This window comes from Xenopus tropicalis, chromosome 6 (assembly GCF_000004195.4).
Source record: "Xenopus tropicalis strain Nigerian chromosome 6, UCB_Xtro_10.0, whole genome shotgun sequence".
Taxonomy (NCBI): domain Eukaryota; kingdom Metazoa; phylum Chordata; class Amphibia; order Anura; family Pipidae; genus Xenopus; species Xenopus tropicalis.
Window position 1 is genome coordinate 116,902,390 of NC_030682.2, and position 144,179 is coordinate 117,046,568.

At 40.2% G+C, this 144,179-nt stretch overlaps 1 protein-coding gene across 1 annotated transcript; it reads left to right on the forward strand.

Moving 5' to 3' along the window:
- Positions 1–43,724: 43,724 nt before the first annotated feature.
- rab2a (RAB2A, member RAS oncogene family) lies at positions 43,725–93,329 on the forward strand. Its single transcript, XM_002936111.4, has 8 exons — positions 43,725–43,938; positions 55,791–55,862; positions 56,781–56,848; positions 66,768–66,850; positions 68,399–68,491; positions 69,624–69,735; positions 86,283–86,351; positions 91,786–93,329. The coding sequence occupies exons 1-8, from the start codon at positions 43,893–43,895 to the stop codon at positions 91,876–91,878; spliced, it is 636 nt and encodes a 211-aa protein (XP_002936157.1). The 5' UTR covers positions 43,725–43,892; the 3' UTR covers positions 91,879–93,329.
- The last annotated feature ends 50,850 nt before the right edge of the window (positions 93,330–144,179 follow it).

A 144,179-nucleotide genomic window follows, 5' to 3' on the forward strand; every position in this document is an offset into this window, starting at 1 on the left:
TGTGATTTTCTGGATAAGGGATCTCTCTGTAATTTACCATAAGTCTGCTAAAAATCATTTAACATTAAATAAACCCAATAGGATTGTTTTTACCTCTACGAAGGATTAAGTTACTGTTTTATCATTACAGTTAAAAAATAAATCATTTTTAAATGTTTGAATTATCTGATCAAAATTCAGTCTATGGGAGATAGCCTTCCTATAATTCAGAGCTTTCTGGATAATGGGTTTCTGGATAACAGATTCCATACCTGTATTACATTTACTGTGTTGACACAATACATGCTCTAAGTGCCATTGGCCATAGGTTACTTTATCCCTAAATGGAGCCTATATTCTACTCTGAGCAAAGGGCTTTGCCTCAGTGATTGTATTGCCGTTATTATAGGGTGCTTTTTATTCTCCGATTAATGCTTTCTTTGGACTGATTAACCATATCACCATTTCCTCCACTTGCCCAGGCATGACTCTGGCCTACTACATTATTACAGGTTTATCTTTCCAGCATGCAGAGTGTACTTATTATTGTTGTGTACTTGTCTACATTTGCCAATCTGCTCATGGAAGATAAGCAGCTAAAAGTTATAATTTTGAATTCTTTGGACATAAAGTCTGTTTAATTTTAAACGTTTAATTGTATTCTTAATTTATAGTGGCTAACAATCACTTCCAAGCAATAATTGTGCCTGATATCTGGGGTGGGGCAGTAGCACACTTCAGAGTAACTCCTCTCCAAACTGAGCCAGAAGCATCTAAGGGCCGTGGAACGGGCGACTAATCACCCAGATATGCCATCCCAATGGCTTGAATGTAAATCGCCGGTGGGATGGCATATGCGGTGCCGCGATTTCCCAAAATTGCAAAAGTTTCCTCTCAAGGCAACTTCCACGATTTCGAGAAACTGTATATGAAACACAATTGTGAGGAGATTGTACTCGGAATCACTGCCAATATGTGTGTGTGTGTATTTACACATTATGGCTAAAAGTATGTGAACACCCACCCATCCAGCATCTAACAACAAAACCAAGGGTATTAATAGGACTGTTCTCTTGCAGCTAAAACATTCATTTTAGCTTGGGTATCAAAAGAAAAAAATAGTAAAGGAAATATTACGTCTGCTGAATATTATGTAGGAAAAACAACAAATAATCTTTCAAACCCATTTACCCACACAATTCATGGTGCCAGTTTCCCTGCATACAGGTTTCCTTTCATCTGTTACATTCCATTGTTTTACTTCTTGGGATTAATCAAAGAACATTTTATCCTTTCAACAGGGCATGTGGCATTATCGGCATATCATATCATCCCATTATATCTCAGATTTATTTACAACTTTTCCTGGGGTTAAAAAAAGGCCTTTTGCCATGAGCACTCCACCCCAAGTTAATAACAGGATGGATGCAATGCTTTACAAAACAAAGACGCTTGTCTTGCAGATGTTCCTTATCTGCCCTGTCATCAGGTCTGGTCAGAGAAAAAAGTATTTACACTTTTGGAACATGCTGAGAATAAAGAATAATTTATTACTCGTTATTAAAGCTGTTTTTCTATAAATGAAATTACACAAAGAGCTAGTGTTACAGGCTATAAGCTGTGGTAGGTTTCCTAATTGACAGCACACATTTTATGCAATACTAATTTTAACATGCCAGCTGCAGATTATAATAGCTTATAAAAACCAAATAATTATCTTGGCCTAAGTCAAGGAATTATGTTATGGCATATTTTTATTTATATTAGCTATTAGCCTCTAACAATTTGTATATGTGTATAACAATTTGTATATGCATAAGTATATGAAACTAACCATTCTGTCCATCCTAGTGCCATCCTAGACTAGGGTTGCCACCTGTCTGGTTTTGAACTGGACAGCCTGGTTTTTAGATGGGCTTCACAGTTCAAAAATGTCTGTCCAGTGTGTAGGAGTCTAAAAACCAGCCAGGACTGACCCCTGATTGACAAAAAATGGAGCCAATCACAGGCCGCCCTGTTCCTAAATGGCCTGATCACTCCCCCAAAATGTCAGCAACACACCTTCTTATGATTTTGGAACCGCTCCCTTATTTCACCACCATGGTCCCCATCTGGATTGTACATAAGGAAAAGGTGGCAACTCTATTCTAGACCCAGCATCTTAATTAAGAGAAACATTTATTAGACCTGCCTTAATGCAATGGTTGCCCGACCCCCTTAGGGATACACCCTGCTACAGCAGGACCAGCATTTAGCCAACTTAACCTAATGGGTCCAATCAGGCCATGTGGGCCCATGCAATGGCATCCCTCCCGGCACTAGCTCGCTCACCGCATGTATAAATTGCAACTGCAGCCTCCCAGAGACAAATGGCCAAGAGATCACTGATATTAGTATCTGTGAAGTGTGGAGAGAGGTGAATGGGCAAGGTTACAGCGGCAGATAGCAGGAGAGAAAAAGGATAACCTGTGGCTTGCCAGTCAGCAAGACCCAGTCGAGGAGGTCCTACCAAATTGGGTCGTTAATAAGACCTCGAGCAAGGGATGCTCTGGATCCATATTTTTTTTGTTTTAAAAAGATTTGACAAATCCAAAACCGAATCCTGGGTTTGGTGCACTTTTAGCTTTATCTAGGGAGAGCAGCAAACAGCTACTGTGCCAAAATCTCCCAGCCACTGACCCAGGTTCCCCCAGGGAAGCCAGCCCCACAATGTGGGAACCACAGTCAAACAGAACAACTTGTGTTATGCAAAAAAAAACAAACAAGCAATGCACCCCAAAGTTTGGGTTTTGAAAAAGCAGCAAAGTAGCTTTATAGAATTGATGTCTTTTTATTTCTAAAAGGCAGGGAATAACAGCAACTTGTGTATTTTCTATGAAATAGAAGTGCTTGTATCACTGCCTTTTATCTTGGTTTATTAATGATGCTTACAGAAAATGAAAGAAACAAGCTATGGTGTTGCTGTCATTTGTTTCCTTCCTCTGGTAACATGAGTTACATGTTCTGTACTATCTTGCCCACAGTGAGTACACCGCTGGCATACAGACCCCCCCAGGCTCAACACACAATACAATGAACATCTGTGTCAAAAATTAATAAAATCCAGATTGTTATAAAGCCAAATTCATTTTACAGATGAAATTGGTGGTTTGTTCTTATAATATTTAACATTTCCAGCATTTTGTACTTCTCTTTTGTTTTCTCCATGTGGTTACGAAGATATCCATAATGAAATACATATTTATGAACATAATTTATGCTCCTTGATAAGAAGGGAGCTTATAAAATGCAGTCCCATCTGGATTAAATGATTAATTATTTATGATGTTATGTTTGCTTGTCCTACATCATTTATTCATTTTAGTCCTGTGTTACCTGTGAAGCATCTGAAGCAGCTACTAATAATAGGTTATTTTAAATATGTTTTGTGCGACTGTTGGAAAAAGTCGAGGTTTCAGTGCGACAATTTATTAGTTCCAACTTTTTACTGAATATCAGACATTTGTGGAAAAGAGTTTATTCTATTTTTTTTTTTTTTTTAAATGAGAAATAGAATTTTAATAAATCTGCCTCTATGTGTTTGGATTTGGCTTGACTGAACACTAAGGGGCAGATTTATCAATGTTTGAATTTGAGGTTTTTTGGACTAAAACTCACAAACTTCAATTAAAGCTTCTTAAACTCAAATGTTCCAGATTTATCAAGCAAAAAAAACTTGGAAAAACTTAAATGTATAAATTTGCTCTCTAAGAACTGCCGAATTCATGTAGAAGTCAATGGGAGCTGTCCTGGGCAACATTTAGGTTTTTTTTTTTCACTTTGAGTTTGTTCAGCTTTTCACATTTTTGAAAGTTGGTAGACTCATTGGGGATCATTTATAAAGTTTGGGCATATGGTTGCTTTGCTCATGTTTTCCCCTAAATGGTTACATTTTGCACTGCTGTGACCATATTTCCTTTCTTTGCGAATTGCTGTGAAATGTACTTTTGGCATAAAACTTTGCAAGTGGCTCGCAAATGAGGTTGAGGTTTGCCTGAACATGGCCACTGTATGTATTTGTTGTGCTCGAATATAGCGCCAATTTCACAAATTCTTGCCGTTTTGCGAAAAATGGGACAGATTCACTCATCACTATTGGTGACATCTGTCAACAGGCAAATGATATTGAGTATCATGCCATCTGATTAACTGGATCCCAAGAGAAATGTGGACACGCGTTGACGACCAGGGAGGTGGCGAGCTGTCTGAATATGTTGACTTATTTGAGCAGTTGAACACCTTTATTTTCAATGGGGTTTTAGTGTTCAGTGCAGCCTAGCAGCAGCACTGAGCACTAACACCCATGAAAATCAATCATCCCAGATGCCAATGCAGGGATTAACAATTCCAATTCAAGTAATACATTTTTAAGAGGTTAAGGAATGTTTTACTTAGTACTAATTATCCTTACTAACCATACCAATCAGCCATCTAGGTACCTACCAAATAATCTGTGAGATGTACATATTTTTCATTTCCGTCTGTGATCATGTTAAATTTGATCAGTATATCTTGTCTGTAGCTTTGTTATTGTATTTATTTCTGCTCTAGGCAGCAGCTGTGCTTTCCCCATTGGAGCTGAGCCATAACAGCAAATACAACATGCTTATTTTGTTCAATTGGAATAATATATATATTATTTTAAGATTAAATATATTTGTATCCTGTTTATCATCCAACAGTGGCAAACAACTGCTCGGAAATACACGGTGCTTATCAGAAATTAAACACAAGAGTTGCTTAATTGATGTTGCTAATGTCATATCTATCAGGATGAAATGGGTCACACTGTTCTCTCCTATGGAAATCTCCTGGAATAGCAAAATTCTAAGAGAAAAAAGTCTTAGGGGCAGATTTATTAAAGTACAATCGGTCTGAATCTGACTTTTTCGTACCTTGCGTATTTTTGCCGATTTTTTCGTACTTTTTCGTACTGTGCATCAAAAATTACGCGACAAAGTCGTATTGCCGTGCCGAGTACGAAAGTTTTGGATTCATTCAAGCTTCAGTATCGTGACTTTCCTTGGGCCGGGTTGGAGCTGCAGAGTGCCATTGAGCCCTATGGGAGACTTTCCTTGGGCCGGGTTGGAGCTGCAGAGTGCCATTGAGCCCTATGGGAGACTTTCCTTGGGCCAGGTTGGAGCTGCAGAGTGCCATTGAGTCCTATGGGAGGCTTTCCTTGGGCCGGGTTGGAGCTGCAGAGTGCCATTGAGCCCTATGGGAGGCTTTCCTTGGGCCAGGTTGGAGCTACAGAGTGCCATTGAGCCCTATGGGAGACTTTCCTTGGGCCAGGTTGGAGCTGCAGAGTGCCATTGAGTTCTATGGGAGACTTTCCTTGGGCCAGGTTTGAGCTGCAGAGTGCCATTGAGCCCTATGGGAGACTTTCCTTGGGCCGGGTTGGAGCTGCAGAGTGCCATTGAGTCCTATGGGAGGCTTTCCTTGGGCCAGGTTGGAGCTGCAGAGTGCCATTGAGTCCTATGGGAGGCTTTCCTTGGGCCAGGTTGGAGCTGCAGAGTGCCATTGAGTCCTATGGGAGGCTTTCCTTGGGCCAGGTTGGAGCTGCAGAGTGCCATTGAGCCCTATGGGAGACTTTCCTTGGGCCGGGTTGGAGCTGCAGAGTGCCATTGAGCCCTATGGGAGACTTTCCTTGGGCCGGGTTGGAGCTGCAGAGTGCCATTGAGCCCTATGGGAGACTTTCCTTGGGCCGGGTTGGAGCTGTAGAGTGCCATTGAGCCCTATGGGAGACTTTCCTTGGGCCAGGTTGGAGCTGCAGAATGCCATTGAGTCCTTTGGGAGGCTTCCAAAATCATGCACAGAAGGATCAAAGTCAGAAAGGTTTTACTGCCATTTACGATCGTTCGATACAAAAATTTTGTGACTTTTGGATCGCCAAAACGATATTATCGTGACTATTCCAATTTTTTGCAAGTGAAATTATTGTATCTAATACAAATTTTTCTCATTTCAGGATTCGAACTCGTACTTTGATGAATGTGCCCCTTAGTAACCCCTTAGACTTTATGTAAAACAGTTTGTAAACATTTCACAATTAAACATGTATTTTATTAAACTTGGCAGCCGCAAATAAAAAGAAAACAACCATATTGTGGACATTTTGCCTACATTTGAAAATGTTTTATCATTTTACCCATCTGATATCCATATCCTCCTCAGACACAAGCTCTTCAGAAATATTATTTCATCTTTAAAATAAATAGTCTGTATTTGGGCAGTGCATGAAGCCTATCAAGTCTGTACAGTTCAGCCATGACTGATATACAATTTATACATTAACATCATACATGGGGATGACAATTTATCCATTTTTGAATTTGAGATTTTTTTAAATTCAATTGTGAAAAAAAAAAATTAAATTTGACTCAAGATTTTCTTTTCTCGATTGGTAGAACATTTAGGAAAATAATCCAACTGGAAAAAACAAACGTGTCTACTTGTTTAAAAAACTTAATTACAACCCAAACCACTGTTTCATATATGTATACAAATTTGTTTTAAAAATTTGAAAGAATAAAATAGCTTGGATGTTGAAAAAACACCTCCCTATAATTTATACATTATAATGTTTTGACTTTTTTTAATTAATAAATCTTAAAAATCCAATGTTTCAAAAAAATAAAATTTCAAAAAGTTTGAAAATGTGTTTTTTCATTGTGATTTTGGAGAAACCTTATCTTGGATTTAAAGAAACAAGCTCCATTGAGTCTTGGGATCATAGTGGGGATGGGTGTTTCCTGTGCTGCCTAAGCTGGAATAGGAAGTGGAAAAAAAATTCCTACTTAATTTGATACCCCTGATGATGTCCCTGGCCCTTCGACTTCCAAAACCACCAATCCTCACCAACTAGGAGTTGCTGCAAAACCTCTTGGCTCTGTCAAGCCCCTGCTTCCCTACACTCTATTAAGGGTCATTGAGTTACTTTCTTTGCATTTACATTTGGGGCTACAAAGTTACAGCAGTTAAATTGGCAAATGATCCTACATGTTTTGTTCATCCTCTATGTAATTTCTGGTGGCAGATAAAACAGGTAGAACAGTTACACCATTTTTATGTGGCTAATATTGTTGGCATTTTTTACACACCATAATAAATAGGCCCCTGAGTCTGTTAATAACAGATTTGGCATGTGTACATGTTTTATTATCTGACCCCCAACTGCCCAATATCGCCCAAGCATACAATTTGGTCATCCACATGTACCCAAACTATTCAAACATAACTAGCGGTCCAATAATAAGCTATACAAGTTTCACCATAGGGCCAAAACAATGCAGACAGCCCTTCTCCTGCAACATAAACAATAATATTATCTCTAAATGTCATATTTACTAGGGACAGGAATGTACAATATTTCATAACCTATTTACAGAGTAAAAAGTTCAATAAACCACATTATTGCAAGCCTGCATTTGATACATGCTCCATGGTAAATTATCTATTTCCTCTTCAGTGAAAACCTGGTTTATTTTTTGAAGACAAGATTTCTTAAACTTTTCATAATCCAGACATTCCTTCGTCAACTTCCCTTGGCAGAAGTGTAGGTCTAACAATAACCTTCTGTGTGCAGGGCCAAGATCAGCGCTACTGCTCGGATGTTGAAAGTTTGGAAATCCTGCCTGAAAGTCACTATCTGTTCTTGAAAGCTGGCAGTGGTGCGTGCATTCAGCACACAGATACCGGTGAGCAAACAGTTGTTCAGATTAATATAGCATTTGTGTGACTTTAATTCTGGATTAAGATGCCTCTTAGGAAAGTAACAGACTGGCTTTATGTTATTATGGTCCTTTATGAAAAGTCAAAAAAATAATAATCTCTTTTCAGATCTAAATGCTGGGATCATATTCTGCTTCCTTTAATAACATTCTCTTTCAGCCCAGCTCATTGGTTGCAGACTTTTTCCCATTTATTCCTGAACAAATGTACAAAGTAACTGAAAACTCCAATAATGACCTGGAAGTGCAGTTGCAGTCATAAAAAATAGACTCATTTGTTGCGTGGAAAAATGGCATTTATTGAAATATCTGTGCCTAAAGCTGTTTCCTGCACTGAATAGTTTGTTCAAAAAAATGCTGGGAAAGTGTGCCAGAACTAAAGGTAGACAAAGGGGCAAAACATACCTAGGTGCAATATTGGGGGGGCACTAGATGCATACCTCTTGTCTGCCTTCCTCTAGTCCCACCCACTCCCCACAGCTCCCCGATGCTCACTCATCTATACACTCCCCCGGTGTCATTACTGGGTGCGCACTTGCGCTTAGGGGGGTGCGGGTGGAGTGAGGTGGCCAGCCAAGTTTCCTACGGTGCCCAACTGGCACTGCCTATTGATGCAGAGGAAGGATGCATGGAGCAATTGCCACCCTTAAAGGTATTGGAAGCTCCAAGGTTCCCACAGCATCCTGCACCAATTGCTGCAAGGCACTGCTGCCTAAAGAACTGTGCATAGACATCATTTGACTGATCAGATTTGATTAAATTGCTTTATGCACATAGCCCCTTTCACGAGCGCAATTAGGCTGTAATTATGGGGGGAAATGCTGCACTGTGGGTAAATGAGCCCTATAGCTTCAACTTTTTTAAAGCTGAACAAATTAAGACTGGACCATAGACAATGGGGCTCATTCTCACACTACTTAAGCTATAAGTATAACTAATAGCTGATGTGGTCAGACTGAGCAATGCAACTAGTTAGAACAGTCACGCTGTCTAACGCCAGATGGTATCAGATCAGGAAGTGGCAGCATGTAGGCAGCGCAACCACAATCACCAGAGCTAAAAGTAGCAGCAGAGCAAAGTTCGAGGTTAGTGTATGACATTCAGAAGAGCATTTCTGTGGTTCTAAAAAAAAAAGGTGAGAATCCATTTAGTTAGCATTGAAAAAAAAAATCTTCTTAATTAACCAACGTTTTTCAATTCAAGCCACCCTTGCAATGCCAGTCTTTCTTTAGAGCCCCCTTATGTCATATCAAGGTTACAGATACATAAAAACACTGATTTATCAGTGAATCAGCCACAGTTCCAAGAATATCCTGCAGAACAAATACGTGTTCACCCCAATTTTCACCCTAACTGACCTCCTACCTGGGGTATCCAGCAGAGCAAGTAGGCGTCCCCCCCAAACTTTACCATATCTGACCTTCAAGTTGAGCCCCCCAACACTCCTCTAGCCCCAGAATTTCAGTGTCTACACATGTTGCTTAAATAGAGTGTATGACTGTTCCTGTGTTGCACATCACTGTAATACAGCAATCATTTGTAGATATGGTGTGTGATAGCGATAGCGACTTTGCATTGGTTTCAACTGCTGTTTGAAGCATTCTGTCCTACCCCTCTAGCCTTACATTTTCAATTATTTTTATCCCTTGAATACTGGGTGTGTAGGACTCCATTTATAGGATTAGAATTGAAATGTTTAAAGGATGAAGACAAATGCGGTGTTTATAAGTTTAGGTTCTTTACTAGGAAATTTTGTTTCTATTGTGATTTAAACTATTCTCTACTCTGATCTGAAAAAAAAATGGAATATCATAAAAAAGGGTTAATTAAATTTTTAATTTGCAAATAAAATCAAAAGAAAAAAGAAAACCCCATGCTGGCACCTCCAGATACTCCAAATACTTATTTAGAAAGCAGATTTTAGTGCTATAAAATGTAACTTTTAATGGCCTGCATTAAAACAGCTATTCAGTCCAATAGACCAGACAGAAATCCTGCTCTGAGACACTAATCATGTGAACTATTATTCCAGTAAACAACTGAACTAATCAAGGGCAACAAAGACTCAGGTGGGCTCAGCCTCACCCCTATCCCTGCCTCACTATGGGAAAGTAAACCTGGCCCTTGATAAAGCTTTTTTATAAGCGAAACATGCGCCAGGCATTTCTCTCTGAGGGGGGTACTTTTTTTAACTTTATGTGACTGTCCGAGTAGTGATCGAATGGTACTTAGTGGCAGCAGATGTGACTGAGGTGTGAGCAACTGCATAATACTGAGTCAGCAATAGAACAAAAGGGGCAGAATAGTGTTTTACTCGTGTCCTGGCTTACTTTCCCATAGTGAGGCAGGGATAGAGGTGAGGCTAGATTAGTTATAGGGCAACTTATTTAGTAATCATTGAGTGGGGAGGTGCCAGCTTGGGTTTCTCTTTTGATTTTGTTTGTTATTAAAGGCTTTAAGCTGCTATAGAGATATGGGCCTATAACCAGACGTATCCCAATTGCCTATCAAGGAGCAGCCCATTCTTCTATTTTGCCTCATAGGGAAGGAGAGCTTCAAGTGACTTCTGTTGTTCCCTTACAGACTTCAAATCTTGTTCCTTTACTATATGGCTATAAGATCAAACAATTGTATACAAGTGTACAAAAATACTGTGTTTTTACAGCCCAACCATATACCAGGATACTATGGGGCCGATTCACTAAAGTGCAATAAAACGTGCGCTATTTATAGCGTGCCGTAAAAATTTTATCGCATCTTAATTTTCGCGACTTTTCGCACTATTCACTATTAGTACATTTGCGCTATTTTCCGCGCTATACTGCATGCGATATTTTTGTTGTGATAAATAAAGTACGCGGTATTTTTCGCATGCACGCTATTTATCGCAAGCACTAATTGTCGCGACATTACGCACGCGACAATCGGCAGCATAAAACTGGCGACATTTTGCCCTGGGAGAGCACAGAGTGCTAGAGAGGTGCTGTATAAATGTTTATTTGCAAAAAAAACCCCCAAAAATCCAATAAAAACATAAGTAAGAAAAAAAAAGAAGTGCTAGAGATAATAAAATGGGGGGGGGGGGCATTTAAGAATATTTAGCCAAATACTTAGGGGTCCGTTTGCTTAAATTAAGTGGGAGATTTTAGACACAGAATAAAAGGCAAATATGTTATGGGCACTTTATTAAACGGGAACAAATATAATATTGCAATTATTCTGGCAACAAAACATTGGATTGGCAGTTATCACACTCGCCAGAAAATACGCTACGTACTAATTAACACAAATTTTACTATTCAGCAAAATGGGCTAAAGACAAAATTGTTGGCAGAATATTTGCAAAAATGTAACCCATATAGCATATTGATACTGTTACTGATAAATGTAAGAGTGTAGGGGAAACTAGATGAAAGTATAGAATACCAAATCAAGGAAGGAAAAATAATTAGACATTACTCAGTTCAAAAGTAGAAAAAGAAAAACTTTAATTTTAACAATAAATTTTTTTAAAAGAGATAAAACTGGGAAAGAAAAAACTTAGGGCTTGCTGCCCTTGAGTTCTCGAATGTCCCTCCTGATTTCGTCCATTTCCCCCTGGAGCTGGGCCAGCTCGGCCTTGATGTTGGCCAGGTCCTCCTGCACTGACCGGCGTGATGGTCCCTCGTCTGCAGGAGAACCTGGTGCCCAGCGCTTGGCCTGGGGGGAATCCGGGGCCTGGGGGGAGAACTCAAGGGCCTGGGGGGAAACTGGGGGAGGAAAGAAGGGGGGGAGTGTCCGGGGCCTCGGGGGCCTCTGGTTGTGGGGCCTCTGGTGCTGGGGCCACTGGTGGTCTGGCCTCGGGGGCCGCTTGTGCTGGGGCCTCTGGGGCCGCTGCTTGAGGGCCTCGGGGGCCACAGGAGCCTGGTGTGCCTGGGGTTGTGCCTGGGGATGAGGCGCCAGCTGAAGTTCTGTGAGATAGTATTGCAAGATGTTATTTTGTGTAATATATTATACATACCGTATATACTCGAGTATAAGCCGAGTTTTTCAGCACTAAAAATGTGCTCAAAAAGTAACCCTCGGCTTATACTCGAGTATACCTCCCCCCTACCTACCGCCACTTGTGTCCGTCCTGCACGTAACGCGTTCGAACGAGGCGATGGAGGCGAGTCCGTGCGCAAGGTTAAGGAACACTTCTGTATCATGTATCTGGCACAGGTGCTTGGCCACCGTGTATAGTGACGAGTCGCTGTGCTGATCTGCCAGCCACATAATCTGCAGCAAGTTCTTTACCTGCATTGTCCGGACCAGGAAGCGGGAGCATTCTTCAAACAGAGCCGTAAGCCGGTACATATCTGCCACCTCGTACGTCGCGCAGCGTGTCGCACACGGACACCGTGCACTCCGTTCACTCTCCTGCCGACTCTTGATCTGACGATGTAATGCACACGCACTCACCTCCGTGCGAGCGCGTTCATCGTCAGATCAAGAAGAATGCTCCCGCTTCCTGGTCCGGACAGTGCAGGTAAAGAACTGCCTGCAGATTATGTGGCTGGCAGATCAGCACAGCGACTCGTCACTACACACGGCGGCCGAGCACCTGTGCCAGATACTGTACATGCTTCAGAAGAGTTCCTTAACCTGCGTGCACGGACTCACCTCCATCCACGGGGGCCGCATTGTTGGATATGTAGTTCTATGGAGGCGATCGGTGCACGGGTGGGCTTGTCATGAGTGGCAGTCTCTGGCCACTAACAAGAAGGGGAGTTCTCAAGGCAGTGGGGGGCAAGGGGAAGCAGGATGGGACCAGCAAGGGGCAAGTCATTGGTGAGAAGAAGTGGAAGCTTAGCCATAAAGCAGGGCTGCTGTACTGCAATCACAAGACTGATTTTCAAAATGTAAGAAAATTATTTTTGTAGTATTGTGGTGGGACTTGTACACTGGGGTCCAAGTACTTGATACTTATTATGGCAGCTTTCTTAGCCTTCCCAAACTTGCTTTTGTCTGCTGCTGTAGCATTTTTCTTTCCCTAAAGTTATCTATTTATTTATCTGTTATTTATTTGATTATTGAAACTTAGCAGTAGCTGTTGCATTTCCCACCCTAGGCATATACTCGAGTCAATAAGTTTTTCCAGTTTTCTTAGGTAAAATTGGGTACCTCGGCTTATATTCGGATCGGCTTATACTCGAGTATATACGGTATATATATATACACATTCATACACCATCATAAATAACGGGGCCCCTCACAACAACATTTTTTGGGCCCCCCTCCTCCCACGCCCCCAATGGCCCCTCCCCCTGTGAACCCTCACATCAATACAAAGGACACACAGACATTGTTAGCCAGGGCCCCCTAAAACATTCGTGGTCCTTCCCCAAATGACCCCAAAATACTATGGGCCGCTCCCTGCTGCTTCCCCCCTGCTTTAAACTTATTTATGCATATGTATTTGAAAATAGATGTGTATATATATATATATACAATAGGAAGTGCTGGGAAGCTGCACACCATAAGGAACAATAATACCCGGGTGCCTGTGGCAAAACAAAATCTAGACAGGCATGGGGTGACAGCAAACACAGGATTTTCACAAGGAGTCACGAAGATGTGAAATAATATTCAGAGGTTTATTGTGACCAACGTTTCAGTTCCTCACTGGCATTATGGTTGAACGTGATGGACGTATGTCTTCGTTCAACCCAACTTACTATGTTACTATGTTACTTTCGTCATCCCTGACATTTCTTACATTTGTACTTTTAGTTCAAATTACTTGCTAAATCTTTTACTGAACGTATACTGTAAAAGCATAATCAAGTACAATAATTACCTTCCTCAATTTCAGCGATCAGATCGGAATTCCTGCGCTTCAGGTCAGACCATATGCGCTGGATCAGGGGGAGGTCCACATCAATTCTAAAGCCCCTGCACAACCCGGCTTAGAGGTCGCGCAGGATGGCCCTCTTCATCTCATGGACCCCTAAGGGCCCCAGCGGCGGGTTGTCATATTCTGAGCGTAGGAAAAAGCTGACAATATAGCGCCTCTCCCCTGGTAGCAGATCAGAAACCCCAGGCATGATGCTCCTCTCAGTGTGACTGCAGGCTCAATGACACAAAATGGCCCCAAGTCGCACATGTCACGAGATTACAAAATCGCTACAAAATGTCCGTCAGTCGCGAGATTAAAGTCGCCACAAAGAAATCTGCAAAATATACCTAGTAATGTATTTTGTGCAACTAAATATTACCGCTACAGTACTGCATATTATGGCGAATAAATATTTACCGCTATAGTCATGTATATTATGGCGACTAAATATTTACCGCTATAGTACTGTATATTATGGCGAAACTAGCGCATGCGGTCGCGCGAAAATTAACGCATGCAATATGGGGACTTAACGCACGCGATAATACTATGGTGAATCGCGCGCTAATTATCGCGACTAATTTAACGCAAAAAAGCATGCAATAAATTTTATCGCACTTTAGTGAATCAGCCCCTATTGCTCATACTGGAGGTCACACTTCGCGAATAACACCTTTAGGCATATTTTTACAAATATACAGGTCCTTTTCAAAAAATTAGCATATTGTGATAAAGTTCATTATTTTCTGTAATGTACTGATAAACATTAGACTTTCATATATTTTAGATTCATTACACACAACTGAAGTAGTTCAAGCCTTTTCTTGTTTTAATATTGATGATTGTGGCATACAGCTCATGGGAACCCAAAATTCCTATCTCAAAAAATTAGCATATTTCATCCGACCAATAAAAGAAAAGTGTTTTAATACAAAAAAAGTCAACCTTCAAATAATTATGTTCAGTTATGCACTCAATACTTGGTCGGGAATCCTTTTGCAGAAATGACTGCTTCAATGTGGCGTGGCATGGAGGCAATCAGCCTGTGGCACTGCTCAGGTGTTATGGAGGCCCAGGATGCTTCAATAGCGGCCTTAAGCTCATCCAGAGTGTTGGGTCTTGTGTCTCTCAACTTTCTCTTCACAATATCCCACAGATTCTCTATGGAGTTCAGGTCAGGAGAGTTGGCAGGCCAATTGAGCACAGTAATACCATGGTCAGTAAACCATTTACCAGTGGTTTTGGCACTGTGAGCAGGTGCCAGGTCATGCTGAAAAATGAAATCTTCATCTCCATAAAGCTTTTCAGCAGATGGAAGCATGAAGTGCTCCAAAATCTCCTGATAGCTAGCTGCATTGACCCTGCCCTTGATAAAACACAGTGGACCAACACCAGCAGCTGACATGGCACCCCAGACCATCACTGACTGTGGGTACTTGACACTGGACTTCAGGCATTTTGGCATTTCCCTCTCCCCAGTCTTCCTCCAGACTCTGGCACCTTGATTTCCGAATGACATACTTTGGACCACTGAGCAACAGTCCAGTGCTGCTTCTCTGTAGCCCAGGTCAGGCGCTTCTGCCGCTGTTTCTGGTTCAAAAGTGGCTTGACCTGGGGAATGCGGCATCTGTAGCCCATTTCCTGCACACGCCTGTACACGGTGGCTCTGGATGTTTCTACTCCAGACTCAGTCCACTGCTTCCGCAGGTCCCCCAAGGTCAGGAATCGGTCCTTCTCCACAATCTTCCTCAGGGCCCGGTCACCTCTTCTTGTTGTGCAGCATTTTCTGCCACACTTTTTCCTTCCCACAGACTTCCCACTGAGGTGCCTTGATACAGCACTCTGGGAACAGCCTATTCGTTCAGAAATTTCTTTCTGTGTCTTACCCTCTTGCTTGAGGGTGTCAATGATGGCCTTCTGGGCAGCAGTCAGGTCGGCAGTCTTATGATTGCGGTTTTGAGTAATGAACCAGGCTGGGAGTTTCTAAAAGCCTCAGGAATCTTTTTAAGGTTTTTAGAGTTAATTAGTTGATTCAGATAATTAGGTTAATAGCTCGTTTAGAGAACCTTTTCATGATATGCTAATTTTTTGAGATAGGAATTTTGGGTTTTCATGAGCTGTATGCCACAATCATCAATATTAAAACAAGAAAAGGCTTGAACTACTTCAGTTGTGTGTAATGAATCTAAAATATATGAAAGTCTAATGTTTATCAGTACATTACAGAAAATAATGAACTTTATCACAATATGCTAATTTTTTGAAAAGGACCTGTAAATAAGTGCAATTTTTAGTGTATTCTCCTCACTTCAGATACCCTGTGTCCCAGGTCAAATACAGTTCAATAAAATTCTCCAAAGTGCCCTCTTCTGCTTTAGACTTAGCGATGAGGTCTTATGAGGAAAATAAAGAAAAAAACATCATATAGTGTAATACTGTTATTGCTTCACAATGTGCACTCTCATGTGCTTTTTAACACCAGTGATGACTTTTACTTATATCACCCTTTTGTGCCCAGTTGTGATATCCCTTTCCGATTGCCAATCTGCTTACAGACCCCCTTGGGTTTATATGGCATCCAATTGATTTGTTCGTAGCTCACGACTCTCTGCTTTCCCACTTAATTTCAGGCAGTGTTAGGAACCACTTCACATAGGTAAATTTCCAACTTTAGCAACTTTAGGTTAATTCCACGACTTTTCCATTTCCCTTCCCCTTCTGTGCATTTACTGTGGGATAAATGCAAACGTCATATGTGTAAAAACTTAATTACTGATCCAGAAGTCAGCAGAATCCAAGGTCAAGCAAAGTCAAACACAAAAGATCAGCACAAGTAATAACAGGGGAGCTAGGCCTATAACCAAGCGTTGAATGACTTCTGCAGCAGCTTTAAAAAGGGTGGTGTTTGACGCCAAAACCCCTAAGCGCAATGACGTACACCCTGGCATGCGTATCTGCGCTTGTGCCTGCACGGACACGGGCACGTGTCTAAATGTGCGCAGGTTTGTTTGGCACATGCGCCAAACAGTGCTACCAGGGCACGCCTCACACAATCTAAGTGGGTGGGTAACTTACAAATAGGAGGATATTAAGTCTCACAGAACCAGATGCAGTAATGGCACTCTCCAGAAAGCCCCTCCACCCTTCAGGCCGCCCCCTGCTCCACCCTCCGAACAAAAACCTGCAAGCATACCTGAACCTTCTGTCTTCCATTCCCGCGCTAACAGGTCTGCAGTGGGCTCCATGGGGATGCACCCCTTGCACTCCTCGTAATTACACCACTGACACATGCTGAAATTTACAGTGGTTGTTACCACTTAGTCAGATGTTATGAGAGGCCCCAAGAGGTAGTCTTTGAGTTCATTTCAAGAGAGACTGAGAGAATATTCTCTCCGGAGGAATTCTGGGATGGCATGTCAAATATGAGGAGCAGCAAGGGAGAAAAGTTTAAATAGCATTGTAAGTAGGAGGTACAAACAGGCAGTGGGGCAGAGACGTCAGCCATGAATGTATAGAGACACAAGATAAGGGTTTTACTAAGGTGCAGAGGAAAGTCAAGGGAGTAGGAGATTTCTAGCAGCAGACTGTAGTAGGGAGAGTAAGGAGAGATGGGAGTTAGTAGTAGGTTGCAGTAGTCTAAATGGGATAAGAGCAGGTAAAACATTTTCAATAAAAACTCAGAAAAGTCCAGTTGTTTTAGACTTAATTCTACCAGATACTGTATATCATGACCAGGATGAATGAGAATCTTCATAGACATACAACATTTATAGTACTTACATAAACGGTGTGTCAGTTAATGTTTTACATTTTTGGTGATTTATTTTTTTTTCCTTTCATACTTGCCTTTTTCTACAAGTTTCTATAATTGTGTTAAAATTCTAGCCTTGCATAAGCTATTATTGCCTCAGGCTGGCTGGAATCTGCCTCCCTTATCACTAGGGTTACTACATATTCTGACAATATGAGCCTCTCAATCTCTTTACCCCTTTTTCCTTATTAATAACATCAGTAGAAATCATCATTTATGCTGACCAGGAAAACAGAAATATACCCCACATATAATGCAATATTCCCTTTATAAGAAGCAAGCTGTGTGGCCTTGTAACCAAATACTGGCTATATTTGGCCACTAACACTCCAGACATGGCTCCAAGTTTGTACAGAGACATAACATAAATCTATGCCAGTGTGGATATTCCTTACAAGGCACCATTTATTAGGAACATTTAGGTTATAGCAGCACTTTAGCATATTTTATAGCAGTTTAGTGGACAGGAAAGAAAGGACTTGAAAACAAAACATTTAAACAATATGAAAAGCCTTAAAGAAATAAAAAGAGTAATGTTTGAAAAAGTGCCATACTGTTTAGTTGAGAGAATTAGGGGAAAGATAAACGTACCTATAAATAGTTTATATTTCCTCTCAAGTTCAACCATAAGAAATAAAGGCATTGTTGACAAGCTTTAATCTTACGCTGTTACGTTTGGGGCCTTGCAGTATGGGAATTATTACAATACTAGGATAGTGCAAGGACGTAAACAAAGGCATTACATCCTCGTGTAAACTGTTTAGCTTACTATGAAAAGTGAGGTAAACTGTTCTGACAAAGACTTTCATTTATTTGAATCAAGTAAAAGCAAACACTGGGAAACAGGATGCAAACTGAATGACAGCTATTGTTTTATTCACTGGGTGACGCTCTGTTTTCTGTAATGCCATGTTAAAAAGCAATCTAGAAAAACTAATTTTGGTATTTCTGTCTATCCAGCTGTCTGTTTGAGGCTTTTAAGTTGATTTCTTTGTTTCCTTATCCAACAGGGACAATTATACAAACGCTTCTCAAACAAGGTTATTTACTAAGTACAGGGCAGGGTACAAAGTACAGAAAAAAAGGGAAAAATACTCAATTTTTTTATTGCATTTTGATCCCTACCCAGCATCTAGGAATGTTGCTGCAGGTCTCAAAAACAGACCTCAAAGATCTGTGTTCACCACACAAATGCAGCACTGCCTGCTCTTGTGCCTGTAGTCAATGTACATAACCTCTTGAAGAGTTTCTAGTACTACAGACAATCCACATGTTGACCACATTTGGATGATATTATTGGGCAATTTAAGTCATTTGCCAACAAAGTGGCCCTATATCAGTCATGACCACAAGTTGCCATTTTTTTAAAATTCAGGGTATGTTATCTTGGCTACTGATCTTGCCTATTGTAGGCCAACTACATACTACTGGGTCTGTGCAAGTTTTCATCTAATGTAACCACATTTTTCACAAATCTTGTCATTCTGCAATCCCACCCAACAAATAAATTGTAAGGCTCATTACTGACATTTTGTGCATTGGAGCTGTAGGAGTGTCAGTGTACCCACATATTGAGAAACTGGATGCCACAATTTGTATGGAGTGCTGCAAAGCAGACTTGTGTCTGTGTCAAAGCAATTATGTTGGTTTAAAAAAATCATGATTTTTGAATTCCCTTTAGTAAATATGCCCTTTTCCCTTGATTATTCATAGTTACTTCCACATTTGGGCTAAGGTTAAGAATATTTGATGGCCTACTGCAGGCTGATATCATGTGGCAGTGGGTCTTGAGGCAAAATGATGATCATTAGCTTTGATTTACCCGTCCATTTCTCTATAATGAGCACAGTATCTTGAGGGTGAGTGTGCTATGTCTGATCCTTCACACTAAAGTATTGGCAAGTGCATATTGGGAAGCTAATACTGTTATACTGTTAGTCATTAAAGAAATAAATTTGCCCTTTTTTAAAGGCTCATGCTCTAAGTATGGGCTAAGGAGCTTTGGCAAGGACTGTAGCCATTCATTCATTCGTTCAATCTCTTGAACTACTTCAGGAAAGACGGCCACCACTGTTGAACAGCAATTGTCCACAGATTCTCACTGGATCCAAATTCAGAGCAATGAGCCTCTCCAGGACACTGATTTCATTCAAATCATCCTAGTGTGACCTTTGCTTTATGCAAATATCTACCCCCAAGACCTAGGCCTCTTGCAGACTACAGCTGATTTTGATTCCAGATTCATCCTTATCCCGAGTGATGACTGAATATGTCCCTTGTCACTTTGGTGAAAAATTAGCAAAGCGGCAAAAATTGATGAAACGCTCTACTTTTTTTGCAGCCATTGGAGTCAAAGAGTAAAGCATTCCAGTGGCATTATGATCTTCCTGTCATTATTCTTGACAGAGATAAGGTTCTTGAGAGAATATGCAGTGTTAGGCCTACATCACATTTAGCACCTAGAGTTGAAGCCAACAGTTTTTATCAGACCACAGAATCTTCCTTGGGGCCTCCACCATAATTTCTGGCAAACTCTACACAATATTTTAATAAACCTTTCCACAATGTTTTCCCTTGTGTACATCTTACAGACAGGTTTATTTATTTTGTAAACCATAAACATGTTGATTGTATGTGGGATCCTGTCAGTTGACTGTGACCTTAGCCATCATTTGCACCTGGGCTCCTTTAGTGGTATTTTGCCAATATGTTTCTAATAAATTACTTTTTGCCTATTTATTTGTCATTAGGTGCACACTGACTGCTGGACTAAAGAGAAAATGGTGACCTGTTCCTCCGTGCCCAGAGCCAGTGGATGTTTATTATTTGACTATACAAAACCTTGTTGTTAAGGCTTCTACTACAATACCCTGCCATATGGATAACAATGGCTACCTACCAGGCATTTTGAACCACTCCTTGTTCATAAAGAAAGGTATCTGCCAGATCATGACAATTTTAAAAACTCCCCAAAAATACACATTAATATAACCTAAGAAAAACCCAAGAAACACAGCAGTTGTAGGAATCCTTCTACAGCTAGTTTTGGATAAAAGCAAGCACAAATCAAGTCAGAAAACCATAAATGTAACTGGAGAATTGCATATAGCTGACTACTGCATCTTAGCAAGGCTATAGCCCTGAATCTATACATATTATACACTTACATAAACACACGCACACACACACACACACACATATATTAAATTTTCGACCCTTTTTTTATACTTGAGATTCCTTTTCACAAACTATTTATACCAACTCCTGCATATCAGCTGCATGAAAACCAAGTGCTAGGCCTTTATTTAATCTGATAATGATGCTCTATTTTCTGTCTAGCAGTGACCTACAACCGAAGACAGACCACTAGGATCAGGCTGAACTCATTATTTCTTTGGGATCTTTAGGGACAAAGATTTTTTAGCAAGCAATTTAGAGGAGCCAAGGGCCCTGGCAGACAATGATCTTCATTATTGTATTAGATATGATTCCTTGGCTTTGTGACTAGATGTTTAGTTTTTCCAACAAATAATATAGCCTTAGGGAAATTGCACAAAGTGAAACTCATTTGTCTTATGTTTAATGTTCAAATGACCTAAATCATTGTTTTTTGGGGTTTTTTTTTGCTAAATAAAAGACAGTTTGTTTTAATATATTTTTTTATATATTTATTAAAATATCACTATACAGTTATCGGACCCCTTATCCGGAAACCCATTATCCAGAAAGTTCTGAATTACGAGAAGGCCATCTCCCATAGACTCCATTTTAATCATATAATTCACATTTTTAAAAATGATTTCCTTTTTCTCAGTAATAATAAAACAGTAGCTTGTACTTGATCCCAACTAAGATATAATTAATCCTTATTGGAGCCAAAACAATCCTATTGGGTTTAATTACTGTTTAAATAATTTTTTTAGCAGACTTAAGGTAGGAGAGCTGAATTACAGAAAGACCCCTTATCCGGAAAACCCCAGGTCCTGAGCATTCTGGATAATGTGTCCCATATCTGTATATTTATTAACATATCATGCCTTCTAAAGAATTTCCTATTTTTGTTTCCATAGAAGGTTAGGCAATGTAAGTAAAGTAAAAGTTTTCAGAGCTCAGTTGAAACCCCCTTTCATTTTAAGATCTTTTAAATTATTTTTTTTGTTCATTTAACATTTGTGATATCTGTTTAGTATCAATAAAGTAAATAGTAAGCAGACTGCAATGCATTCTCTCTGTAAGTAAAGCTGGCACTTCCATTGGCTTAGAATCTTTAAGTAGTACAGGTATAGGACCCGTTATCCAGAATGCTCAGGACCAAGGGTATTCCGAATAAGGAGTCTTTCCGTAATTTGGATCTCCATACCTTGTCTACTAAAAAATCAATAAAATATTAATTAACACCAATAGGATTATTTTGCCTCCAATAAGGATTAATTATACCTTAGTTGGGATCAGTTACAAGGTACTGTTTTATTACTACAGAGAAGAAGCAAATCAGTTTTAAAATTCCGAATTATTTGATTTAAATGGAAAAATATTGGGGGGGGATGAAGTTTAAGATGCTAAACCTTAGGGGGGGTTAAGCAATTAAAGTTTGCCCAGGAGAAGTAACCTATAGCAACCAATCAGCAGGAAGCATTTACTGGAAACCTGGGCAAATTTAGTGCCTTTTATTACATACGGGGTCAAGTATGAAAGGCACCAGCCCTAGGTACAATAATGAGTGATGGTACAGTGCCATAAGTGGTTATGCTAACATTCCTTGCACCCCTATGTCCACTGCACCTCTTAATGTGAATGAGGCACTGTCATCGTGTGATGTAGAATTTGAGACATTTTTGGCAAGTACAGTTACATTTCTAGGGGAAAAACACTAGAGAGCTCATTCATAAAGGCCCTGGGGTCAAGTGCAAGAGTATTAAGGGGACCCTGGGTGCTTGTTATAAGAGCACTCGAGCCCAGGGGTGTGTTGCTCTTTGCAGTATGTACCAGAACAAAAATACAGCACTCCCTGCAAAGAGCATCATTGGGAGCACACTCCAGCCTCGTTCTTACAGCCTTTTTTAGAGCAGAGTCCTTTATTTGGCCTGTGCCACCTAAATGATGTATAGAGTCCGGCGCAGGTATTGGCAAGTATAGTCTACACAAAAATAAATACAGGAAATGGCAAATTAAGGTGAAATTTAAAACAATTACATATTATATGATTACAAATCTTCAGGTCACTAGGACTAGATGAAGGGGTTACTCACATAATGTTTGACTGATTTGGGCAAAAAAAGAAATATTGAAACCTCGCCTACAGTTAGATTTGTATTAACAGTTCCATGATACATATCTGTAAAGCTGAAACTTAACAACGTACAGATGAGAGACCTTATCCCGGAACATATGACTGGACACAAGGATGAACTAATGCTGATGTGTAGGTATCTAAGGTTCTGATTCTCACAGATACTAGCGCTTGCAGAGGATTAATAAGAGGATTAATAATGCAGCAATGCATTTAGTTTTCCTTTTGGAGGTGTGGGGTTTTAACTACCTAAAGTCCCCTGTTTATTAAGTAATAAGTAAATAACTTTATTATGACAAAGGTTTTGCAATGTGTTATTTACTGTATTATATTCAAGATATTGTTTAAAATGAGATATAGGTTTTAGTAGGAGCTGACAACCCCCCACTTTCCTTAGGTGTCACTGTGTATAGCCCATGGCTCAAATGAGTCGCTACATTGCACCCATATAGTAACCTGTATTGGGCTGGCCATAATTTTTTAGCAAGAAATTTAGAGAAGCCAAGGGCCCTACCAGACAATGATCTTCTTTATTGTATTAGAAATGATTCCTTGGCTTTATTACTAAATGTTTCCTTTTTCCAACAAATTAGTATATAGCCTTGGGGAAATTGCACAAACTCATTTGTCTGATGTTTAATGTTCAAATGACCTACATCATCTTTTTAGGTAACTAAAAGTTTTATTGTATTCATATAATTATTTTTTAATGTATCATCCTTCTAAAGAATTTCTTATATCAGTTTCAATTGAAGGTTATGCAATGTGAGAGAATGTATAGGTTTCAGGGTGCAGGTTTAATAACAATAAGGTAAATAGGAAGCAAACTGTAATGCTTTTTCCCTGTCTGTGTGTAAGTGAAGCTGGCACCTCTTCCAACATGGCATTGGCCTAGAATCCTTGACATTTGCAACTGTGCAAGAAAAATGTGGAGAATAAAGAATAAGATGCTGTATACGGCACCAACCCTACGCACCATAATATTTGGAAGTACACTGTCATATACCTAAGTGGCTCAGAGTTTTCTGCCTTTCATTCCAAATCAGGTGCTACTGCGCCTATTGACTCATGGAAACCCTGGAGCTACCAATGCATCCTGGCAGACCTTCCCTTGGTGCCCTGCCTCAATAGGCACAGTACACTTGCACCAAAAGACTAGGAGGCACGTGTCATTTGCATGCTGAACACTGGAAATGACGGGTGAAAAAATAGCAGAACAGAAATGGCAGGTGAGGTGCATGCACAGTTGCGTCCATTTTTGCAAATCAGTTGCAACTGTGGTAGCACAGTGCAATTGTCTGAAGAGAATCACCTTCAGTAATGCTGAAATTCCTGGAAAAAATGTTGCAGTGAATGTGCACTTATATTGTGCCCTAGTGCCTCTGTTGGTAAATGAAGCCAGGAATTTTTAAATTGCATGCTAAATTTTATGTTGTAGGAAACTGCACTTTCTTTGGGTGTTATTGTGTATAACTAATGGCTCAAATATGGTGCTACTTTGCCCCAGTACAGTAACCTATAGCAAGTAGACCATTTATTTTATTAGCCAAAATGAGTTAGGGCTGGAGCATCACTGGTTTTGGAAGCATTAATTAGTTGATCCTTTCAAAACTCTTCCCCTCTCCCTTTCTTCTTCCCCCATCCTTTTTGAGCTCTGTTTGGTTCTGTTTTTTGTTATGCTGTCTAATTCTTCTATTGCTGTTGCCCCTTCCACTCAACATTCTCCCATTTTGTATTTTCCAGTTATTTACCCTCCTGTTCACTTGTCCATTCAGTAAATCCCGGGAGTGGCTTTGTTTTGGTCTCTGTGGATGAAATGTGTGTCCTGTTTTGTGATTAGTAGTTGAGAGAGGTGGTGCTGATGTCTGCAAACACATGAAATCCCTTTAGATATGATTGCTTATAACACTTAGCTGATCGCAACTTTGCACTAGTGCAACTAACTGGATATTTGATTTTGTTTGTGTAAATGGTTTATTGCAATTAAAGGAGAAGGAAATGTACAATCACTGGGAGTGCAAAATGTTAGTCACTCCCCCCCCCAGTGACCTGATACCCCAGGCCAGTGATCTTGTTAGCAGAAAACTGCACCATTCCAGGGTTCATGCAATCTAGCAATTCTCTTCCTTTCCTGTCCACTTTCTTTGGAATCCCGGGGCTGGTGCATACACAGCAGAGTGAAAAAAGCAACTTTTTTATTTAAGTTCAGCTTTTTACTCTACGGCTCATGTGCAAGCGGCGCAAAGGCAGAAAAAGGAAAAGGATCCCTTGATCGCAGGTACCCTGGGCCAGTGGTAACAAGAGCACCGACCTGGGATATCAGGTAAGTGATTGCTGGGGATCACTGGGGGATGCCTAACATTTTGGCCCCTAGAAATCAAGACTTTCCTCCTACTTTAAAGCTAGCTGCAGTGCGGTGTCAGAAGTCTGTTTTCCAATTCTAACAGGTACGCACAAATTGAAAATTCCTTACAGAAGTATACATGTGAATTTGTTAGCTGCCAGTCACTTGTTGCCATGTAGCATGAATCACGGTCATTCTTGTCCACAAATACAGCAATACAGTACAGCATAAACCCTTTGATAATTTAGTCCCATTAAGGGTGTTTATTTTTCTTGTGTAAAAAGTAAGTTGTCCATATGGTAGTTAGATTTTAAAGCAAAATATGTAATAAGGTCAATAAGAAACCAAGCAATCAAATTGGTTTAACTTAAAATGTTCTAAACTGACAGATCTGTTTATCTTGCATTTTTATGTCTGTCGACGTCAGTGTACTGGGTGCACATTTGCCTTTATGACCTTAAATTTATGACCGTAAATTAAGAAGCCCTATTTTATCACATAGAAATTTGTTTCTTCAAATTAATCTCAAATTTTCAGCCTTTTCCAAGTATTCTTTTGTTTTGGGGCTTGATGTAAGGTCGACACTATTACTTGTCAAAGCATCCATAACAGGATTTGTGATACTGGGCGTCTGTTATAGTGGAGACAGGAAACTGCCATGTAGTGAACTCCAAAAACCTGCTTCCGTTACTCCAGGCAGTTTCTAGGATGTTTGACCCTCCATGATTAAAACTTGACCTGATCCTGAGGTCTTTTCTATCCTCACCAAGAACTGAGCTTCCTCCTCACTGAGCAAAAATCTATGGCTTTAATTCAGTTACATTTGTCTAGGAGGCATCTCCAACTGTAGCCAACACCATATGCTTTAAGTCTACTGCTTAGTTCCTATGTACCCAAGTAAAATATTTTTGATTTGCTTTGTGGCAAAAATTTAAGAACAAGACTAAAACAATATCAGTACTACAGTTTTTGTCTTCTTTTTCTCTACAACACAATAGTAGATTAAAATACAGGTAGAGCTGCCATCCAACCAGTATTTTGCAGCCTAGCTAGTGAAACACCTGCCAAGGCTGGGGTCGGTATTGCAAATTTACTGGCAATGTAGTTGACCCGCCCCCATCCTCTTAAAACCCTCTTTGCCCCTTTACTTCACCACCCAGCCTCCTTCATGTCACCATCTGCCCCCTTTTGTGTTTACCCCCCAAGGGCCAGTAAGAATGCTTTAGAAAGGTGGCATCCCTAAATACAGGTGAGATACTGCACGATATATGGGCAAACATTTGTGCACACCTGTCTGCTTAACATCTCATTACAAAACCAAGGGCATTAATGTGAAGTTGATTGCTAAAACAACCTTTCATCTCAAGACTATGGGAAACATGATTGGTGGGATTTAATTTCATTCATACATGAGGATGGGATGTGATGGACTGGGGCACCAAGGGTCTGCCAGAGAACTTTATATCAAGAAGCCACCAACTGGAGCCCTTAAATGTTTTCTTCTTGCTGAGAAACACACTGTTATCCCCATATTTAAGAGATTCATTGTTAATTGTGTAACTTATTAATATAGTCAAGGTGTTTCTCAAAACAATCTGCCCACTAGATGCCAGGTCATGAAGTGTGTGGGAAATATTTGATACAAAGAGATCACAGCAACTGGTGTGAAAGCTTCCAATAAGACACATTCAGGACTTGTTTGAGCAGCTGTGATCCCTTTTGTGCCCTGTTTGTTGCGTTATTGTAAAAAGCTGTGTAAGAGAACCCAGAGCAATACAATGTGCATACACACAGCAGAGGATAGCAAAGGCAGACATGGTGCATGCTGAATCTCATTATCCCTGTTTCCCTATCAGCTATTCCTCTACCAAATTCACTGTGCAAAGGACTCCCTGAATTCTCCTGCGTATCTATGGCAATAAATCTGGCTTCTGTATTTTCCCTGACCCCATCACAGGCTACTAAACTAACTTTTTCCTTTCTCACTTCTGGGAATAAATGAAACACAAGCAGAACCTGGAAAAGATATAAAGTGTTAAAGCTCTGTGCTCCAGAAAGGGCAAAGAGCCCAGTGAGGTCAGTGCCTGCCAGAAACAATTTTGATATCTGGCAGGCCAGTCCAACACAGAGGTTAGGCATTGATATTCAATGATCAGGGTTGGCTTGCACTTGTATTTCATCCAACAGGCACTTAGTTGGATTAAGGTTATTGCTCTCTCCAGGCCAGACAAGTTCTTCCACTTTCATCTCAGCAAACCAATTTTGTATGGCACTAACTTTGTACGTGGGGTTATATTCCATCTGAAACAGGCAGGGCCTACCTCAAACTTCTGCCACAAAGTAGGAAGCATGGAATTGTTAGCAATGTCATTGTATCAGGTACCTGTGTCTGTAATGATGATCATTGCTTAGACAATTAGATGGGGTGCCCATATGACCATATAGCCTTATATTGATCTAGATACAGGATTAGTTAGCAGGCGTGATCACACAGGAGATGGAAGCAGAGCTTTAGTATTTTCTTTAGGAGAGAGCATACGGGCAACTAAGGGTTCCACTCATCTAAGCCCATGCCATGTAGGTAGATCCATTAAGGCCACAGCCACACAAAGATCCAGCAGAGCCCTTCAGGAAACATTCACACTGATTTTAAGTGAGTAGTTTACATTTAATTTTTTATATGATGTAGACCAGGGATCCTCAACCTTTCTCACTTGTGAGCCACAGTCAAATGTAAAAAGACTTGGTGAGCAACACAAGCATCATAAAAGTTCATGGAGGAGCCAAATAAGGGCTAAGATTGGCTATTAGGCAGCCTCTATGCACACTATCAGCTTACAGGAGGCTTTATTTGGTAGTAAATCTTGTTTTTATTTAACCAAAACTTGCCCCCAAGTCAGGAATTCAAAAATAACTACCTGGTTTGGGGGCACTAAGAGCAACATTCAAGGGGTTGGGGAGCAACATGTTGCCCCCAAGCCACTGGTTGGGGATCACTAATATAGACACTGGTGTTTTGAGACAGTGTACAGTTAGGGGCAGATTTATCAAAGTGTGGAATTAAAGCACATCACAGTAAAATTGAAAGTTGTGTTCCACCTGTGTTCTGCGCCTGTGTGAGTATATCACAATAGGGAAAAATGGAATGCATCTGTTCCTGCATTCCCCTGATGTGAAACGCAGGAATCCCTAGCAACAAGGCTCATTATCCACATAAGCCCAACAACTCACTTAATGGGATATGAAAACTCGCATATATATTTCTTCAGTGAACTGCATTAGTACCACATATATTTTTCTTGTGGAGAGGGCCCCAGTCTTGACTGCTCTTGTTTTTAGGGCACAACATGCTTTTTTAATTTAACCTTGGGTATGAATAAAGGATAATTTATATATTTTTTTGCATATATTGGGCCTGATTCACTAAAGGGCGATAAAAATTATCGCACGCTTTTTCACATTAAAAACCGCAAAATAATTTGCGCGCGATTCACCATAGTATTATCGCGTGCGAAAAATCGCCATTTTCGCATTGGGTTATTTCTCGCACTAGTTTTACCGTTTTGCGTTAATTTCCGCGCTGAAAAGAATACGATCGCATGATTCACTATAACTTTTGCGCGCTAAATATCGCATTCGGCTATGCGAAAATTAACACCTACTACAGGCAGGCGAAAAATTATACAAAAGTACAGTAAATGATTTTTTGCAATAAAATATGGACTTACAGTGTTATTTATTCAAGTATGTGTTTCCCCTAGAGTGACGCAGCCGCCAGTTTGCAGCGAAATGTTCATTTTTAATACAGTAATTTTCTGCAAGTATTGGCGTGTATGGCTAACATGGCGTGCGTTCATTTGCGCGACTATTTCTATTTGGCTACAAGTGATGAAATGTTTCGCCAGGCATGGATTCGCAGAGAATTTTTGGACGTGCGTTGAATTTTTTTCGCGGCGGATTTTTTCATGCGTTTCTCAAAACAATCTGCCAATGGCAAAACGCATGAAAAAATTTGCCACGCAAAAATTCACCGCACATCCAAAAATTGATACAAGCGTCAAAAAATAATAGTCACAGCAACAATTTTTTTGCCCGCACAACATTTTTGCCGTTTCGTGGATCTTTCGAAAGATTTGCTAATTTTTCACTAAAGAAACCAGAACACATTTGCTCATCACTAGTGGCTACTATTTATAAGCATCTACTATTTATATGATACCATTTATATGTGGCTAATATTTATATACACCATTTATATGCGGCGACAACTTTTATACACTATTTCTATGCTACCATTCATTTGCGGCGATTATTCGCGTAATTTAGCGCATGTAACGGCCAAATACCGCATTGAAATAGTCTTTTGCGAGTTAAATAACGCATGCAATATCGCGCGTAAAAAAGCGCAAGTATGCTTATAGTGAATCGTGCGAAAAATCGCCAAAATTAAGCCGCGGTAAAAATTTTAGTGCACAATAAAAATAGCGCACGTTTTATCGCCCTTTAGTGAATCAGGCCCATTGTTTGTTATGTTTCTAAGGAGATGTTTAAACTGTCAGTAATAGTATATAACTTATATTGACTGAGACTGCTACATCTGTGTACCTCCTGTTTATTTAGCCCTAAGTGTTCACACAAGAGTGTCCCTATAACCATACAAAGAAATCCTCTAACTTCCCTGGAAGTTACCCAGTTTTAGGGTCCCCCCGGTCCCCTGTCACCCATAATAGCTATGATACCTCAGGTGCACCCTGTTACAAGTGATTTTCATACTTTGTGGGCTTAGGGGGACCCAACATGTGATCAGGCACCACCTTGGATCATTACAAAACAGGTTCCTTAACAACCTTAATGTAAGCAAATAAGCAATTACCCCTAAATGACCTCAAACCATTGTTCTGGGCCCCCAAAATTTGCAAACCCCACAGTTTGCAAACCTCTGCCTTAGTATGTAATGTCTTACAAGCAAAGGCCCCTGCACCAATTGTCTGACCCTGTGCAAGTGTGCTTGTAATGCTATGGAAAGTGTTCTTCATTCACCCATTTGTGAAAATGCCTTTTCATCCCATTATTTATTTTTCCTGACAGGCAGGATTATGTCTGCTGGTGGAACCCCCTTAGGCCCCAGGGTTGTGTTACAATAGCAACTCAATCCTTAAAGTTATGCCCCTAATAACTAAACCTACTGTAAAAAACTATTTTAGTTTTATATTCGCATCAAAAATTCCAGGGGCAGCGCCCACAGCTTTAGAATGAAATACAAAAATGGCATTTCTATGCACCACACGTATGGGGACAGATTCATTGTACAAGTCTGGCCTCACAAAAACAGATTTGGTTTAGCTCATTTCATGATAGGGTATGGATTTCTTTTTCATTCTATTATTTTTTATGATGAACTTCTAACTCCTTGTAATTGGATGACCACACTGCGAACTGTTTGTGAATATTAATCCATTGACCTGCTACAGATGTAAATACACATTCAACCAGCAGGAAGTTGTTTTTTTTTTTTTTTGATCTACAGAAATTTCTCATCTACCAAATAAAAATGTTTATTACTTTGCAATGTTATTACTGAAAGCAACAATGATTATTTAAAATGTTCTTTTCTGTTCCAATTCCAAACCATGTAATTGCTACATAAATATTTATGAGGGTTGTTGTATGTATTAGTGATACAAACCTGCCACCTAGTGGAGATTGAGTAGAAAGGTGACATTCAGGACTGACTAATACAGAAATGCATTATGTGCATATCTAATATTTTTTTGGAAACACTTGGTAACTAAGGCATGTCATACAAGGGATCATAAAAATAAAAACATGACAAATGACTTAAAAAAAATTAAAAAGTCATCCTGTAAAGTAACTGACAACTGCATTACAGACATGTATTATTATATTCCATTTATATAACATTTACAAGTTTTGCTCTAATTGGGGGAATGTAATATGTATCGTTATTGGAAAAAACAATTACAATGGGACCAATATGGCAACAAATTTTGCATTTGCATGTCAAAAAAAAAGACCCATTAGCGAACCCTTTGCAGTTCTTGGGACAAAAGGTTTGCGGTAGCACATGTGCGCAGTGAATGTAATAAAACTTCTTAATGAAAAAGTCACAGTCGCAATTACGCCATCTTCAAGCCGGTGTAACACATTTGTGATGTAATAAATGTTTAGTGAACAGTTATACATTGTGAACATCTAAACATTCGCAAAAACGCCATTTTACACAGGGCTAGCAAATTTGTATTACAAACCTTCTTAATTGTTAACCTCCACCTGTGCCCCTAAAGCTACACTGATGGCATTATTTATAGATATGACCCTAAAGCCCCTACACTGACACTACACCAACACCACTGTATAGAGTTCCAGCCCTGAGCTAAAAGGAACTGACTAGCCCAAATGTTTAAGAAATCAAGGTCATTTCCTACAGCACTCCCAAATGGCTTGCAGACCTAGACACAGCTGTCTGTATGGGGTGCAGATTGGGCCAGCCGATATGAGCCTTGCAATGTAGCAGCTGTTGATAACAAGATCATATTGGGCATGGTTGGGAAAGATGCTGAAATTATTTTTGTTTGTATTAAACTGGGCACAACCATGCATAAGGAAAGGTTGCATTTTCCACCTGTTTAGTACAAATACCAAATTAATTGTATTAATGTTGTGTGAATACATAATAGGCATTTATTAAACGGGAGGTACAGTTGCACAAGATCCTGCAGAGAGAAACTGATTACACTGGCAAACAAGGTAGAGCACCAAATAACTCCTCTAGCACCAAATAACTTCAGTCTGTTTCTGTGAATCTAACCATAAGTAGAATTATTGGAGATTTCCTTTATAAGCTGTATTTAAAGGAGAAGGAAAGGTAAAAACTCAGTAAGCTTTATCAGAAAGGTCTATGTAAATACAGCCATAAGCACTCACAGAAACGCTGCACTGACTTCTCTGTCAAAAGATACTGGATTCCTTGTCTGTTTGTTTTCCTGTGCCAGAGACATGCAGCTCTCTCCTCTCTCCTGCTCCCCCCTCCCTTAAGAATGCTAAGAACTTCCTCCCCCCTTAGGAATGTGGATCTGAGCCAATCAGCAGGAAGCTGACTCAAAGGGGCACATTTACTAACCCACGAACGGGCCGAATGCGTCCGATTGCGTTTTTTTCGTAATGATCGGTATTTTGCGATTTTTTCGGAAAAATGTCGCGACTTTTTCGTTACTAATACGATTTGTGCGAAAAAACGCGAGTTTTTCGTAGCCATTCCGAAAGTTGCGCAAAATCTGGCGATTTTTCGTAGCGTTAAAACTTGTGCAAAAAGTTGTGATTTTTTCGTAGCTTTAAAACTTGCGCGAAACGTCGCACCTTTTACGTTTTAACGCTATGAAAAAGGCGCAACTTTTCGTGCAAGTTTTAATGCTACGAAAAAATCGGCAGATTTTGCGCAACTTTCGGAATGGCTTCGAAAAACTCGCGTTTTTTCGCGCAAATCGTATTCGTAAAGAAAAAGTCGCGACAATTTCCGAAAAGTCGTAAAGACGCCGAAAAAAATCGCAAAAAATACGAAAAAGTCGCAAAATGTTCGTTTTCAAATCGGAATTTTTCCAATTCGGTTCATATTCGTGTCTTAGTAAATGTGCCCCATAGTCTTACTAACTGAGCATGTACACCGATCTTGATATATATTTATTGATATATAGTACAGTTTGGCAAGATTTAAAAGGTCACTTAAAATCATATAAATTATCTGTTGGTTAAATATTCATTCTGGGGGTATAGTTTTCCTTTAAGGCTCTTCTCCTCGTACAGAGAATGTAATAATAAGATCAGTGATGGGGTTAGATACATTTTGTTACCAGTGATCTCGTTACATATATTACTAATTACTTCCCAAAAAGGTTTGATCTCATGACAAATATACCAAATATGTTACAATGTGACAACAGTTTCATTACATCGCTGGCATAAATTATTGGACATTAGTTGCAATTTCCATAATTTCTCTGGTGTTGTATACCATCTGGCCAATCGTTTGTAGGAGCGTTCCTGATATTAATTGCTTATGGAGCATTTAGGATTGAGTCTGAAGATTTTGCCCCATTCCATCACATCAAGATGAATTTAAATTTCTGTTTCCTATTACTTAGAGGCCCATTTACTCATTTTAGCTGAAACCAGGAAAGATCCGAATTGAAAAAGCATGAAAGAATTAAAATGATGACCAAAAATAAAAAGAACTTGAAAACCACAATTATTTTTGGACTTTCATTAAAACCCCACAATTCTAAAATTAAAAATCAAATAAAGATTGTTGCAATTTGCCTAGAACGACTCCCATTGATTTCTACATGCATTAGTGGTTTTTTGAATGAACCACATAAACCACCACCAAGTTTTAGAGCAAAAATACCCACAAATTGTGGAAAAAAATAAAAACTAACGTTAGTTAATGCGCCCCTTAGTATACCCCAGTAAACTTGCATATTTTGTATTTAGCAACAGTTTGTGCAAGTGTGAAATAGGGAGGGGTGAGATTTTGATCACAAAGTCATTCAAATTCAGAGAGACAGTGGCCTATTGGCTTTTAACAAATTTTTATCCATGGAGGACCAGTCCTGTCTGTTTTGCAGAAGAGTAGGCTTTTTGTTCAGTAACATCACATAAGGTTTTCACAGCTAAAGCAAGTGGTAGTATGATCTTACCCTTAGTAAAGGTGGGTCCAGGTGCTCATGCCCCAGACCTTCAGCTTAGGGAGCCATATAGGAATTCACAGATAGGGAAAAAGCGGGCAGGCACTCCGGTTTTCCACAAAATGTCAAAAAGAAGCTTTTAGTAGGTAAAATTTTATTTAAAGTTTATTTAATCCATACATAAAAATAAAAGTTAAATTAGATTAATTAATTTAAGTTAAATTAGATGATAAATTGTAAGTGGTTAAAAAAGAGTTATGTAGGATTACAAGTATATCTCTTATGTGAGAAAGGAAATGGTATTTACCATTAGGCACATTTCATCAAAAAAATAGGTTTACATATTATGTCAAAATGATGAAAAGTTGAACCACTCACAATTTATCATCTAATTTAACTTAATTACATGTATATTGTGATTGGCCAATGTTGGGTTAATCCTATTGGCTATTTTGGCTTTAAATACTGTGTATCTTAAAAATGTAATGTAGCCTATGATTAAGTACCCGTAAGGTACGCAACGCGTAAGGCTTCTTTTTTTATGTATTAATTAAATAAACTTTAAAAAAAAAAATTACCTACTAAAAGCTGTGTTTTTACATTTTGTGGAATACCGGAGTGCCTGCCCGCTATTTCCCTATTAGGCTTTTTGTTGTCAGATGTAAAGGAAGAGCTCAGTCCTGTTCAGATATACTCGGTGGAAAAGAGGCATAAGTGGAGAAGGGTACAGTGCTAGGGCATATTGAGCACCTATGGAGTTCAAGGTGGTTGTTGTAGTATATATTTGTAAATTAGATTTCAGTTTCAGCTGATTAAGTGGAGGTGCGTTCCAAACAGTATAAAATGCAGGAAAGTTCAGCCATGCTTCCTCAGGATGCTTCCACACGATTGCTGAACGTGGGTGAGAATATTCCACCACTCTAGCCAGGATGCATGCCTGATAGTAAGACATTCATGATGTCTCATTCCTCCAGCAAATCTGGGATAGAAAAGTGTATTTTTCTTATTTCTTAGTCTTTTACCAGCCCGTATGAAGTTACTGATTATCTTGCCCAGGGTTTTTAAGAAATTATATGGGTAGAGTTATGGGTAATGTTTAAAAAGATACAAAATTGACATCTTGATAATGCTGCTTTTTCCTGTCCAAGTCATTTTCCAGACCAGGATTTAAGGAGATTTCTGATATTGGTTATTAAAAGTTTAAAGTTATTGGTATAGATATTTTGGAGGTTTGATGGTATGAGGACTCCCAAATATTTAATTCTGTTTGATTTCCATTTGAAAGTAAAATGTTATTTGTAATGCCTTCTGTCTTAAAAGGAACATGGGCTCTGCCTCAGACTTGTTCAAACTGATTTTATAATTGAAGAGAGACCCATATAGCGTAAAGCTGGTCATACACATTTAGATTTGTCTCTCCCTACCAACCAATATCAGTGCATTCTGATAAATCCATCAAATTATCGTAAGGCACCGAATGATCGCACATCTACCAATTTTCCATCCATTAAAATTTTTGTCGTTAGCAATGAAATTTGCCCTAGGGCCAAACTATCGAATTAAAATGGCAGGTGTATGTGCCATTGTACTGAGGACCGCATCAACGAGCCAATGCGGTCCACAATCAGGAAATCAAACCTGCCAAATCAAGATCTGTCCAATTTTAGGCAAGATGTCAGTCGGGTACGCCTGTCGGGGATGCCCATACATGGGCAGATAAGCTGCCGAATCAGTCTAAAAGAGCCAAATCAGCAGCTGAAATTTGCCTGTATATGGCCATCTTAAGTTCCTGGAGTAGGTTCAGTATAGAGAAGTGAGGGTTAGTAATTACAAATAATATATCACCAGCAAATGCTAAACAACATTTTTATTGATGTAAATCCTTAGATATACTTCTGAAAGTGTATTATCACCACCCCCTCCCCAAACAATGGTGGGGGTCCACTGAAATGCAGTTGTGTCATGAGACTGAGACTGCTGAGCCACATGTCTCTGGGTAAATTATGGTGAATTTAGGTTAGGAATAGGGAACAGTGGGGCTGGATTTATTCAGATAATTATGTGTTTTATGATAATAACAGGATGATCGGTACATTTGGCAGATATACAATGCCCTGAACCAAAGTGAGCAACCTCCCAACTAAGCACTGTAGCACTTTTCGCGCAAATCAGGTGAGAAATATATTCAATAATATTCACTACAAAAGAACGGCTGAAATACATAGTAACATAGTCACATAGTAAGTTGGGTTGAAAAAAGACATACGTCCATCAAGTTCAACCAAATGCCTATACCTAACCTGCCTAACTACAAGTTGATCCAGAGGAAGGCAAAAAACCCCATCTGAAACCTCTCTAATTTGCCTCAGAGGGGAAAAAATTCCTTCCTGACTCCAAGATGGCAATCGGACCAGTCCCTGGATCAACTTGTACTAAGAGCTATCTCCCATAACCGTGTATTCCCTCACTTGCTAAGAATCCATCCAGCCCCTTCTTAAAGCTATATAATGTATCAGCCAGTACGACTGATTCGGGAAGGGAATTCCACAACTTCACAGCTCTCACTGTAAAAAATCCTTTCCGAATATTTAAATGGAACCTCCCTTCTTCTAAACGGAGTGGGTGCCCTCGTGTCCGTTGGAAGGACCTACTGGTAAATAAAACATTAGAGAGGTTATTATATGATCCCCTTATATATTTATACATAGTTATCATGTCACCTCTTAAGCGCCTCTTCTCCAGTGTAAACAGACCCAACTTGGCCAGTCTTTCTTCATAACTGAGACTTTCCATACCCTTTACCAGCTTAGTTGCCCTTCTCTGGACCCTCTCTAACTCAATAATGTCCCGTTTGAGCACTGGAGACCAAAACTGAACAGCATATTCTAGATGGGGCCTTACCAGCGCTCTGTAAAGGGGAAGAATAACCCCCTCCTCCCGTGAATCTATACCCCTTTTAATACAGCTCAAAACCTTGTTTGCCCTTGCAGCTGCTGCCTGGCATTGCTTGCTACAGCCAAGTTTATTATCTACAAGGACTCCAAGGTCCTTCTCCATTATGGATTTGCCTAGTGCAGTCCCATTAAGGGTATACGGGGCTTGCATATTTTTACATCCCAGGTGCATGACCTTACATTTATCCACATTAAATCTCATCTGCCACTTAGCTGCCCAGATTGCCAGTTGGTCAAGATCCTGCTGCAGGGATGTCACATCCTGGATAGAATTGACTGGTCTGCAGAGTTTTGTGTCATCTGCAAACACTGATACATTACTCATAATACCCTCCCCTAAGTCATTTATGAACAAATTAAACAAAAGCAATAATGCAAATGATTTTATGTTTACAGTTATACATTATGCATTGTCTTATTTATTTATGGGCATTTACACCTATATTTGGCAATAGGGTCAGTACATTTTTGTCTTTAAGAAGTAAACTTAGCAAATACGATATTATCGTGACTAATACGATTTTTTCGTAAGCATTTTCGTGATATTTGCGATCTTCAGAAATTTTTGTTTCCAATCCGAATTTTTCCCATTCGGGATTTGAATTTGTGGATTAGTAAATCTGCCCCATAGTCTTCTAAGCATATCAAATCTATTACTTTGCTGAGGCAGAACCGGACTGGGATGACAAAAGTACATTATATGGGTGTCAGTCAGTGCTCCACACACCTGGAAAACGTAAGTATAATGGCGCGGTTGTATTCTCTTAGTATTTTTGGGCCAGACCAAATAAAAAAAAAGAAAGCAATGGTTTTAAATAATAATAATTATTAGTTTAAATAGTAATAATTATGAGTTTTGCGTGTTTTTTTTTTATAGAACTTTAAAAAAAAGACCTTGTAGACTGTTTCCCACTTGTATGTGTTATTCTCACTGCATAAAAGATTTACTGTCAATTAAGTGAAGTAAGGGGTTCTATGAATTACACATTTAAAAAATAGGGATGCACCGAATCCTGGTTTGGAATTTAGCCAAGATATTTCCTTTTTCAGCAGGATTCAGATTCGGACAGATCCATGCCTGTGGCCAAACCAAAGCTTAATCCTTAAAATCACATGACTTTTTGTCATATAAACATGGAAGTTGAAGTTTTTTTTGTTCTCTTTAACCCTTCAGTTTGGTAAGCAGCCAAATCTTTCACAAAGGATTCAGGGTTCGGACAGATCCTAAACTAGTGGATTCGGTGCATCCCTATTAAAAAGATCTAGAAATTATAATTCAGGTAATTCAGAAGTAAGAAAGCTATACATCTATGTCTGAGGAAAGCAAACCAAAAAGCTAGGGCCGGCCTTTGACCAAGTGGATCCTGTACCACGGCAGATTATATAAGGAGCCTGGAGCAAAACACCACCTAGGGAGCCCTACAAAATTTATTCCAGACGCGCCTGGAATTGGTAAGACTGTCCCTATGCTGCTCAGTCCTGCATATATAAATAGATAATGCCAAATATGACTGAGAGCATGGCCTAATGAACAAAAATATTGTAACTTTAATACTGATCGTGTGAAAAAACACTACCAACTCCTTTGTCATCTGGCTCTCCACACCTTCTCTTCTTCAGGAACTTCATTCAGCACATCTCTGTACAAATATTATGTGATATTAAAAGATTATTACAAGGTGGAAGAAAGATGTCAAATGAGCAGGGAGATAAAATGTATGGCACTATGACATGGCAATGATTGGAGTTTAGGGTTATGGAGCACATCCAGGAAATAAGGTAAGTTCCAGGCAGATTGGGGTAGATCAGAGGCAGGCCAAGTGCATCTACATCGGCAGTAGATTTGTAATACTGGCCTGGCCTTGGCAGGTGTTTTACTGGCTAGCTGGTAAAATTCCAGCCAGGTGGCAATCTTACACACCCTATACATAGAACATTCTGAAACAAAAGAACCTCAGGTGTCATAAGTGATTACTATTCTGTCATAAAGTGCTTGCTATCCTTTTGGAACTATGAAAAATAATGAAAATAATGACAAATAAACACATAAATAAAAAGCAACCCAAACATTATATTTTCAAATGGCCTGTCAAAAAACAGATACACATTCTCTACAAGTGTACAATGGTTAGAAATGACTCCTTACATTTATAACAATCCTAAATAAATAAGGCTAAACAGTTTTGCATACATTACTTTAGATAGTTATATCCCCTGGAAACTTAACAAGACATTCATTTATTTCATTTACCATCAGGTTTAAGCCTGATTTGTTTACTGAATATTATTTTCTTCTTTCCCTGTAGTCCTGTTTGTTTTGCCAGAGACCATAAACCATTCTCCTAATCTGAGATTAGTAAAGACATTGTTATGCGGAGTGCAGATAAACTTATCTCAAATTGTCAGGGCCTCTGGAGGGAACACAGATTTGGAAAGAAATCAACTGCACTACAGCTAGTAATGGAAATGCATTTACTGAATGTTATTATTCTAACAATAAAATACACATATTAGCAAATGCCATCTGATTTTATCTATGCATTTTATAGCGTCTCTGTTTTCCAAGGGTTGTCTTAAATGTATATTTTAAAATCCCATTTCATTGAATTTCCTGTCCTTTAGCATGTCATTCACTACAAGATTATAATAAATGACACAAAATTTTAAGTTAAAGGGCCAGTATTGGTAAAAAGTGAATATGGTCTATACATATTTCTAAATCATTCCTGGTGGCCTAATATGTACAAATATTTATTCTGTCAGGGTGCCGAAAGCCATGAATGACAAATACTTATTCATGGCAATCCCACAGGCTTCCTTTAGGTCACTTACCTACACATTCTCTAAATATTACAAGATATAAGAACACACACCAAATCAGAAAATAGAGTCAACCCATTTAGTTACTCCACAGCTACACAGATAAAATCAAATTGTAAAACAATTTTTTGTAAAAGTAAAAAAAGTTTATTAAACACAATAAATTACATAACAAAAAAGTGCATAAGGGTCTTCATCAGGTGATAAAATATCAAAAGAGGGTCAGGATTCTCTAGGCATCCCCGCCTACATGAGAAGGTAGGTGACAAAATGTTCCTACTTCCCTTCGCACCAGCAGTAATGTGAGTCTTCATGGGTTAACTTTGGCCTACTTTGGAAAGTGGGCAACAAAATGTCCTTAGTGCCCTTAACCTTACTGCCAAAAGCTTCTGCATTGTAAACCAGTCTGTTTCATAGCGACAGTTGCATGGTTACATACTTAATTTAAGTTGAAAAGACAACTTCCTTAAAGTTTAGTCCTTTAGTAAATCCTCAGCATAAAAAAACGATGTGCCTCTCTATATACATATATATATGTTTAATGCTGTGCATGAATATTTAACTTTGCCAACCATGTGAAGGTGATTCTCTTTGGTAAATCCTATCACATAGAACAGTGATCCCCAACCCAACATGTTGCTCACCAGTCCCTTTAGTGTTGCACCCAGTGTCCTTAAAATTGGGGCCCATTTTTAAATTTCTGACTTGGAGGCATATTTTGGAGGCATGAAGACCATGTTTACTGCTAAACAGTCTCTAATAGTCTACTATTCCACATTGGGCTACTAATTAACCAATCATTATAGGTCACCTACTAGAAAAGTTGTTGTGCTTGTGTGGCTCCCAAGCTTTTTTTTTTTATTATTGAAATGTTGCTCATGGGTGAAAAGTTTGGGGATCTCTGACATGCACCTCTCTGCCTCTGTTTGCAAGCTAAATGTAAGGGTTTTTGTGTAAGGCGGTCCAACCAAATGTTGGACCATATAGCACTTGTTTATCACTGCAGTAATGTTTATGGACAAAGGCTCCCTCTTGTTCAGCCCAAGCCACAATCATTACACTCATGTTGAAAAGGATGATATATTGACCCTTTAAAGGAGAAGGAAAGGCTAAGTCACTTGGGGGTGCCAAAATGTTAGGCACCCCCAAGTAACTTAAATTGCTTACCTTGTACCCTGGGTACCTTGAGTGAGCACTTACTTCTTCCTCTTCCTTCTGCTGGCATAATCTCTGGGCCGGCGCATGCGCAGTAGAGTGAAAAGCCGACTTTGTTGTTAAAGTTCGGCTTTTCACTCTACTGAGCATGCGCAAGCGCGCGAGACAGGAAGAAGGAATCGCTCGCAGCTACCCCGAGCTGGTGCGGTTCTCTCTTAACAGGAGCACCAGCCCGGGGTAAAAGGTAAGCGATTTAAGTCACTGGGGGGTGCCTAACATTTTGGCACACGCAAGTGACTTTGGCTTTCCTTCTCCTTTAAAAGCAACAGAATGAAGACAGTAGTGTTATGGTTTGGGGGTGTTTTTCTGGCTACGAGTGACTGAAATCTTGAATCAAAGGCGCTACTACAGTGCCAGGCCATACCCTCTGGTATGACAATTACTAAGTAGTCCTTTGTGATGCAACAGGAGAATGATCATAAGCATACTTCCATGCTCTGTCAGAACTAATTGAAGAAAAAGAAAGATGAAGGAAATCTGAAAGTGATGATCACTAAACTGATTTCAGATTAATTAAATAGAAAGGTTAAGGCTAAACAACCAAATAGAGGCAACTAGTGCAGAACATTTGTGGACACTTCTATAGCGGTGAAAAAGTCAGGTATTTAGTTAAAGAAGAATGAAGGTCACAGTTTAATCATAGGTCCCCTCTACTGGCCACACTACATCAACCCATGATGGGCCTGTTTCCCCCTAATGATCTCATTACGCTTGTAGTGATCAAGTATGAGCACTTGAAGGAATATGGAGTGTGCATGCTATGGCAAACATACTTGGATTACTGTTTTGGCTGTAAGAGCAGTTCTTTGTTCTTCTGTGCTGTGGAGCGGTATCTCTGTGCTCTCCCACCAGTAACTCCCATAAAGTTCCCATGTAAAAAAAAGTCTATTAAAGTGATACTGACACGAAAAAACTACTTTTCAAAATATGAATATACATAAAAAGCTACCTATAGGTCGTGTTGGCGGTTTTTCGCTGACAGGTTTGGTTTTGTAAGCAATTGTTACTTGAAGTTCCTAAACCTGACTGTTTTGCCAGCCTGACTGTCCCTTCCCAACCTGTCAGTTATAGCTTCTAATGATAACAGACAAATATGGCTGCCCATCATAGAGGAACAGAGAATCAGACAGGTAATGTAAAAGCATCAGGCAAATAATTTTATGGCAAAATTATAAAGTTCTTGTAAAGACAATGTTATGATAGATGTAAAAAAAAGATTTACTACACTACACTTTCTGGTGTCAGTATCTCTTTAAAAGCCTGTGATCTCTTTGTTCTGAGTTCTGACTCTTGAAAGTGCAGAACCCATGCAGCTCGTGTTCACTAATTAAATGATTAATAAACGTTTTAATCTTTTCACCTCAAGTGGTTTCCAGTAACTGAATTTCCCTGACAAAGATGTATAAAGGAGAAAACTGCACCGGCCTGGGGTACTTGTGAGAGAGCGATCATCTTCCTTCTTTGTGCCGCTTGTGCAGGTGCAGTGAAAAGCCAAATGTTCAAGGAAAAGTAACACTAACATTTTTTAACTAAAAAATCTATACTACCCTGCACTAATAATTGCTAAAATACCTGCTAAAACTTGGCTTCCAGTCACTTGAAATAAGGCGATACAGCGAAGGAAGGAGCAGCATCCACTATGCGACGATCGATTGATCGAGCCTAGCCTGACTCCTTCCTATACAGAAGGAAGGCTAGGCTCGATCAATCGATCATCGCATAGTGGATGCTGCTCCTTCCTTCCCCATATCACCTTATTTCAAATGACCGGATGCAGGTTTTAGCAGGTATTTTCTAATAAAGCATTCAAAATACTAAGTGGTTTGCAGGATAGGGCAATTATTGGAGCAAGGAGAATAGATTTTTTACTTAAAAAAATTTAGTGTTACTTTTCAAAAAAGCTGGCCTTTTCACTCTAATGTGCATGCATTGAACCCAGGATCACGAAGAAAGAAGGTAGAAGGAAGTGGATCGCTCACTCACAATTATTACATATCTGTCTATTAAATGTGGGGGTTTTAAACAGTTAAAACTTGCCTTTCTTGTCACTTCAACTCACTTTCAATTTTACCCACAATATCTCTATTTGTAGGTTGATAGTTGATACACAAATATAAAAGAGGAAATGTCAAAAATAGTCTTTATCTTTAACAATATTACATACTGGTTAAACAATAAAAACTACCATGCAAACAAAAATGTCATATAAACTTCACCCTATGAGAAAACTTTTTAAATATAATCAATTTAAAAAATGGCACTGTTTCTTAAAAAATTGTTACTTATCACTGAACCCCTCTCAGAAATAGGTCTCTACATGCAAACACTCTACTTTGTCCTAATGTTGGACGTTGCGTACAAAAACATCAGATATTGAAGTTAATGGTTGGTTTCAGGCTACTGGACAGCACCTTTTATATCCACCTATAGAAAATGAGAGCCGTGGGAGGCAATTTCATTTTTCTCTATAATAATAAAACAGTACCTTGTACTTGATCCCAACTAAGATATAATTAATCCTTACTGGAGGCAAAACAATCCTCTTAGGTTTAATTAATGTTTTGTTTTTTTAGTTCAATTAAGATATGGAGATCCAAATTACAGAAAGACCCCTTATCTGGAATACCCTTGGTCCCGAGCATTCTGGATAATGGGTCCCATACCTGTATTGCCACAAGTGTGGATCTTTGCTCAGTTTTGCCACACTTGTTGGGTCAAATGGGAAGCCCAGGCTAATGATTATATCACACTGGACCATACTGTGTGCCTACAGATAAATCCAATGCAGGTTTTTTCAGACATAGAAACTATACACATGTAAAGTGTAACTCTGCCTGAACATTTCACATTTTCAACCACAGGGTTCCTTTTAATATAGATTCAGCGCACATACCCTATTAGACAGACTCTGAATAAAGCTTGAATTATATCAATCTAACAAACCACTATGATAGTAGGTTTTCATTCCAGCCACTGTTCCACAGGTGAGTTGATGTGCCACAGCGGCCCCTAGCGGCGCCAGGCTCCATGCTCGCCAGTAGGCAGGACGCAGGGACGTGCGGGTACCCGCTTACGAGAGGCATCTGAGACGAGCCCGTGTCTGCGTCATTGCGGCCGTGAGAAGCAGTGACGAGAAGAGGCAGATCCGGCCATGGCGTACGCTTATCTTTTTAAATACATTATCATCGGGGATACAGGTGAGACACTGGGGCGTACTATTCAAGCCGCTAGGACGGCAGCTCTCCATAACCTTTCTGTGATGCGGCAGGAATGCTACGGCCTTCTTGTAAACATCTCTTGGGCAAGAGGCACAGCGGGCGGGGCCGACCGGTCCTTTCATTTCCGCAGTGTTGGAGGAGTTGACGTGGTGCTTGGGAGCAGTACTTGGCACCGGCCCGGTATAGTGGCGGCTAGTACCGGCTCTGGGGTTAAGTGTGTGCAGCCTGCCGGCTCAAATCCCTTGTGGGAATAGAACATCCCGGCCACTTGTGTAGGTGCTGAGTGATGTAGTCAGGGCAGCCATCGGGATGGTACAAGGGGTACAGCTGTAGGGGGGCCCAGTCGCTACTGGTTCCCTTGCAATTAATATTTAGCATCTTCGATGTGGCACATGGGGACAGGCTAGAGATCCACATTTGGCGCACACTTGATATCCTTGTTTAGTAGCTTGTACCATAGGCCAGTGCTATTCTGTGCTGTACCATAGGCCAGTGCTATTCTGTGCTGTACCATAGGCCAGTGCTATTCTGTGCTGTACCATAGGCCAGTGCTATTCTGTGCTGTACCATAGGCCAGTGCTATTCTGTGCTGTACCATAGGCCAGTGCTATTCTGTGCTGTACCATAGGCCAGTGCTATTCTGTGCTGTACCATAGGCCAGTGCTATTCTGTGCTGTACCATAGGCCAGTGCTATTCTGTGCTGTACCATAGGCCAGTGCTATTCTGTGCTGTACCATAGGCCAGTGCTGTACCATAGGCCAGTGCTATTCTGTGCTGTACCATAGGCCAGTGCTATTCTGTGCTGTACCATAGGCCAGTGCTATTCTGTGCTGTACCATAGGCCAGTGCTATTCTGTGCTGTACCATAGGCCAGTGCTATTCTGTGCTGTACCATAGGCCAGTGCTATTCTGTGCTGTACCATAGGCCAGTGCTATTCTGTGCTGTACCATAGGCCAGTGCTATTCTGTGCTGTACCATAGGCCAGTGCTATTCTGTGCTGTACCATAGGCCAGTGCTATTCTGTGCTGTACCATAGGCCAGTGCTATTCTGTGCTGTACCATAGGCCAGTGCTATTCTGTGCTGTACCATAGGCCAGTGCTATTCTGTGCTGTACCATAGGCCAGTGCTATTCTGTGCTGTACCATAGGCCAGTGCTATTCTGTGCTGTACCATAGGCCAGTGCTATTCTGTGCTGTACCATAGGCCAGTGCTATTCTGTGCTGTACCATAGGCCAGTGCTATTATGTGCTGTACCATAGGCCAGTGCTATTATGTGCTGTACCATAGGCCAGTGCTATTATGTGCTGTACCATAGGCCAGTGCTATTCTGTGCTGTACCATAGGCCAGTGCTATTCTGTGCTGTACCATAGGCCAGTGCTATTCTGTGCTGTACCATAGGCCAGTGCTATTCTGTGCTGTACCATAGGCCAGTGCTATTCTGTGCTGTACCATAGGCCAGTGCTATTCTGTGCTGTACCATAGGCCAGTGCTATTCTGTGCTGTACCATAGGCCAGTGCTATTCTGTGCTGTACCATAGGCCAGTGCTATTCTGTGCTGTACCATAGGCCAGTGCTATTCTGTGCTGTACCATTGGCCAGTGCTATTATGTGCTGTGCCATAGGCCAGTGCTATTATGTGCTGTGCCATTGGCCAGTGCTATTATGTGCTGTGCCATTGGCCAGTGCTATTATGTGCTGTGCCATTGGCCAGTGCTATTATGTGCTGTGCCATTGGCCAGTGCTATTCTGTGCTGTGCCACTGGCCAGTGCTATTCTGTGCTGTGCCACAGGCCAGTGCTATTATGTGCTGTGCCACAGGCCAGTGCTATTATGTGCTGTGCCACAGGCCAGTGCTATTATGTGCTGTGCCACAGGCCAGTGCTATTCTGTGCTGTGCCACTGGCCAGTGCTATTCTGTGCTGTGCCACTGGCCAGTGCTATTCTGTGCTGTGCCATAGGCCAGTGCTATTCTGTGCTGTGCCATAGGCCAGTGCTATTCTGTGCTGTGCCATAGGCCAGTGCTATTCTGTGCTGTGCCATAGGCCAGTGCTATTCTGTGCTGTGCCATAGGCCAGTGCTATTCTGTGCTGTGCCATAGGCCAGTGCTATTCTGTGCTGTGCCATAGGCCAGTGCTATTCTGTGCTGTGCCATAGGCCAGTGCTATTCTGTGCTGTACCATAGGCCAGTGCTATTCTGTGCTGTACCATAGGCCAGTGCTATTCTGTGCTGTACCATAGGCCAGTGCTATTCTGTGCTGTACCATAGGCCAGTGCTATTCTGTGCTGTACCATAGGCCAGTGCTATTCTGTGCTGTACCATAGGCCAGCGCTATTCTGTGCTGTACCATAGGCCAGCGCTATTCTGTGCTGTACCATAGGCCAGCGCTATTCTGTGCTGTACCATAGGCCAGCGCTATTCTGTGCTGTACCATAGGCCAGCGCTATTCTGTGCTGTACCATAGGCCAGCGCTATTCTGTGCTGTACCATAGGCCAGCGCTATTCTGTGCTGTACCATAGGCCAGCCTATTGCTGTACCATAGGCCAGCGCTATTCTGTGCTGTACCATAGGCCAGCGCTATTCTGTGCTGTACCATAGGCCAGCGCTATTCTGTGCTGTACCATAGGCCAGCGCTATTCTGTGCTGTACCATAGGCCAGCGCTATTCTGTGCTGTACCATAGGCCAGCGCTATTCTGTGCTGTACCATAGGCCAGCGCTATTCTGTGCTGTACCATAGGCCAGCGCTATTCTGTGCTGTACCATAGGCCAGCGCTATTCTGTGCTGTACCATAGGCCAGCGCTATTCTGTGCTGTACCATAGGCCAGCGCTATTCTGTGCTGTACCATAGGCCAGCGCTATTCTGTGCTGTACCATAGGCCAGCGCTATTCTGTGCTGTACCATAGGCCAGCGCTATTGTGTGCTGTACCATAGGCCAGCGCTATTGTGTGCTGTACCATAGGCCAGCGCTATTGTGTGCTGTACCATAGGCCAGTGCTATTGTGTGCTGTACCATAGGCCAGTGCTATTGTGTGCTGTACCATAGGCCAGTGCTATTGTGTGCTGTACCATAGGCCAGTGCTATTGTGTGCTGTACCATAGGCCAGTGCAATTATGTGCTGTACCATAGGCCAGTGCTATTATGTGCTGTACCATAGTGTCATATTATTGTACTTTAGTCACCCTACTGTAGGCAGGAGACATAGTTATGTGGCAGTAGGCCTGTGGCATGTTACTGTATTGCAGTCCATATTCAGTAGGCCTGTGGCATGTTACTGTATTGCAGTCCATATTCAGTAGGCCTGTGGCAGGTTACTATTGCAGTACTTGTACCATAGGCCAGTGGCATGTTACTGTATTGCAGTCCATATTCAGTAGGCCAGTGGCAGGTTACTATTGCAGAACTTGTACCATAGGCCTGTGGCAGGTTACTGTATTGCAGTGCATGAGCTATAAGCCAGGTTCAGTACTGGATTTTGTGCTTGTACCACAGACCAGTGGTGTGTGACTGTATAGCAGTGCTTGCACTATAGTCTTGTAGCTTTTTACTATATTGTGTGCTTGTACCCCTTGCTTGTTTGTTGTGTGACCATATTGCACACTTGGGCCGTAGGCAAGTGTTGTGTGACAGTCCTGCATTATAGGCCAGTGGTTTGGGACTGAAATGCAGCACTTGCATTGTAGGTCAGTCCAGTCTAGTGGTATGTGACAGTATTGTGTATTTTTACCACAGTTCAGTGGTGTGTGACAGTCCTGCAGTGCTTGTATTGTAGGCCAGTGGTGTGTGACTATTGCAATGCTAATATTTTAGGCCAGTGGTTTGTGATTGAATTGCTTTGCTTGTATTGTAGGTCATTGGTGTGTAACTGTATGGTAGTGCTTTTATTGCAGGCCCGTGGCAGAGACTGTATTGCAGTGTTTGAATTGTGGGACAGTGGCATGTTACTGTAATGTAGTGAGTGGACCATGAGCCAGTGGTTTGAGACTTTGTTACAGCACTTGTATTGTAGGCCAGTGACTTGTTACTGTACTTAAATACTTGTGTCATAGGCCAGTGGCACGTGGCTGTACAGTGGTGATTGTACCACAGAAGTGGTGTGTGACTGTATTGCAGCTCAGTTAATTGACTTGTGTTGGGGCAAGTTTTTTACCATGACCCCGACATCATAGGAACAAATTGCAACTCTTAGGACCCTCTCCTGCAGTCTTTGGCTGCTGGTCAAATGCTGAGGAATTGCATTTGAACTCAGGTAAAGAGTTCAAGACCCCCCTCTCTATCTATTTGTTTTTTTATTCTCCTTTGGGACTTTCTTCCCCTGCTCCTGAGGCAGAGAAAATCAACCTGCAGGCTCTCTGCTGTTGCTGAAATAGAACACCCAGCACTGGCTGGCAGAATGTGGCAGTGCTGAGAGTTAGTTAGTGGCCTGCAGGTAGGATTTTCCAGGGCAGCGTGTACCTTAGGTCAGAACATCTATCACAGCCCACTGATGTCCCAAAATATTTGACAAGTGGCTTTTATGAAAAGTACTATATTCCAGGCCACAGTGTTCACTGCATTTATAAATGATGTTCACTTTGTCTTACTGTCTGTGGTCATTATACCATGACATGGGTGTGTTTTGTTTTTTAGAACCTGGTAAGCCAGACAGAGCAGTCTGTATAACTATAATGGTGCTGGTTCACTTCACGTTCACATTGCCTTTATGTAGGACCCACCTGGCCTGTGTTCCCACCATGAGTTGCTGAACCACAGCTTCCTGCCTATGTTGACAGCTGTAGGCTGCCTCAGGTTGACCATCCCTGTTGCCATGCCTAGGGTGCCAATATACGATACACACATGCTTTTGAAGTACAGAGGTTAAATAAATTAATTATTAGTATTACATAGTAACTAGTAAGATTTAAGCTTTAAAGGGCTAGTAATACCATTAAGCAACATTTTCTTTTTAAGTTAGAACTGACTGAACAGGTACAGTCGGAAAAGTTCAGTGCTCTGCCTGTACAGATTTTTCCATCAAAATACCTACAAGAAACTATTTCTTGGCAACAAACTACTGTTTTAAATTTTTAAAAGTTTCAAAGTTTTTCATTCTTTGGTTTATGCTCCTGTGTAAGCTGGCTTTTTTTTTTTTGGTTAAAGTTTGGCTTTTTACTCTACTGCCCATGCGCAACAAAAAGCAGGAATAGGGTCGCTCCATAGTGCATTTTTGGCACCCCCAATGATTGACTTTCCTTCTCATTTAATGGCAAGCTGTGAAATCTCTCTCCTGAATTTCTGCTTTTCACACTGTAACATTCTTTACGATGTGGCATTGTTACACTTACAAAAGTATATAGTAGTTCTGGTTTGGAAAAAAAGACACACCCATACATTTAAACCTTTTGGAAAATCACTCTGCCAGGCTTTTAGCATTTACTAGGATGCGCACCATCTGCTTTTTTTTTTTTAAATTTGTAATGTTGCTGTGTACCTCCACCTCCTTTTTCTGTCTGGATGATCTATTACTAAGTAATTCTTGGTTTACTTTTATAACTGATGGCAAGCAGAACCAATAAAAAACCAATTCAGTCAGAGAAATTAGAGGTTTTCTCTAAAATCAGAAATTTACTTCATTTTAAAGTCTTTACTGGGTGACATTCTGTTATAGATTATTTTAAATTATGACTAAAGGGGAAGTTTACTTTTAAACGAACTTCGAATGTTATAGGTGGACTAGTTCTAAGAAATGTTTTTAATTTGTCTACCATTCTGAATTCCACACTTCTTCCTGGTTGCAAGGATAATTAAACCCTAGCAACCAGATCTTATTTCCAAGCCCAAGAACTGCAGATGTACAATATAAGTAATAAAAAGCTATAAAAAAGAAGTAATTGCATGTTGTTGTAGAATACTAATGTCTACACCATACTAAGGCTAATGTCACACTAGGCTGTGTATCTGGCTACGTAGGAACGCAGGTGGAAAAATATTATGAGCATTTCAACTGCTACAGGCCCACAGGTTGGATAATCCGAGTTTCAGATTAAAACAAAAGAAGCCTCTGCCCAGACTGTCACCTAGAGAAGATAAAAAAAAGACTTTATTTTAGGCAGGGTTCATGGTTTTTGTTTTATTTTTTTTAATGTAAAATGATTTTCTCCAAAATACACTTTGGGGCAGTATGGACCCGGGTGTCTTGTTGGGCTTGTGAGTGACTGTAGTCTTTTTAGCCTACTTAGTAGATATGGTAGTGTACTTTAGAGTGTGCCTGGGGTTTTTACACCTGGGTCAGAGAGATACATGTCATTGCATGTTTGGGATTTTGACTGTATTGCTTAATTGTGCCCTGGATTTATTAACATGTCTACTACAACCCTGTTTTAAAAAAAGATAGGATGCTGGGTAAAATCTAAATACAAGTATGGGACCTGGGGCTTTCCAGATAAGGGATCTTTCTGTAATTTGGATCTCCATAACTTGTCTGCTAAAAATCATTTAAATATTGAATAAACCCAATAGGATTGTTTTGCCTCCAATAAGGATTAATTATATCTTATTTTGGATCAAGTACAGGTACTGTTTTATAATTACAGAGAAAAAGGAAATAATTTTTAAAAGTTAGAATTATTTGCTTATAATGGAGTCTATGGGAGATGGCCTTTCCATAATTTGGAACTTTCTGGCTAACGGTTTCCGGATAAGGGATCCCATACCTGTACATAGAAAATGAGATGACTTGCAAAGCATTTCAGTCCTATATTTAATTGCAAATAGTACAAAGACAACATATTAAATGTTGGAACTGAGAAACATTTCAGAATTTGGAACAGGGCAACAAACGACTTTGTGCTATGCTAAAAAGAGCATCCCGGGGGCCAGTTCTTTTAGGCTTAAAGATGGGAAGGGGTACATCACCCTTTAAAAAAGTTGCAGTGGGGGTAAATATTGCAGCAATTAAACTAATGTTCTACAGTGTAAAATGACAGAGCAGTTGGAGGTTTATTATCTCCAGTATATATTAACATTAAAAGATTCAGAGATTCCAGCGAAATCTCTAAATGCAAGGGACAAGGCTGAAAGCCAATACTGGATGGCAGTGATCTTCGGGCCGTCAGGTGGCACTACCTTGTCCTGTAGTCTGAAAACATTTGGTGTATTATGAAGGGAAAAATACGACAAAGGAAAAGCCCACTGTTGGGCAGCTGAAATCCTATATCAGTCAAGAATTTGACAATAATTCCCAACTTTTTTGAAACGTGTTGCTGGTATCAGATTCAAAATGAGCATATACTTTTCAGAAAACAATAATATTTTTTAGCTTCAACATTTGATATGTTGTGTTTGTGCTACCTGCGATTAAATATAAGAATTACATGATTTGCAAATCATCCCATTTTCTTTATGTACATTTTATACAGTGTCCCACCTTACAGGGTATAAACAACAGGGTATACAGGGTATATTTTGAATGCAGTCAGTTTGTGGTGTGTCTTCATTCAACCTGAGCAGCACTTTTTGTATACATCTCTAATTTTAGCCTTGCTTTTATTTGTTTATTTACATGAGAAATGTCTGGCCCATGCAATGAGTTCTTGTCACCACCTGTACCCCTTCAGATGCAAATTTCCTTTATATTGCAGTGCGCAGCAATATATTACGCTATATTGCAGTGTTATGTGTTAAGTGTTATGTATATTACATGGCCATACACGTACAGTAATTGTGCACACAATGAATAATCAGAGATTGATCATTCATTAGTATTGCAGATCAAACATTAACAAAAAGAGCGTTATTTTCAAGATATCATAGTTTGATAGAGAATGATTGGTTGAAAGTAAACATTATTATTAAGACAATGATTGTGGAGTGCGAACTTTAAATTCCGGAAGTGACATATAAGTGCACAGGTGGGTTAACGTGCATTTGAATGAAATATCATTATAACAGTTCGTTCTTTGTATGAATAAACACGTGGCACCGGTTACTTGAGGGAAACATTTCCTCTTTCTTTGGTCCAAGATACGTAGCAGCAGTTGCACTGGTTTGTTCTTTGAAAAAGAAAAATGAAAGAAGAGGTCAGTCTGGAACCATAGGAACGAAACCCACCTATCAACACGCCCTATTTGCAAATATGTAATTACCTGTCATCGCCATACTACTGTTGTCAAACAGTTTGCCTTACACGTTCAGATAAAGCCAAACAGTTGCTGGAAACCAACCAAAATTTTCAATCCTGGCCAGTCGACTTTGCGATCGATATCTGTTGAACAAGATTCAACGATCACCAAAAATGACAGATACCATACGACAGTATCTGTAAGTGTATGGCCAGAATGGGAGGTGCATTCTGCAGCACTGGTGTCCACTCTTAGGCAATACCATTGCTATGTATATACCAGTTTGTAATATGCTGTTATAGAAGCTCTAGATGACAGCTGATGCAACCTCATTCCTTTTCGAACCAAGAAGAACCTTTTCCACATGCTGCCCCAGAATTTTCCTGTAGCCTACACTGAAGCACATGTACTTCACTTTTTGCATATCTTCGCTGTTATTAGATTGTTTTGTTTACCCCCATATGCAATTTACAAATTATAGATACACAAAGACAGTTTCTTTAGTAGGATGCAAGCAGAAGGGACTATGCTGGATAATGTGGCAGCAGTTGTTGTTATGAAAACCATGAGTAAGCAACTGTAGTGTCATGCATGTAGTGAAATAATTAAATTCTAAAATCAAATATAGCTAGGATTAAATTCTTTTATTTGTGTGATGTGGGCTGCTGCACAGAAACTATGATTTGGGATTAAGGGAAATTATCAGAATATCAGAAAGGTTTCATAGAAGCTGATTTATTTATAGATTCTAAGCAAAATGCAATGCCATGGATTCTATGCTATGTAGTGTCAGTTTAGATTTTTATTCAGCCTTGTATTTTGGATGTTGTATTAAACATAATTTTTTGTTTATTAATAAATGTAGCAAGGTAACTGCATCATTGTTAGAGTCTTACATCCTGTCAGGTACCTGTAAAATACCCACAGAGCAGTTGGCATTCAGAAGCAATAATATGATGTAATGGTTCTCCTCTTGCAGTATTGTTTGTAGTGCCCGCGAGGTTAAAATTCTTAGCAGTGATGTCACTTCTGGTATGTCATTTGGGATTTGTGTTGGGGGTCCAGTAAATTCTTTCTGGGACAGCAGTACACGTTGGCAGGGCTGGGCTGTATTCGATGTGACTGGTTTCCGTTTGGCTGTGCCGCTGCCCAGTCAGACCCATGCAGGTCTATAGTCTGTGGGACAGCAGATAATATTGAATTTAATGGTGAGTACAATTGCCTCACATACATACTTTCAGTGCTGCCCAACTAGCAGCTTATTAGTTATTGTTGAAGTACAGCACCCAGCTATATATTTATTCCCCCCTTTGGGGCTGTGTAAAAGGTGGAGTAAAACATCACCGGTGATGTTGTTTATAGCAGCTAATCAGATGCTTTGCTTTGATTTTCTGTATGTTGAAATCTAATTGCTGATTGGTTGCCCTGGGCCACATCACCGGTAATGCTTCACTCCACTTTTTACACAGCATGATAAATATACCCTAATTGTTCATCATATAAGATTCAAGGTTTTTGCAGATAGCAGAGTTCTGGACTCCAGTATTGTGGGATGTGTTGTCAGCCTGTGAGCCATTATGTTGTCCCATATACAGGTCCTTTTAAAAAAATTAGCATATTGTGATAAAGTTCATTATTTTCTGTAATGTACTGATAAACATTAGACTTTCATATATTTTAGATTCATTACACACAACTGAAGTAGTTCAAGCCTTTTCTTGTTTTAATATTGATGATTGTGGAATACAGCTCATGAAAACCCAAAATTCCTATCTCAAAAAATTAGCATATCATGAAAAGGTTCTCTAAATGAGCTATTAACCTAATCATCTGAATCAACAAATTAACTCTAAAAACCTGCAAAAGATTCCTGAGGCTTTTAAAAACTCCCAGCCTGGTTCATTACTCAAAACCGCAATCATGGGTAAGACTGCCGACCTGACTGCTGTCCAGAAGGCCATCATTGACACCCTCAAGCAAGAGGGTAAGACACAGAAAGAAATTTCTGAACGAATAGGCTGTTCCCAGAGTGCTGTATCAAGGCACCTCAGTGGGAAGTCTGTGGGAAGGAAAAAGTGTGGCAGAAAATGCTGCACAACGAGAAGAGGTGACTGGGCCCTGAGGAAGATTGTGGAGAAGGACCGATTCCTGACCTTGGGGGACCTGCGGAAGCAGTGGACTGAGTCTGGAGTAGAAACATCCAGAGCCACCGTGTACAGGCGTGTGCAGGAAATGGGCTACAGGTGCTGCATTCCCCAGGTCAAGCCACTTTTGAACCAGAAACAGCGGCAGAAGCGCCTGACCTGGGCTACAGAGAAGCAGCACTGGACTGTTGCTCAGTGGTCCAAAGTATGTCATTCGGAAATCAAGGTGCCAGAGTCTGGAGGAAGACTGGGGAGAGGGAAATGCCAAAATGCCTGAAGTCCAGTGTCAAGTACCCACAGTCAGTGATGGTCTGGGGTGCCATGTCAGCTGCTGGTGTTGGTCCACTGTGTTTTATCAAGGGCAGGGTCAATGCAGCTAGCTATCAGGAGATTTTGGAGCACTTCATGCTTCCATCTGCTGAAAAGCTTTATGGAGATGAAGATTTCATTTTTCAGCACGACCTGGCACCTGCTCACAGTGCCAAAACCACTGGTAAATGGTTTACTGACCATGGTATTACTGTGCTCAATTGGCCTGCCAACTCTCCTGACCTGAACCCCATAGAGAATCTGTGGGATATTGTGAAGAGAAAGTTGAGAGACACAAGACCCAACAGTCTGTATGAGCTTAAGGCCGCTATTGAAGCATCCTGGGCCTCCATAACACCTGAGCAGTGCCACAGGCTGATTGCCTCCATGCCACGCCACATTGAAGCAGTCATTTCTGCAAAAGGATTCCCGACCAAGTATTGAGTGCATAACTGAACATAATTATTTGAAGGTTGACTTTTTTTGTATTAAAAACACTTTTTTTTTATTGGGCGGATGAAATATGCTAATTTTTTGAGATAGGAATTTTGGGTTTTCATGAGCTGTATTCCACAATCATCAATATTAAAACAAGAAAAGGCTTGAACTACTTCAGTTGTGTGTAATGAATCTAAAATATATGAAAGTCTAATGTTTATCAGTACATTACAGAAAATAATGAACTTTATCACAATATGCTAATTTTTTGAAAAGGACCTGTACATAATGGTCATTTGGAATGTAACAAAAAAAAAGAAACAATTTCATCGAGTTTAACCTGTTTGTCTTAAAGGGGTGGTTCCCCTTTAAGTTAACTTTTAGTATGTTATAGAATGGCCAATTCTAAGCAACTTTTCAATTGGCCTTCATTTTTTTTTTTTTTTAATTGAGTTTAATTATTTGCCTTCTTCTTTCAATTCTTTGCAGCTTTCAAATGGGGGTCACTGACCCTGGAAGCCAAAACCTAATGCTCTGAGGCTCCAGTTTTATTGTTATTGTTACTTTTTATTACTGATTTTTTATGCAGGTCCCTCCCCTATTCATTTACCAGTCTCTCATTTAAACCACCCCTGGACCCTAGCAACCAGATAGCTGCTGAAACGCCAAATTGGAGAGCTGCTGAATGACTTCAGCAGTATATAGGGTAACAAATGGTCATTCTTCACAAATCTCGCCTCTGCTTGCCTTTAGACTGGACCACCTAAACCACTGTTTAATGTATTCTCATTTTATAATTTTTAGGCACTTTACTTTTTTTCTCCTCTTGTTTTGCAGGTGTTGGAAAATCATGTCTCTTATTGCAGTTTACAGATAAAAGGTTTCAACCTGTGCATGACCTTACAATTGGTAAGTTTACGCTGAAAAGTGTCAACTTTTGATTAACAGCTCTTTTGTTAGACACCCTTCAGTAATTCTTATTGCTTACCTGGTACTTTGAGCTGATACTCCTCTTCTTAAAAAAATACAATAGCATAAGGGCCTGATTGCTGAGCTATGTGCCACCATTTTTTTCCATACTTAAAAGCTTTTGCACTGCACATGCACCCTCTTAAAATTGGTGCAGGGGACACCTGTAAAAATGAAGACAGTACCACGGACTGGTGCATATATTAGAGGAAAGTAGTGCAATGCTAGGGTATCAAGTAATTGGCTAGAATTACAGGGGGTTCTTAACAACTCAGCCCCCCCCCCCCCCCCCAATGACTTTACTGTTCTTTCAAGCATTCGGATAGTAGTGGTTAAACTTGAACACAATGAATTTTTATTTGCACTTTATATAATTAATAAACATTTCACTAGCTACAACTTAAATTTGATTAGGCAATTTTCACTTCTGTATATATTGTAGAGATGCACCTAATCCAGGTTTTGGTTCGTGATTCGGCCTTTTTCATCAAGATTCGGATTCTGACAAATCCACGCTCCGGCAGATCCAAATCCTAAATATCATGTGACTTTTTGTCATGTAAACACAGAAGTTGAAAATTTTTCACCACACGTGGCATTTAACCCTTTCAAAGCCTAATTAGCATGCTAATTCGGATTTGGTTCGGTATTTGGCCAAATCCTTTACGGTGGATTTGGGGGTTCGGCCGAACCCAAAAAAGTGGATTCTGTGCATCCCTAATATAATGTAGAAAGCAGTAATATTATGAGAGCTTACTATTGTGAATTAATGCTTCTATTTTGTTTTTAAAATGTAACACACTGTATGAACTTTACAATCAGGATCTCTTAATTTTGCATATCATAATTATTTTGTAGGTGTAGAATTTGGTGCAAGAATGATTACAATCGATGGCAAGCAGATAAAGCTTCAAATATGGGACACTGTAAGTAATAAAGACAAAACAATATATTGTCTGTTTCCTCTGCCTCTTTTGTTGTACCACATATTCTGTCAACGATCTTGTAAGTTGATATAGGGCTGATTCTCGGGTAAGAATAAGCCATTCTACTGTCCTTCGATCATTTGTGTGTTTGTGCATTGGCCTGGGTGCAGACAAACCTGCTCTCTATGTCTGGTCCCAGGATGACACAGTACTTGTGACTGCAGAGACACAAATGAGCAGAGGCCAGCGGAGTGAAATTACCCTTAAAAGGGAATGCAACCCCTGCTTATCTCTATTGACTTAAATTGGAAATGTCTGGCTGCCCCAGTATTGACACTTTTCAGTCCTAAAACACCCTCTAGAACAGTGATCCTCTACCAGTGGCTCGTGAGCAACTCCTTCAATGTTGCCCCAGTGGCCTCAAAGCAGGTGCTTAGTTTTGTCTTGGAGGCAAGTTTTGGTTGCATTACTGCCTGTGTACTGCCAAACAGAGCTTTCTGTAGACTACCAGTCCACATAGGAGCTACCAAACAGCCAAACATAGCTCTTATTTGACATTCATAGAATATTGTTTCATACTTGTGTTGCTCCCCAACACTTTTTCTATTTGGTTGTGGCTCACTCTTATAAAAGTTTGGGGACCCCCTGCTCTAGAGCATTTAGGGCAAGACCGTAACACATCTATAAGAAGTTAGAAAGTACCAGCGAACCCAAACGATAACATGGTTTTCACCTGCATTTAAACATTCTGTACTGAAGGGTAAGGTGTCACAAGAAGGTTTTTAGCATGTTGTCGACCCAGCATTTCCACTCATTCTGACCGGCACAAAGCACTAGTAACCTGCTATTCTAAGTGATTGGGAATTACTGCAGTGCACTTTATATTGTCTAGTCACAGGTGCAAACCAGTCAGATTGCCAGTGCAACACTTCCACATAATGTACCTCAGTCTGGGTGTAAAGCAAGTAAAAAACAAATTGCCACCTCCCAGTGAATATTCCTTTTCTTGTCATTTACATTTAACACAAAGTTTTGTAGCGCTCACCTAGTAGCACATGGGAACCAAAAGCCTTCAGCAAAGGAAAAGAACAGACGGCATCACAGAATCCGCTCAGGTCAATAGTTGAAAATAGAAAAAGATTATATTCAGCAAAACATCCTAAAGAAAGCCTTATGCATTCCATGTTTAGTTTCATTTGCTTTATGCATACCATGCTTAGTTTCATTTGCTAGGTCCCCATCTTCCCCCCCCCTTTTTTTTTTTTTTATTTATTAAAAGGGTACTTCACTTTCAGGTTAACTTTTATTATGCTACAGAATGGCCTATTCTTAGAAGCTTTTCAATTGGTCTTTATTTTTTTTAAAGATTTTGAATATTTGCTGCCTTCTCCTGGCCCTTTTTAAGTTTTAAACAGGGGTCACTGACCCCGGCAGCCAAAAAAACTATTGCTTTGTGAGGCTACCATTTTGTTATTGTTCCTTTTTACTACTTATATTTCTATTTAGGCCCCATCTATTCATATCCATGTCTTTCTTTTAAACCAGCGCCTGTTTGCTAGGTTAAATGGGCCCTTGGCAACCAGATAGCACCTAAAATTCCAAACTAGAGAACAAAAAGGTAAATAATTAAAAAAATGAAGACCTATTGCAAATTGTCTAAGAATAGCATTCTCTGCATCATACTGAAAGTTAATGTAACCGTGAACAATCCATAGCAATGTACATTATATTTTGTATCATAATACATTATATTTTGGTATTTAGCTTTAAGGGCCCCTTGTTGTAAAACACATAAAGTGCAGTTGTTTAGTTATGTATTTATCCATAACCTGTTTCCAGTCGGCTGCATTAATAATCTTTTTGTGACTTTGATGCAAATTTTCACACACCACAAGAGGGCAGTATTTAAAAAAAAAAATATCTGAATCATTTAAATTATTGGAGTAAAATGGAAAATGTAATAAAAGGATCAACATACACCATAACCTAGTAACTATATCATATAAGGCTGTTTAGTTTTCAAACAGCTGAACAATAAATGCTATGTGTAGGCCCTGTTTTTTGAGGCTTACTAGACCAGAAGCATACTTTGCCCCTATCATTAAATTACCAGGAGAGTAATCCTGGATTAGCTGTTATTTTCATCTCTAAATTTTCCTTTTTTTTGGTGTTCCTTTATGCTGAAAATGAAATTCGGAGCATGTTTAATAGAAAGCACTGTAAAAGCAGTGCCCAGAAAGGTGATCTGCTGTGGAGGTTTAGTATGACATGTGCAGATACAATTGTTACACTAGAAATCCATTAATTTAACTTTTACTTCTTGCTACACTTGATACATTGAAGGTAAAAACTAAGGAATTACTTTGCACTTTGTTCTTTGTTGAAAGACTAAAGATTGCTTGGAATACAGGTATGGGATCCCTTATCCGGAAACCCATTATCCAGAAAGTTCTGAATTACGGGAAGGCTATCTCCCATAGACTCCATTATAAGCAAATAATTGTAATTTTCGAAAATGATTGCCTTTTTCTCTGTAATTATAAAACAGTACCTTGTACTTGATCCCAACTAAGATATAATTAATCCTTATTGGAGGCAAAACAAGCCTGTTGGGTTAATTTAATATTTAAATGATTTTTAGCAAACTTAAGTTATGGAGATCCAAGTTACAGAAAGATCCCTTATCCCGAAACCCCCGGTCCCGAGCATTCTGGATAACAGGTCCCATACCTGTACTGATTACAAGTTAGATAAAAAGCCAGGCTTTTTGGTGCACCTTCGTGGCACAATAGCATTCTTTTAGCTGCTCATTTGTAGTGTGCATTGCTCGTAAATATCTTTTGCTGTAAGTTTCTTCTTTATAGCAGAAATAAAGCCTAAAAATATATGGCTACAGGTGCTGTATTTCATATACTAAACTTACTGTGTCAGTGCAAAGGTTCAGCAGCCATATAATTGGTATAACTGTAATGATCCAGGATCTTAGGGCAGTGATATATGGTATATCTCCCGCGGGTGACAAAGCATTTGAAAATACCTTGTAATGCTGAAGAATGAAGATTCATGTAAAGACATTTTAGAAGTGGCGACCCAGCTTAATTGTAGGAAACCACTTGCCCCCTTCTGTAAGGGAAAGGGGCAGGGGAGGAGCACTCATGGCAGTCCTCACCCCTGGGTGCCACCAAAGTTGATGGAACTGCTGTGTGGTAGTTATGCTAGTCCCCCAAGGAGTTAGCCACTTTGTGGCTGATTTGTCACAATAAGGCTAATGGCACACAAGGCAAAGAGAAGCCAATGCACTTCCATCTGGTCCCCGTGTCTCTGTACTGACAGGCATGACACTGGCCTGGTTGCAAATGCACGGACAAGATATTGACATGAAAATGCATAGTTTTGTGTTTCTTCACCAGTATCCATGGTGTCTGTGTAAAGACACAGGGGAACAGATAAGACTGCACTGGCTTTTTTCTACCCAATGAGGAGAGAGGCCAAGGCTTTGCCTTGTGTGCCATTAGCCTTATACTGCCTGAAAACTGCTGCAAAATAATCTGATCATTAATTTTAGCCTCACAAAGTGTGTGCCCCATTTAGCCACCGATCGAGTTATTCAGTGTTTGCACGTATGACACGTATTGGTATCTGCTTCTGATGGGGAGATCTGTCTATTAAGCAGATAATAAAGTTCATTTCTTTCAAAACAATTCCTACACAAGTCCTTAGCAGTGTGGCCAGTAGGGAGTGTCAGTCTTGTTTGTGTGTCTCTCTGCTCTCCTTTGTTACTTTCTTGCTTCAGACTTCATCTCAGACCTGCATGAAGTTGCTGCTGACGGTGCATGATCCCATTCCTAACAAAGGCCTGCTGCAGATAATTGAGCTGACAGCACAGGGAGGATGGAGGAGAAGGGGGGACACAGTTAGGAAGTCACAAGTGAAGCACATTTTTGTTAGCGCTGCCTTAAAGATAAAGGATGGTTTTGGATAATAAAAGCAGCCTGTAGTGGCACTAAAAACTCTTTCACTTAACAGACTTAACTGGAGCCCTTTTTTACTCTTGCGCAATATGTATAGTTTTATCAATATAGCGCCGCTTGTATACACAGCACTGTACACTATAACAATAAATCATAGGGTATGTATCACATGAAAAATGTTTCAGCCACCAGAGGTGCAATCAAGCAGAACACTCCGGAACAATTATCTTTATTTTCTACATTTTTTTTTATTTACTAATTTTTTGTTTGCAGAAAACTCCCTAGCCAGCACCAGGCCCTCGAGCACCAGGAAGGAGCTCCCATTGCAGGCAGACATCTTGGGGCACACACATAAGCATAGTGAGCTTGTGCCCCAGGCCGCTCATTATGCGCTAGCATATTGGAGATGAACAGTCATACTGTGGTTGAGGCGTTTTTCATGCTTTAGGTGTCTTTTGATAAAACAGATGGGGGAAAAACACTAATAGATAATTAGAAAAATACATTTGTATTCAAGATTAAATAACCAGTAATATCAAACTAAACATATATTTACATTTAAAGTTTATATTTGTAGCTATATAAACTATATATAAACCATTATGACAATAAATGTCATTTATATAAAATAGCATTTCATTATTTAGTCCTGTAGAGAGCCATGAATGACATTTGACCCCTGTTTATCTTCCTGTGTAAGAACTTAAGCCATTCTATTGTACAGAGCTTATGTGCTATGTAACCTGTGCATTTTATCCTATTGCAGCTTGAATCGCTGCCCCCTTAGCTATATATCAGCTTATTTATATAAGCTATTGCAGTGTTTTTTAAACAAACACACCAGTTTTACCAGTACAGGGCAACATTTATACTTTATTTACTTAAAAACACTTTAAAATCTTGGTGTTACTTTTTCTTTAAGTGCTAAGAGACAAGAGGAACAAGGTCCCTGCCCCTGTAGAGCAGTGTAGATTTTCTGTTTAGTTGTTGACTTTAAACCTAATCACCAAATCCATATTTACCCACAACACAACATAGATCAAAAGGCAATCCTGGATCTCTTGAGCTGCTGCTGCTTTGGTACTTGATAGTTAGTGCCACTTGAAGGGATATGCAGTGGCCCACGGGAAAAATGCGCTACTGCGGGAAACTTATCTTTTTTGAACCTGCAAGTAAATTACATTACATGTGGCAATTTGACTTGGTCACAGGAAAAAGGGCCATTATCTGGAAATTGGCAGAATTGCTGCGACAATTTGCGGAGTTGCGTCATTTTCGGGTGATCACTTAATAGCTCAGGGCGACCTTTTGTTCTCCTAACTTTGATGTGTTGTTGTTATGTTCTTTTCCTTTAGTTCTATTCACTTGTTTTAGCCTAATTACCACAAAAAAGGGGCAGGACTTTGTGAAGGTCGGTTTTTAGAATGTAGTCCGACCGTATAACAATCCAGAATTGTGCAGAGCTGGGGAAACCAAACGGTAGACTGTGATATGGCAGTAGCTTTCACTGGTGTACTGTGTCTTGTGCTGGTGATCTCTAGCCCACCACAATCAGGGCTGCCATTGGGGGGGTGGGGACAGTCAGGAGTGCTGTTGGGCGACTGGGCAATGTTAGAAGACCATGGCTGCTTGCAGAAATGTAAGGGCCAAGATATAAGACCCAAATACTGCAACTACTTAGCTTCGAGGAAGGAAAACCGAATTGCCATTTAACTTGCGACTTGAATGGGAGGCAGGTGCTCTAGTGCTGAACCTTGTGGTGTATGGCTTTCTATCTGCCTATAGGGGAATGACTAAGCAACTGAATCCACCCCAGGGTTGGACTGAACTAGTTTGGGCTCACCTTGAACCAAACCACTAGGGCCTCGCTTTCTCGCTGACTGCCACAGATGTCCACCAATGCTGCAGTTCCTGGCACTACTGGCAGACTTCCCCACCCCCTGCTGCTACTGCTAACCTTATACATTCAGCAGAGCTGCAGCAGATAGGACTAGTGGTTGGGATTAGCGGGAAGGGGGCTGGGGGCCTAGCAGGACAGGGTCCATCGGGATTTTTCCCAGTCTCCCAGCGGGCCAGTCTGACCCTAGTCCCCCCTTTTTGTTCTTTTCCCATCCTGTAATGCTCCTGTGCTGTTGGCAGTACAATTCTGGGGTTATTATTGGAGAGAATCGCTCCCCCAGATGTGCATAGCTCCCATGGGAATCTTCAGCAGCTCTGCACTATACTAGTGGTTTGTTTATTGTCTGCAAGCGGTCAGATATTATTTATTGAAAATACAGTCAAGTGTTTATGTTGAGCTAAGTAGAATATTACTCACCAAGCATTTACATCAGAAAAGAATGGTTTTGTTGGCTTGTGACTGTTATGTTGCAATATTTCAAGATCTGTTTCATGTAAGCATATGATGAAGCCAAGTTAGAGCTTATATATCTCTTCCCCGAAAGGTTAAGGAAATCTTAACGATTTAAATATAGTTCTGATATATGTGGGATCTCTTTTCTAATTAACATATTATCCACAGACTACTCTGAACTTATGGCATTGACACTAACCATACTGTCAGTGCTGTTGCACAGTTCCATTTTAACCAATTTTATTCTAAACAAAATAATAATAAGAAAAAACAAGTCTAGAGACTGCTGAATGCACGGCTGCTGCTTCCGATATAACGGATAAAATCTGCATCCTTGGCCTTCCAACAACCTTTACACCAGCAGATGGTGGGCGTAAAGATGTCATTCATCATTTATTTACAATGGGCTTTATTTATTCTAGTGTCAACAGCTGCCCCAGGGAATGGGTTATTGAATTCAAATGCGCAGCTCTGGGTTATTTGCTTCCTTTCAGATTTGTCTTCAGAGCTCAGTTGCTAGGAGTCCTTTCTGTGCTCTAATAATGATTCATGTATTGTGAAACCATTCAGTAAATTGGGATGTCAGGGATTGCCAGAGAAGGCTTTTTTTTTTTCTTTTTTTTTTTTTGGAGGGTTTCTTATTCCTAGAAAAAAAGCACTCTATATGTGACTATTCTTTTTGAGCAGCAGTGTAGTCATATTTTAGTCTTTCTAAGAGCAAATAAAGAGGATTTACCCCTAATTCATACAGAAGTGTAATAAATAGCATGCTACTAGTCCTTCACAAGCAGACGGGCAGACTTCCCCTTCTGTATTATCGACTTCCTTCCGCCCCTTCTCTCTCTCTCCACACCTCCTCTAATTTGCCCCTCCTTCCATATAATTCTCTCGTTCGTCTCAGTCCCAGATTTTCTGCCATTTGACTGGCCCAGCTGCCACTGATATATTATAAGAAAAGTAATTATAAAAAGGCTAGTCTTAACTTTACAGAGAATGCTCTTGGTAAGATTGGATGTCTTGCAGATGAGTTTTAGAGCTCCATAGTGGATGTTCTTTATGTCTTTGGTATTAAATCGCATTTTGTGGAAATTAGTCGCCCGTGGTAGCAGAGAGAGAGAGAGAGAGAACCGTGGGAGACTAAACTCTCTCACTGCCCTTAGAAGTAGCAACCTAACTACGGGCAGTGATGACCAGCCTGTCAGAGACACTGCTGCTTACTGCGCCTGCAAGCTGAGGTGGTAATATATTTATGGACGAAATAAAAAATTGCAAATAGAAGAGAAATAAAAAATTGCAAATAAATATAATACAGGGTATTGGTCCTGCTTCTTGTATCCCTTAACTTCTAGCACTTGTGTAATGTAATTGTATGCATTTTATACATTTATTTACGTGTCATTGTATTATTCATCATCTGTTCTGTTAATGTATTTAATGTACAGTGCAGCCTATACAAGAAGCACTATCTATTAAAAATAGATACAGTGAGGAACATAAGTATTTGAACACCCTGCGATTTTGCATGTTCTCCCACTTAGAAATCATGGAGGGGTCTAAAATTCACATTGTAGGTGCATTCACACTGTGAAAGACAGCATTTAAAAAAAATAATTCAGGAAAGCACATTGTATGATTTTTAAAGAATTGATTTGTATTGCACTGCTGCACATAAGTATTTGAATACCTGGCAATTGGCAAGAATTCTGGCTCTCAAAGACCTGTTACTCTGCCTTTAAAGCGGACCTGTCACCCTAAGAAATAAGTCCAAATTATTTTCTATATTGTTAGTTGAGCAAAATAAACTTTACTTACTCTATATAAACAATATAAACCTTGTTTCCTTCCGTCTTGGAATTACTCAATCAAAGCAAGCAGGCAGGCACCATTTTGTGGACACTGTTATTAAGGCAAGCTTTGTATCATGCCAAAATCTTGTTTATGTGCCAGAATGGGGGACCAGATGCCCAGGCCCATGCACTGGCTACACAGTTAGATGATGAGGAGGGAGGGGGAAAGTGAGATGTGCAGTGACATCTAGGAAGTGCTGAATGGAAAGCTACAGTTATTGTCTGCCCCGCCTCTATGCCTAAGGCATAGAGGCGGGGCAAGCAATATATGATTGACAGCTGTGATTTTTAAATGCCTTTATAATGGGTTTGGATGTGTTAATATAAAAATGAATTTGGGTTTCATGTTTAATTTGAACAGGACTTTTATTATACAGATTTTCATGTCTGGGTGACAGGTCCACTTTAAATAGTCCACCTCTACTCCACTCATTAATCTAAATTAGTAGTCAGATGAGACCAAAGTATGACTTTTTGGTGTAAACTTCACTCGCCATGTTTGGAGGAAAAATAAGGATGAGTTGCTTTGGGGGTGCTTTTCTGCGAATGGAACAGTACGACTGCACTGTATTAAGGAGAGGGAGAATGGGGCCGTGTATTGTGAGATTTTGAGCAACAACCTTTCCCCTTCCCTCAGTCAGAGCATTGAAGATGGGTCGTGGCTGGGTCTTCCAACATGACAATGACCCGAAGCACACAGCCAGGATAACCAAGGAGTGCCTCCGTAAGAGGCATATCAAGGTTGGAGTGGCCTAGCCAGTCTCCATACCTAAATCCAATAGAAAATTTTTGGAGGGAGCTGAAACTCCATGTCGCTCAGTGACAGCCCCTAAACCTGACAGATCCAGAGGAGATCTGTGTGGAGGAGTGGGCCAAAATCCCTGTTGCAGTGTGTGCAAACCTGGTCAAGAAATACAAGAAACATTTGACCCCTGTAATTGCAAACAAAGGCTTCTGTACCAAATATTAACACTGATGTTCTCAGGTGTTCAAATACTTATGTGCAGCAGTGCAATTCCCACTGTGTCTCACAGTGGGAATGCACCTACAATGTTAATTTCAGACCCCTCCATGATTTCTAAGTGGGAGAACTTGCAAAATCGCAGGGTGTTCAAATACTTATGTTCCTCACTGTACATACAGTCACCTCTAAGTATTTGTATTGGATTCATATTTAGGTAAACTTTAGTAAAACAATTTTAGTAAAAAAAAAAGTCCAATATAGTTTCGTGTTACTTTAAAGACTCCAAGTTCACAGAATTGTATATCAGACTTAAAACGTTTTTACATGCACAAGGCAGAAATAAGTATTTAAAATATATGCTCTGATTTTATTCCTGCATAGTTATTAGCTCTTCTATGTTCAGCCATCTTTGATCATTTGTCCAGACAAACCCTCATCTTGTCTCTTGTGTTCAGTTGAGGCTTGGATAATACATATTGCTCAGTTTCTCCAAAAACCTGGATCTGGTCCAAGTTGGTGAAAATGCAGCGGGTGGTACACTAAATATACTCAATTTACTTGCCAACAACAACCAATTAGATTTGCTTTTAGTTCCAAACTGGTAGTAGACTGATCAGAGCCAACTACTCATTGGTTCCTATAGGCAGTTCCACTCTTATGTTTGCAAATAATCCGTAATATCCTTTTCATTTTATACATATTTAAAATGGTAGAAATTTACAGCAGCTAAATATAAATTGAGATAAAAATGTGTGTTTTTAAGATTCCCTTTTCATTTCCATAGGCTGGTCAAGAGTCCTTCAGATCCATCACAAGATCATATTACAGAGGTGCAGCAGGGGCTTTATTAGTATACGACATTACAAGGTAAGCCTACAGGTGGAAAGAAAGAAATAAAGAGAGAATAAACCACATATCACATTTATATATAATGATGCTATAGATAGAATGGTGACTGGTAATTTTTCTTATGGTTACTAAATACTTTAACTTAATACCAGTACTTTGGTATCCCTTTATAACCAAATACACAGGATCTGTCTCTTTATCAACTCCTGTATCACTGCAACTCCCTCTCGCCTGCACAGTGATTCATTCTGTTGCCTTAAATTACACTGCCCTCTCCTGGTTTGTGTGATTTTAATAAGGCTCATTCTCCCATACTGTTGTGAACGTCTTGAGTACTGCCTTGCTCTCATCTTCATCTGGTTTGTTTTGTTTCATTTGTTTTGACTTGCCTTATATTACATTTTCTTGGACGGTGTATATCAGCAACCTGGAAACATTTTGTTTTGCAAGAACTTTTAAGGACCTCCTTACTTATTGCTTCCCTCTCATGTTGTTCTTATGACCATAACATTTTACAGTCAGTGTCCCCATTAATGCATTTTTGTTGCAGCTAGATCCTTATAGATAGTGTCTGTCTATGGAATCTTACAGCAGCCCCTCAGACATTTGCCACAAGGCAAGTTTTAGTATCCATTCTAAATTCCATTAAATATTGGATTATTATTTGTATGGCACTTATCATGGTACATACAATAAGGGCGAAGACACACAGAGCGATTAGTCGCCACGACTTTTAACTAAGTCCGTCACGGTGACTGATCACATCGACTTTTCTTCTATTGCATATAATAGAAGTCGCCACAACTAAGTGCTTGAGAGTTTTTGCTGTGCAGAATAGTCACAGCAACTTTGCAGCAGAAGTTGCAGCAACTAATCTCCCCGTGTGTCTTCGCCCCAATTCCTGTGACTGCTAAGGCCACCCAGCACAAATAGTATAGTGTTGTATAGCTAGTATAAAGCTTCCAGTCAAATGGGGTCTTGATGGATATGAAAAGAACTGCAACCATTGATTTTGTGAAGGAAATAGATTGTACAGTGACTGGCAGCAATATGGGAAAATTTCAGGAAGCTGGGTTCAAAAGTATGTGCCACAAGTGGCCCTTAAAGGAACAGTAACACCAAAAAAATGAAAGAGCTTTAAAGTAATAAAAATATAATGCACTGTTGCCCTGCACTGGTAAAACTGGTGTGTTTGCTACAGTAACACTACTATAATTTATATAATAAGCTTCTGTGTAGCCACGGGGGCAGCCATTCAAGCTGGAGAAAAGGCACAGGTTACATAGCAGATAACAGATAAGCTCTGTAGAATACAATAGTGTTTTATCTGTTATCTGCTATGTGCCTGTGCCTTTTCTCTTTTGAATGGCTGCCTCCATGGCTACATAGCAGCTCATTTATATAAATTATAGTAGACTTTCTGAAGTAAACACACAACTTTTACCAGTGCAGGGCAGCAGCACATTATATTTTAGTTACTTTTATCCACTTTTGGTGTTACTGTTCCTTTAACAAAAAAAAGGATCATACTACTGAACTGACGTGCTCTCCTTTTTCTACTCGCAGGAGAGACACCTTCAATCATTTGACGACCTGGCTTGAAGATGCCCGCCAACATTCAAATTCCAACATGGTCATCATGCTTATTGCAAACAAGAGGTAAAATAATAATAAAAGTGGTTTTTTGCTGCTATCACACTGGCTATTTAACTCCTTGGTAAAGCAGTGTGTTCCCAGTCCTCCTTATAATGAAGACATGGATAATATACACGCTTTTTTCTTTCCAGACTGGAACAAAAAGGTTTTGTGACCTTGTCATACTTCATTCGTTCGTACAAGGTTTTCTTTCCAAGGAATTAATTCATTTTTAGATATGTCACTTTGCTTGGCTGATGTATCAGATTTGTCATGGTTTGTGTTTTCTTGTGATGTTTCAAGTCTGACAAATCCCTGTAACCTGTTTTTGAGTTCTATTAAAGATCATAATAGTAGTAGAGCTACCTTTTATGTATAAATGGTGTGTTAGATGTGAAAATGTAGCTGGTTGTCATACAGACACTATATTATGAAATATGTCCTGCGGCAGCCAGTGGCTTTGGGTTAGGCTTGTTTTGTGGATCTTTAATAAACCTGCGTTATTATTCTGCTTTGACTGTTTAAAAAACCTTGGGTTTGGTTTTGGTTTTGTGTATTTGAATGTCTTTGTTCATTAATGTCATGGCCATTTCTTATGTGCTAGTTTATTGTTTGTATCCATAGATGTTGCCCTCTAAAATAAGGCTTATTATGATGAGGGTTCAGTATGGACGCAACAGTAGCAATTAAAGGGATACTGTCATGATTTTTATGGTGTACTTTTTTATTTCTAAATTACACTGTTTACATAGCAAATAATACACTAAAATATTGGATTTCTTACTATTGAGTGCTATTCTAATATCTACTGGGTGCTGCTGGGGGGGAAAGGGACGGGGCTGATATCACTCTAACTTTCAGCTCAGCAGTAAAGTGTGACTGAAGTTTATCAGAGCACAAATCACATGGCTGTGGAACCCTGGAAAATTAAGAATATGGCTAGCCCCATGTGAAATTTCAAAATGAAATATAAAAAAATCAGTTTGTGTGTTTGAAAAACGGATCTCAATGCAGGATTCTGCACAAGTTTTCCCGTGACAGTATTCCTTTAAATCCCACCTTATATTCCTTGTATGGGTTAGATTTAGAAGTGGAAATATTTTCGCTGTGTAGGCCTGAAGCAAAAATGCATTCATATTTTTATCAAATCTTCTAGTGATTTAGAATCTCGAAGGGAAGTAAAAAAAGAAGAAGGTGAAGCCTTTGCCAGGGAACACGGACTAATCTTCATGGAGACGTCAGCAAAGACAGCTTCAAATGTGGAGGAGGTAACATATACATTTTATTCCTTATAGCTTGATGGCTGCAGTTAGTACACTAAGTAATTTAAGGTGTTTACATTGGGAACACTGAGCACTGTTTAGTACAGCCAGCATATGACACAAATTGGGTTTTTAAATGCACAAATATTGCCCAGGTCTAATAACCCATATTAAGCAACAAGATGTTTGTTTTCAAGCAGCTGACCTGCTGATTGGTTGCCATGTGTTGCTGGATCATAGCAGACTTTGCAACTTTTATTACATTAACCCATAAACACAACATATAATTGCTTTTATCTGTTACTTTTCTCTATGCCATGATTAGAAATGTTAATGGATAAGCGAAAGGTACTTGAAATAAACGTATTGTAAATGTTTCTCAAGCAATTAAGGGCCCAGACACATGGGACATTTTGTCACTTAATTTTCTCTGGCAAATAGCGAAACATCTGCGACACTGCAAATGTATTGTTATTGCTACTTTTTAATACTCATCTTTCTATTTAGGCCCTCTTCTATTCATGTTTTTCTCTTTCAAACCATTGCCTGGTTGCAAGGCTAAATTGGTCCCTAGCAACCAGATAGCTGCTGAAATTCCAAAATGTAGAGCTGCTGAACAAAAATCAAACAAAAAACTAAAAATAATAAAAAAATAAAGGCCAATTGGAAATTGTCTCAGAATAGTACTCTCTATATTATACTAAAAGGGTTGAAAGGTGAACAACCCCTTTAATGTAAATTGTTGTTGGGAATACACCAGCCAAAGTTTTCTCGGAAGGCTACTATGGAAAGCAGTGATGATGCGTATGTTTTCCCACTGGTGTTTTACAGTGAAAAGGAAACTTTGTTGCCCACGCTAGAGGAGATTTAAATGTGGCTTTCCATTTTACTATTATTCAGGCCCTCTCCTATTCATCTTCTAGTTTTTTTATACACATCACTGCCTGGTTGCTAGGGTACATTGGACCTTCGTGACCAGATAGAAGACCAATTGCAATTTCTCAGAATATAATTGTATATATCATACTAAAAGTCAGTTTAAGCTGAAACCCTCTTTAAGACAGAGAGCTTTTACAAAGTGCAAGTTGCTAATCGCATTTTGCTTATTATTTATTTTGTTTGGCAACACGTGTGACAGCACGATCAGTGAGCTAACATGTATGGGAGAAAGGCTTTTGTGGCTATAAAAATATGGAATTATAACATAATAGCCAGTAGCAGCAATGTGTTATTTTATGTTGCTGTGGGGACAACATATGTTATTTATTAGCAGCACAAAAAGCCAAACATCAGGATTCTATTTAAGTTAAAAGTAATATAAAATGTTCTTTGGGTTAATTAAATTAAAGTAGTCTTTTATTTAGGCCATAGCAATATTCACCATTTTGAGGTTTATATGACATTCTGCGAGCAACTATTTTAATTTATGAACTGCAAGGGCAAGGGTGATTGCTGCAATATTAATAGAAGATCAAATGCTTTTTTTGTTGAAAATCTGCAATCCATTTAGTAGATCGGCAGCTGTCATGGAGTAAGACCGTTTTCAACGCAGCATTTTATAAGTAAGGTTTATGTTCCATTTATTTTATGTAAAACAGAAATAGAGCCTGCCCTTGGGTCATTGTACTGTTTCCAAATGAAACAAAAAATGGAGCCCTTAATCACACAGTTATTTGGACTTGTGGGTTAAAAAGATATCGGCATTCACTGCTTAAGGAAACCTCAGTGTGGATCTGATGTGAATGTTTAATGTGTAAATGTGTCAGCACTGTATAAATATCAGGAAACAGAAGTTGTTAGAGATTTTTCTGGAGCTGATGACTTCTCTCCTAGCTTGCAGACCTTGCATGGATGTATCTAGTGGTCACTAACGTCACTGGATTTTTGGTAAATGTCTCCTTTGTTAGGTAGATGTTACTGATGGGTGTATGTCAAAAAATATTTTCAAAATGGAAATATGCTACTTACATTCAGATACACTGCATCACTACTGAGTATTGACAGTTGGTTCTTGGCAGGGAACATGGAAAAAATATATAATTGAAAGTATTATACTTCACAGCATGTCTATCATAGGCTTTGAATTCATTGTATGTTCTGTATAATCACTAAAGTAATCTGTCAAAGACTCACTATCCTCATGATGTCACTATTAAATGTGTGGGTCCTTAAGATGTCTGTCATAGAAACACTTACCTGATACTGCAAGGAAGGATCCCTGGGATATCTCATGGACAGCCCTACCTCATTCTGCATGGATACCCAGGATATCTGTAGGGACACATGCACTTTATGGTGTCAGAAATCAGCTCATGGTAATATTCCTCATACACAGACTCGCCGGCATCATGATGTCAGAAGGGAGATATTCCTTATGGATTCTCAGGATATATGACAATCATGTGTCGTCATATTACAATGTGTAGAATTAAAAATATTGTATTTCTTATGTGTTCCCAGAATATCGGGCACAGATGTCTAATGGCTGTCAGAAATCTGGATTGCCAGCATATAAAACAAAGAAACACTTTGTGGGGTACATTGTTATTTCTCACCACTGTTGGCAGCAGGCAGATCTGTAGGAGAGGTTGCCTCTATTGGGTCATGATACATGCAGCCACTAATTGTCCTACATTGGATCCATTCTGTTGAAGGGCAGGCTTTGCAGTTTGCTCTGTACTCTTCTAGCAGGTGACAGACAACCTATGGCATTCCACATTCAGCTGATCAGGCAGCGTTTTGGGAAATATATCAGCATTTTGTGTTTTTGCCGAATTGCAACATGTGCCATGAACCCTAAAAAATAAGCTTGTATCCACACAGACATCTTCTATAAACAAAATGTAACAAAGCTGTGCCTAGTAAATATCTGCCCTGATTGCCAGGGAGGCGACATCAAACTGTCAGGTGGAGGCCTGCATCCATATGTAGGCAGGAAATTTCCTGGTTTCCCTATGAAGCAACCATGGCAATCTTTTTACCATACTGTGAGACATAGGAATAAATGAGAATTTTGAAAGATTGTCTACAGCTAAGGGCAAATATTTTTTTGATGTCCTCATTTTAGTTTGCCTTTATCTACCTGTCATTATACCACACTGGTTTAGAAAAAAATCTTACAAGAGCCATTCTTAATTGCAAGTGGCATCCAATTAATTAGCTGCTGAAACTTTACGCTTCCTTACCTTTTAATTTTTTTATTTTATTTTATTTCTGCAGTGGAGCATTGGGAAGGAATGCAGAAAGTCAGCCAGCTTAGCAGATTCCCACATCATCCTGACAGCTCAAGATTAATTAGCAGTTCAGCAATAATGGAGATACCTCTCCTCACCAAGGTTTATCCCTGGATAGCAGATTTATCACTAGAGTTCTAAACATAGGGGGTCGTTTTAAATGAATTTAGCTTATAGAAATGTCACTTATAGAGCAGCACAGGATTGAATACATTTTTACATTGAGGGTAGTGTTTGGAATTATTCTACTGTACAAGTACTACTAAACAGTGTGGCTAAAATTAGTCTGTTAGTTCAGATTTCTGGGTGGTTTAGTTACTAACCTTTAACCAGGGGCCTCTAGCATCAATATATGTGTGTGCCCTGTTTTGCTATTTGTTGATATATATGGCTATATATTTATTGTAATGGAATGTGGCAGTGTTTTATTGGAACTTGTTCTCCATAGCTCAGTCTACAGGTGATGCTACAGTTACCATTTTGAGCAGAATTTACCACACCTCATTGTGTTTTAGATTTTTCAGGGTCAATTACTAGCCATATAAAGCATTTTTCTCTTGGTGAATATTCTCTGGCTTTTCTAGATCCATGTGAAGTAATCTATTTATTGTTTAGGCACTAGCAAACAAGAACACTTTCCAGCCTTTATACTTGATAAATAATATGATCAGTTATAAACATCCCTTTTTTCGGGAACAACATATTCTTGTGTCACGCACCCATAAGGGCTAGCTTCTGTCCTAATTGTGCAAGAAGTGCATAAAGCTCAAGGTAACCCACTTAATATGCAAATAATAAATAAAAAATTGTTTATCTCTTTTTGTTCTCTGTACTCCTTTTTAGTTCAGACATTTGAAGCCATGCAGCATTTAAATTCTCCCCCAATGTCTGATAGTCAGCTGCTGTGGTTTCAGGAGTCAGAACCAGAAGTTTAACCAGAGACTAAAAGCAGCCAGATATAAAGCTGGCCATACACGGGCAGATCCGCTCGCTTTGCGATGTTGCCAAGCGAGCGGATCTTCACCCGATATCCCCACCTACGTGTGGGCGATATCGGGGAGGCATGTACGCGAATTCGATCGTTTGGCCCTGGGGCCAATTCTACACGCGACAATGGGGCAGTCGGTTCGGGGACCTCATCAACGAGGATTGGACTGGATTTTCTAACCTGGCCGATTGATATCTGGCCAATTTTAGGCCAGATATCGGTCGGCCAGGCCCCTCGGTTCTGCCCCAACACGGGCCGATAAGCTGCTGAATCTGTCCATGGGACCGATATCGGCAGCTATAATCGCCCCGTGTATGGGGACCTTTAGTGATTACAAGTTGCTCAGAATTATATTTTATTATGTAATTAAAAGTTTTGGGTTAGGGATTCCCTGTAATATGGACCAGGGTATTCATAATGATCATTGGTGATTTCTTGTACATGTATCTTTTACAAGCTGAATGTATATTATTATTTACAAGCTAGAGTTATATGTATACAATACACAAAAGCTGGCAATAACCTACTATATATCATTTATGTTTAGTAATCTAGTATTTATTATAATTGGGCCTATTGATGTTGATTTCTGTCACGACTTACTGAAACTTTTATATAATATGAAATAATGTTCCTCCAGTTGAAAAATGTGCAAATTAGCAGTAACCTTGTAGTTCAGTGTCATGTACCCTTGGTCACAGAGCTCCTTGGTTACTTCTTTTACAATAGGAAATCTATTTCTCCAGGTCTCCCCACTAGGTGGCACTGGGACGCTAAAGCAGAAGGTACTGCTCATGAGCTGTTTTTACCAACCCCACAATAACAAAAATATTCCCCACTAAGGAACAATTGGATAAGTCACGTGTAGAACATTAACGTTTTTAACTGCGTCTATAAAGCAGTGGGACAATATAGGTGACTTGCTGAAATGTGTCTCACCTGCAGTGAAGATTCTTAGTGTGAAGCCTCGTGAGACCTGCTAGAGCTAGTACTGCCCGTATCTGATATAACCTGCACTTCCCACTGAGAAGCTGTAGTACCTTGCTGTGTCTATAAAGGGTACACAGTACTGGCAATGACATGCAGCTTCTGAGCAAATCCTCTACAATGACCAGTGCCTATTTTGTTACACTAAACAACAGATATAGCCAGTTGGCCTTTGCTTTAAAGGGGCGGTTTAGCTTTAAGTTAACTTTTAGTATGTTATAGAATGCCCTATTCCTAGTTACTTTGCAATTGGATTATTTATTTTTTATAGTTTGAATGACTTGCCTTTCCCTTCTGCCTCTTCCTAGCTTTCACATGGTGTCACTGACCCTGGCAGCCAAAAAACTATTGTTCTGTGAAGCTAGAATTTTATTATTATTGTTACTTTTTATTATGTATCTTTCTAGACAAGCCTTCTACTATTCATATTCACATTGCTGGTTGCTAAACCACTGCCTGGTTACTAGGGTAAACAAGACCTTAGCAACCAGATAACTGCTAAAATACCAAATGGAAAGCTGCTGAAGACCAATAACAGATTGTCTCAGAATATCAATGTCTACATCATATTAAAAGTTATTTACCCCTAAAAATTCTGGTCCAAAAATCTACCAAGAGCCAATCTGAAAATGACTAGTCCAAAGATCAGTGCATCTTGGTTGTCCAAATTGCACTAATGCCTAGCTGAAATGGGTATATATGTGTCCTTAGGCACTTCCAATACATTATAAATAGAGTAAATTTACCATCTGGATACACAACCCAATATGCAATGCAAAATCTTGCGCACTGACAAAACAAAATAGAAGCTCATCCCTTATTGTGTTCTTTGCTGTAGAACTGCAGATTTTTTTTACAATATTCAAACACCAGATCTGTGCATTTGTTCGCCATTTATATAAATATTAAAAAACAACATTTATGACCCCTTTCAAATTATATTGCAATTATGAACACGCCAGGTTTCAGGTTATAGAGTACAATAAATTAATGTGCTCAAACCTTCAATTCCATTAGTCAGTGAGCAGTTTGTTTCAGAGAAAATAATCACTCTCAGTATTTTTAACACTTTCAGGCATGCGATTTCTTATTTAGCTTATTAAGAACTCTCTTAACCCAATTCAGAGGCTGTTACATGTTAGTCAGTATGTGATTGGGGGCTGCTATATTGCCATTAGGATTAGCTGGTACAGTGTATTTTGAATACAGATTCACATAATGCTAAGCTCTGTTTAATCCTGTTAAAATTATATAACCTGTTTCTCTGGGTTAAAGAATAAGTAAACCTTTTTTTTTCTGGTTCCTCAGTCAGAAGGTGTTCTTTTTCTTTGCTTCCTTGTGCCCAGTGAAGCCCCGCCCCCACTTCCTGTTCAGGTCTCTCCGCAAAAAAAAAAAACCCTGCTAATGCACAGACTGGCTTCTGCTGCTACCAGGCATGGGCAGAAGGCTCTCCACTCCGACAACCTTGTCAAATTGAAGAGAACTGAACAGGAAGTGGGGGTGGGGCTTCACCCTGTACAAGGAAGCAAAGAAAAAGAACACCTTCTGACTGAGGAACCAGGTCAGAGAGAATGCTGGGACAAAGGTAGGTAATTCTGGAGGCTGTTTAGAGTAATTTTACTGATAAAAAAAAAAAAAGGTTTACTTTTTATTTAAATATACCCTCTGCATGAGAGAGATAGCTGTATGGGTTCCCTTGGCTGAGACATTAGTAGCACCATGGAAGTATGTCTGTAGAAGAACCTGCGCTCAATAGCATATAATATTTTTATTATTTTAGGTGTGCGCCATTGGTGGTGCATGTCATTTTCTAACTATGGCTGTGCCACTTACAATGCCATACATTCTAAGATCTGCTTGTTTGGTGAGGTCGCCAAGTGGATCTTCTCCTGATATGCCCACCTAAGGATGGGCGATATTGGGCTAATTAAAACAGCGGGCATAGGCACCGTCAGTTCGATGTATGCATCAACGAGCAATGCAGTCCTCGATCCGACGGAAAATCAAACTTGTCTGATTGAGATCTGCCCGATTTCAGGCCAGATGTCGGTTGGGAAGGCTCATTGTTGGTGCCCATACACGTGCAGATAAGCTGCTGAAATCGGCCCGTGTAAGACTGCCATTAGTCAGGGTGGAGCTTATACCTATCTTCCTTAATAAAGCGAGGCAGTAGGCTGAATGTTCTACTTGCAGATGATGGGTCTGGATGAGCCACTGTCTCTTTCCTGTAGTGTATACTGCATTTCTGTACGGTTGCCTCTGTAGCTAAGAAATATAGGGTACCATAGATCAGGTGTATGAACATTTTTGTATATATCCCTTTGCAGATTGTTTCCAGATTCCTTGTTTCATTGTATTTAGCTACAGTCTATACTAGGTGATCCTTTAAACTTTCCTCATTATGGCAAATTGTATGAACAAATGCCACAGGCCAATGCCTGTTCCTTGCTCACAAGTCAGGCTTTTATTTCTCACGTGTAGCGCACGTAACACATATGCACTCGCATGGCTGCTGTTTGTGCTTTGCTATAATGTGCTGATGTGCACCCTGAATTCTGTGAAACATGCTAAAATATATAATATATATGTATAATGTTGGAGGGCAGGGGAAAATGACATTGAAATATATTGAATCCAATGGGTCTTGTGTTGAATAGAAACAGGGGAAGGGAGCTTATGAGTTGTGTAAGAGCCATTTCCAAGGAGAGAAAATCCTTATGCATAATACCTTGGGGATACCAAGTGATAAATGTGGCTGTCATCCAGCAGCGACTACTCAGGCTTCTTACTGATCAAGCAGCTTCAAGATTTTATGCCACTCTGAGCCATTATGCTCATTCCAGCATCACATCTAATATCTACTGCTTCAGATATAGTGGATAGCACGACATGTTTAACTCCTGCGTAGGAAGACATTTGCAGTAAATTGCTTTGCTCTGTATTGGAGGCCACAGACGTGGTCTGAGGATGCCAGAATGACTGGTTAGGGATACTGGGAGCTGCAGCATGTAACAACCGAAGGCCAGTTTGGGGAAACTGGAAGATAGCAGTAACTGATGGGTGGCTTTTGGGTAGAGATCTGTAGCTAGCACTGGCTGAAGGCTGGGGTTGGCATACTGGGCAGTGGGTTTCTGGGCATACTGGAAGCTATGGTTTGCACCTGCTGGGGATGCTGCACAGGCTGAAGAGCAAGCTGAATTGTACCAGCAGGGGAAATGCGTTGAGTATTCTGGGAGCCAGAAAACAATATTTGTCGCTAAACTGATGAAGTTGGTTTGTGTTACACTGGTGTGTGTGTATAGATACCTTTTATCATGACATGGTCATCCACATGTCACAAACCAACAATTAGCTTTGCCCCCACATTTTAAAAATACATTGTGTCCTAGTGACAGCATATATCCTGTTGCTGGGTTTAACATACAGTATATTATTATACAAACAAGCCCCAGCCATAGCAGTGAGCTGCTGGCACTAGGCCTCCATGGGGGGCTATGTAAGGGGGCGCAAGTATAATGTTTGGGGCCCCTTTGATCATTTAACTTTAGAAGATATTGGGGTTTAAAAGGGTGGGGCAGTTTAAATGATTAGGTAGACTCGCATACAAACAGTTTGTTATTAGCTGGGTTAACTGACCCTGGCAACATATATAATTTTAGACAATGAATGTAAGTAATGCAAGAAAATATATATAAATTCAGTTAACACACATACCTGCCATCAACCTGTCTTCAGTAAGAGCCAAGGGTGGGTCCAATCCTGTGTTTTTATTTTTTTGTTTTTTTTTTTTTACCCACAATGCAGCGTTTTTGCCCATAATTCGTGGGTCATTGTGGGCTACATGGGGAGTTGTGGCTGGTTCAATTGCAGCCTATGCAAGATGATTGACATGGTTGTGCTTGTACTTCCATGCAGATTGGATGCAATTGCCCTAAACAATTTTTAGGTTACAGTGGTGTCTTGTATGCACTTCAATGTACGAGTGACGTGTGTACCTGGCTCTTTTGGGGCAGCTATGCTGTGCCGATTGCAGCAGGCCATTGTGGGAATCCTGGAGCTATTGTCTGGTTCAGAGGCGGCAGTAGCTTTCTGGTTCCCACGTTAATAGGAGCAATCACACTCGGTTCGGAACAGGAGGCAGGAGGAATGCAGTGGCGCTGAGGGAAACTACGGAAACGCAAGGAGCACGCGTTGATGCTTGACACTTTGACACTTTTAGGCATTTACTCTGTTTTTGCTGTTCCCTTCTATTATATATTATACTATAATATATTATATTTTGTGCGAGTGTGTGTGTTAGGGAGAGGAGGGGTATGCGTTAATTAAGTGGCACACACTTTTATTTGCCATTCTCATGTTTCCGTTACAACATTCTAGCTCCCAGCAGAATAAGAGATTTTAGAAATGGTGCTAATCTAATTTCCTAGATTGTTAAAATATCATGGATAGGTTTGCGGTTAACTCCATAATCGCTGTTCCCTGAACTAATAAACACCTCTGTTGGCCTCTGAGTTTATTGAGCTCACTGTATTTATTAACTCATAAACTATACATGTTCAATTCCCAATACAATCATGGGTAGAATTGCCCACATGAAATGGGTAAACTGCTGAAATGTACGTGATTGAAATCAGCCCCATGACTTGCTGAGTTTGAATTACTTCTGTAAATAATATTTAGCATCCATTGCATGGGTCTTTACTGGCTTATGAGCCATCTGAGTTCTGTGGATCCCCACAGGTTAATAGCTTTGCTCTGCCTCTTTCCTATAGTGGTGACTTTGGTGACCAAAGAGTACATCTCCTGTTTTGTTTGGGTTTTGTTATCCGGAAACCTGTTAGGCAGAAAGTTTTGAGGTACGGAAAGGCCATCTTTTTTTTAAAAAAAAGTCATTACATTTTTTATTTTTTTCTGTATAAATAAAACAGTGCCTTGTACTTGATCCCAACTAAGCTATAATGAATCCTAATTGGAGGAAAAACAAGCCTATTGGGTTTATTTAATGTTTAAATGATTTTATTAGTAGCCTTAAGGCAGGGGTGTCAAACTCAATCACATAAGGGGGCCAAAATCTAAAACACAGGCGGGCCAAATTTTTTATTAATATACTTATATAAGATACTAAAGGGTATATTTATCACAATGTGTAAAAAGTGGAGTAAGACATTAACGGTGTTGTTGCTCATAGCAGCCAATAGATGCTTTGCTACTGTTAAAATCTGAATGCCTTGGGCAACATTACTGGTAATGCTTCACTCCACTTTTTACACAGCATGATAAATATACCCCTTAGTCTTAGTTACTATGGGAGGAAAATGGAAATTGATCAGGCTGGATGGTCAGACACACTCACCAAGGGCCACATAAAACAGTCAGGTGGGCCGGATTTGGCCCCCGGGCCTTGTGTTTGACATATATGCCTTAAGGCAGTGCTGTCCAACTTCTGTGGTACCGAGGGCTGGAATTTTTCCGGCCTCCGTGGTGGAGGGCCGATAACAGAAGCTAGTTTTGACCACTCCCCTTTTTAAAACCACACCCACTTGAAACCACACCCATGTTATCGCATGACCATAGCCATATTAATGGAGGTAGTACAGCAAAAACCTGCCATACTCTGCCTTCTCTACCCTGCCTGTGTGTGCCATACTCTGCCTGCCCTACCCTGCCTGCGTGTGTCATACTCTGCCTTCCCTACCCTGCCTGTGTGCCATACTCTGCCTGTCCTATGCTGCCTGTGTGTATGGCACACACAGGCAGCATATGGCAGGTAGAGTATGGCACACACAGGCAGCCTACAGTGACACAATGCTGGCACTGCTCCTACAGTCTGCACAATTACTATATATTAAAAAACTTTTTAATTGCAGTACCACCTCAGTATATGTTCTTTTTATAGTGTGTAGGGTATATTTGTGGATTTCTACTGCTGAGGTGTGAACAGGGGAACAATGTGGGTGATTACAGCCTGAGCCTGAGGTGTAAACACTGCAGGGGGTGAACAATGCAGGGATTAAAAGGTGTGAACAACACAGGGGATTACATTTTTAAACAATACAGAGGGATTACAGCCTGAATCTGAGGTGTTAACCATGCAGGGGGGCCTGTTAATCTCAATACTGATACCATTTAAATCTTATACAAAGGTAAACCATCAAAGCAGCCAGACAGGTGGGGGTCACAAAGAGGGGGGTCATGGGCCGCATGTGGCCCGCGGGCCGCCAGTTGGACCGCACTGCCTTAAGGTATGGGGAGCCAAATTACGGAAACACCCCCAATAGGAAAAACCCCAGATCCCAAACCTTCTGAATAATAGTTCCTATACCTGTTATGAATTTTTTATTGCAGTTGGTGTGCATTGTTCCTGCCCACACTTGTAAGCATTGGTACCACACACGTGCTTGCATTGGCTAACTGGCAGACTTTGCCATTGTGCATAATAAACTAAAATATACATCCTTTTATGTACTGTGATAAGCAGACCCTGTAAAGCTCTGTAAAGAAAGTTCCCATAATGCCTCGCTCCTGCACCAAGACCGTGTACATGCTCAGTTAGCAACACTATGAGGAAGCATTCCTAAAGGGGGTTGTGAGTTTTAGCATTCTTATTGGAGGGGGAGAGAGCTGTGTGTCTCTGCCACAGGAAAACAAAGACCATTCTGGTAAAGCTTACTTAGTTTTTACCTTTCCTTCTCCTTTAAGCTGTGACCACCGTGTACTAATAAAATCAGGGCTTATTACACCATCTGTTGGCCACCACCAAGCACTGGGCTTGTCGCTTGGCCTCCTTTTCTGCTAATAACAATTGGGTCGGAATTATTTTAGCTGGGTGGTTAAAGGGATAATGTCATGGCCCCAACTAAGTTAAGTGAAGCAGTGGCAGGTACTTCTTGGTGTGGCAGAATCCAGCAGGCAGATTAAACAACTGCCGGGTCTCACTAGGGGTCTATGAATAAGCCCTGTGATATTCAGTGTATCTGCTTTACTAGACTTAACTCTGATACCGAAAGTACTGAAATGTCCATAAGAGTCAAGTACTGGATTAACCAGACTAATACTTAGCAAATCCCTATTTGGATAAGAACCTTTTAAATTAATATTGTCAATGTGTGTGCAAACTGCAGGCCTTGCTTACTGAATTTGGTGTAAACTTGGCTGCTTTATAGTCAGTGCAGTTCTCTCTGAGGAGAAGGGTTTTCCATTTTCCTTGGTGTCCTCCTTTACCAGTGGGCAAACAATGCTATAAACAACAAATACAGTTGCACTAGTGGAGTGGAAATAGGCAGGAACATGGAACCATAGGGAAAGATATATTTTTGTAATTCAACTTGATATGTGTTGAAAGACTGAATATATAGTGTGGAACAGTAGGGAACGCTAAGGTACATTAGATGAAGTAGTGCATATGATTTTAAACATGTGTAGCTTTGGACCTACTGCTGCACAGGGATTCATCTGTTACTTGTTCTCCTAACAAAGCCGGTTTGTTTCAACTGGCGACAACATAATGCGGTTTGGAGAAAGCGTTCATGTCATTTTTGATGTAAGTCATTCTAAATTGGAATTGTCTGATGTTTATTTGTGGGTAATAGCGGCTAAATTGTGTATTGCTCTAAAGTTACAGTAATCCTTTCTTGGCACCGTCGCATGTACAGTATACGATCCGCCGGCCTATAAATCAGCATATAATTTCTGTGGGCCTAAAATAAATGAAGCCCTTGGACATAATTGAAGTGATTTCCCCAGCAATGGAGCAGTGTAGGGGAATAAATAGGCAGCGCCGTAATGCTTTCCTCCATGTGCCAGTTGTTAAGTGCTTGTTTACATGAAGTTATCATAACACATTTTCAGGATTTCATGGCTCTGTTTAATGTTTTAGTTAATGTGAACAACTGAACACCCATAAGGAATCCCAGCTGGTTGGATTTATGCAGCTTTTGACCGTCGTTTTCAATTAGCACGGTTTGTTAAGCCATTGTGATAATTGGTATGTTAATCGTGAGCCCTTTTTTTTTTTTTTTCTAATATTTTGGGTTTTTTTTTTCTTTTTCAAAATTAAAAACTTCCATTTCTGTGGCTTGTGAATCAATTCACAGTTGGCGCAGTGCCAGCGTTTTATCACGTCCGCAGCACGCTTAGAAAAATGCACTTTCTTCCCTAAGTGCTTGGTGAATCTGTGATGATTAATTCTTCTCATTATTTTGCTGCAAATTCTCCTGACCCTTCCATGATTATTCGATCACCCACTTAGAGTACATGCATATTCATATTGCCCTGTGTCTGCTGTACCCGCCCGCGCTCCCCCTTATTTAGCTGCGGCCCAAGCTTGGTGCAGTAATTGAGCTGCAGTAGATTGATTGCTCTGGGGAGCTGTAAGGCCTTTAAAGGTGAAAACATATCAGTCCTGTTAATTAGGAGACAAAGCTCTGGTGGCAAGTTCAGCAGTCAAATGCTTCCACTGTTGAAATGAGGAGAACAATGATGAGATCCCCTAGCATGAACCTTGTTTACTTTTCTGGATGTTATTTAGATCCCATTATATATACCCCCTTCCTTTCCATTAGAAATCATATGAGAGAAAAGGTCTTCAAGGCAAAATATCTGCAAATTAAGACCTGCACATATTTCTTTCTTCTATCTACTTAAAGTAGAGAAGTAATTTCCCAAAGGTAAGGAATTAGCACATGGTTTATGTTTGGTAAAACAAAAAAACATTACTGGAGTTGATGAATACATCCTTAATACCCAAAAGTATGGCTTTTGACATCTTTGGTGGATAAATAAGCTGTCAGTAGCTAAGCCAAAAGTCTCCTCCTGGGGAAGGATCTGCTGAATTTTGGATTGTCTGTGTAAATCGCAGCAAGCATAGTTGAATGGACTTGCAGAAAACTGATACAGATGAAAAGGTTAATGAAAGCAAGAGGGAAATACCTCACCTTGTAGAGAGTGCTGTCCAAATGTAATCCCTGGCCATTAAGTGTTTATGGCTCTGCACTGTGGGAGAAGTTACAGTGGGCGTGTGTGTGACTGAAATGAAGACATTTGACTAGAATTTTACTAGAATATGTTTCGGGTAAATTATACTGGTGCTATGTGCGAATTTTTTTTTTTTTTAATTTCCAATGGTTTTGTTGAGTTTTGAGATGCTTTTTTCATGCTTTGGATAAGATTCACAGTGGATGTTCATATTGTTCCTCACTAGGTGATGCTATTGTAAGCGATAGCAGTGGTACTAAGAATGTGCCTTCTGTGATTGCTTAGCAAACTATTACTGCAGCTTTGGTAGCTCCTAAATTGTGTTACTGGACATTCTGTCGTGCCTGCAGCAGTAGCTCTCAAGGTATGTTACAGGTCTGTAACTCCTGCAGTCTTATGGTGGCCATGCACATTATCTGCTCGTGTTGCGAGGCCACCAAACAATCTTTCTCCCAGTATCGCCCACCCTTAGGTAGACTTTGAGCCAAATGACCAGATTGTAACAACAGGTATAGAAGACATCTGAGTGAGGGCAGCATCAATGAGCCAATGTGTTCCCTAAACCAATGGAAAAATCAAATTTGCCTGATCAACACCAGGCCAATTTTTGGCCACATATCAGTCAGGGATGCCCATCAGGGGTCCATGTACACTGACAGATAAGCTGCTAACTTGGTCTGAAGGACTCAAATTGGCAGTTTTAATCTGCCCATGTATGGCCACCTTTAGCCTGTTACTCATCCATGGTAGATTTGTTATTGGACTGTTGATCTTTTATTTCAAGGTAATGGTACACAAGGTAATTTCAAGCATTTTGTAGCTTCATAGGGGCAGAGTAAATTAGTAGTGATTTTTGAGAATTTCCTGCAGAGTTATGTGTTTCTCATACAACAAATGCAAAGAATTGCCCCATACAGTATATGATTATCCTAACAGAGGTTTTGTCCAGTAGGCATTAGAACAAGACATGAAAGTTAATTAAAGTTTTTGGGACCGCCTCACAGTTGTACGTAAGATGCCAAGCCCCTGTTAAGTTGAAAAAGCTGTAAATTATCATCATTTAAGCTTGCATCTTATTCCCTGCATTTCACACTTTTTCTGCTATTTACACATTTTTCTCGAGGTATAAAAAAGCCTTTTGCCACCTTTTTCACCGAAATCTGTTCACTAGCTAAGTGAATTATTCTTTTCCTGTGAGAGGATTGATAGTCACACTGGGCCTCAGTTGGAATACAGTAGGTGATACAGGCAGTGTTTTTACTACGTGGGCTTTGTGGAATGTTTTGTAAGAATGCTGCAAAATTCACGAATACCGAGTAAAGCTCTTCAAAGTTTGATAAAAAAAAAAGCCTTTGTTCGTCTGCCACTTTGCCAACAAATCATTAATGAACAAAATCTTTGTGCGTTATCCACATTACAAGTTTCCAAGCTGTTTCTCAATCTGCATGGATGTAAAAGGAATGCTCCACAAGGAGTTCTACTGCCCCTTTAAAAAAACAATAATTTCTTTTCTGGACAGTTTCAATCAAAAAACAGTTTTAAGTGGTCAAGAAAGGAGCATTTCAAATCCTGGGTTTTTTGGGCCTACTATTGCCACCCCTGAATTTTGATATTCTGTAATTTTACATTGTATTAGGAATTCTGAGTCCTTGTAGGGCAATAGGACTCAGTAGGTCTCATTTGCTTCTTTTATCACCCGTCTTCAGTTTCTGTTCTGTTGTTATAAATTCTAGTTAAAGCATCGCAGCGCTTCCTACCTGCATAGAACATTGCGAGTGTCATCCTAGCACACAAAGTTGAAGTGTAGCATCTCGTGTGTCTGCTACACAATGTTAGTAAGGTCACCATTAATATTTAATGTATCTGCCGCAAAAGCGTGCAGCTTGTAAAAGTGTTCTTGCTATCTGTTACAGTAGTGACTTCATAAGAGATCTCTAGTTTCAGCAGTCCTTACTGAGTGGCCTTTCTCAGGATTCAAAGAGCTTTTGTATTAGTGGATTCTCTGCTGTGCCCTTCCTGTTAAAAGGTTGCGCTCAAACTTGGACTTGTGGAAAGGTCACCAGATCGTTCCTAACGACACAGATATTTGTGGGGGCACCCGATCACACACTTAATTTGTTCATTAAAAATGAGAAAGACTTGAGTATAAATAATGTTATGCCCTTATGGTGTCCAATGCCAAAGTAAATGTAAGTTGTGCCCTCCTTGGCCAGTGCCTCGGTGGAACCTGTGCAGTAGTCTTTATACTTTCTTGTATGGTTCTGATGCCACAAGGAAGTCTCAAATTTGACCTCAGCATCTATGTTGTTCCTTTATAATTTGTCTATCCTGCGCCTTGTCCTTACATGGCTTATTTTTATTTTATTTTTCAGGCTTTCATCAACACAGCAAAAGAGATTTACGAAAAGATTCAAGAAGGTGTATTTGACATCAACAATGAGGTAACTCTGTCTGATTTTCATTTATTATTTTCAAAATCTAGACCAGGGTTTCCCAACCTTTCTAACTTGTGAGCGACGGTCAAATGTAAAAAGACTTGGAGAGCAACACAAGCATCATAAAAGTTCATGGAGGTGTCAAATAAGGGCTAAGATTGGCTATTAGGGAGCCTCTATGCACACTATCAGCTTACAGGGGGCTTTATTTGGTAGTAAATCTTGTTTTTATTCAACCACAACTTGCCCCCAAGTCAGGAATTCATAAATAACTCCCTGGTTTGGGGGCACTGAGAGCAACATCCAAGGGGTTGGTGAGAAATATGTTGCCCCTGAGCCACTGGTTGGGGATCACTGATCTAGTCATTTGCAGTTCTTTCCATATTTTCGCTGTGTGGTTGGGGATTTGTGGATTCCAGGAACCTGAAACCTGCATATGATTGTGCATGGTCGATATCAAGTAAAGCGTTAATGACATGTTTGAATGCAATACAGTAGATTAGTAGCTACTACTTGTACTTTTTGATCACCTTCTCAAAATTGTGCTATGCTGCTTTTCCATTTGACTCCCACAGAATGACCAGTTGGGTCGGGGGGCTATAGTAGGACACAACGTTAGGCCATGGCCCAACAAGTAACATCCTTCAGACATTTTAATTCCTTCAAAATATCTCTCATGTAGTTACAGAAACAAAAATGGCAAGCTTCACACCTGCATTGCAGGGCACTGGTTACATCTGTGGGTCATGCAAATGTGAGATGGGTCACACTGAAGCAGTAGAGTTCTGGGGCTACTTTACTTCTCTGACAGGATTAAGACTAGACCAACAACATTCTTTTATATCTTTACATACTACACAGAATAGAATGTATGGTTCTGAAACAATAGTAACATTACAAAGCCATACATTTTACTTTTAAGGATTTTATTTTGATCTGTGCAACTCCTCGTTTACCGAGGCCATGCTGAACAGCAGGATCAAATAGGTTACGCGAAGGGGTAAACTGTAGGTGGGCCAATGGGCTTTTGCTCCTAAAGAGTTGGGCGTATGACTTATGTATATGTACTTATTATATGTAACACTAGCAATCTATGAACCTTCATGGTTCCGCTGCACCATTATCCCAGAAAATGTGGCCATACATGGGCCAATAACAGCTGCTGACCAGCCACATTGGCAGCTTGTCAACCAATGTAAGGGGGCCTTTGACAGGCCAACCTGGTATCTGACCAAAAATTGTGTAGATGTTGGTTAGGCAGGTTTTAAAATCCCACTGGGGTGAGGAGCATGTCAGCTTATGGATGTGGTCCTTGTACGGATGGCCTGCATCACGTCAATGTGAGGGCCAAAAGATTGGATATCGCCCATCACGGCTTCTGACAAGGATGATGGGTAAAAAGTATGGTCTCCACTACTTACTGCTAGTTCAAGCACTGGTCAGTACAGTTGATTTAGGAAGGCATTTTATGTTTTTAAGAGGATTTCATACTGGGTACAATTTAAAGGTCAGTGAGGGTGTGATTTGGAGTGAGCCCTAATTTGCTGTCCTGTATAAATGTTAATAAAAAAAAAAAGATTTTTTTTTTTTTTTTAGCAATTCTCATTGAATTAGGACATAGTTTGGTTTTATTCCTTGGATCAGAGGAAAAAGTATAACTTTCTTACCTAATTGATGCCACAACCTGGCAGTTACTGCATGTAAGTGACCACAAGGAGGTGCAGTTGAGAAACATTTTTCTAAGATGTCCATGAGGTTTTAGTGGGTCAGGAGTTGCAGACATTGGCAGAGCATTGTGGGAAAGCTCTAGCAGCCCTGCAGCTGCTTACACTACATGTGGCCTCTGTGTAAATGGAGGACTTTCATTTCAAGCACTAGTTGTTTCTAAAGCCCAGATACTGCAAGGGCCGCCACCTGGCTCAGTTCTGACTATCACTGGGTTTGTTTCTCTTTTCTTTTCCTATTTTTTTCGAGAAGGTTTGATCACTTGATTGGATTATTACGTTTGTCGAATGTCCATGTATTCTTTTCAACAGAGTATATTGTGCATTGACGTTTCCTTAAAAATGCAGAATTATTCTTATGTGTATTGTTTGGTTCAAATCGTCCCTTAAGCTGTTTGTTATCTTGGATGAACCAATCGTTGTTATTGAATAGCTTGAGTTTATTGGGTTTTTATGCTATCCCAAGCTGCTTCTCTGTACCGCGAATGAATGAATTGTTTGCAAATTGTTAATGCATCTTTAAAGAACAGTAGTTATTTGCCTTATTTCCCCATAAACTGACTGTGGAGCATGAGAACATAGGATATTCTGCTCACTCTTCTTTGTGTACATTAGTGCATATGAGCAGGAGCTGCCATACTGATGCCTCTGATACATGTCAGTTAATAACTTGCAACATTCCTCAACTACCTACAGACACTGGAGGCCATTCAGATTGGTGAGTTTAGTTTTCAAGCTTAGACTTCTACCAAGAAATGAGCATGTGGCAGGTAAAGCTTTGGCTATACATGGTCGAAAAACATTTCAGCCTCTCCAGCCCACTAGCGGCTGATTGGCCCAAGTATGGTGCGCTCAGGACTGCCTGTCTGTGTGAGATTGGCAAGATATCTGTCAGGCAAGTTTGAAAGTCCCATCTGATGAGGATTGCATTGGTGCCTTGATGTGGGTCTCACCCATTAGGGCCACAGAATTATCTGATTGTTGGCCCCAATACCAACTTTCATATAAGCCAAATGAGCAAATCTTTAATTATATGGCATTGGTGACACTTACTGTGTAAATGCAAATATGCAGTGTGACCCCTATATATAGTAATGCATGATGGACAAGTTACACATGTAGCCAGCCCCCAGCAGCCAGTAAATGCTGCACTATTCAATATCTTTTCATAAAAATGTTCTTTTGTTTTAGTAGGGCCACATGTAGCCACCAGGCCATCTGGCTTCTCTTCTAAAGAAAAAAAAACATGGGGGAAAAACAGCCTTTAGAGTACCCTTATAATGTGTATTAAGCATTTTATTTAAGTTTGCATCCAACATCTTGGTTATACCAATGTCAGTTTTCCCCCCCTCGTGCAACAGTCTGATCCCCTCCCCCTTGTGCAACAATCTGATCCCCTCCCCCTTGTGCAACAGTCTGTTCCCCCCCCCCTTGTGCAACAGTCTGATCCCCTCCCCCTTGTGCAACAATCTGATCCCCTCCCCCTTGTGCAACAGTCTGTTCCCCCCCCTCGTGCAACAGTCTGTTCCCCCCCCTCGTGCAACAGTCTGATCCCCCCCCTCGTGCAACAGTCTGATCCCCCCCCTCGTGCAACAGTCTGATTCCCCCCCCTGTGCAACAGTCATTCCCCCCCCTCGTGCAACAGTCATTCCCCCCCCCTCGTGCAACAGTCTGATCCCCCCCCCTCGTGCAACAGGGTGATCCCCCCCCCTCATGCAACAGTGTGATCCCCCCCTCGTGCAACAGTCTGATCACCCCTCGTGCAACAGTGTGATCCCCCCCTCGTGCAACAGTGTGATCCCCCCTCGTGCAACAGTGTGATCCCCCCCTCGTGCAACAGTGTGATCCCCCCCTCGTGCAACAGTGTGATCCCCCCCTCGTGCAACAGTGTGATCCCCCCCCTCGTGCAACAGTCTGATCCCCCCCCTCGTGCAACAGTCTGATCCCCCCCCCCTCGTGCAACAGTCTGATCCCCCCCCCCTCGTGCAACAGTCTGATCCCCCCCCCTCGTGCAACAGTCTGATCCCCCCTTCGTGCAACAGTGTGATCCCCCCCCTGTGCAACAGTGTGATCCCCCCCCTCGTCAACAGTCTGATCCCCCCCCTCGTGCAACAGTCTTCTGATCCCCCCCCCCTCGTGCAACAGTCTGACACCCCCCCAGACCACAGTGCCTACTTTGTTCCCAATCCCCTGCCACCTCGCAGACCACATCCCCAGTGCCTTTGTGCCTGTCTCCCTCCCGTCCCCCTGCTATTATCTCATTGCCTTTGTCTTGCCCAGTGAATGTGGCTATGACACTTGGGGGAGGGGGGATCAGACATTATTCAGAGCCAGTAATGCGAATATAAAAAGCTTCAGGAAAGTTGAGTAGGTCGTGCCTGATTGGTCGCTGGAGTTCCTTGTCCCGATGTGGTTTCATACAGCACCTGGCTGGGCTCCCTGTGCCTCCGCGCCGCTCTGATTGCAATCTGCCTACAGAACTGGACCTCTGTGCTACTTGCTTGGTTCTGGGCCAAGTCTGCTTCTGGCCCTCGCTACCAGCTAAGAGGGGCAAAACCCAGGGAGCCACAGGGCATGCTTTTCATTAAAGAGAACTCAGAGAAACCACATCAGCTGCTGTCAATAAGGAAGCACTGCCAGAAACCCCAAGGCTACTACAGTTGCAGAACAACTGCCAAGCACTATAAATCTGACATTTACTGTGACGCAAAGTTTCCTTAAGAGCTTATTTTGTGAAAGCTACTGTATTCCTTCCCTCCTCCCCCTTAAAGTGCTGCCTTCTTAGGTGGAATCCACTTGAGGGAGCAAGCGTTAAGATATAAGTGTGATCTTGATGAATGAAAGGAGCTGCGCCGTGTGTGGGTTGCTGGCCGACTGCCATGTCTTTGGGGATCATAGAAATTATTGATGACACAGAACACTTGTATGGCTCCACTCTCCAACGCTCATTCAGCATAGAAAGGGAGCACGCAACAGAATCTGGGGAAAGCGCGATTTCTTAGCTGCTTTCTTCTATCTTACCTCGCCAGACACCCCAGAGCCTGGCGTTATATGTAGCTTTGTGCAGACTACACTGTAACTGCTATTCTTGCAGGTTTAAACACATGGACATAATAGGCTCTCACACACTCCCTGCTATTAGTCCGCGCAACTGAAACTCTGTGTTGTAAAGAACAGCAGCCAATGCAGCCACTAGCTTGGGGCACCTCAAGGAACTTACCCCCTGGGCCCCTACCCCCAATGTGGTTTTTTCCTTCAGATGAAAGTGTGAGCTTATCAGTGCCTCTGTATGAACTTCCATAATATATATAATAAACACAATATATCATATAATGAACTAGAGAAATGTGTTGAACTTACAGAACTATAGTTATATTTAAAAAACACTTAAGTGATTATATTCATATATGGGTGCCAGTTTTAGGGGGTGCCTTTTTTAAAAACAAAAAAAACAATCCCCCTAGTCCACAAGCATAGCGGTGGAGGATGGGTGGAAGCCCCACTTTTCAGAATCTTCTACAGAAACGTCCCTCCATTTCCAATGCGGGTAAATGGGCCGAATGCAAAACCAAGTAGAACTGCAGGATTCCTATTCATAGGGTGCAGAACAAGGCTTTATTTATAAGGCTCACATTAAACATGATAATTATAATGAGCTGAAATAATGAACTTTTGCATTTATTCGGGAATTAAATTCTATTTTCTAATTGCAACAGGCGAATGGCATTAAAATCGGACCACAACATTCAACACCAGGTTCACCCGGATCACATCTCGGAGGACAGCAGGCTGGCGGTGGATGTTGTTGAACCTGTTTTCCCTCTGAAGATCCAAGATGGGCGAATTGCTTGTTCATAGGCTATTTACTTGTTCTTTTACTGTCTCCTCCTCCCTGCCCCGCCCTTCCCTCCGCCCCCTCCTTCCCAAAATTTCGATGTTCACTTTAAAGACAGATTTCAGAAATTGTATTCATACGGTATCTATTTGCTTTTTGATTTCTAGGTCTATTGATTGTGATTTTGTTTAACTGTTGTATTGTACCCTTGACTAAAACTGAATTGTATTAAACACTAAAATGTATCTGAGCATTTTAATTGGTTGTTTAGGTAGGCATCCCATCTTTTTGTGGTGACCTTATTATTTAAGGTGCACCCGTTTAAATAAGAATAATGCTTATTTAAATCTGCATATTATCAGTGTATACAGATTGACTTATTATGCCATCCCTTTCCAACCCTCAGGCATGCCAACATGTTAGTCAGTAAGCCTGGTTGGTGACAGTAGAAGCATGGCATCAGCCACTTGGACAACGAGACAATTTCTACGGCACATTTGGAGCTTTAAGAGGGTTTAGGCCCCGGGCTCCAGTCTCGGAAGGGATCCCTTGTTTCCCACAACGAGTATGGATCCACCTATGGCCTTTCATTTGCTGTCAAGCGAACACCCCCCACAGCTACTATAGGTATAGAGAGGTTGTTGTAGTTCAAGAACATCCTTGATGTATGCAGTCTCTGAGCAGAGTGCCCTTCTGCCTAATTCTCATCATGATAAGGACATGTCTAGCCTAGAGACACTATGGGAAGGAGTCCAGACTTACTGAGTCAGCTCTAGGCCACAGACCAGGATAACTGATGTATTCATGTACAAATAAAATTCCTATTTATTTTGAAATTGAAGTCTCAAAATACAATAGATATCTGAACTAAGCATTGTTTGTGTATTTACAGTTGTATATTGTACAGTGTGGGAGCACATGATATCATGCAAGCAACGATGCAGCAATTCCGTGGGGCGCATTTATCAACACTGGGCAACCTGGCACCGGGGCAGTGACCTGGGCGCTGCAGGTAGAACAATGAGAGCAAAAATGTTGGTTGCCATGGGTTCCGGCCCTGGGGCCAGCTTGCCCAGCATTTATAACAAATGCATAGTAATTCTAGTAGACGTTTCTTTGCCTTAGTGTTTAACCATTTGGCTCCTGCTTTTATCACAGTAAGAAACAATTGCAGAAATGCTGACTGTCCCAGATTGGCATAAATGATACATTTTTTTAAAAAAAATACAGTATTCAGTGAATTTTACTGTATTGTCGTGTTTCATTTGGTGTTGGCGTGATTTTGTCTGCATTATACTGGGTCTCCTGTACCTCTTATCACTGCCTGTATAAATGGGGGGTGTATTCATGTGTTAAGTGCACGTAAATACAAATTCCAAGGCTACAACTGACTCACTGTACTTCTGTAATAAAACAGACAATTTATGTGGGGTTTCACCTGCACGCTGTATTTTTCATTCTAACCTTAGGGAAGTAATGAGGTAGGTTTGCAACAGGGCCGCCAAGTATTGTTACAGTGATACTGACAGGTTCCAGGTTTGTACAGGAAAAGGCCAGTATTGCTTTAACAGGGGGGTTCATCTTAAATTTAGCTTTTAGTATGGTATAGAATGTCTTAATCCTTGCATCTTTGCAATTGGTCTTCATTATTCATTTCTTAGAGCTTTTTAAATTATTTGCCTTGCTCCTTTACATAATTTTAAATGGGGATCACTGACCCTGGCAGCCAATCAGCTGTTGCTCTGTGTGAGGCTACCATATATTATTATTGTTACTTCTTATTCAAACCACTGCCTGGTTGATTAGGTAAAAAAGGCCCTAGCAACTAGGGATGCACTGAAGTCCGGATTCATTTCGGGATTTGGGCCGAATCCAGGCTTTTTTTGAAGGATTCAGTTTTGGCTGAACCGGGCCTTCGGAAAGGGTTAAATGGTGATGGACATTTTTTTTAACCCCTTCTGATCCTAATTAACATGATTAATTAGAATTCGGTTCAAGGTGGGTTTGGGGGTTCGCCTGAACCCAAAAAAGTGGGTTTGGTGCATCCCTACTAGCAACCAGATAGCTGCTGAAATTCCAAACTGCAGAGCTGTGGAGCAAAAAACTAAATAATTAAAAAAAACCATAAAAAATAAAAACCAGTTGCAAATGATCTCAGAATATCAATGTCTACATTGTAATAAATTGAATTTATAGGTGAACAGCCCCTTTAAAAAGCTTTCTGGGTTTAAAATAAGTGTTAAAACTAAGGCCTTTCCTCCCTCTCGCCCCCCTCTGTTACTTACAACTACAACAGGTTGGTCTCCTACTCAGCCATTGCTGCTGCTGCACAAGTTATTTTGGGCTTGTGGGTGCGCAAAGAGCCCATAGGCTGGAGGCCCTTCTGATGTAGCTGTGCCTGTCTCCCTATGCCCGCTCCTCCACAGCTACTTGCACATGTGAGAACCTGTTTCTTGCTTAATGTGCGTTGCCACATGGCTTGCCTTCAAGTTGATCACTCCACTTACCACTAAAGGTGGCCATACACGCACCGATATTATCGTACGAAACCTCGTTTCGTACGATAATCGGTGCGTGTATGGCATGTCAGCGAGCCGACCGATATCGCAGGAAGCTGCTGAAATCGGTCGGCTCGCCGATCGGCCAAGTTAGAAAATTTTGATCGGGCGCCATAGAAGGCGCCTGACCAAAATTCTCCCTTCAGAGCTGAATCGGCAGAAGGAGGTAGAAATCCTATTGTTTCTACCTCCTTACCTGCCGATTCAGCCCTGAATGGTGTGTGGCGGATCTGACGATGTTTCGTGCGACCGACGGTCGTACGAAACATCGTGAGATCGCCACGTGTATGGCCAGCTTAAGACACCAGACAATACTGAGAATTCCCTCTGCTAAAACACACGTAGAGACAATTACCAATAAATGATTAACATTGTCTATTTTTGTAGCCATGGCAAGTAGCTGCTACTAGCAGCTCTGTGTGTCTTCACCCTAAAAGATCAGGCATTTGTAAGTGCTCTTGATAAAATTACATTCACCAGCTCTGAGCATTCTCAGAAATTCCAAAATGAAGAATATATATATATATATATATATATATATATATATATATATATATATATATATATATATATATATAATATAGTGTTACCATCTACCATAAAGTATTTGGTATTGAACCCCTTTTGATATACAGTTAGGCAGCTGCTTGAAAAAAAAATCCCTTGTGGTATTAGCCATCATCTTAAACCTGTTTTGTGCCATTTAGAATCCAGTAACAATTTGCCTCTCCTCCCCCTCCATTTGCCTAATTAGATATACCCACCCCAGGTATGATATACTTCGACAAAGGCAGATTGGTTGCATTTGCTTCTCCAGACTAGCAGTACCCTGTGCATTAATGGTAGTATTCCAGAGGCAGAGCCTGATAGGCAGGAAACTGCTCGCTTCATGAAGAACTGACGCATGAAGTCCATAAGAGACCCAGTAGCTTGTACTGCAGTGTGGCTCTGAGTAACTCTTCAAATAGTACATTATATTATATACAGAGATTTGCTGTCTGCTCACAGTAGTACAACAATATGGGAGTAGCTGCAACAGGTTCCATACTGCTCTGTTACATGGGCATTCCATAGCGTTAGGCAGCTTTTTATTTTGCCATTTGTTATATGTAGTTCATTCTGTGATCTTTCCGATATATATATATCTTACTCTGTTTCAGATGGACGTGTTATCTCACCCATGGTCAATGGTGGTGGCCATGGTAATGTATAAATACAAAAACCAGTTTCTGTCCTTGAGATCCCTGCTACTTCTCCTTGATCTGGTAGTGACCATATTAGATGAAAGGAATAGACATTTAAAATATTGATACACCATCCTTGCCTTTTACCCTTTATTACTGGCTCACTAGACTATATGTAATGCATTAAGAGGCCAAAGTGGCATCCCATAGGCTGCTGACAGGATGTAAATGGCCTTCAGGAGCTAAAGAATAGGAACCTTTTGCTGATACTTTTTTTTTCTCACTATACTTAATTTTTTATGTATCCAAATGGGAAATTCAGCTAGAACCAACAGCGTATTACATTATAAGTAAGTAGCTGCCCAGAGTATAGCAAGGCACCTGGTCATGTAGCTTTATCGGTAAGATGATACTAAATATTCCATGTGCTTTTGCCTTCTGAGTGTGTCTGCAGTTTGCAGCTAAGACTTTTGCACACAATAAAGCACAAATCATTGAAGCGTGAGCGCACATACAGGCACAGGGGGGTATCCCCAAAGTATCCCCACATTCTACAGTTGCCCAATTTTGTAACAAGAATACTCTTGATTTGTATAAAATATTAGTATTGTGCCAAATTATCAATGCCATGCTTCTGTATGTATAGCCCCATTGCTTCTGTATGTATAGCCCCATTGCTTCTGTATGTATAGCCCCATGCTTCTGTATGTATAGCCCCATGCTTCTGTATGTATAGCCCCATGCTTCTGTATGTATAGCCCCATGCTTCTGTATGTATAGTCCCATGCTTCTGTATGTATAGCCCCTGTCGGTTGCTATAAGTTGTAGGTATGGTCTGGTTTCCTGTCACACGGCCATTGTTCTGTATGAATAGTCCCCATGGGTGACTATAAATTGTACATATTGTCTGGTTACCTGTTGCAAGGCTTCTGTTGGATGGATTTGCTCATTTGCAGATAGTAGTCAGCACGATACCTTGAATCTATTTTAGAATAGTGCAGGTTCCCCAATGGCCACTTCATGTGTGCAATAAAGGCATTTTAAACAAGAATACAAGTGGTGCTGTTCCAGACTGTTCTGTCTTGGATGGATTTGCTAACCCAACTTGTGAAATCTTAAGGTCACCCACATTTAATGGCAGTGACCCATTGGATAGAATGCCCCCTCATCACTTCTATTGTATACTCCAAAGTCCCTTTTACTGTTAGTTTAGGAGATCCATCAAATAATTCCTTCCCTAAACTAAAAAATATTGACAAAAAATGGATTAGGAATTGTCAAGGAGAGATGTTTAAAATCTAGCTTGTGGGTAGGTCACTGAGTCATTAGGTTCCCATTGTGAATTGGGGCCTCCCATAATACCCCTTGTGCCTGTGGATTAGCATGTAAGAGGGCAAATCTAATAAGGAATAGGGGTACCACAATAATATAAATGGGCAACCTTAATCTCTCTAACTGCCCATGCCTCTGGAGCCTTGATACAACCTACCCTTAATCTCTCTAACTGCCCATGCCTCTGGAGCCTTGATACAACCTACCCTTAATCTCTCTAACTGCCCATGCCTCTGGAGCCTTGATACAACCTACCCTTAATCTCTCTAACTGCCCATGCCTCTGGAGCCTTGATACAACCTACCCTTAATCTCTCTAACTGCCCATGCCTCTGGAGCCTTGATACAACCTACCCTTAATCTCTCTAACTGCCCATGCCTCTGGAGCCTTGATACAACCTAACCTTCACCAGATTTCGATGCCCACAGGTTGCAAAGCCCTAACCAAAGTGCATTATGTTGTATGTAGATAAAAGACCTGTCTGTATGAGGCGCATGGGGTTCCAGTTCTGCAGGAACGAGGGTGGAGACATCATTCTTACATCTGATATTAATTGCTTTATTTGCTGCTCAGTATTTGAATTGTTACACTTTTTCTTAACATTCTGATTTTCCATTGTACAAATGTCATTGTAATATGTCCAGCGTTTGCCTCCAGATAAGCATTTACCCAGCATTCTCTTCCTTTCACTCTGTACATTTCACCCAATGCCGTCTTTTTATGTACAGTGTCTGTATAATCCTTTTACTCACTGATTTTTATCCTTAATTTACTGCTAAACATGTTGTCTGTTGTGCAGGACTTGTGATAAATGACAGAACCTGCTTCAAGGCAACATTTAGCATATGTGGTTTTATTTTAATAAATATATATATTTCCTTTTTTTCATGAAATAATGGATTTGGTGCAAAATAAACTCCAGTGTAACTTTTTTCTTTTAATTATCAATATGTCAAATAAACTAAAAGCGCTAAAACAACTCTCAGTTTTATGGCTGTGCGTCCACTTTACTAACTGTTCCATACTAACGGTGTTGGTCACTTAGGGGCAGATTTATCAAAAATCAAGCATTCGTGCTGAATTTGCAACAAACAATATTGAGAAATATTTAGTATCCCTATGGTATTTGCAGTTTCAGATATGAGAGTATTTAATAAACATCTTAAATGGGTTCATCTCAGTTGCATTCCATAGAGTAAATTATATTTAAAAGTATGTGGGCATTTTCTGAAATTCCCAGCATTCCATGCATTTTCAACCAATCTAGAAAATGTTATTGATTTACATATGTGGAAATTGAGGAATATGTTATACAGGTATGGGATCCCTTATCCAGAAACCTGTTATCCAGAAAGTTCCGAATTACGGAAAGGCCATCTCCCATAGACTCCATTATAAGCAAATAATTCTAATTTTTTTTTTTAAAATTCCCTTTTCTCTGTAATAATAAAACAGTAACGTGTACTTGATCCCAACTAAGATATAATTAATCCTTATTGGAAGCAAGATGCATAGTCTGAAGATGCAGAGGTGGACAGTCCAGAAGAGGATGCCAATCTGTTGGATACTCCAGAAGAGGTGAACAGGCTCAAGGTGGAAAGTCCAGAATAGGTGGACAGTCTGAAGGTGGACAATTCAAAAGAGGTGGACAGTTTGGAAGAGGTAGACAATTTGGAGGCAATCAGTCCAGAAGAGGTGGACAGTCTAGAGGTAGACAATTAAGAACAGGGGGATAGACAGTCCAGAAAATGGACACTCTAGAGGTGGACCAGCGCCGGGCCAAGCTGGCTGGGCACCCTAGGCAACTTGGTCGGATTGGCCCCCTCCATGGGCGCACACATATGAGCAAGTGAGTGAACTTATAAACGCACACAAGGCTTTCTGGGGCCGCTGGAGAGGATGATGTGGTGGGTGGGAAAGGGCATGGAACTAAGGGTAAATGAAAGGAGAGGCACCAATGTTGCGCCCTAGGCAGGTGCCCCTTCTGCCTACCCCTAACTCTGGCCCTGAGGTGGACAATCTGGGGGTGAATAGTCTGATGGTGGAAAGTCCCAGTGAGTCTAAATTTAATTTATATTATATATATATAATATAAATTAAATTTAGTCTTTTATTTTCAGTTTCTTCAGAGAAGTGCTATGTTAACCCATACCCCAAGTGCAGTTCTAAGCTACACAGAGAGTGAATGGACTGTGGGTGAAGGTGTAATTCATTCTTATTGAAACCTGACTGTGGGGGGCACGGGAAGTAGACATCTGTTTTCTGCTCACTAAAACAGCCTGTCAATGTGATAACAGCTGCAATCAACCCAAGTGGTGCCTGTGGAATTCTAAACTTCATGCCCAATTTCCATAGCAAAGGTAAGATTATTCAATGGCAAATTACACTAAATTGTGTTTATGACAGTTTGCGGCAGTGAATGTTTTTTCTTCAGCACAATACAAAGTGGGTGAGTGGCAGGACAAATAGGCTCAGACGGGGTGTTCGTAGCACTGAGTCACCAAATTACAAACATTAGTAACCACTTTTGGGAGAAAAATAAAACCTATTTAGCAAAATAAACCAAAATAATGCCCCTTTGCTCTGTACGAGAATGTATCAAAATGCTCAACTGTTTGTTTTTAATGTCAAAAGACATTAATTATTCACTTGGTTAAATCTATTTACTCAGTGGGAAGCAATGAAAGCAGTTTAACTAACAAAGCCATTGCAATGATTGGGACTGATAGTATGCAATTAGAAAATAACAGATAAATGCAACATTTTAAACTGGCCACACACAAATGCCTTTAGCCATACATCCCTATTGGTTTATGTATGAGGTAATCAGCCAACCAGGGAACAGAGTGAGGGTTCAGTAAAGATCTAATTAGAGAAAGTCAAGGAATCTCAAGTAAGAACAGCTGGGCTTTAGAGAGACCACATAGACCAGGAACTCTTAACCTAGAGCCAGAGGCCACCAGTTTAGACCTGAGGAATTGAACTTCCATTTGCAGCAGCGTAGGTGGTTTTTCATGGTGAGGGCAGTGAGGTTGGGGAATGCCCTTCCTAGTGATGTTGTAATGGCAGATTCTGTTAGACTGATACCCATGTAGCATGGTTTTGGACATGGCCATGGTCAGCGATGCTGACTCTTACTGCACTTCTCAGTATAAGAAAGATTTGAGAACTTATCCAGCTTATCTATATATTTGTCCTTCCCTTATTTTATATCACCTAAGACCAATGTCGCACAGGGAGATTAGTTGCCAGCAATAAATAAGCCGACTAATCCAAAACTTGGATTGGTCGATTGGTGAAAAACCTTTCCAATGGCAAAGGCCTGTGCAACACTTAGTTTTTCCATAGTCATGCAAAGTTGCCTGCAGGAGAGAATTTCACACAACTGTGGAAAAACCTTTAACTTTTCTCTTTATTGCCGGTGGAAAGGCCTTTTGGGGAGACTAGTTCTCCGCGATAGCAGAGATTTATCTAGTGCCGTGCTCCCAGCTGCCTCTGTGTGTTTATGTAATAAAGCTTCATTGCATTTTATATGACATTATACATGTAGAGCAGCTATCAGTATCACATGATTTTTTATCAGACATATGTACCATACATGGTACAGCTTGAGTGGAAATCTGCAATTCCCAGATCTTTAGCACAGTAAAGGTGGGCATACACGCACCGATAATATCGTACGAAACCTCGTTTCATACGATATTCGGTGCGTGTATGGTATGTCGGCGAGTCGACACATATCACAGGAAGCTGCTGATATCGGCCGACTCGCCGATCGGACCAGTTTGAAAATTTTGATTGGGCGCCATAGAAGGCGCCTGACCAAAATTCTCCCTTCAGCGCTGAATCGGCAGAAGGAGGTAGAAATCCTTTTGTTTCTACCTCCTTACTTGCCGATTCAGCCCTGAATGGTGTGTGGCACATCTGACGATGTTTCGTGCAACCGCGGCGACCAACATCATCAGATCGCCACGTGTATGGCCAGCTTAAGACAAACAGGAGGTAACACACATTTGCTTTATTTCCCTGATTGGATCTTGAAGATCAGACAACTTTTATATATGCAAGTTGTTTGCAGACTTGAATGTGCCCCCTCCCATAAACATAACTCATCTAGTATTGTATGGATTACCTGCGAGATACATTTTAGCCAATAGCTCATGTATTATTTTAGAATGATCTGTAGTAAATATACCTCAATGTACCACTGACTAACATGGGCACCTTCATTTCTAAACTAAATGCAAACAAATATACAAGACCTGGGCCAGTACTGCTCCCTGAGGTACTCTACATACAACTTTTGTCCACACAAAACATATTTTATGTCTAACAACGATTTATTCTCTGTCAGTTGCCCACTTTTCTACCTAATATGCCCAAACCCCAGTCCTAAAGACCCGACTTCATAAGGGAAGCAGGGAGTATGCTCCACTGGAACAGGGACCAGAGTGAATGATGAACAAGCTCTGAGCAATACATGATGTTTGGGCAATATATAATAATAAATATTTTTTTATCCAAATCCTGAAAGTCTGCTAATGTCCTAAGCAATCTCTTTCTCACTTACTTTTCACTACACCTTTTGATATAACACTGAGAAATTCCTAGTAGTTACTGGACACTTCTTTAAAAGTTATCAAAACACATTTAGCAAGGATTCCTCAGAAGGTGTTTGATAGAGTTACCACCCAGCTGGTGTTTGGCCATCCCGGTCGGTAAATTGCCAGCTAGGTCCAGAACTATAAATGTATCAGCAATGTGATTACTGGTAAATGTACAGTATAAATCTCTACCTTCCCTGATTCTCTCTGCTAAAGAATCACTCCTTATTAGTGCAGACCCACCCATTTCCTGCCCACCCCACCCATTTTCCTGCCTTGTAACATCATTGCCCTGCCCCATTATATGCCCCCACCTATTCCCCTGAGCTAAGGATGTTATTATAGCAAAGAGGTGGCAAGCCTAGTGTTCTTCTGCTTGCAGCCAGAGGGTGTTAGAGCTCGTTGGTGGTGCTAGCCCAAACATCCCAGGGAATCTTTAATCACTGACATAGATTAATAAAGAATTTAGACAAAAAAGCTTATATACAAATGCAAGCACAAGTGCAAATGTTAGAATATGGACGCACAGTTTTGTTTATATTCTGCAATCAAACTTTCATCCCAAGCATGACATACTTAATGTGACAGAGAAATGATATATTGGCACCCTAAAAATAACAAATCTGACCCACAAGGGTAAAGGGGCAAAGTTTTATGAAACAATTTCAGAGCTAATACCACTTCTCATAACTTCTCTTTAACAACATTTTGCAAGGAGGACCAAGGCCTTATAAGCTTTCAGCCCCTATACCTAAACTGAGCACAGACATAAATCATTCTTCCATTTATAGCATGATTTGAGTAATTAATACCAGTTTCTAGCAGTTTTCTTCTGTTTGGGCTACTAGGCTTGATCTATCCGAGGCAGTTTTGTACCCAAAGTTATACAGTCATACCCTAATGCTCAAACCAAAGTGCAAGGCTTTTTATCAGATAGGCAGAAGGCAGGGATTACCCTTCTCTCCCCTATTATTTTGCCTTTAAACTGAGACAATTAATCAGGGTAGGTCTAACACTCTCCAGCCCTCTACGCAGGTTATGGAGTTACTCTTGCTTTAAAGTAAAGGCTGGACAGCTGGTGCATAGCACAGTGCCCAGTTAAGCCCACTCTGATAATGGGTATCAGACCAAGGTAGAACTACTGAAGGGAGACCTAGAATTAACACCTGCACTGTGCTACTCGCAGGGTTCTCATAGCTTGTTGCACACACTCACCTGCCCATAAAAGCCTATACATGTGATCTGCACAATTGATTTATACTGACAGCAACTCTGTGGGTAATACCTAATAGCTCAGAATGGACATCCCTGGCCAACTGTGTGCCATGTGATGCAATTGTTGTGATGAGAGTTGACGATCATGTCTGCCAGTTGTGGCAAGGAACATCTAAAAAAAGTCAAATTCTACAGGGTGACAACACAAAAAGTTTCATTCTAGATCCTCCTAAGCAGCATTTTGTGGCAGAAGTGGGTTTTTAATTTGGCCCTAACATGTTGCCAACTCATTCCACATCACTTGCCTTATCCCATATGTAACTGCAAGGGTTTCCTCTGACTAGTAATGCACTGGTTCTAGCAGAAAATGGTTGAAAATAACTATGCTTTGGGATTCATGTGTTTCCTTTGTTTGCAACACAAAAGTGGTGGAAAACATTACTGGATTGTATCTTATTCCACAGAGAAAATGGTTAATAGTAATAATTTTAGCCAAAACACACATGCAGGGTGTTTGGGGGTTACAACTGCATTCAGGGAAACGTGTGTGCTCAAAAAAACTAGATATTTCATTACAGAAAAAAAGTTTAATAGGAAGAGGCTAATGTACTAATGGTATAGAGGGATATGGTTGGCTAGAAGGGAAATCAATAGATCATAGCAACCAATCAGTGAGTAGCTTTCCTTCACCAGTTGCAAGTAGAACAATGAAAGCAAACATCTGATTGGTTGCCAAGGGTAACTGCCCAGGTATAAATTTGCCCACAGTTTATAAATAACTCCCACTAAGATAATTTTTGGAAAAAATGAAATCATAATGATAACTTTATTGTTCCATTCATTTTTAAAAACTGACTTGAATAAAAGCTGGAATGTTAAAAATGGATCTCTTATTGACTTATATTGAGGTTTGCTAGGTTTTAGCTGACAAATTTTACAGTCAACTGTTTAAGATTTCTTTTTAATTGGTAAATCTTATGGAGTCCAGATATCTTAATAAATATCTTAAAAGGGAAGGAAAAGTATTTTGGCTTTTTATTACTTATAGATTCGCCACAATAGTGCCACCTAGAATGCTATATTTATTCAGCAGAAAGCTTTACCATACCTGAGTAAAGAGCCCTAGTAGCTCCCTCCGTTTGTTTAAGATAGCAGCTGCCATTTAAGCTTGGTCTAAGTAGCATCCTGCTGCAGCTCTAGCTGTTGGTAGCTCAGATCACACATTCTGATTGGAGGGGGAGTGAATTCTTAGATATTCTTATGGGAGGGGCAGCAAAAACGGGAGAGGGAGAGAGGAAATAGCTGTATAAACTCCTGCACTAAACCTGAAGAAGCCCTGACCAAACCTAAAGGAGAGGAATTCTGATACTGAAGAACATGTTTACAAAAAATGAGACAAGAAATCCTGTGTTTCTTTTGATAGAGGACTCAGAGTAGGCATTTTCTGAGTGCTTATGGCTGTATTTACATAGACCTTTCTGATTAAGCTTACTGAGTTTTTACCTTTTAATTAATAGTTCCTATAGTTATTATTATTGTTACTATTGGCTAAGAACTGAGTTGGCCTCACTTTTGGATGTAGGGAACTGTTAACACAAACCATTAAATTACTTTGTGAATGTGTTACAGCATAATTATGCCCCAATTTTTAAACCAATAAGTAGGAATGCGACTAGTTTTTCATTTGAATTAATTTCACTTATAATGATCTGTAAGCACACAATAGCTCGGTGCTGGCATTATATATTTAATTAAATCATCTAAATAATGTATATAATGCGCTCTAACATTATTTAATGTATTACAGCACACTCAGAAAAATCTGTGGTTTTTAGAGAACCGGATTGTGTAATTATTATTATTATTGGGTAATTAGCAAATTCATTTTGAAAGTGTAGAAGAGATTTGTTCTTAAACTCACTTCAGATTGTATGATCTGTAATTACATGGGCATTTAACTCATTTACCAACACAAATTGAGCATATACACATTAATTATTACAACAGCCAAATAATGTCCTGCATGATACCATCATTTATGTACACATAGTAGAAAAATGGCTCACTGAATTGGAAACTATACTACTTGGGATTTATGTATTACTTAATAGGCACAACTTTACATTAAGTACACTCATTAGATTACATTAAGTATGATTGTGTGGGAGTAACAAGAGTTCTGTTTACATTTATATGGCAGGCATCTGGTATTAGTGACTAATAATCTTTGGGGGTTACTTATTTAATGTCCAGACCCCTGAGTTTTGTTTCTGTTATGGATATGGTTCAAGCCAGCTTACATCTCTGCTCTTTCACAATAATGTAAATATAAGCGCTGGAGCCGGGTGTAGTACATGGGGCCGGGCCCCCATTCCCCCCTAGACATGCAGTTTTCACTGCGGACCTGGGTGCAATCACACACCTCACAACCCTGGTAGTTCTCCCCCTGTTTCAGCCATTGAGCCATAGCTTCAATAATATCTAGGGTATCAAATAAATGTTCTATCCTTCTTCCCTCCTTCTCTCCTTCCCTTGAATCCTTTTAAGCATTGCTTCTATTGCGGTAGACGATTCCTCCTCTCCCCCTCTTCTCCGGTTTCCCCCTTCCCCTCTTCTTTTTGTAGTGTATTGTCTATATCTAAAAGTATCTGGTTGCAAGTACATACTTAAATCTTATGAGATAACAATGCTGTAACTAAATTGTGTGTAATTTAATAAAGATTTGTTGAAATACAAAAAAAAAAAATGTTCAACTTAAATTTTCCCCAAATAAATGTTCAGGAGCTGTTCCAAGATTATGTAGAATTGCTAAAAGCCATTCTTCCCAAATCCCACCCCAGCTGGCCTTCAGGCTGGGCACACTATGGTGGGCAGCCCCAGAGTTTTGGAACCGCTACTTAATAAGAGTTTCCCTTGTAATACAGCAGGTGGGTGGAAGGAGGCCATAAAGACCACCCTCTTCAACAAGAGGTTCCTGGTACCCAAGTAACTTTTCAGAAGAATCAAATACCTATTAAATGTACCCCAGCTGGCTTGTTGCAACAACCTGTAACTATGAGCTGCAGTTGGAGAATTCACTCTAAAGTTTAATAATAATAATAATAATAATAGTATTATGTTTGTATGGTAACAGTGTAATCAACCTGGCATTGTTAAATGCATTTAGTGCCAATATAAATCTAAGAGGCCCTGGTGTGCCTTGTGCCATTGGGTTGAGATATTGACACTCCATACAAGGGGTACATGGAGCGATAGCATTGAATTGTAATCTTTTAATCCCTTTGTATAACAAAAGCCACTCATCAATACTAATGTTCTGCTTGGGGGTAAATGTCTGTGCAAATGTGCTTTAGAAGCTATCAGTTGGGGGTCTTATTCAGAATATCCTGTGGGCCTTCTTTTGGCAGGCACTGGCCATTATTATTATTAACATGCACAATGTGCAACATATCTGGCTCTTGCGTCTGCATTTGTTAATGAAAGAAGAATATGACAAACTGCATTAGCAACCCACCAAGTCCCTTAATGAATCTTACACATATATTACATGTTTGTCCCTATGCAAATGAGTATTTTGTAACATTCATAAATATTCATTCTTTCATTTCTATGCTTTCTTGCCTGACTGGGAATGGTCTTCCTCTGCAGGGATAACTTTTTGGTGTCTCTCTCTGATGGTTCTGATGTTTGAAGCAATGGGTCAATAAATAAGAGGACAGAGGGCAAAGTGCAAAAAACAGATGTAATCCAGATTGGATCTATCAGGTAAGAGTAAAAAGCAAGTTTACTTTAATGTTGTCTGAGGGGTTATATCCCCTTTGCCATAACTCTAGGTGTGCTCCTCACATGTCCATCCCCTTTACAAGTCTGTAGAATCTTATAATCTCATCTAGATATCAAATAAGTGGCTTTTCTCACATACAGCCCAATACAAAAGATGCCAGTTGTCAGTTACGATTGCTAGGAGGAAGAATAAAGATGGACACTGATTGGTCAAGGGTTTCTTCACCGCTACCATTATGTCTGAGATAAATTTGCATTCTGCGCCAGTTTAAAGCCTTGTCTTCATTCATGAGCTTTTTGCAGCAGCAGGCTTGGAGTATTATAACTATGCATACACATTGCCTACATATGGCCAATTACTCATGATTGGTCCTACAAAGGTCAAGCCTTTCTATAAATACATTCCAGAGGAGCAGCACTAATCTGTTGGTGCAACAAGCTGAGTGATCTCTGGATCCTGTTGCCAGCTCTTTGCTTACTGTCTGACTCCTGACATTTTCCAGTCTCGCCTTCTGCTCTTTTTCTGGTGTTTCCTGACCCTCATACTCATTTGTACAGCTCTATTCACTGCTATTGAAAGGCTGGCTCTTCCCTGGCCAGGAATCTATGCTCACATACCTGTCATAAGCTGGCTGAGATGGTAAATCCCGGAAAAGCTCAGGCTGGTTTATTCAAATTAATCAGAAGATTCATTGTAAAGTTTCACTTTTTTCAGTGCCATTCAAGTAACTCAGGTTACATAACCTCCCCCCTGAGCAGGAATGCAGCCTGAACTCCTATGAGAACCCATGAATGTCAATAATAAAGCTACATTTAGGCCCGGACTGACAGTCTGTGGATACTGGCAAATGCCAGGGGGGCTACTTTGAGATGCCATAGACAGTCACTATTTATTGGGCTGGGGAAGGGCTGTTTGGGTCATTGTGTACTTGGAATGCCAGGGCTTATTTCTAATTCCAGTCCAGACCTGACTACATTTGTCATTATGGCCTAATTCCAATCAAAACCATTTAGAAGACATGTCCACGCAGACACACAGAAACAATGGCATAAATATGTTGTAGTCTTTCTATAGTATAAAAATAATAATTCTCTTCTTTTTAGAGGGGGCGATGATGGAAGATCAATTTTCTGACATGTCGTTATGGCGCGGGGTCTCAGGATATTGAGTTATCCACACAGAATCAAAGGGTGGAGCATTAGGCTGAACATCTGTATTATCAGACCTACCCATTAAACTTGTTGGTTTAACTGTGCTCCTTTGTGAATATCCAAAAATAATGTGCTGGTGTTGATTCACAAACAACTGCAGCTCAGTAGATTAAAGTAAAATATACTGTTTTTGTTAAATTAAAGATTAACATGTGAAAGTTATACAATGGGGTCAAAGGCAAATGACAAGAAGAACTGATGGCTGGTTTATGGACCTAGTTACTAAATTGCACTAGTGCAGTCATGCTTTCATCTTCCTACTCGTAGTAGCTACTAATTGCTGCTTAGTTGCTATTGGCGGCAGAGAGGGTGTATATAAAATATGTATATTATTTCTTATTAAAAAATCAAAAAATAGAAATCAAGGGAAGAATTCATTTTGGACCATTTTCCTGGGGCGTGACTACAGGGGCAGCTCATGCAAACAGAATAGAACCTTTCACCATAGAAGAAAAGGGAAAATGGCAGTGTGAAGTCCGTTAAACATCTAGTTGTTCTCAGCTACAAACATAAGGTTCACTGTTGCAGAGCATGGAGGAATATGGCACCATCAGATAATATCTGTACTGTATATCTGTATTCATTTTATGAGATAACAGGGGCCCTGACTAAAGGTTGAACTTAGGCCCTGGCCAAAGGCTGCGCCATCAAGTTGGGCTTGAAAATGGAAATGGAGAGCCTACTAGAGTCTGCTTATATACTTCTATGTACTACTATCTAACTGCAATAACATCAGCAAGAACAGAGTTGAAAATACAGATGTTCCTTTTAGAGATTTCATTAAACCTGCATGGGTTTGTGCCCTTGGTTTGTGTGCTAGCATGGTGCATGCTTTTGAAGCAGAAGAGACTTTAGTACTTTAAAGGTCTGGGTTTTATTTTGGGATAAGCTAAAGGCACATATTATTAGACAAATCTACAATACATAATGTATACGAATATACTGAATTAATATTAAGGAGAATTATTAAGGAGAAGGAAAGGCTAATAAAGAGTTAATCTCAAGCTGCAGGCATACCTTCAGTTGTCTCAATAGTGCCCTTAAGTCTCCCCATATTTCACCTGTTTAGATGATCACAAGCCTCATAGGGGAAAAAAACCGCTGAGCTCTGTTAAGAAAGTTCCCATAATGCCTCGCTCCTGCACCGAGACCAAGACCCCTGTACATGCTCAGTTTGTAAGACTATGAGCCAGCTTCCTGCTGATTGGCTCAGATCCACATTCCCAAGGGGGGGAGGGAGTTCTTAGCTTTCTTGAGCGAGGGGGGAGCAGGAGAGGGAAGCGAGGAGAGAGCTGCGTGTCTCTGACAGAGGAAAACAGAGTCAACAAATCTTTTGACAGAGAACTCAGTGCAGCGTTTCTGTGAGTGCTTATGGCTGTATTTACATAGACCTTTCTGATAAAGCTTACTTAGTTTTTACCTTTCCTTTAGATTCCAGTTAGACTTGAATTTTAAGCCCACCCCCTTCAAGCAAATACACAGTTAAGGTATTATGTATTAATGAATGTGCTTGGACTTGTTGCTTTTCACAGTACAAAATAATCCTATATTAATAGATAGCACTGCCTTTTATACCTTTTTATAGGGTGAAACACATCTGAAATTATAGGTCAAATTTCCATTGTCAATGTTGTTGCTTTTCAGTTCCAACATGACCTTTAGAGGCCACCGTCCAGCCTGCAGGAGCTGGGTCTGAGGTTAATGCTGCTCTGATGAAGCCGCTGATCCCGAGCTGTTGACCTTGGTCTGAATTAGCCTCAGCCCCCAGTGACCTTCATGTTATCCCCCTGAATGGCAGCGATAGAAGCCTTAACCGCTGGAAAATGCTCTGAGCCCCCTACAAGCCAGATGCTATAAAATCAATCATTGTTATTTCCCTCAGCAGATATATTTTATACATATACTGTTCCCCTCCTCTACAGGCTGACACTGAACCTCGCTGTAAGTCTATTGTCCGCATTATCCTCCAAATCCTTCTCCTTAAAGGATTTCCCCTTACAAAGTTGCATTGATTGTGTAAATGACATGCTCATATTGGTTCCCCAAATGCATGACTTTGCATCTATTAGTGTTAAAGCCTGTTTATTTTCCTGCCTATCTGCCCGTTCTCTTTAAAGCTTCTTAGCAACTGCTGTGCTTTTACCAAACAAATGTGTTAGACCCAATGAAAATGTAATGTCTTATTTTAAAATGACATTGGACATATTTATAATCTAATGCTATAAATAAAACAAAAACAATATCTCGGTACTAATATTGCAGTAGGTTATTTTTCTTCTAGAAGTAGAAACGCCAGCTAGAATTACTCACCCATGTTTCCTTGTGTTCAGTCCATCATTTCTTGCTTGTTAATGGCAAAATATCTGGCACTGATATTGGTTCATCCTGCATTAAGGCTTTGTAACTGTAACAGGGCCAAGACTGGGGGCAGAATGGACTGTGTACATGGACTAAATACATTGACTAACCCAAATGTTGTTACATTTTGCTGGGCATAACCTAGTGAGATATACCAGCTTTTATTTGCGGGAGGGTTTCATTGATCAGCCTCTTCTAAAATGCCAGAGAGGGGGAATTGTTCTACTCCCAAGTTAAAAGGATAGATTTTTGGCTTAATAATATAGAGTTTCTTATGATTTCTCATACTGAGGTTGCCAGTTACACAGAGGTTTGGTGACAATATGTTGGGCAATGCAAGGGTATGCTCAATGTACAGTGGCTTGCAAAAGTATTCGGCCCCCTTGAACTTTTCCACATTTTGTCACATTACAGCCACAAACATGAATCAATTTTATTGGAATTCCACATGAAAGACCAATACAAAGTGGTGTACACGTGAGAAGTGGAACGAAAATCATACATGATTCCAAACATTTTTTACAAATGAATAACTGCAAAGTGGGGTGTGTGTAATTATTCAGCCCCCTGAGTCAATACTTTGTAGAAGCACCTTTTGCTGCAATTACAGCTGCCAGGCTTTTAGGGTATGTCTCTACCAGCTTTGCACATCTACAGACTGAAATCCTTGCCCATTCTTCTTTGCAAAACAGCTCCAGCTCAGTCAGATTAGATGGACAGCGTTTGTGAACAGCAGTTTTCAGATCTTGCCACAGATTCTCGATTGGATTTAGATCTGGACTTTGACTGGGCCATTCTAACACATGGATATGTTTTGTTTTAAACCGTTCCATTGTTGCCCTGGCTTTATGTTTAGGGTCGTTGTCCTGCTGGAAGGTGAACCTCCGCCCCAGTCTCAAGTCTTTTGCAGACTCCAAGAGGTTTTCTTCCAAGATTGCCCTGTATTTGGCTCCATCCATCTTCCCATCAACTCTGACCAGCTTCCCTGTCCCTGCTGAAGAGAAGCACCCCCAGAGCATGATGCTGCCACCACCATATGTGACAGTGGGGATGGTGTGTTCAGAATGATGTGCAGTGTTAGTTTTCCGCCACACATAGCGTTTTGCATTTTGGCCAAAAAGTTCCATTTTGGTCTCATCTGACCAGAGCCCCTTCTTCCACATGTTTGCTGTGTCCCCCACATGGCTTGTGGCAAACTGCAAACGGGACTTCTTATGGTTTTCTGTTAACAATAGCTTTCTTCTTGCCACTCTTCCATAAAGGCCAACTTTGTGCAGTGCACGACTAATAGTTGTCCTATATACAGATTCCCCCACCTGAGCTGTCCTATGTCTTATGGACAGATTCCCCCACCTGAGCTGTAGATCTCTGCAGCTCCCCCAGAGTCACCATGGGCCTCTTGGCTGCATTTCTGATCAGCGCTCTCCTTGTTCGGCCTGTGAGTTTAGGGGGACGGCCTTGTCTTGGTAGGTTTACAGTTGTGCCATACTCCTTCCATTTCTGAATGATCGGTGGAACAGTGCTCCGTGGGATGTTCAAGGCTTTGGAAATCTTTTTGTAGCCTAAGCCTGCTTTAAATTTCTCAATAACTTTATCCCTGACCTGTCTGGTGTGTTCTTTGGACTTCATGGTGTTGTTGCTCCCAATATTCTCTTAGACAACCTCTGAGGCCGTCACAGAGCAGCTGTATTTGTACTGACATTAGATTACACACAGGTGCACTCTATTTAGTCATTAGCACTCATCAGGCAATGTCTATGGGCAACTGACTGCACTCAGACCAAAGGGGGCTGAATAATTACGCACACCCCACTTTGCAGTTATTTATTTGTAAAAAATGTTTGGAATCATGTATGATTTTCGTTCCACTTCTCACGTGTACACCACTTTGTATTGGTCTTTCACGTGGAATTCCAATAAAATTGATTCATGTTTGTGGCTGTAATGTGACAAAATGTGGAAAAGTTCAAGGGGGCCGAATATTTTTGCAAGCCACTGTATGTCAGTATTTCACGCCAGAGGGTACTGTATGTAGGTATGTATGATAGACACTCCCAAAACACATGGAAGAAAAAGAGCCAATATCATTGTGGCATTTAAGACATTGGTCGGAGGCCCCTGATATATTTTGGACAGTTTCTGTGGTGTCAGGTAGACTCTATGAATGAACTTAATCTGAATGTACCTGTCCCTGGCTGGCTTATTAAGTTGCGTCACCCAGTCAAAGGCTTCTTCCCACATCTCTGACTATGGCATGACTAGGTGTTACTAGGTCTGGACTAGAATATCAACGACATAGATAGACCTGCAGATCTCCCTTTGTCAAAGGACTTGAACTGGATTTGACCATTGAATTGAAAATCAGTGAACCCATTCCAATTTGTACCCATTAAATTAGATCTGAGGGTTCCCTATGGCACTCAGATATTACTGCAGGCGTGCACAGGAAATAAAGACAGAGTCATGGTTTGGATTGGCTTTAGATCTGTTATTTAGGACTGGGGTGAGTGACTGGTGAAAACCCAAGTACTGCTAAATGCCCCCAATTACCGAGTACTCTGCTCTGACAAAGGAGGAGCTCATTGTTAATGTTGGGTCATGTGACAGAAGATTCTGGCATGGGTGCTAAGGTTAGTTCCATCCCGGCAGTATTTCTTCTGAATAGCCCAGGGCCATATCATTTGAAAAGATTATCTGTTTTGGACACATTGGGCCTGGTTCACTAAAGGGCGATAAAAATTATCGCACGCTTTTTCGCGTTAAAAAACGCAAAATAATTTGCGCGCGATTCACCATAGTATTATCGCGTGCGAAAAATCGCCATTTTCGCATGGGTTATTTCTCGCACTAGTTTTACCGTTTTGCGTTAATTTCCACGCTGAAAAGAATACGATCGCATGATTCACTATAACTTTTGCGCGCTAAATATCGCATTCGGCTATGCGAAAATTAACACCTACTACAGGCAGGCGAAAAATTATACAAAAGTACAGTAAATTTTTTTTTGCAATAAAATATGGACTTACAGTGTTATTTATTCAAGTATGTGTTTCCCCTAGAGTGACGCAGCCGCCAGTTTGCAGCGAAATGTTCATTTTTAATACAGTAATTTTCTGCAAGTATTGGCGTGTATGGCTAACATGGCGTGCGTTCATTTGCGCGACTATTTCTATTTGGCTACAAGTGATGAAATGTTTCGCCAGGCATGGATTCGCAGCAAATTTTTGGACGTGCGTTGAATTTTTTTCGCGGCGGATTTTTTCATGCGTTTCTCAAAACATTCCGCCAATGGCAAAACGCATGAAAAAATTTGCCACGCAAAAATTCACCGCACATCCAAAAATTTATACAAGCGTCAAAAAATAATAGTCACAGCAACAATTTTTTTGCCCGCATTGCCGTTTCGTGGATCTTTCGAAAGATTTGCTAATTTTTCACTAAAGATAACCAGAACACATTTGCTCATCGCTAGTGGCTACTATTTATAAGCATCTACTATTTATATGCTACCATTTATATGTGGCTAATATTTATATACACCATTTATATGCAGCAACAATTTTTATACACTATTTCTATGCTACCATTCATATGCGGCGATTATTCGCGTAATTTAGCGCATGTACCGGCAAATACCGCATTGAAATAGTCTTTTCGTGAGTTAAATAACGCATGCAATATCGCGCGGAAAAAAGCGCGAGTATGCTTATAGTGAATTGTGCGAAAAATCGCCAAAATTAAGACGCGGTAAAAATAGCACACGTTTTATCGCCCTTTAGTGAATCAGGCCCATATAGTGATATTCCTGAGCCTCCAATACATGGATCTGCTGCCTCTATTGTCGTGCATTTGTTCATTTTAGAGATAATTGAACCAACAGTATGCATCTAGTATTATACAAACCATGGTAACTGGCCAAACCACAATTCTAATTGGTATAAGCTAAGCTGAGATTCAACTGGGGGATTCCTAAGCCACATTACATGGGAAGGCAATAAGAACATTCTGATTCCCTCCTGTTCTCAATGAAGAACCCTTATGCCTATAATGGTCCATCTAAATAACTGTCATTATTTTATACAAGGAGGAAAATTCATCTACCATTTTCCAGTTACCCTCCTCTTTAGCTCTGGTTAAGAAATCAGTCAGCTATGTGCTGCAGTTTGAAACATATGGAAAACAGCCCTGTATGTTATCATTTCCTAGCTGCCCAATCAAAAACACAGAAGCACCAAGAACAGATGTCTAGCTCTCAAGTCCTCAGCAAGAGAGACATAAATCAATAACTATTTCAATAAAAAATTGATTTATGATTACTTTTCAAGGCACTTGTGAGCTATACAGATGATACGCCTGTCTCTTTAGCTTTGATTGCTAGCCCTGACACCTAACACCGGCCGACCCTCTGTGATGGAGCTTTTATCCCTCCCCATCGATACTGTCAGGGCTTTAATACTTCTCTAGCTCTCTAGCCGAGCGAGAGGCTCCTACTCCACGCGTGAGCAAAAGGGGTTAAAAATGTAATACATAATGCATGTGCTAGCCTTCAGAACAAGCCACAAGGCCTTTCACTTAATCATGTCATCTCCTGTGTACGTGCTTTTCAGCGCTCTTTCTTTTGCTTTTAGTGACAAGCCATGTGATGTATTTATATGTGGTCAAATTATGCAGCCCCTCTCTTGCTGCCAACAAATTGCTGGAATGAACAGTGTCAGGAAACCTGCATGTATTAGCGATGGCTCTGCCCCCGGCAGATTTGTATTGATAGCCCTACACACGGACCTATTGATCATGCTGCGCAAAGTCACCAAAAGACAAAATAAGCTACATTATACCAGATTTTTATATTATTATCATTTAAGATCTTCTAACAGTTTAACTTTCAGAATGGCAATGCGGCATGACGGCCTTCCTGGTCTGTAAGTGCAGCCCTTATTCCTTGGTGAAACATCATTTTTTTTAGAAGGCCCTCCATAGACTTCTAAGGCGGCATATTTTGTCCTTGGGCTTTAGCCCAGTTCCAGCTTCAAGGATATTCAAGTTGCTGTTATTAAAAAGGAATTTCCTGAAAGCCAGGTCTGCTGGTGATACCTGCAAATAGCCTGTGTTATTTGTTGTATAACAGGTATGGGATCTGTTATCCGAAAACCTGTTATCCAGAAAACTCCAAATTACAGGAAGGCCATCTCCAATATATTCCATCTTAAGCAAATAAATCAAATTATTACAAGTAATTTCCTTTTTCTTTGTAATAATAATAATACAGTACCTGTACTTTATCCAACATAAGATATAATTAATCCTTATTGGAGGCAAAACAATCCTATTGGGTTTATTAATATTTAAATTATTTTTAGCAGACTTCCAAATTATGAAATTATGGAAAGATCCTTTATCCTGAAAACTCCATGTCCCCAGTATTCTAGATAACAGGTCCCATACCTGCTTATACATCATGGTGTTCCTTGTTTTCACCACTGATGGACAGAGTGTGATTTGCCTGAGTTGGGTTACTATAGTAACTCAGGATTCACACAATCCTGTTCTGCAGTAGATGGAATAGAGTAGGGTACCAGGAGTATATTTCAGGTGAATTAAAAGATTACTATTGTTAATATAATAGGCCTGATGGTGAAAGGATACATCTACTTGTCTGTCTATCTCACCTTCTGTATATAACTTTTTCCTTGCCCACATAGTCAATAGTGAAAAAGATACTTGTGAAGAAGTCACTTACCTGTGTTACTATCTGCCTGTTTCACAGTTACATAGTAAGTTGGGTTGAAAAAAGACATATGTCCATCACGTTCAACCATAATGCCTATATATAACCTGCCTAAGTACTAGTTGATCCAGAGGAAGACAAAAAAACCCCATCTGAAGCCTCTCTAATTTGCCACAGAGGGGAAAAAATTCCTTCCTGACTCCAAGATGGCAATCGCACCAGTCCCTGGATTGAAGAGCTATCTCCCATAACCCTGTATTCACTGACTTGTACTGAGAGCTATCCCCCCTACCCCTGTATTCCCTCACTTGTACTGAGAGCTATCTCCCATACCCCTGTATTCCCTCACTTGTACTGAGAGCTATCCCCCCTACCCCTGTATTCCCTCACTTGTACTGAGAGCTATCTCCCCTACCCCTGTATTCCCTCACTTGTACTGAGAGCTATCCCCCCTACCCCTGTATTCCCTCACTTGTACTAAGAGCTATCTCCCATAACCCTGTATTCCCTCACTTGTACTGAGAGCTATCTCCCATAACCCTGTATTCCCTGACTTGTACTGAGAGCTATCTCCCCTACCCCTGTATTCCCTCACTTGTACTGAGAGCTATCTCCCATACCCCTGTATTCCCTCACTTGTACTGAGAGCTATCTCCCCTACCCCTGTATTCCCTCACTTGTACTGAGAGCTATCTCCCATACCCCTGTATTCCCTCACTTGTACTGAGAGCTATCTCCCATACCCCTGTATTCCCTCACTTGTACTGAGAGCTATCTCCCCTACCCCTGTATTCCCTCACTTGTACTGAGAGCTATCTCCCCTACCCCTGTATTCCCTCACTTGTACTGAGAGCTATCTCCCCTACCCCTGTATTCCCTCACTTGTACTGAGAGCTATCTCCCCTACCCCTGTATTCCCTCACTTGTACTGAGAGCTATCTCCCATAACCCTGTATTCCCTCTCTTGTACTGAGAGCTATCCCCCCTACCCCTGTATTCCCTCACTTGCTAAGAATCCATCCAGCCCCTTCTTAAAGCTATATAATGTATCAGCCAGTACAACTGATTCGGGGAGGGAATTCCACAACTTCACAGCTCTCACAGTAAAAAATTCTTTCCGAATATAAAAAATCCTTTCCGCCATTCGGCCATGACAGGTAAAGGTGGCCATACACTGTAAGATCCGCTCCTTTGGCGAGGTTGCAAAGTGAGCGGATCTTCCCAATATGCCCTTCTATGGGTGGGTGACATCGGGCAAATTTGACTGTTTGGCCCTAGAGCCAAATGATCAGATTAAAATGGTGGACATAGGTGCTGTCAGTTCGGGGACCACATCAATGAGCCGATGCAGCCCCCGATCCAACAGAAAAATCAAACCTGCCAATTTCAGGCCAGATGTTGTTCGGAGAGGCCCATCGTTGTTGCCTGTACATGGGCAGATAAGAATGCTGAATTGGTCTAAAGGACCAATATCGGCAGCTGAAATTGGCCCGTGTATGGCCACCTTAAGGGTGAAGACACACTGAGCTACTAGTAGCAGCTACTTTTTCATGGCTACTAAACACCAGAAAATACCCTGCCATAGACAATACTGAGAATTGCCTCTGCTAAAACACACATAGGGACAATTATTAGTAAATGATCAGCATTGTCTATTTTAGTAGCCATGACAAGTAGCAGCTACTAGTAGCACTATGTGTCTTCACCCTAAGTGTCATGGAGAGGTTAGTGGACACTGGATTCTGTTAAAAGAATACTGGCATCAGGGTTGTAAAATAGCAGCCAGGTGGCAACAAAAAGGGTACCGCAGCTGAAACATTCTAATATGACTGGTGGCTCAGGGATCTATGGGTGGCATTTCAGAGGAACAAGTGGAGCCAGTAGGACACACAATTCATAGCTTTATAGCCATAGCTTTACCAGATGTTCTCTTTGTGCAAGGGATGCAATTCATAGTGACTACAACTGTAATGAAACACCCCTCAACCAGCTAAATTTGGGCAAAAAAAATGCACACGGCTGTTTCCCAGAAAGCTCTGACTATGGTTCATATTTGTGCAGTCACCTCAAGACAACTCATAATATTTTCATACTGAGCTGCATTTGACACCTATATTTCAATACTGTCAGGATTAAGCACAGGTGTAGGACTAGCAGGAAGGAGCTGTTGTGCTGTGTAACCTTACAGAGAATACATGCTAGTGGCTTGATGGAAACCAGAAACAACACTGCTGAGAAAATCAGAACAATATAAAAAATAAACTGAATGTAGACAAGAATGTAGACAGCCATCAGGTAAAATACTAGTTGTAAGTGAGAGGCTACTGTAAGTGACTGGCCATTGGTAAGAGCAGGGGACTGGCAATAATAAGTCAGCAAGATGGCAGACTGTGACAGGCAGAGACACATCTGTGGATAAGGCCAAAAATTAGAAACCAAGAGTTATTAAATATAGGGTAGGATAAGGCATGGGGCAAAAAGGAAAGAAGCCAATATCGTCAACTGCAAGGCTGAATCAACATGGCTTCCTTTGGCTCAGCCAGGCAGAGCAGCAGCCAGGCAACAGAAGTCCTTGGTTCTATACCACACAAGACATGCTGCACCAAATAACATTAAGCAGATGACAATGCCAGTGTCTCAGCCTCCATTGTCTGGCTTCAGGCTGATATAGATGTGCAATGTGTTAGGCTGGAGAAGTCAATTTAAAAGGCATTGATTTGCAGCAACTGATTTAAAAAAAAAAAAGGAAAATTGACAAAGATACATATCATGCAGGATCTTGCATTTTAGCATGAGTGTGCCTTTAAGGTAGATCTTTATTATAGGCCCCAGTGTGAGACCCTCTTACTCTCCCTTCAGTGTTCCAGAAATAATGTAAATTCCTGTTTAATCCCTAACAAGTTGCATGTGATTTGTCTCATAGTAGTACTGCTGGCCTAAATGACATACATAATGTATTTTTATGGTTACCTCTAGTGACTGATGAGTGATATTTTTCACCAGGTTTTGCTGTGAAAAAACACCCATAGACTTGAACGGCTGTAGAAAAATGCAGTAAAAAATGTAACCCATTGACATCAACGCATTTTGCAAATTTTCACTGCTTTGCAAACTTTTTGGCAAAGCAAAACAGGACAGATTCCCCATCACTAGTTACCTTCAATAAATACCAGTTGTTCCAGTTGAAGTTTTATTTCAGATCTCCTACTTTCTTTAGGTGCCTGTATAAAAAGCTGCTTCAGTTCCTTCCTGATGTCAAAACTGCAAGAAGTGGCCCCTACCCTCTCCTTCCGGTTTTGTTTTCACAATGTTTATGGGCAAATAAAATATAGAATCTGGAATTTGTTATTTATTGCATTTACTCAAGCAGGAATCAGATTTTTTGCAAAATTAGAATATTCTCCATTTTTCTCACCAAATCTTGCATGTGAGAAATGCTGCAGAACGTTTCTCGCCTTTTTTTGTACTTAAGTATTTATCATTGTTTGCTTGAATTTTCACAGCTGTGAAACAGCGTTGAGCAAAGACTTTAATGGAAAGCAAAGCAACTCCAACTGAGAATGCACAAGTGGAGAGATAGAAAGGTTTCCATCCAAACATACGGTGATATTCCCACTGGCTTCATGGCAGTTTTGAATTCCCAAACTTTTTTGTTAAATAAAAAAACACTGGCTAGCTAGAAGACGCTTGAAAAACGGATCTCAATCTGCAGGGTAAAAGTGATGTTTTTTCAAGATATAACTAAAAAAATTTTCTTGCCTTTTGATATATCAGCCCCTTATGATTCGTGTAATTCAGCACGCTAACCATTTCATTTTTCAACTTTGAAGCATCACTTGGCCATGGAAAGCAATTCACAAACCTACACTTGTCTTTAAGCTACTAATTTAAAATCCTAAGGAAGAGAAACAATTACCTATTCCTACCGCCATCAGCTCCTCATAATACCCTGAAACATTTTGAAACTGCAGACCATTTATTTTATGGACCTCTAGGGTCCTGTAATATTTGTGCAGACTGTGGGCTGTAACCCTAGGGGATACCCAAACCAGTGCATGGGGTAGGAAGGGGCAACCTAAATGTATCTGGGGTGACATCTTGGATGTTGATTTTCCAGCCTGCAATTCTAACTAGATGATTATTACAAGTATTTGTATATTTTGTAAACCAAATGTTACTACACTGGGATCTTATATCCAAGAATTCAGAAAACCTCAGGCTAAAAAAGTAACTCTAGAGTGAGGAAAAAATCACTACAATTGCAGCCTGGGTTTATTTATTAATGTGAAACTAAGAGATATCTCTGCACTAGAACTGGTGCTCAATATTTTATCAATAGATGTTTCCTGGACACTAATAAGAAGCCTTTTTCCCCTACAAATGTCTCCACTTTCACCTTGAGAAATATTATTCTTTGCACTTGTGCTCACCCAGAAGACTCCACTTTTACATTGTGAAACTACTACTTTTTCTCTCTTTGATCCAGGAAAACAAAACTACATAACCCTACTGTACAACCTTCTGCTTATCTAAAGTACAGTTCAATAGTTGGCCTTCTGTTCCAACTATTACGTATATTTATATATAATCTTACTAGCCTTTGTGCTTCCTTATTTGGAAACCAGGGATCTCCATTTCTGTTAGTGGGGTGGTTCCCGTAAATTTCTATGAGCTGCTGTGAGCATCACTCCTTCCACAAATGGTGCTTGTCAACAGACACTCAGCTCAACAAGTTTCAGGGAATTACATCATATACATTCCACAATCACATCACAGGGGCAGAGTCAGATGGCAAATAAGCTACAGGCAACACATCTTATTGACTTTGTTTTACAGCCACGATCTTAGCTGATGGTTCAAACAGGCACAAAGCTTCGGAAAGATATATAAAGTCAATGGAGAGCTGAAGTGCTAGGCAACTGTATCCTTTGCTTCAAACCCCAAGCCTAAAGTAAATAGATTCTAATTTTATACAATTTTTATAGTATGAGGATTATACACCGTTGTACAATTGAGCCCCACTGGAAAGATAAGAAGCTGCAGAGATGAGATGCCTTGTTTCTGGCCACATATGACCAGATGGTTGGGCAGTCAAAATCATCCAAACTGCCTGACCAAATCTGGGAATGCATGGCCAGGTTTACTCACTGTTGCTTTCTAATAATAAGTCAATGCCTTGTAATTAAACAATGCATATTGATTGCAACACAACTGTATTGTTTCATTTAGAACCTATAGTTGTAGTAGTATAGTATACAGTAGGCCTCTATATGTGCTCAGGGTGCAATGTATTCCAGAGGAGAGAACATAAAAATCATGTCAAATGATTAATTAATTGTTTATTTCTTGCATGAGAGGTGGGGAGAATAGTCTTATTGCAAGCTCACAAACTGTATAAAGGGGCTACAGAATGGCTATCACTGGTGCTGCCCATGATGTAGTCAAAGCTATAGTTTCAAGGAGCCCACAGAAGGAAAGATCTTTAATGTAAATTGTATGTTCTGCTGGTGTTAGATAGGCATTTTGTAATGAGATTGATGACTCCCTATACAAATAAACAGTGTCACAAAAGTACGAACCCCATGAAGTAGCACCAGTTATCCCAGATAAAAGGGGATGCTGATATGGTTATAGGAGATCAGCCCCCTCCCCACCAAAAAAAGAAACTAACCACATAAATTTAGTCCTGGACATAAGAATTTCTTTCATTTATTTGTCGCCAACTATTTAAAACACAACCTCATCTAACCCAAAGCACATGGGATGATTATGATGGCAGCTGGACTATGTGTATTTTTCTCAAATAGCCAAATGATATCAGTTAGACTGTTCCACCATTGGGCCAGTTAGTTAGATCACTGTTTGGTGAGGCAAATGAGCAGATCTTAAAGGACAATGAAAGGCTAATATAAATTAAAAGTAAGTCTAAAGGCATTCTTTTTAAGTACTTACTGCATATCTAAATTCCCAGATCCCTGCTTGCTTCTCTGAGATATGGTGCTGGCAGCCTACAGCAGTGTGAAGCCTACAGTGACATCACTGAAATCTCTCTCCCCTTCCTGTAGGTGCCAGCGGCAGCCTTCCTATTCTCTGAGCATGTGTGTAACTTGATCCTGTCTCCTGTTCTGAGCTACACATGCCCACCAGCCAATCAGAAGCGGATCTGGCAGAGGGGAGGGGGGGAGGGAATGAAACACATGTGCAGTATGAAGCAAGGAGGGAAAGGAAGGGAGAATACCTTTTTAGAGATGGCTGCCTGTTCTAGAAAATGTGAAGTAAGTGTGACTGAGTAAATATTTGATTAGGTGAGCCAAAAGTGTGGTGTTTTTACTAAACAATAGGAGGACTATTGGGCAGTATGCTTTTTACATTTTGACTTGCATTCTCCTTTAACCCAATTTGGCCACCAACATCCTGAAACAAATTAGGATGATCCGATTATTTGCCAGCCAGTACAACAATCATATAATAATGAAGGCCTGTGGAGGAACATTGGAAGGGTTTTTTATCAAAGCTTTAGTAAATATAAACTCAGAGAGGGTGTAAAATAAAGATATAGTAGTGGAGGTCAGGCTTACCCGTTTACAGGTTTGGTCCAGGTGATCATGCCCCAGAGCCTCAGCATAGGGGAGCCACATAGGAAGACATTCAGTAGGAAAGGCAGGCACTCTGGAAGTTATACAAGTCATAAGGGGCAAGGATCACATTGACGCTTTAATAAAAAGACATTCAGTAGGAAAGGCAGGCACTCCGGAAGTCCATAAGGGTAAAGTAGAAGCCTAGGCTTCTTTATAGCAAGTATGTGTATTTATTAAAATAAAGTACTTTTGATTTTACTTCAATTTTGAGCTTCTACTTTACTCTTATGGACTTCCGGAGTGCCTGCCTTTCCTACTGAATGTCTTTTTATCAAAGCATCAATGTGATCCTTGCCCCTTATGACTTGTATAATAGATACCTGCCTAATAAGTGAAGGGCCATATACACAGGCCAATTAGAAGCAACCTCAGTCTAAAGGGACTGAGCCTGCAGATTTTTTTGGCTCGTATATGGCCAGCTCAGGCATCTACTGAGAGAACCCCATATTAACACTGCAGTATGCTATAGTGACCAATCAGTTGTCAGTGTTGTGATCATTCTAACTGTACTAGACCAAACTAAATCTAACTGCTGATTCACTGCACCAAGACACCAATCACTGGGATGTTGAAGCCACAAACCTTTTGCTTTTGGAGTTGCCCATAGTTGCAGCTAAACAACGGCCCATGGGCTGAAGATCGGACATAGCTACCATATGGAAGAAAAAAGATACTTTGCATGACACATGAAAAATATCCCTACTTAGGAGTTGTGTAAATGAATTTATTTTTATTTCATATCAGTTTCTAAACAAGTGCAAACTGCAGCATTTACACTGCTCCCAAAACAAGAATTAAAGTCCATCTGTGAAAATCCTTTGCCATATGGCTTGGGAGGGGGAAGGAGCACTTTACATTTCTTTTGTGAATACTTGGCTGTTTGCAACTGATCCCCTTTTTATTTCATATGTTCAGTTTGGGGAACGATTTGTTTTTACAGGTTCTGACACACAAGGTTGAACTGAGATGTCAGGGGCCCACCAGAAAACCTTGGACCATGGGCCCACTCTCTAAAATATTATTCCTCCTTTGCTCATTTAATCTCTTTATTCCTCTTTGTTCTCATACAGGAATAGGGAATGACCATGAAGCAGGCCACTGGGAGTTTTCCTGGTATCCCAGTGGATCAGTAGATCTCTGGCAAATAGTTAGAAGCAAGAGGGCCCATTGATACCTGGGCACACAGGCAGTTTTCCTGGCATCCTGGTGGGCCAGTCTAAAACTGCTGACCCAGGAGAGAGTGAGTTACAGAGGCACAATGAGATTTCAATGAACATTTCCCATTAAACACAGATTGACTAAAGCTGGCCATATACGCACCGATATTATTGTATGAAACCTTGTTTGGTACCATATTTGGTGCGTGTATAGTGGCTCAAAGAAGCGACAATATTGCAGAAAGCTGCGGGTATCAATTGACTCGTCAATTGGCCAGGTTAAAAGATTTGTATTGGGCGCCATTGAAGGCGTCGGAGCAAAATCTACGTTCGGGGCTGAATCGCCAGGTGGAGCTAGAATTTCTATTCATATCTGACGATTCAGCCCTGAACGTCAGGGGAGGGTGGGAATGATCTTTTGGAATTGCTACGTGAATGGCCACCTTTACATGGAGTGAATAGAGTGACTCGCTATATCTGTTGAGTTGCTGAGATTGTCAGATCACTTAAAAAAATCGCATTCATCTGTAATAAATGCTGGGCTGTTATGATTGTGTCCAGATTGCATATACATGTTATATAGTCAGTGCAGTGCTTCTAGTGTGATTTTCTAGTAGTATCCCTAATTTTTCACATTTTCTCATAACCTTATCATGTAATACTATCCCTTTAAAGGAGAACTTAACCCTAAAAATAAATATATAGTACTGTACTTACTGCACCAGCCTACAGTTTCAGCATCTCAATAGCAGCAATGTTCAGTTCAAACTTGTCACAGGAGCTCCACATCTTGGATTCTGTTAGATGTGCCAGTGACATTGCACATGCTCAGTGTGCTCTGAGCGGTGTTAAAAAGTTAAGCTTAGGGGTCATCACAAATCATCAAGCAGAAAATGAGGTTGGCCTGTCATATAGGGTGATGCTACAGGTCTGATTATTAAATTCAAAAGTGCCATGTAATGTGAATCTGAATAAATTACTAATCAGCCTTATATTGTGACATTTCTATTCTATATATACAGTTTATTGTGAGTGGGTCCCTATCCTCAGGTAAGTGACAGCAGCACAGAGCATGTGCAGGGAATCAGCAGAAAAGAAGATGGGGAGCTACTGGGGCATCTTTGGGGGAACAGATCTTCCCTGCTAAAGGGATGTGGTTGTTCAGAATTTCTGCCCTACTTCTCTAGCTAGGCTTTAGTTCTCTTTTAAAGCCTGGAATAAGATACATTTGTACACACCAACCAAACATGGCCAGCAATGGCCAGCTTACAGAGATACTACAAACATATTTCCTATTTAGATTTGATATATTGTCATTCATCTTTGATATACTTGAGGGCTCCTTGCAGGCATGGTGCAAAGTGCAAACTTGGATGCTGCCCTACACTTTGCTGAATGGTCTGCACGCTCCAAAATAGTGCTGTCTGCCCTGTGAATAAAGTTCTGCCTGGCATCCCTGTATTCATGAGGGGCAGGCAGTGGAGGGCATGCAGTGTCACCTTTCTTGCCTCCATCTGCGCCCTAACTTGCACATCATTCGGGTTTGCAAAAGTGCTATGGACATCTGTCCTTATCTCTGGCTCTATGGTAAGTACAGGGCACCCCTTTGTGCTCTTGCACTTGTGGCAGGGGATAAGGAAATGGACCCTACTATTCCCACCCTGCCTAATGGCAGACAATAAAGAGATTGGGATAATGTGGGGACAAGAATGGTATGTGGTATGCAGTCTTGATAAAAAAAAAACAATTTTAGAGCATTGTAAAAAACAATGGTGGAGCAGGTGGGACATTGAGAAGTGGTTACGAAATTGTGCCAAAATTGGGGCCTGGTTTGACTGTAATGGGTGTTACTGTGGCAGAATTTGGTGCACTCTTTTTCTTCTTATGGGAAGCATCTCATTACTATCAATCATGTAAGAACAAGTGACATACCAAGTGACATACCAATGACAAAGACAAATAGCTTTTTGCCTGATTTAATTGACCTGCCAATGGAATATGTGCTCATGTCTAGTAAGAATGGAAATGCGCATGAATAACGTATGCTGATGATTGGCATGCTCTGACACAGGGTTGATAGTCTAACTTATAGGCTACCAGGTCACTTTACAATAAATTGCCACTAGCAAACCAGTGGTGTAATGAGCTGGAACCAGATCAACACTTCAATGACCCACAGAAGTCACTGAGAGCAGAAAGTAGCAGTATTAAGGGTTGGGCTGACCGGCACCCTATTGGCGCCCCTATTGACTCTAGTAGGGGGGAATTCACAAAAGTGGAGATAGCACTTTTTGGGATAAAAGTGGTGGTAAAACTGGTAGAATCTATTTTCTCCATATTCACAAACACAAATTCGCCAAAATTCCGACTCAACCACCACTTTTAATTTTTTGGTGAAAGAAAGAGAGTTTATAGACACTTTTGTGAATTTGTCTTTTAAACAACATAAAAATGGTGCAAAACCAACATTTTAATTGACATTTTCCCTGGCATTTTAAAAATGGAGCAGAGCTTAGTGAAACTCTTCCAGCTGTGTCAGATCAGTTCTCAGCTCATCTGCTCTGCTATGTTTCCCCCAATCTTCATTTCACACCTCTTGTAGGTGCCCCATTGGGGTTCATTATGGTATTAATGGGGATTAGCAGTCTATTGTCAGGGGATCAGTTTCTGGCTAACCTCAGAACAATAAGTGCAAAAGGACTCAGTAACATTTGTATAAACAAATAAAACACAGATTAAACAAAAAAAGTGTAATTTATAGAATTTAAAATATATAAAAAGTTTTACCTTACATCTGCATTATTTTGCTAGTTTTTGCTTAATGAATGAGGCAATAATAGCGTTTTGAGTGAATACATTTTTATTTAAAGGAGAAGTAAGCTCTTCCTGGCCAATTTTTAATTTTAGTACTGGTATACAGCCCCCTCTCCAACATGTCACTGACACTTGCCCCAACGTATCTGTGCCCCAATAGCATGTCCAGAAGTACAGAGCTGCTTGGCCGTGTTGGCCACCACCTTTAGCAGTGTCACTTCTGTTCCCAACATACATCTGGAGGCCAAACTGGGCTACTGCACATGTTCCTAGTTGAAATCCATGATGGATCCACATGGTCAAAGATGGCGGTGTGGCTTTACAGTTCTGGGCAAGTTGATGGTCAAGATTAACCGATGTGTGGTTGGGGAGGGAGGATGAAAGATCAGTACATTGGCACCAAAACTAAACATTTTTCAGGAGGTTTTTCTTCCCCTTTAACAGGAGACAACACCTATTCCCAAAAAATGTGTGTAAAATGTTATTTTGAAAAACAAATTGTATAAAATGTCTGTTTAATAGACAAATTCACAGAAGTGGAGATAGAGGTTTGTGAATAAGGCGGTAAATCTGACAAATCCATCTCCACTTTTAGGGGGCGATTCACTAAAGGTTGATAATGCTTATCGCATGCTTTTTGCGTTAAAAAGCATGCGATAAATAAGTACAGATTCATCAAAAAACGCAAAAAAACGCATCATCACAAAGCATTATTTACCTCGCATTGCGTTAATTAGCAAATAGGAATAGTACTAACGCATGATTCACAAAAGTATATGAAGCGTTAAACGCGCAAAATATTGCATTAGCCTGTGCGAATATTAAGGCGGTACTTAAAGAACATTGCGGTTTGTGAGCTTTTGGCAACACAATATGGACTTTGCAGTGGGATTTTTTCAAGTCTGTGTTGGCCCTAGAGTGATGCACCCTCCAGTTTTTAGGGAAATGGTCATTTTCAGAACAGTAGTTTTCCAAAAGTAATGGTTACGTGCGTAATATAGTGTGGTAAATATCGCACACGGCAGTAAATAACGCAAAGAACATCGCTTCTTAATTATGACAACTGTCCTTTTAGTGAATCGAACATTAAGTCACAAAAAATAAGAAGTGTTAAAATTTTTAACACATGCTATAAATCGTTTTATCGACCTTTAGTGAATCGCTCCCTTAGTTTGTCTCAGTGTTACTACTTTTGTAAATTCCCCATGATAAGTAGTGCTAGAAATACAACATTAGAACTATCATGGCATCTAGATCATTTCTTTTTACTCTAAGGAACTAGTATTTTGGTCTGGTTTTATTTCCTTTGTAATTTAACTGGCTCCTTCTTAACCCTATGGATTAAATATTAGAATATTGGCCTCCTTCAGTAGCATATATCTTCTTCTACCCCTTCTCCCCATGTACTTCCTACCAACGTTGGCTGTTAGTGGAACACTGGGGGTTGTAGATCAACAACATCTGGAAAGCCTCAGATTGCCTCTCTCCCTGATTTCATAGATATTTCTTCTCCAGTTTTGATGCCACTGTGCTGGAATAAAAGGGCAAAGTGTTAAACACTGGGGGTAGGTTTCTCTAATTCTTCATCTTTAGGCTCCGGCCACACAGAACTCCTACGCTTTCAGATCTGCCTGATGAGCACCAAAATCCTGTGGATTTCGCAGCAAAATGCATGCTTTGGCACCAGAATCTTCTCCGTGTACCTGAACTCAGATTCAGTGCCTAGGCACTTCCAAAAGCTAATCGGAGTGTTATGGCTGATTCGTATAAATGCAGGCTTAGAATCAGCCCCATGTGGCTTAGGCCTTAGCAGTGGGGCAGAAAAAATACACATACTGCCATAAAGTAATTAACATTATAATATGTGATTGCACTAATATTTCAGCATCTTGGGAATATTCTCAGTCAATAAATGTATACCAGTTTTGGCTATAATGCTAATGATACATGGGTTGCTTTACATGCTAAGATGCTCGGTGGGAAAAACCCCTATCTGCCTGTCACTATTTTCCATGTATAGTAAACAGGTTCCTAAGCCAAACATGGTGGTGACAGGCATATCCCTGCTCAGAAACGCAAATGTGAGCGCTATGAAGACCCTGCCCCCGTGCCTAGGTCTGACAGTCATGCTCACACCCATGTAAAATATGACAGTTCTATTACATATAGAACATGTCAGGTCTCCCTGTGCCATCACAGATGTATAACTAACAAGACAAAGCTGTCCAACGATACATTTGAAAATGATTTTTCCGCGTTTGCTATGTGTTTATTCCATTCACAAAATCAGCTGCTTCCCACATTTCAATTACACAGCAAGATGGAGTCTCTAATGTGACAGTGCCAGTAACGCTTCCCATGGTAAATTTCCTTGCACACCCAGAAAAGTAAACACACAGCAGAAGACACAAAACATGTATGAATTGTGTTTGTCAGTGGGCTGAAAAGATAAATGCATGACAGTTCTTTAATGTAATGTGTTCCTGCTTCTCTGATACATGGAATCAGGTCTGTTACAATCTATTGGACCACTTGGTTTTGGTTGTGCGACCAAATTAATGCATATGTATTGGTGCATATATAACTATCCATGCAAACTCTATTGCAAAACCAACCTACAAATCCCAGCATATTTACTAACATTACTATGAGATAAGCAAGCTGGGAAATGTAGTCCAGCAACATGAAGAGAAGAACTAATCTAAGTTTTCAGACATAATGGCCACAATGCAACGCATTGGCAGTCACACTGTTTAGTAAGCTCTACTGAAGAATAGGCACCATGAGAGTCTCTCCCAGGGGCATCAGTGTACTAGAAAGTTACCCAAGATGCCCATAATTGTAGCAACTATGAATTTGTTATACGAGTGTTCCAGAAATGGAAAGAGCACCCTCTGAATTAGTGCTGTAACTACATGGCGCTGTTCCCCCTGCAACAAACAGTCTGCAAAGCCCAATCCTACCTGGACCCACTACCCCACCCCCACCCTCCTGCCTGCTCATGTCCCCACCCTAGAAGTGGGGATTTCTATACTGTAGGCCAGTGATCCCCAACCAGTGGCTCAGGGACAACATGTTGCTCCCCAACCCCTTGGATGTTGCTCCCAGTGGCCTCAAAGCAGGGGCTTATTTTTGAATTTCTGACTTGGAAGCAAGTTTTGGTTGCATAAAAACCAGGTGCACTGCCAAACAGAGACTCCTGTAGGCTTCCAGTCCTCATATGGGCTACCAAAAAGCCAATCACAGTTATTATTTGGCACCCCTGGAACCTTTTTCATGCTTGCGTTGCTCCCCAATACTTTTTCCATTTGAATGTTGCTCACGGGTATAAAATGTTGGGGACCCCTGCTGTAGAGGAAGCAGGCCCTGAGTGTGCCACCCCCCCCCCCCCCCCCAGCAACTACATGGTCTGCTTTCTCTATAGTTACGCCACTGCTCTGACACAAGTACCTTTAATGAATGACTACAGGGAAACTTGTGGGGAAATTTGCACAACCACAAATGTGCATGTGTACGTAAATTACCCCTTTTAAGTTTGTTTTTGAAAAGTCTGAAGGAGGACAATTGCCAGTTCAGTACACAAGAGACAAGAACTGAAATTTAAACATGTCAGAGTGTAAGGTGGTAAGAATTGCTTCACAATTGGCTCTATTTACTAACATCCATTAAACCAAACAGTGCTTTTTTGGCATAAGTTACCTTTTCCACTTGATCTGCACATTTTGTCTATTAATACATAATTGCATTTTGTGTAAAGTTATTATTTCATGTGTCTATTTGTTGTTTTTCACACCAGCATCTTAATTCCTTGCACAAAGGCTGGCATAGGGCTATTTTGAAGTCTGTAAAATGTACTAAGGAAACTTTTGCACATGGGGATTTTTGTAATCTAATAGACCTCTACTGGAAAGTTGCTGACAGAAAAACATTTTTGTCTCTCACAATGGAAAAAAAATGTCACAACTTGATAAATTGGGCAAAGAAAGTTCTTTTTAACCTTGAATCGATTTTACAACTTTGTAGAGGTCAGTTATGAGCAAGTGCAATTATGGACCCAAATTGGCATGTTTTTCCTCCTGTCACGACACAAATACTTGAAAATGAATGGTGGGGTGTTCCCAATTTTATTGCAGTGCTCTTGACACACAGAGTAGGACCAAATGTTTGGGGACAATATTATGCCCTTCCTCAAGAAAGTTTTCCCCCCATAATTGCAGCATAATTGCGCCCACAAAAGGAAATTGTACCTGATATTTCAATACACATGCAATTGTATTGAAAGTTTTTAAAGTTGGGTTACGTTATTTCTAGAGCCATGCCATGGCTTATAGAGGCTTCTGCACATACCATGCACTGCAGTGGCATCCTTTTGTTCCACAAACTCCCTTCCAACCCCTATAGCTGAACCATAGAGTGCATGGTGGCTTAGTGGTGAGCACTGCTGCATTGTACAACTGGGGTATTGACCTAGACAGTACAGGTATGGGTTCCATTATGTGGTAGCCCATTATCCAGAAAGGTCACAATTACATGATTTTTTTTCAGACTCCATTTTAAGCAGATAATTCTAGTATTTTTTTCTGTAATAATAAAACAGTACTTGATCCCAACTAAGATATAATTAATCCTTATTGGTGGCAAAACAATCTCATTGCATGATTCCATCCCATTTCATGTTTAAATGATTTATCAAGGCTAAAGGCATAGATATACAAATTACAGAAAGATCACTTATCTGGAGAACCCCAGGCCCCAAGTATTATGAATGACAGATTCCATACCTGTGCCTACAAGGAGTTTGTATTTTTTCCATGTCCTGAATAAATTTCTTTTGGGTTCTCTGGTTTTCTTTCCTTCCCACACTTCATTGGCCCCTGATAAAAATCGCCCTAATGTATGTGAATGTGATAGAGCATTAAGGACTCCACAAGTCCGCAAGTGCAGTTGTGGTCCCTGCACTATTTCTGCAGTCAGTTGTATGTATAATCCCATTCAAAATTTGCACCTTGCACTTCCGTATGGTTGCACTCGGCACCACTCATTCCTTCCTGCCTTTCGGAATGAACACTGCTGTGCCTACACAGGGGAACTTCCCGACTAGTCAGTAGTCCCAGGGTTCCCTCAGCACCCTGAGCTGGAAAATATTCAGTGCAACTGCGCCCAATTCATAACAAAGCACACTCGCAGTTGCACCATTCTGGTGAATCAGGCACCTCGACCCTTTGAGAGCATATATCAATTTATATACTTTGACCTCATGATTTGCATATATTTTAAAGGGTAATTCAGTTTTAAATTAACTTTTAGTATGTTATAGAATAGTCAATTATTAACAAATTGTTTTTAATTACTTGCCATCCTGTTCTACCTCTCTCCAGCTTTCAAACTAGGGTCACTGTCCCCTGCATTAAAAAAACTATTGTTCTGTGTCTCTACAATTTTTTTAATGTTACTTTTTTTATTGCTCATCTGTCTGTTCAGCCCCTCTCCTATTCATCTCCCTGTCTCATTCAAACCATTGCCTGGTTGCTAGGGTAATTTGGATCCTAGCAACCTGATAACTTCTGAAATTCCAAACTAGAGAGCTACTGAACAAAAAGCTAAATATTTAAAAAAAATAATAATAATAATTAAAACATTAAGACCAATTGCAAATTGTCTAGGAATATCAATTTCTACTAGAACACACACAGATCAGCCCCTCGTATCTGCTACAGAGTATGTTACTTGCATTGCTCATACTGTACATTAGCTCATATGTATTTATTTTGCACAGTAGAATAGAGAAATATAAATGCACCATAACACTGTTAACATCCAACAATGCCCCTACCCTTCCTTCTGTTGCACTGGATTCCATGCTGCAGATAATCCTTTGGCATAGCTACAACACATGACATTTTCCTTATTTTTTGCTATCCTTCCCTAAAGCCAGTCTGGCGAGCACGCTTGCATTATGTGAGGCATCTCAGTTATGTGCTTCCAGGAAGACAGATTAGCTTAGGGTCACCTCTCTCTCTCACACTCTTCCAGGAATCTGAGGCATGAGCAGTGCTCTTATCACATAAGACATAGGTTACCGTGACCCTATTAGCTTATAATTACCAGTTACCTCATTTAACACATGTCACTGGCCCCTTATAGTAATAAGCATGCCATTTATGGGGGGCTATAGGTGTAACAAGGGCTGCAGAGTCATGGCTAGCTACTTAACTCCCTGAATGCCCGCAGGGACTGATAGACATGACATGGCATATAAGGAGATTTTTAAGCATTAGTGCACCCTGAATTACTATTGTATCATCATTATTGTTATTGTACATTTTGGGCACATTTTCTCTGGCATACGGTGCAGGAAACAGATGGGGGATGGGTAAATCTGTATTTCATTTCAGGAGTCTGAACAGGGACACAGATTAGACAGTGACCTTCCTGCTGAATATGGCTGGGAGTGAGGTCAATTGCAAAATGCTGAATTATTAATTGTGTGTTATCCTGCATCCAGCCACACTAAAGAGGGACCCAAGTGCTGCACAATTGTGCTGAGCGCATAAATAAATAAGCAAGGGTATTAATTATACTGGATGTGTGTGCACATGGGAGAAATAACTGCAACGGGTAAGAAAATCTTCTGTTTCCGTGGATTTTTATGTGGGCGTATTTTAGCGGTATTACTCTATGATCATAGTATGCTGGGAACATGGAGTACAAGTACACGGAATACAGTTTATCTGTTGGAAAGGACAAACAGAATCTTGGTTTTGTGGCTAAATAATAGCTACTCTTTTTTCCTAAGGCCAGACTGACAAAACTTGTTGAGGTTTTGGGGTGGTCTGCGAGAACAAATGACCATAATTAGCTTCGCATAATGAAATCTATGGGATAATCTGCTAATTTGCTAATACAGGCCCTTTTAAATAGAGGGGGTCATGGATCGCAAAAATGTAGGATCTGGAACAGGAGTCAAACATACATCCCAGGGGGAGTTGTGAACTGCACTGACAAATCTGGCCTACTGAGGTTGCCAAAGAAACTCAAGATTGACATAATAGATTTTGAGTAAGCAATTAAGTAATAAAAACAGGAAAGGAAGAATATTAAATTAGCACTGGGTAATGACCATGATTATCTGGCACAAACAGTGGTTTCTAGGCAAGGTGAGTTAGTTGAACCCCTCGATGGGAATGCTTTGCCTGGATTCACCAATTATGGAGATGGATCAAGTGTGTTTGCTATGGAACCTGCTAAAGCTATTTTTGCCAGTGACATTGGCTATTCTCCTGTCTGCCCAGTTTTTGACCCCTGCCTGTTTTTACCTTTCAGTACTAGCTATGTGCCCTGACACTTGCCCTGGATATCAACTGATATGATTGCTGTCTGCCCTGGTGTTTGAACTGGATACAGAATACATCTTCTAAGGTTTCCTTTGTTCCCTTGTGGAACTCCCAACCTCTTATTCAAGGTGTTATACTAACTGCGGAGGTTAGCCTCTATCCTGGTTACAGTGTGTTACAGTACATTTGGAAATACCATGGTATGGATGGAACTACCACCTGTAAGGCAGGTTTTGTTGCACACTCAAGTTGTTATGGCAGATAAAACTGTTTAAAAAAAGATACTTAAAGTAGCTGTTCACCTTAAAAGTAACTTTTAGTACAATGTAGCGAGTGATATGAAGTTGCAATTGGTCTTCCTTTTTAGAAACTGTGTTTCTGAAATTATTTAGCTTTTTGTTCAATTCTCCAGTTTGGAATTTCAGCACCTAGCTGGTTGTTAAAGGAACAGTAACACCAAAAAGTGAAAGTGTTTTAAAGTAATTAAAATGTAATGTACAATTGCCCTGTGCTGGTAAAACTGGTAAGTTTGCAACAGAAACGCTAATATAGTTTATATAAATCAGCTGCTATGTCAACACGGGGGCAGCCATTGAAGTTGGGAAAAAGGAGAAAAGGCACAGGCACATAGCAGATAACAGATAAGCTTTGTAGAATATAATGGGGTTTTATCTGTTATCTGCTAAGTAACCTGTGCCTTTTCTCCTGTAAATGGCTGCCCCCGGGGCTACACAGAAGCTTTTTTATATAAACTATAGTAGTTTTTCTGAGGCAAACACACCAGTTGTACCACTACAGAGCAGCATTACATTATATAGTAATTACTTTTATACACTTTCATTTTTTGGTGTTACTGTCCCTTTAAGGTCTAAATTTCCCTAGCAACCAGGCTTAAATAAGAGACTGGAATGTGAATAGGGATGGACCTAAATAGAAAGATAAGTAATACTTCTGAGCATCGCTTCCATTATGGTTGACTGTTCTTCCTTTTTCCCCTCTTCTCCGGTTCCCCCTTCACCCTCTCCCTTTCTAGCTCATTATCTATATCTAAGAGTATCTGGTTACAAGTACATACTTAAATCTTATGAGATAACAATGCTGTAACTAAACTGTGAGTAATTCAATAAAGAAAAAAAAGAAAGATAAGTAATAAAAATTAACAATAACAATAGTTTTTTGTCTGCTGGGGCGAGTGACCCAGTTTGAAAGCTGGAAAGACTCAGAAGAAAAGGGCAAATGATTCAATTATTGATAAGAATTGGCCATTCTATAACATACTAAAAGTGAACTACCCCTTTAATGGGGCTTCATTAATTTTATGGTACCGTTAAAATAACGTTTTGGCTGTTGTGTTGCAGATGTGCGCACAGTTACCCAGATTCACTAAACAAATAGGTGGGGGTAGCTATCCAAATGGAAAAAAATGAGTAAAGGCACAGGTTACAAAGCAGATAATGGATAAACTGTGTAGATTTCTATGGGATTCTGCAGAGCTTATCTGTTATCATCTATGTATCCTGTGCCTTTTCTTCTTTTTTCCAGCTTAAATGGCTGCCTCCGTGGCTACATAGCAGCTTATTTATATAAACCATAGAAGGGTTTCTGAAGCAAGCACACAGCTTCTACCAGCACAGGGCAACAGTACATTATATTTTAATTACTTTAAAACATTTTAATTTTTTGTTGTTACTGCTCCTTTAACAAACATACAGATTGAGTCATTGGCCCCTGATGAAACTTGCCCTGACTCAGTGTTGTAGGTAGAGTACATCTGGAGCTCAAGTGGGGCAGGGACTGATGTGAGTGATGAACAATCTTTGTTAAGTGCTGCTTAACATGTTGCTCACTATAAAAAGAAATCATAATCATAATGATACTAGATCTGGAGGAAATGTGGTGTCTCTTATTACATTATCATCTATATTAACCAAGGTTTGCTTTGCTGAGCCCTCCCACAATTCTGTAGTGGTGCCCAGTAACTCTTAGTTACACAACTGAATGGTTAAACGACTAGCTTTGTAGCTTTTCAGGAGAATAATGGAGAAATGAATATATGATTACCTTGGATTGGATTGTTTCCTCCTAAAGAACAAATGGTAAGGAACCTGTTGCCAGGAAAAGCTAGTGAGTAATATTTTGGATACCTTGACAACCAGAGAATGTATTTGTTTTCACAAGCTAATCGTTTCCTCAGTGTTGTTCTTGTGGGGAGCAATAATGTAGACATGAGATACAGTAGACAGATGGCAGGGACTGTAAAGCAGAAACCAGTAGGATCAGTAGGGTTTGTATAGGCAATGGAAAGTACATTGGAAGGATTGGGTAACAACTTTAAAGAGACGAGTACTAAAACACTTTAAATGCACTTGAAAGTGAGAATGCATGGGGTGTGCAGAATGCTGGTCAAGAAGAAAGCCGATGGCAGAAACTCTTGAAATATCTTTCCACCCATAGGGAAACTTACATCTGAAAGCCTTACCTAGTGCTTTTTTTGCAGTTAACTATGTATCTGACAGATACCATAATATCACCTTCCTGAAGAATATGAAAGAAACCTTTCCCACGACCACAGCTGATGGTGTGATATCCCAGGTACTGGGCTACTGGTTGGATATTATTGTTGTGCAACATCTCAAATAGTCCAGTGCCCCCCAAATGAACAAAATCCTCAGATCTCCTAACAGTATGCCTTAATAGAGTCATTCTCATCTGCACAATATTAAGAATTTTCTATAGCTTTAACTGGAGGCAAGAAATAAGGTAAAGCATGTGTAGTAACCAAAGATGTTAACTAGTAAACAGCACTATTAATTCAACGAGCAGTGCATCCATGAGTGTGATCAACCCAAGAACAATAATTGAATGCTAAAGACTTTGTTACTTTACAATTTAGCAGAATAAAATGAGGGCTGGGTATTAATGTCTAAACATGCATACTGTGTGTATTTTTCTATATAAATAAATATTGAAATAAGCTACTTGTATTGGTGTAAACTTTTTCTAATACAATAATAATAAGGGAGGGAACTGCAATAAACAAATATAAATATGGAAAATTACAAATATGAAGTGCCATGTGTTACAAGACACAGAAAGTCACTGCCCCATAGAGTTTGCATTGTTAATGGACACCAGGAGAACTAAAAGAGCCTGCTATGGAGATATATATATGTGACATAACAAGGAGAAAACAGCATATACCAATTAAGAAACTTTTGCCTGGCCCAAACCAGTGATCAGTGGTGTCAAAAGTAGTAGCATGATCCAAAATAATTACTGAGGGAAAGTGACAACAAGACTTGTAGTTGGCAGACTGGAGGCGGCTGAAGTCAAGACTGCCTAGTTAACAACAGGAGATGACATCCGGCACAAGTACACACATGTCCTCTTTTCTATTTCAAGCCATTCCTGAATATTCTGCTTCTAGTCCCTGATGAAGCTGCTATGGGATACTGAGAGAAACACTATTACATGATTAGTTCACATATCGTAGCCTATGTAGGGTGTCTTTAAGATGTATTTTGAAACTCCTCTGCATCTAATTGTCATGGTTCTATTCAGCTTACACTCCTGTATATTCTGTACAGAAGCCAGTGCAACCACTGTACCATGGAGAGGAGGATATGGAGTTGGCTTTAATGCTTATGACCAGTCTTGGATATTTCTGGCTACTTACTCATCATAGAAGTACTTTTTTTCTTTCACAGATTTCTCTTTTCCATATTGTCGCCACTTTAGATTTATTTGGCTTTAAATTTTTGTCACTTTGAGGAAGGCTAGATCACTAGCTGAAACGTTAGTCCACTTTTGAAGAAACACATTCTATAAGACCTGTGTGCGCAGTTCCAATTTATCAGTCTATATATATATATATATATATATATAAATATACATTAAAGGGACAGCAATTTACATCACCTTTCTGATAAAGTTTCTTTGGGAACCAGCAATGCCATCTCTTCACTGGCTTCTAGGCTGGAAGGTGTGTTTGGTAACCTGAGTTGAGAAGAACTGAGCATTCTCAGTAGCCAAAAGCCAAAGTTAATTCACAAGGGAGGGGGCCGAGTGGATTAGAGACAGAGAAGGAATCCCAAGTGATTAAGGGGATGCTGCAGCCTTACCATTAGCCTTTTAACAACAGAGTGGTAGGTATATAAAGGTTTCAATGTTCACTGAATACATTTTTGTGTGGGAGGTTTAGAGGTCATTTAACTAAAAAGTTGCATGGAATGGTGGTGGGTAAGTTGGCAGCAGCTGGAAGTGTGAAATACTGGTACAGCGGTGGGTCAATATATTTATTTATAGGTATTTTGCTATGTTGCTAACTTCAAAACCATTCAAATTTGTTAATGAATGTACTGTAGGGTATTGGAAATACATATTCTTTTTCCTCTTTGAGCACTTCAGTATTTTGTTTAAAAAAGTAATGCGGATCAGGAAAATGACAGGCATGTCTGGCTTTGAAGGTTGTGTGTGTTTAAGTTACCTGGTATAAGGATTCTTGTTGTTTTCTCTTTGAAATAATGCTTATTTAAAGTGGATCTCTGATTCCTGCACTGGTACTGTGCTTGCATCATGCTGCTCTATAAAGCTTTGTGCAAATGTTGAGTTATTACCACCTACAAGCGATCCCACCGGCCATGCACCTTCTTTAGTAGGAAGCTGTCTCAAATACATTAAAAGGCAGTGTGGAAATATATTTTATATTTGCACCCAGTTGGTGCCAATAACAATTTGCGTATCCGGTGAAGGCTGTGCCATGGAAGACAGCTGAGCAAATTTTTTCCAACAGATTCAGCCCAAGGTACCATTGACCCAAGGGAAATTTTAGGCTGTAAAAAGAAATAAAAGTTTCAGTTTGGAGGAAAGTAAAACTAGAAATAATAAATACTTATAGAGTTGTACCATTTGGTTATGGGTGTTTGTTGTTCAGTAAAGCTACAGTTAGGTACTTTGTACCCAATACAGCAGCTTTTATGTATATGTTTTTGTTTATGAACATTACATTATTACATTACATTAACATTTATTTATAAAGCGCCAACATATTCCGCAGCGCTGTACAATAAGTGGGTTACATACATTGGACATACAGATCATGCATTGTGGGTATTAAAGAAAAAGAATATAAGTCAATATAAGAATCAAAAATATTTAAATAAAAATAATTATTAGATAAGACATATACTGAAGTTTTAGTGAACATAATATATTAGAATAAGGATACTGAAGTAGCATTTATTATCAGAGTTTTACCTTTGTACCTTGGAACATTTAGAAAATATTGTGACCAAGAACCTCCAAAAACCTCTATTTTTATTCTGCATTGTGGATATAGCCATTAGAAAATCCCATAATGGAGCACTGCTAATAAAAAATGATCATTGGTTTAAAGACGTATTTGTAAATGTAAAAGCTATTGAAGGCATTATCTCTATTAGCTTATATTCTCTGTACTCCAGGTTTTGACTCCTGAAACCAGGGCCAGACTGATATTTTCTGACATCAGTTGTAGGAAAGCTTTTGTAAGGGGTAATAAGGGATAGGGTACTTGAATACTTTGCAAATCACAATAATATACGTTTGTGCCAGCATGGTTTTATGTGTAACAGATCTTGCCAGACTAATTAAATTGCCTTTTATGAGGAGGTGAGCAGGAATCTCAATGCTGGAATGGCAGTGGATGTCATCTACTTACAAACTTAGGTGGACACATTGGGGAAAGCTATGTTTGTTTGGTGATCTCACCAAACAGGCTAATCTTATAATGTATGGCTGCCTTTACTGATTACTTTGTCTAGAATTAGTGGTCAAGATCATTCCAAATGATGACCATCTCTGAGGGATCTGCACCTTTCTTTGTCAGCTTACAGAGTGAGTAATAATATTTTAAAAAACCCACGAAGACCCTTTCAGTTGTTCCAATCTCAAAAGGACATTGCCAATGTTTCGCAATCATGTTCGTAAATGTCCAAATTCCTTTTAATAAACACATAAAAAGACAACATGCATCCTAAAACGATTGCATTTACAACACTCCAATATGGAACAAGCCTACAGCTATGGAACAAAAGTTACCTTACCAGCTAGGTTTTTGCCATTATCTGCAAAATATCTCACAGCTAGTCAGTTATTACCTGTAAAAAAACCAGTGTGCTAAAACACTCATCCATTCAAAACCTGCATCACAACTTTAATTCCACTGTTCAATTTAAACACTGCCTTTGTAAAAAGCATTTAAGATCACTACCTACCACTGGTTTACCTTTCTCATCTGTCATAGAAATGTCTCTGTCTTCCTGCTTATCTGCCTGTCTCTCTTGCTCAGGTTTATCATTTTTATGGAACTTTTATGTCCATTTTATGAAGTTTTACATTTTCTGCTTGCATTGCCCACATAAAGTGAGACAAAGACCCCCCACAAACTGTTCCATTTGCTTGGTTAAATAAAAGAATCACATTGCAATTTCACCATATGAACATCCAGGTATTGCAGCACAGGAAATATCACAGCTTAAATATTTTCTGTTAACACACAAATAAAGTAATGTACCATACACAATCCTATTCTTCCCTTAACTATCGCAGCCCAGTCACATTTTATGCCCACATTTTCCTACTGTTCCACTAAGTTGTTTTTTTTACCTGTACTGCTAAATTTTACCATGTCTAGTGTAAGGCTGCTTATTCTATTAAATGTACTTACCCTAAAGGAGTGAGTATCATTTCAACTTTTTCACCAGCATCCCCTTATCCAATCTACATCCACACACAACTTTTCTCCTCAACAGTGATCCTCAGAACTGTATTTTGCTTTATATGATGGAGGCACATAGGGACTGATTCACTAAAGGGCGATAACACTTATCGCATGCTTTTTGCGTTAAAAAGCACGCGATAAATAAGTACCGATTCATCAAAATCATTTCGCATGCATTAAGACGCAATATCGCTATGTGTTATTAACCTCGCATTGCGTTAATTCTCACATAGAAATAATACTAACGCATGATTCACAAACATATATGAAGCGTTAAACATGCTAAATATCACATTAGTCTGTGCGAAGATTAACACCTACTTGGGGCAGGCGGTACTTAAAGAAAATTGTGGTTCGTGAGCTTTTGGCAACACAACATGGACTTTGCAGTGGGATTTTTTCAAGTATGTGTTGGCCCTAGAGTGATGCATCCTCCAGTTTTCAGGGAAATGGGCATTTTCAGAACAGTAGTTTTCTGAAAGTAATGGTTACGTGCATAAAATCGTGCGCTAATATAGCACGTGGCGAAATATATCGCGCGCAGCGGGAAATAACGCAAGAAAATCGCTCATCGCTAGTTAAATAATGCAAAGAACATTGCGTCTTAATTATGACGCCTGTCCTTTTAGTGAATCGAGCGTTAAGTCACAAAAAATAAGAAGCAATAACATTTTTAACGCATGCTATAAATAGCGCTTGTAAATCAGCCCTATAGTCTGCTATAGTTTTAGATTTTTGTTCCCTCTTCACTTTTGCCTGGCTATCTTCAAAGGCCATAGTCGGTTCCAATGTACCCTCTGCCAGTATTCTTGAATTAAAGTTTAGGAAATATTCCATACCATCACTCTGCCTACATTAAAGTAAGTGCCACCCTCTTTGACTTCTATAGGAAGTTGACAGAAGCCCCACTATGGGACTAAAGATAAATAATCAGTAACAATTTGAATAGTAAAACATCTTGGGTGATTCTGTGCAATTCTGATTTTTTTTAGGGGGTGGATTAATCTTCCTGTTACTCATCTGCATGGCTCATAGGCAATCCACTTACAACTTTCATTTATTTCTTTGTAACGTTGGGCAGGTGCCTTATTTGCCTGAAACTCAAACATGAAAATTAGATTGCATGCTCCACTTAGCAGTCACGCACCTTGGCTAAACAAATGAATGAATGTAGAACCTAAAATTAATTGTACTGTATAGGAAAAAATATACTGTCATATGCTTTTTATGTGTAATTTAGTTATATTTATGTTTTTTTTCATGTGGAAAAGGCCAATGAAATGTGGAAAATATATCAGGCAGAGTCAGACTCTTCTAACAGGCACTCAGTAGCTCTGAATAATGAGAGCTGTTATTAAATAACAACATTCATGTTTTCATGCAACAGCTTATTTCAGTCACAAGGGGTTACTGGTTTTCTGGGAAAAAGTAAAAAAAAATAGTATAAAATAGTATACAATAAAAACAGTATAAAATAAAATATTATACTGTAGCGACAATTGTCTATAGTTGTTTACCATATAATATTTTTATACAGTTAAATAGGGATCTAAATATTTCCATGGCTTCCGCTACATGGTTTCATGTGGATTCTGGCAAATGCCAGAGGGGCAGCTGTAAGATTCCAGAGCCAATTGTGAATCCCAATCCGGACCTGGGTTTAGAAAGTAGATGCTTTTCAGGCCGTCCACCGCTCTGCTCTGTGTGGCCGCACTCAGGCCGTTACTGTAGTTTTTAGTGCAGGCACACGGGGCAGCATAGGCAAGTGGATCCGCTTCTCTCAGCAGGGCTTAGATAAGCGGATATACCCACCATGTTCCCTTGCCCTTAAGCTGTGAGAAGGTACAGGTCCAGCTTCTTACTCTTTTTTTTTCGTGAGGTGTTTTATAGAACAAATGCTTCTTCCTGATATCTAGCAACGTATGTTGCTGCGACTTAGCACAGCGACCCTGGCTGCTGGACATGGCTAAAACTGTCATATGACATTACAATTTGATTTTATTTGGGGCATACAGTAGAACACCCGTTTTAGGTTTTTCAGGGGACCACAAAAATAGTGTAAAATGAGGGAAAATGTAAAATCAGGATATGTAAAATTGAGGTTTCACTGTATTTACTTTGGAAAATATGGAGTTTAGTGTTCCTTTAAAGGAGAATGCAAGTCAAAATTTAAAAAGCATACTGCCCAATAGTCCTCCTATTGTTTAGTAAAAACGCCACACTTTTGGCTCACCTAATCAAATATTTACTCACACTTACTTCACATTTTCTAGAACAGGCAGCCATCTCTAAAAAGGTATTCTCCCTTCCTTTCCCTCCTTGCTTCATACTGCACATGTGTTTCATTCCCTCCCCCCTCCCCTCTGCCATATCCGCTTCTGATTGGCTGGTGGGCATGTGTAGCTCAGAACAGGAGACAGGATCAAGTTACACACATGCTCAGAGAATAGGAAGGCTGCCGCTGGCACCTACAGGAAGGGGAGAGAGATTTCAGTGATGTCACTGTAGTCTTCACACTGCTGTAGGCTGCCAGCACCATATCTCAGAGAAGCAAGCAGGGATCTGGGAATTTAGATATGCAGTAAGTACTTAAAAAGAATGCCTTTAGACTTACTTTTAATTTATATTAACCTTTCCTTGTCCTTTAAGGCTTTTTGTTAGTTCAAACTTTGGTCAGATTCCAGGAATAAGTTAAGTCCAACTTAACCAACTGGTCATATTAGCCAATTTTGATCAAACTAAACTGGGCAATACAATAAAAATAAAATGGTATTATGAATTCTAATAGTTACATGGGAATTGCACATTTTTCATTTCTTTGTGATTCCATGAATGCAACTGATGCTATAGCTACAGCCTGATAGGGGTCTGTCAGTTGAAAGAATAGTGGTAGGAAGTCCACCCTGGATGCATTGTGGACACAAGCTTGATTTGTTGTTTAGAACATAGTGGATAATATATAGTTTTCTTACTGGGGGTGCAGTGCAGCGAATATTTGTTTTTTCCATAGAGTGTGGTACAGGGTTGAGCCATGTTGCATTATTTGCTGGGAGAAAGGTGGAAGGAACCTGCCTAGAAGTATGGGAGAAGGTGGCTTTTTTTCTGGAAGGCGTTTGGTAGAAATAAGAAGAAATGCTTGCTGGGAGAATGGTAAATGGGTGATGGATTGTTTGCTGAGAGTATGGTGTAGATAAGATAGATTATTTGTGGAGGGTGCAAGATAACTTGCTTAGAGGAAGCTGACCAGTTAGTTGGGAGTGTGGAGGAGGGAAATGGAGAGTTTGGTAGGAGCATGGCGATGGAAAGATGGACTCAATACAAAAGTTGCGATAATTTGCGAAAGTCATAATGGCAATGAAAAGGTCGCGACAATTCACGAAAGTCATAATGGCAATGAAAAAGTCGCGACAATTCACGAAATTTGTAATGGCTATGAAAAAGTCGCGACAATTCACGAAATTTGCAATGGCTATGAAAAAGTCGCGACAATTCGCGCAAGTCGCAACGGTTACGAAAAAGTCGCGACAATTTACGGAAAGGTCGTAACGGCGACGAAAAAATCGCAAAAAATACGAAAAAGTCGCAAAATGTTCGTTTTCCA

Excerpts from the sequence above, each read along its gene's own strand:
- rab2a (XM_002936111.4), top strand. The coding sequence starts at position 43,893 with ATGGCGTACGCTTATCTTTTTAAATACATTATCATCGGGGATACAG. Across the intron at positions 68,492-69,623 it reads ATGCTTATTGCAAACAAGAG|TGATTTAGAATCTCGAAGGG; the intron begins GTAAAATAATAA and ends CAAATCTTCTAG. Across the intron at positions 69,736-86,282 it reads CAGCTTCAAATGTGGAGGAG|GCTTTCATCAACACAGCAAA; the intron begins GTAACATATACA and ends TTTATTTTTCAG.